The 144,179-nt window shown below is 39.8% G+C and overlaps 1 protein-coding gene across 1 annotated transcript; it reads left to right on the forward strand.

Annotated features, from left to right (window-relative positions):
• Window positions 1-3,709: 3,709 nt before the first annotated feature.
• HFM1 (helicase for meiosis 1) lies at window positions 3,710-63,881 on the forward strand. Its single transcript, XM_070939405.1, has 37 exons — window positions 3,710-3,807; window positions 4,403-4,515; window positions 5,691-5,769; window positions 7,247-7,494; window positions 9,727-9,774; window positions 10,424-10,494; window positions 11,878-12,010; window positions 13,003-13,154; window positions 13,623-13,700; window positions 13,781-13,933; window positions 18,573-18,943; window positions 20,639-20,682; window positions 20,773-20,874; window positions 25,635-25,780; window positions 26,844-26,938; window positions 30,640-30,773; window positions 36,264-36,311; window positions 37,180-37,260; window positions 38,782-38,873; window positions 41,721-41,827; window positions 43,238-43,285; window positions 43,916-44,013; window positions 44,561-44,692; window positions 45,950-46,035; window positions 47,360-47,443; window positions 48,530-48,687; window positions 48,778-48,881; window positions 52,547-52,681; window positions 53,576-53,671; window positions 54,431-54,549; window positions 56,065-56,147; window positions 57,092-57,195; window positions 57,676-57,903; window positions 58,633-58,738; window positions 59,235-59,346; window positions 60,020-60,171; window positions 63,818-63,881. Exons 1-37 carry the CDS (start codon window positions 3,710-3,712, stop codon window positions 63,879-63,881), a joined length of 4,302 nt encoding a protein of 1,433 aa, XP_070795506.1.
• Window positions 63,882-144,179: the final 80,298 nt, after the last annotated feature.

A 144,179-nucleotide genomic window follows, 5' to 3' on the forward strand; every position in this document is an offset into this window, starting at 1 on the left:
ATAAAATGTTCAGCCCCCGGAGAGGAAAAGGTTGTCACTTTAGTCTTGGGAGATTCCCTCTGGCGAACATACCGACAGTATTGGTGAGGTCCAGAGGGAGCCGTGTTTAGTTCTCTTAGGGCCCAATTTGGCAAACACTTATACACTTGGCTAACTTGAAGGGAGTCTTTTGCATGAGCAATCTTACTCAAGTGTGTAAGTGTTTGCGGGACACAATGAGTCAAATGGATGGGTATTGAGGTCAGTAAACATTGTCAAATCACCCCCATCACAATATCGCATTCAAGCAAACTGCCTTGCTTATGGTGACTTACTGTAAGACCATTAAAAATGCATCGAACAGGATTATTTTGAATAGTTATGGGGGCTTGGGGGTATTTTTAATTTAAAAGAGATTGGGAGATAAAAACAATCTCTTAGATCTAAGCATTGAAAATAACAACCAAGGACAGTCAAAGGTCATAGGTAGCAATGTTTCATTTGTGATTAATAGGCATTATTCTGAAAACTTAAAATAATGTTTAGACAGAACTTGCAGGGTTTTTAGAAAGATCTGATTCTAAAAGAAGACAATTCTCCGCATAAGGAGGCTGAGCTTTTTTTTACACTGTTTGTACTTTTTTTTTTTTTATTGCCATGGCAATTCAGTCTTGAATTCTTTGGGCATTAGAAAAATATTTGTATTTGTTTTTTTCAGCAACAAATTCCCTCAGAATGTGTTTGTCTTTTATTCACATTTCTTCATAGATGAGATAATTTTATACTGTTCTTAGGATGGATTTGACTTTCTGGTGGTGGAGATTTTTCTGTTCACATTGCTCCAGAATACACAGGTTTATGACTTGTTATGTGATCTCTGTGAGGGAAAAAGACTCAAAACATATGGATGATCAGATGTTAAGCTTGGGGGAAATCAAAAATTAAACTGTCTCAGAGCTGTTAAGAGTCTCCTTTGCTATATATTTTATGTGATGTGTGTATTGTATGGGTGTAGAGGGAGATGCCATCTTGGGAAAAAAACTCTGAGGAAAAAAATTGCTCTGAAAAATGAACTGTTTATACAGTTGCTTTAAAGTCTGGTCAGCTAAAAGCAGATGTTACAAATTAAGATGGAAATTTGCCTGAAGCCAAAAGGATTGGAGAGCATACTTTTTAATCATTAAAAAAGTGGGTCTACTTTTGAAAACTGTGATGGATGAAATCTAGGAAGTTTAACAGTTTAAAATCCAAGTGACTTCAGCAGAAACTCAGTGGTTGAAATAGTACTGGAGTTTTAGACTGCTTAAATCAGGTTGTTTTTAATTTTTTTATTAGGCTTATCATAATATAAAATACAAATGAAAATAAAGAGGGTAGGGGAACGTGAAAGGGAAAGAGAAGCGTAGGGTGAAGGTGGGAAAAAAAGGCATTGACTTCCAACTTTTTTCTGCGCAGTAAAATAAAAAATAAAATTTCAGCCTTTTACTTTATCAATTTAACAAATACTAGCCATTTGTAGATTATAACAGGTTAAAATCATGTGAGAAATTTAGTATCATTTCTGCTACTTTTTCCTCACACCCAGATAAAATTGCCAGACTGTAGAGCTGGAGTTGTGATTGAATCAACAACATGCTCCCTATCTTTAAATCTAACCATCTTCAACCCTATATTTAGGAATCTAGGAAGGAGGGTTGGCTCCCTGAGCCACAATTTTAAAGGTTTTTTCCTCAGATAACTGTTTTTCCCAGTTATTTTCCCTCACACTGAGATATATTAAGCTTGCTTGTTTAGTTTTTCTTCAGATACTTTGAGGTCTCTGATATTTTCTGTTTAGTTTTTAGTGGTCACATTTTGGGGTATCTTCCTAAGTCAGCTCCTTCCTTCTCCCTCCCTGAAATAAAACAGGCCATGTTGACTGTTAATTCTACTCTTGATAATATATCACACTGTGGCTTGCCTTGCCCTTTGGCATCTACCACCATGAACACATGAAACTAGAAAGCAAATATGTATGACACTGGGGCATGTTAGTGTTTCCCAACATGGGCCTAGAAAGTGTGGATTTCAACTCCCTGAATTTTCCAGCCAAGATAGCCCTTGCTGAAAATTCTGGAAGTTGGCCATATTGGGAAATCAGGTATCAGGCTAGAATCCAGTTTCATGGGTTCCAATGTAAATGGTTCTTCTAAAGAGATTTGGTTGTTCCCTGAGTAACTGGAAAGTTCCATAAAAATAGCTCATGGAGTCAGTGTTATGTTTCACTGCCACGTATGAAATATAATGTAATCTAAAATTTAGGGGAAGATCATTGTTCATGCAATGATAACTTTCCATCCAGAGTGGCTGGGAAATTCTGAGAGCTGAAGTCCACATGTCTTAAAATTGCCAAGGTTGAGAAACAGTGATCTAGACTATCACAATTCTCTTTGTGTAGAACTGGTCTGAAGGACATTTTGAAAACTGGAGACAGAAGGCCAGACAGAATGTTATTCCTAAACTGCTCCCAGAATACTAAACCTAGAGCCACTGAGAGCCCCTTCAACAGTGAGATGAGCAGCATATAAATTTAATAAAGAAATAATTATGAGACCTCTGATTTATAGAAATTAAACTGGCTGCAAATAGATTCCTGGTCAGAGATCAGGTTTCTGTATTAATAATTATATTCAGCTCTGAACCAGTTTGAGGCCTAAACATTTGATTTATATTTCTCTAAATACTTCTAGCCAAATATTATATTCCACCAAAATGAGGGAGGGGGCTCACTGCTGACAACAGTGCATTAGGAGTGGGGTTGCATGTCACATAATGGAAAGCTAAAATGGAGCAGTTATAAGCTATTTTTAAAAATATTTTCCACATGCTGCAATTCAGTTTTTAATTGTGTCTTTCTTCATTTATTCAGTGCCACATTAGAAATACTTGAAATGAGATACCTGAAAAAACTACACTTCCCAGAATTCCTCTGCAAAGCTTCCTTTATCATGAATGTGTTCCTTTCCTTTCCTTTGAAAAACAGAAAAGTTGAGAACTACTGATTTGAGATACTATTACTTTGCCAGTAGAGAATCTGAAAACAACTTGAGGTGGCATTAAATTTATCTCTTCTCAAATGGGTGGGAGGGAACTGTAGTCTCCAAAATTATGTAGCTCATCAAATCAACTGTCTGAGACATTAGTGGACAAAATTGTCTACACATTTTGTTGAAGAGAAGTTCTCTCACGATGGGCTCTAACGTGAGTCCAAAAGCTCAGAAAACTATATCTCTAGTCCCAGTGATCGACCCAAATTAGATCCTGCAACATTATCCTGGGACACATATATTTGCCTTCATTTCTGAAATTTGGACTGTTTTATTTGGAATTAAAGTGATCTCTTATCAAGAACAAGGATTGCCTCTTTAAATTTAACCAAAGGCCTCCCAGTTTTTCTAAAAAGGAAATGAATCCTGATTTACTGTGCTTAGTTAAATCATTAGGGTAAATATTTTAAATGATACTTGTTTTAATAGTAGATTATAACATTTATATTTTTGGTGAATATGTCTATATGGTGCAGACAGAGTATTTTAAATTAAAACATAACAGATTAAAATAACCTCAGCAATGAAGCTCTTTATTATCACCCACTATCCTAAACCTCCTCACAAAGTGGCTATGAGAATAAAATGGTGGGTAAAGACACTGAGCATAAACTGACATGAAATACATAAATATTGTTTATTGCATGTTTTTACAGCTAACTGAAAATCAGATTTCAACAATGACAGAACCTGCCTTTTCTTTAGATAACTTATTTTTTGAAGGACCAGGCACAAAGCAAATGTAAGTTGACTCAGTGATGAAAAATACTGATAATTTAAAATATGGTGTCAATATTGGCAGCTGAGTAATACAGTATTGGCTGAATACAGAGCCAATCATGTATCTTTCTGAACAATGAAATACCAATCTCCATTACATTAATTGAACATCGCTGTTTAAAAATTGTTCTTTTAGAAATAATTTAAAGCTGTTGCTTTCATCCTTTAGATTCTATAGGCTATACTGATATAGCTTTGAACATTTATTCCACAATAAATAATTTGTTCTATGTTATATTTAATACTTTTTGGAGTGTCAATTAACTTACAAATTCATTCTGCATCTAAATTGTTTCCACATATAATATAGGTTAGTTGTACAAGCAGAAAACCTGTGGGCTTTGGAATTATGGCTGCCCACAATTGGCCACCACATAGCAAATTCATAATTAACGGAAGTGGGTTAACATTAACAGAAACCTTAAATGTTAAACATAACACTTTTTACTCAAGTGTAATATAAAAAAGCAAATTTAGAAGTCAATATGTTTGGTTGTTTCTTAGCAATTTGGATGGAACATCTTAAAGGATTTTTTTGTGTATGCATATTTTGAAAGGTATCTAGAAAATGAAGAGCCAACAAACTGGGATCTTGCACCTGTTCCATCTGTTTTTGAAATTCCACCCACTCAGGAGCTACAAATGGATTTTGCAAAACTTAACCCAAAAGGTATAATCTGTGACTAGGATTAATATGACAACTCATAAAAGTTAAAATAGAAAATAAAATTTAGTATTTTTGTTTTAGGGAGCTTGCCTTGATAACCACAGGAAATTAAATCAGGGCAAATATAGATAATATACAATGATGCTTCTGTAACTCCATTTAATAATCCTATTTGCTACTTATTCCAGGAGAAAACTTGCTATTGGCATCAATGGTAATACTTTTCCTTAAACAAAACACCCTCTGAGCTGCAGCACAAAGTTGTAACTGCTCTAGGAAGCCCCAGCCCAGAATGCCATATGAAGTCGCAGCTGACCCAGCAGTATGGTGCAAGCTGCAGCTGCCCCAGGAAGCTCTAGTTGCACCAACTTGGCAATGCCATGTGAATCCATAGCTATCCCCAAACGCTGGAATTACCCTACCCTGGCCGAGCAATGCAGTGCAAAGCCCTACTGCCTCAGCCCAGTCCTGTTTGCTCTCAGTGCCCTGCCGTCTGAGGCTCTTCCCAGGCCACCCTCCACTCTCTCTCCCCAGCCACTTTCTTCATCTTCTTGCTCTTGCTACTGACTAAGCACACCCTGCTTGGCCCTTTGTTGGGTAGCTGATGGTCACATGCAAGCCTATTATTATCATTCTTGTGGCAATTTATAAATTTAATTGAATAAAATAAATATTTTTAAATTATACTATATGATATGTGCTTTGGGGTGGAAATCAGCTCAAAAATGGTTCATTTTGAACAGAAGGTTCACATGTGCTTCAATGTACAAATTTCTTCTGAAATGTCAGTCTATAAAAAGAGGAGGAATCCCTTTCTTTTAGATTTTCTTAATTTTACTGTGGTGTTCTGAATTTATATTTTAAATTGAAATCAAGTTTGAATTTATAATTTGCTATATATATTTTGCAAGATTATGCATGACAGATGCATATAAGATATACAAATGTGTTATCCATGTAAAGTTTTTAAAAAATGAGTACAATATAATCATTATTGAACTGACAGATTAATGATAAGCATGATATTGTGTATTTTTAGAAGACTTTTTACAAAGAGAATTATAGTAAGTACAGGCTAAAATTGGGGCAGGAATATAACATTTTGGGGGCAACAGCTTGGAATCGGATCCATTGTTCTCTATGTTTTGATTAGAACATAAGCAGAACTTGTCTTATAGAGTCCTTTGGAAAAGAAATATTAATTAATTTTCCAGAAGAAGATGATAATGAAAGTGTTTACTCAACATTCAGGAAAAGGTATGATTCTATGCCAATTTTAATAGTTATCAGAACTATATTACTATTCTTTTGAATGTAAAATATCTGGGAACAATTTTTTAGTATAGTGGTTGGATTTGCCTTAGGCAAAACACCTTTTATAAGAGTTTAAACCAGTGGTGAAATCCAGCAGGTTCTGACAGGTTCTGGAGAACCGGTAGTGGAAATTTTGAGCAGTTAGGAGAACCGGCAAATACCAACTCTGTCTGGCCCCACAGTGGGGTGGGAATGGAGATTTTGCAGTATTCTTTTCCTGCCATGCCAACCAAGCCATACCTACCAAGCCATGCCCACAGAACCAGTAGTAAAAAAATTTGGATTTCACCACTGGTTTAAACACACAATTTAATTTGTTATTTAGTTAAAAAACAGCTGATTTGCCAAATGTCTATGGAGATTCTTAATCATCCAAGTCATGGTCGTCCCAAAGATGATTTTTCTAAAAGGCAACTGGACTTCCTTGTTTTTTTCCCTTTGAAAACATCCCAAGAAAGTTCCACACCAGTTTACATTCTGATTCTGAGAATACAGATAAATCCCCAAGTGATCTCAACAACTCTCAGATAGCTAAGTACTGACTCCCAGAGTTCTAACAACTAGATGACTGCAAATAATATACGGTAAATCCTTCCATTCCCCACCAGTCAATTAGAACTGAAGAAGCTTCTTGGATGAGAAGTGAAATGTTTCACCTTTGGGACAACTGATTTGCCATCACTCTTCAATTTGCTCACAAAGACATAATCCCATGGCATTTTACAGAATATAGGTTTTGTAACCCAGTCTTCATAGAAGTTAGTCATAAAACTTTTACTACATGAATGGGAACGTAATATCCCATTACTCTGGCATTAGAAAGTAGTCTTTGGTGATTTAGGACACTAGATTGACCTTTTTCAGGAATTCGTTCTGAAAGTCTATGTAACTTTAAGATAGGTAGAGTTCATTTTAACGTGAACTTGATGAATCATGATTCTCAGTTCAAAGAGGAATACATATTTTTTAATGTATAGCAAAAATTGAGTTTTTCCTTCATTAAGTATCCAGATATAAACAATGTAATGAAATGAAAACAAGAAAGGAGTAAGTTAGAATGAAATATTTTGTTACCTTCTGTTTTCTTCTTCAGTTCTTTGAAAACTTTGAAATGCTGCTTCTTGCAATATCCAAGTTATATAATTTTTCAGAAGCTCAGTAGAAATGGATGTTATGGTGGGCTGAAAAAGCAGATATATGAGAGATGATCTGAGTAATACCTCTCAACAAGAGAGCATACAATAGTTACATGTACTGCTAATGGACCAGTCAGCTGAATTATCAAAGTTATATAATTTGTTTATAAGGTTTTAAAATTAATTATTAGAAACAATGCAACAGAGCAAATATATATAATTGTCATATAAAAAGATGTGTGTGTTTATGTATATTATAAAAAAATCCTTTGCATTCCTTACAGCTTATTTAAACCAGCTTCTTATACATATGCAAATAATGCCAGTGCAAAGATAGAAATGGATACATATTGCAATATTATTAACAACAAAGAGATGAAAAAAGACTTATGGAAAAATAATATGCAGATAGCCAAAAATTCAGATTTTAATTGTCTTTCTATAAATAATACTTTTTCTGCTTCTGCAAATACAAAAGAAATTAAAAAAGCACCATCATTTCCATGTATTTCAGAGATCTCTAGTATGGAAGGTAAATTATATTTTTTTCTACACTTTTTCCTGCAAAAGGTACTTAAATTACAGTTCTCATGAATAATGTATGTTCATGAACAGAATCAGATTCAGAAATACAGGTTAATCTATTAAAATTATGTAAAATAAAAGTTAGAGTTAGGGCTACACTACTTATGTAGAAAGTGAGTTGGATAAATTAGGTAAAGTAGATAAACCCAAATTAGGAAAAAAATGAATCACAAAAAAGTATACATAAGTTAGATAACACTGAAGTCATTATAATAGGGTACAAGAAAATGCCAGTCACATAGAGTTGAATATTCCTCTATTTTAAGACCAAATAGACAAATTGATGATGATTATTTGTACCTTCACATATTCTTTTCTCTTTTGCTTCCATTCTTAAAGTTTAATCTAGTTATATAGCCATGAAGAAATATTAAAGTACAAGTGGTCCTTGTTTAATAGCCACTCATACAGTGACCATTCAAACTTACAACAATGTTGAATGAGTGATACAGTAGGCTAGGAGCATCCTGTGGTAATGTGATCACCATTTGTGACTGTATTGGCAAGCAAAGTCAATGGGGAAACCGACAGGAGGTTGCAAATGGCAATCACCTGACATGCTTAGCAATAGCATGGGATTCACTTAACAATAGCAAACTGAAGTGCCAAAACTTGTGATCTCATGTGATTTCAGTTGCCATCATTTACCCAAAGCTACTTGTATGACATTTAAAAAAACCTCTAACTGTGTGGGGATTTGGGGTACAGTGCTACCAATTCAAAGACATACTGTATTTTTCGGAGTATAAGACGCACCGGAGTATAAGACGCAGCTTAGTTTTTGGGGAGGAAAATAGGGGGAAAAAATCTGCCTACCAGGTATTCATCTGGCTAGCATCCTTAATTTGGTCAGCTTTAGCACATTAGTTTGCTGGTTTTTTATCCCCTGCTTCAGGATAAAAAACAGCTTCTAAGGCACAGCTGAGAGGAAGCAGCAATGAGAAAAGCAGGCAAAGCACGGAGGAGATTGCTTCACTCGGCTAGCGCCTAATTAGGGCTGAAAAAAAGCTTCTAAAGAACAGCTGAGAGTTGGAGAAAAGCATGGAGATCGCTTCACTCGCTAGCACCTCTTTAAAGCACAGGGGAGAGTCGAGGGAGCAGGCAAAGCTGGGAAGATCGCTTGCTAGTGCCTCATTAGCGCCTTGTTAGGGCTGAAAAAAGCTTCGAAAAAGCTACATTCGGAGTATAAGATGCACCCAAATTTTCAGCCTCTTTTAGGGGGAAAAATGGTGAGTCTTATATTCTGAAAAATATGGTATGCCTTTTCTGTCTTAGAAGTTTACTTGATAACAAAGTATGGAAGGAATAGTGTGAAAGCACAGGTGATTACTTACAAAATCCTGTAAAACATGAAGGTTTGATTATATCAGAAAAGCTTTGTTTAGAAGCACCCATCATAGAAGCACCCAGCAACAATTATAAAATTAAGTTAGGGTTAGAAATTATTTACATTGGAATAAGAATATATTTTATTTATGCCTTCAAAGAAGCTTTTTACAAGCATTACCTTCTTGTAAACTACATTTTGTGAATATGTTTGTTGTACTGTATAAAGCATGGAATCATAATTTGCAGATTTCAGATCAATACAAAACACTTGTCTCACCAGATAACCCTTTGGAAAATTTTAGCTATCAAGCAAAACTATTTTGTTTTCATTTGATAGTCCTTTCCAGTTCATGTTCAAAAGCTGACTGGACTAAATGTTAAAAGTTTCTCCAACACTGGAAATGGCATACTTGTTTATCATACCAGGAAACAGCTGACAAGTAACTGTCCTTCAACACTTTGTTGCTATTCCCAGCATTGGTTTCCTCTACTTACTTCACTGATGGGGCTAACTTCAACCACCACACACCAACCAACATCAGTGTTACATCATTGCCAATGGGATTACAGCCTGTCCTCAGCATGTCTGTTAACCTAGCAAGCTGTAATATTGGCAATTTTTATTGGCAATTTTTCATGCTGTAAACATAAGATTTGTACAGATTATCAATATTTAGTTTAACCTCTTCCAGTGATTGATTGCACAACCAAGTACAGCTAAGTCAGAATCTAACCTATTATGTTTTTATTTGTGCTGTTTAAATAAATATTGACTAAGATCAAGTGTAATGTGTATGTGAATAAGAAAGAAAGAAGATTAAATCCAACATTTGTTTTGTTTTGTTACTAGTAATATCTAAAAATGACTCCGTGGTTTTGAGGCCTGTGACTGAAATCCGTATCCTTTTATAAGTTATTGCTATAATTATATAACATTTCTTGGATGTAAATAATAGCACTTTTAAAATCCAAAAATTCATCATGTGGCTAAGGGATTCCTATATATGGCTGCATAATATCGGGAAAGCTAATTGAGCAAACTCATCATTATACCAAGGGTCATGATCCACAAGGTTAATAATAAACATCTCTGTTATTCATAGATTGAGGTACAGTACTATTATATGGCTTTAGTGGTCCACTAGCATTGCAGGATCATTGGATTAGTTTACCCATATAAATGAATAATGTTTACATTTGGTAACTTAATCAGTAATTTTATAAATATTTACTTCAGATTTTCGTCAAGACATCTGTTTTCTTTCAGTTTTTTCTTGCATTTTCTCCTTTGTTTTAAGACCTACCCTGTTTTCCCCAAAATAAGATATCCCCTGATAATAAACCCAATCAGGCTTTTGAGCGCATGGCAATAAGGAAAAACACTTATTTCAGAGTTAAAAAAAAATATAAGACAGGGTCTTATTTTCGGGGAAACATGGTATTTTATGAAATGCAATAAATGTGGAAAATTAGAAGGTCTTATTCTTATGTTTAGATAAAATTGTACCCATACTTCACTAAAATGTCTCCTTAATACAAGTTTTAAGCCACACAATTTAGAAATATTTTCAAAGAGTTCCCTTATTTTAATTTTATTCAGTCTAAGGCTTTGGATGATGTAAGTATGACCTAATTATTATAATATTGATATTAAACTATTCTTACATTCTTGGGAAGTAATTATAACAAAAACTAAAACAAAATGAATAAATACCCAGAAGTAGCCTTCCATCCTTAGCATCCAAATGCACTGCAGAATAGTAGGATCTTAAGCACTTTCTTCAAGACCAGGAAGTTAGGGTGAAAATGCAGCATCACCCTATATGCTCCAGAAATTTGCACGTTGTTGTCTTCTATCAAAATATATCTCCACTAGTATTTATAGCAGCATGATAAAATCTCAACAGACTTCCTTTCCTGCAGCCCATGCTACAGCAACAAAGAAATAAATATTTTTAGAGTATAATGAGTAAATTTATAAGATACCTTTTCCAAATCTCTTTAGATGTCATAATTGCCCAAAGCTACAATTGAATGAAGTTTTTAATTTAATAGGATCTACCTTTTGATAAACATTATAAGATCATACCGGACAATATTGTCCTGCAATTTTTACAGGACAATAACATATTTCAAACTCCTATATTGATAGGAATGTATATGATTAACAATTTTTATTGTATATTTGTAAAGACAGATTAAAAATTAAAGACATTTATCTGCCAAAAAGACTCAAATCCAGGAAGCCCCCACTGGCACTTGCACAACATCTCTCCAACAACTTTAACATTGATTCCTAATAGAAAATCAAGTGGGGCGCTGAATGCCCAGACATAGGTAGACATATAAATGACTGCACAAAAAAAGGTGCCAAACTTTGAACTACCATGTCAACAATGGACAATCCTGAGTAGGATTTGTACCTCACACTGCATCTCCCAGCATTCTTTATATAGAAGGGGCACAGTATCCTCCCCTCAGTATGACTGAAGGGTCCCATGTCAAACTAGATGACATTGTGACCAGTTATAAGTGAGGGAATATACCTGTCCAGTATCTGATTTTTTAAATATAAGTGATGCTGCACTACAATGGTTAAATAGCCTAGATATTGATACTTGAACATAGATCTTTTTAACATTTATGTTTTATTGTGTTTTACTAATCTAGGTGAAATGTTAATATATATTGCTAGTCCATGTACGGTATGTCATGTGCTAAATAAATAAATAAATTACATATTTTTTTTCTCCTATGTGCACTATTTCCTCCTAGGACTTGAGAACTGGTTTTATGTTAACAATGGTGTTTTACACCATGCCACATAATCATTTTAAATACCATATATTCTTCACAATTGTTCGGTGGCAAATGCAAAGAAAAAAAATTCTGGTTTAGGCTCCTTTGCTTCTTACTTTTTTTAAAAAGTGGGTTTTTTAAAAGTCAAAATGGATGTTGTTGGCTGCTGTGCTATATTTTACTATTTGTTACTATTTTGTAGATCCTTTACACAGACAGAAATTTTGTAATCTGCGCACCAACTGGTTCTGGAAAAACTGTGATGTTTGAGCTTGCAGTTACCAGATTATTAATCAAAGTGCCAATACCTTGGTTAAATATTAAAATTGTATATAGTAAGTATACTACTTGTTAAAATTATTATTACTGCTCATAAAACTTTTTTGTGTTTGCTTGTTTTGGTTATTGCATGTAGCCTTATGGCAGCAACAAAACTATGTTTATATATTTTAATGATGATTTATTTATTTATTTGTTTTATAGTTGTGCATGATGTGGTTTTGATTTATCCTTTCATAAGTCTTGCTTTGGAAGGCCTCTTAGGCCAGTAGTTAGAAAATTAACTATGCCCTTTCATGACACGATTCAGTGGGTAAAGTTGCAGATATAATCCTCCAAAGCTTAGTCTTCTGGTCTAAACTTTGCTTCTGTCACTTTATACTGGAAATTCTTCCTGCAAAGAGAAAGGTGGCCCTTGTTTTAAGCAGGCAGTGATATGTAATGATTGGGTTGCGCTCTTTCTACAGTGCACAGAGAGGCAGAAATAGTTCTGCTCAGAGATTTCCTTTGCTTTCATTGCCTTTTTCTTTTAAAACATTTATTTTATTGGTTTCATTAGTAAGGAAAATAAATCCAGAAGCTCCAAATTTGGCAAATATTTTTTGTACTTTCTAGTGGCATCAGAAATAGGAACTTGAATCCAGTAGTTGCAAGGTCTCGCCTGGTCCTTCTCAATATGTTACTGTACTGTCATCAGAATAATTGCCCTTTACTGCTGACAGTGAAAATATGGCAAAGTTAACAAAAAAGAAATCCATAAGATATAACGGCAGCACAGCCAATCTACCCAAGAATGGAGAATTTCTCTCTTTAAATGTTGATTTATTAAAAAATTAATATGTCAACTAAACCATACAGTTAAGGTCAGTGAAAGAAGTAGAAGACATATACTATATGAAAAATCATTGGAGTATAGCCCTAAAAGGAGTTGGGACATTCAAAGGAATTTGAAGTTGTGACGGGGGGGGGGGAGTAGAAAAGTATTGGAGATATTGTACTGGAGTTATTTTATGGATGTTTTGTTCTCTCACACTTGTTATTGTTTTAGTGGCTCCAATAAAAGCTCTCTGCAGTCAGCGCTTTGATGATTGGAAAGAAAAATTTGGACCCATTGGACTCATCTGTAAGGAACTAACAGGAGACACAGCAGTGGATGACTTATTTGAGATACAGCATGCTCACATTATTTTGACCACGCCAGTAAGTTTCAAAAATGGGTTAATGTTGGTTTGTTCACTAGAAATATTCAGTACTGTTCAAGTTATATTTTTATGTTTAGAAATAAGTCTGATCAGTCTCCAGTTGATTTATCTATAGTTTCACTATGAATTGATCACATGGCATGCATGAGAGGCTTCTTTGCTGCTGCGTAGAGTAGCATCAGCTATACAATGATTAAATCTGAAAAGTGAAAATGCAGCATTACTTTGTACAATGCATTGGATTACTCTGAAATTCTGTTTGAATTTGATCTGTGGTAATTTTTTTAAAATAAAAATGCTGCTAGCTTGAAATAAAAATATATTGAAATAATTGTTAGCATTTATAATGTTAAAGCTGATTGCTAGGTGTAGTAATAATAGTGATTGACAGTACCAACAGTATTTTAAACCTATAAAACAGATGATTTAGATTGTACTACAATATTTTTTTTCTATTATCCTTTAGGAAAAGTGGGATAGCATGACTAGAAAGTGGAGAGATAACTCTTTAGTTCAGCTAGTGAAACTTATTCTCATTGATGAGGTAAAGTAGTAACTGATGACTTAAAATGTAACAATGGAAAGCAGTAGATGTTTTATATAGAGCTGTATTTAATTCCGTAGGTACATGTTGTAAAAGATGAGAGCCGGGGTGCTACTCTTGAAGTTGTGGTCAGCCGGATGAAAACTATTCAGTCTTCTTTCTCACAGAGTTCTAGCTCAGTATTTCCCATGAGATTTGTGGCAGTTTCTGCAACAATTCCAAATGCAGAAGACGTAAGAAACATGAATTAACTTTTCTTTTTATACATTATACTTTATACTTAAGATTTCAAAAAGATTTTTTTCTCTCTTTTCAACTGCTTGCTATCCAAAATCAAATATCCTAAAAAGAAAGGAAAAGAAAGGACAATTACTTTAAATTAAAAAAGCTATGCTTGATTGGCAAATTTTGTAGTTTTCTCATATTTTTTTAGTAATAATAATAATAATAATAATAATAATAATAATAATAATAATAATAATAATAATGGCCTTTATTGTCATTGTACATCATGTATACAACAAAATTGGTTTAGCCTCTACTGGTGCAATCCATAACAGAAAATACAAGACAAGAATATAGATTCAGATTAAAGTGCTGGCAATCTAATGATTGTGTTCCAAAATGCATTGATGGGTCATAAGTTTGTAATGTATGTACTTAGGTTTCCATTTCACATTGCCATCTCTAAATATTCGATTGCTTATTACCACAAGTCAGTGTCAGCTCTTAGCATAAGATAGCATAAACATAGCTAGACCTGTCCCTTCAACTCTTCCTGTACTAGATTTTTGCATAATAGGTCCAATATGTTACAATTCCAGTGTCATTTTTACCTGAAATGAGAATTCTGGATGATTGTTATATGAACCATTTGTTTGTTTTATGGGCTATTCATAATATGATCAAGAGTTTTCTCCAACACCAAAGTTCAAAAACAGCAAAAACCTTTTCTATCCAGCTTTTTCAAAGTCCAACCTTTGCTTCCATAGCCTGTCCTGGAGGAAACTATTGCTTCCTCTTCACAGCACTTGAATATTTTTTTCAAAGCCTCGAGTGCTATCTTACCAAATAGTTGATTCATTTCATCTTTTGAAGCTCAAAGTGTTGAGCTTTCCTACGTCTATGCTTCAGACAGTCCATATTCCCACAATAACTCTGTTTTTGCAACTTTGTTTTTTTTTCTTGTGTGGCAACATTAGCAACTAGATTTCTAGAAAGCTTTAATCTAGCTGAGCCATAAATACCATTAGTACTCCAAAAATCCCAAGCTTTTCCTCAATAGAATATTAAGTGCCATCCAACCTGAAAGAGCCAGCACTATATCATCAATTACTTTATTTTGTCTATCCACGTGATTTTCTAAGTAAAATGTGTGTTTATCATTGCTTTCTTTCACATAGTATAAAATTATCCATTTGCTATTGTCACTAAAATGATCATCCACCACCAGCATGTTCCTATACTGCTGCTGCTTGTTTAATCTTGGATGACCCTTTTGGGACTTGGCCAGTGGTGGGATTCAGCCAGTTCGCACCACTTCGGGAGAACTGGTTGTTAACTTTCTGAGCCGTTTGGCAAACTGGTTGTTGGAAGAAATCATTAAGGCAGAGAACCGGTTGTTAAATTACTACCACCACTGGACTTGACATTGTTCACTCCTCCCTTGCAGGAACACTCCCCATCATAATGACGCAGCACAGCAAGACTTGAAGGGAGAATTATATATTCACAGCTTCATTTTCTTCCTAAAACCTCAGTCAGCAAGGCTTCTGCATGAATTTCAGTCCAATAATATATAGTTTGGTAATTCACATCCTGATCCTTTCTCCTGCTTTGGGGGAATCCATTTGAGCATTTCTGCTGTCAGCACCTATTTTCCAGGGGACACTTAATCTGGTGTCCATGCCATGAACTACTGCCCTTGCAGCTTGTTCCACTGGTTAAGAGCTCATTCAATCAGTTTTGTCCCTCATGATGTCTAGCCTGAATCTGTTTCACTGAAGTTTTAACCATTAATAAAGAATAAGTTCATCTCTCTTCTATGACAGCTCTTCAGATATGACATGCAGTCACTGTCATATCTCTCCTGATCCTCTAATGCACCAGACTACTATATTTTAAAACAAAAGAATCTAAAAGCAAAATTTAACCCTCATCTTACTTAAGACAGAAGTGATTTCTCTCACTGTGCTCATCCAGCTAGCTTGTCCTACCGTGTTTCCCCAAAAATAAGACAGGGTCTTATTTTCTTTTGACCCCCGATATATGGCCTTGCCTTATTATCGGGGGTCTTATTAATTTTGAGGTGCAGGACCTCAAAATCTTGGCCCCAGCAGGTGGACTGATGCCAGAGCACCGACCAGCTGCTCTGCCGGTGCCGCTCGGGCCGCTGTCTCTAGTAATCGTGGCAGCTGCCCAATGCCCAGAAACTTTTCTTTTCTTCCACATCCCCCCCCCACTCCCATAAAATTGACAGGGCTCGGTTGGGTAGAAGGATGCCCCAGAGGAGGGTCCCGAGTCCAACTCCTGAGTCGAGGCAATGCCCGGTGCGGAGCAGGTCAAAAGGGAAGTGAGCGGGGCTCACCTGGCGTGGGGCACGAAGGCCAACAACATGTGTCTTCTCAGGCTCGGCCGTGGCTGACATCGGCTGGCGCCTCTCTGGCTAGCTTCGCCAGGCTCCATGGCATCCTGGATGAGAAAGACTCTGGAGCACGAAGTGGGAAGGAGGTGGATTTTCTGGCAAGCCTGTATGCAAGCAAGCTCCCCGCGATTGGCTTTGTGTGTGACAGGAGGGCGAGGGGGCAGGAGAAGTGTTGCGGGACAGCCCGGGGTTCTTCTCTTCTCCCACCCCACTTCTCCAGTTACCAACCAAGGAGGCTGGCTGGGCTGGGTTGAGCTTTCATGGTCGCTCTCAAAGCGGCCAAGGGCTGGGGTGGGGGTCTCCGCCCCGAGGGTTGCCCGGCCAGCCTTGCCGAAGTTCTCCCGAGCCCCCCCCCAGCCATGGATGGGATGGGGGTTGGTTGCAGCTCCTGGAGCCTAAGCGGAGAACAAAAGGACGGCGGGAAGAGTTTAAAAGAGAGAATCCAAGTTCTCAAGTTACACACCGCTCGGATGGGAGGAAAGGGGAGCAGGAGAATAAGTGCTGGCTTGGATTGCAAAAGCCATGGACTGGCTTTATTCCCTTCCTCTTGAAGAACCTGCAAGGCAAACAGGATATCTGGGGTTTGGGCGAGCAGCAGAATTCTTGCTTCTCCACCTCACCACCTCTCCCCACTTGCCACTCCCCCTTGCCGGCTGAGATCAGCAAGCCAGATTTGGGGAGCTGAACGCGCTGCCGCTGCCCAGGAAAAGAAAAACGTGAGAAATGGGTGCTCTCACAGCACCTCCTCTCTCTCTTCTTCTCTCGAGTGGCAGCTGTGTGTCCGGCTCACCGAATCTGGCCTGCTGATCTCAGGCGACAGCGGCTCTCATGTTCTCCCTCCCTTCCCCCCCTGTGCATACATTTAAGTATTGAGGGGGGTATTTTGGGGGGGGTATTTTAGCACATGCACTCGAAAGCCCAATTGGGCTTATTATCCAGACATGTCTTAATTTCTGGGAAACACTGTAAATAATCCTGATTCCCATATCTTGCAGCCTTCAATCAGAGTTGTAAAAGCACTTCCTCTTAGCTTCTCTTGGCTCCCTACAGATTTTTGGTTTATGCCTCAATGCCTTATCTTACCTCCAATGCCAAAATACTTTGGCCTGCTTTTACCATGGGGCCTACCCTGATCATGTGGAAACTTTTATTGTTCCTGCAAATAATGCTTTTATGTTCTCAAAAGATTTTCTTGGCTCAGATGTGTTGCCCTTCCACACTTGCAGAAGAAATAGTTATCTTTGCTATTACTACAATCTATCCTGCTCGAGCATCTCTTGGTTGTGTGTTTTTCCTGGAAACTAGCCTATTGAACTAGTTGTTCAACCATGTTGTTATTTTTCCAGTCTTCATTTTACTTACATTTTTTTGCAATAGAAAAAAAATCTATGTTTTCTTTCCATTGGTCTTTTCTGAGTGACCTGCTTCTTTTCACGTCTAGTTACCTCCCTGGTATTTGTCTCAAAATAACTTTTTTTAAACAGAATGGGGAATTTCCTCCTGGTTTTCCTCAGGAAAGTTCTGTCAGCATTATTGCTACCTGCCAGCGGCCAGAATACCAGAAACAACATAGTATTTGTCCTCTATAGCTAAAAAAGAAAAAGTTATCCCAGTTTGCATGTATACATGCTTGCATTTATAGTCATGGATTCTCCTGCCTATTTGCTCAGGCATCTAGGATATGTGTACTGGCTATCTGGATGAATATGGAAGAAGGAACTGTTTGCTATGTCCTACTTGAGTGAATAAAGGATCACTCATTTACTACATTCATAATGCTTATTTCCAATTCCTGTTTTGCATGGAATAGCCAATAAATCAGTGCAAGTGATTTTGAAATTGTATTATTATTTTTTTTTACTGTTATGCCAGGGATGTAGTGATTGAATATTATACAGAACATCTAATGTCTTGGATATAGATAACATTCTCCACTCACTCATCTTCATATAAAGTAGGAAACACTCTATAATAGCAGAAAGATAGACCTGTAGGCAGTATTTAGCTGTATTAGCTGGTAAATCTTGGTAAAAATTCTGGAACAGTACTTTATATTCATGACACAGACAAGCACACTGAATACCCAGTACAGTAAATCTAAAAATATTTGTGCCAGTGGAGCTTTCATGATTAAAGTACAGTTCCTCTTGAGCAAGTCCTTTCAGGACTGCAGCCCAAGGCATTTTTTTTCCAATTTCAATCCTAACATGTTTTCTTTTCCTTTAAAGATTGCAGAATGGCTTTCAGATGGCAAGAGGCCTGCTGTATGCCTGAAAATAGATGAAAGACACCGTCCAGTGAAGCTGCACAAAGTTGTGCTTGGATTTCCCTGCAGTAGCAATCAAACTGAATTCAAATTTGACTTAACACTTAACTATAAAGTAGCTAGTGTTATTCAAACATATTCTGAACAAAAGCCAACACTTGTGGTATGCGTGACAATTTCCCCCTTAACAATTGTCATTGTATATTTCAGAATTATCATAAACAATGGATTTTCTTATTTACAGTTCTGTGCCACAAGGAAAGGAGTTCAGCAAGCTGCTTCTGTACTAGCAAAAGATGCTAAATTTATTATGACTATAGAACAAAAACAAAGGTACCTTGTAATGCAGGCTTTCTCCTGGTTACAACATATGCATAGTCTATATGTAGCAAAACGTGTGCTTCTCATCAATTTATATTGGACTGCTATAGAATCAGTACCCCCAAGGTGTTCACATGTAGTGATTAGATAATGAAGTGAATATTTTTCATAGGACTATTTCAGGGAATGCAAATTAATAGCATCAAACCACTTACTTATGATGTAATTAAATTCATCCTTTTGTAAAGTAATTGCTTTTGGAATATCTAAAATAAATTTATTATTATTATTTATTAATTCAATTTGTATGCCACTCCTCTCCAAAGACTCAGGGTGTCTCACAATGCATTTAAAATCATTATAAAAAGCATTTAAAAATTAAAAACATTAAAACTCATTCACACCATTCATGGCCGGATCTCGCCGGATCGCGAGAGCAAGATCAACAGCCCCAGGCCTGCCGGAAAAGCCAGGTCTTCACCACTTTTCGGAAGGCCAATAGAGTGGGGATGGTCCGGACCTCAGGAGGTAACTGGTTCCAGAGAGCTGGGGCAGCCACAGAGAAGGCCCTCCCCCACGGGCCCGCCAGCCAGCATTGTTTAGCTGACGGGACCCGGAGGCGACCAACTCTGTGGGATCTTACCGGTTATTGGGAGTTATGCGGTAGAAGGCGGTCTCAAAGATACCCTGGCCCTGAGCCATGTAGGGCTTTAAAGGTAATAACCAACACCTTGAATTGTGACTGGAGACCAATAGGGAGCCAGTGCAGCTCGTGGAGAATTGGTGTAATTCTCCCAGCCAGCACGCGCGGCTGCATTCTGGACCAACTGTAGTCTCCGAACACTTTTCAAGGGTAGCCCCATGTAGAGCGCGTTGCAATAATCTAACCATGAAGTGACAAGGGCGTGAGTGACCGTGAGGAGAGCCTCCCGATCCAAGTAGGGAAATCTCTCTGTGCTCTGCAGTTGTCATGTAGCAGATATCAGCAATTAGAGTATTAGTGCTGAATATTTTCATTGTTTTTCCAGTCTCCCTGTAATAGTCTTAAAAATTCCTTAAAAATACACTTCAATGATTTGCAGTCAATTTCTTGAAGCAGTAATTTTACTGCTTTAATTGCATACTCCATATAAATATTTGTATGAGTACAGTAAAGGTATTTAATTTATTTGTTATTTCAATTTTATAGTTGCCCATCTCAAATTGATGATTTTGGGTGACTTACAATTAAAATTAAAATTAAAAAAGTATAAAAATATAAAATAATACAAAACCATATAATATTTATATAACACAATTCACAACCAAGGTATAAAAAAAGCCAACAATACTCAACAAAACCATTGTATAGATTCTATTGCACAGCCAGGTCTCCAAGCCTCGCAAGAAACTATGTATTCATTGAAGAATAAAGAAGAGTGCTGGTGTGAGAACAATTTTTAATGAGAACAGCTTTTTAAAAATGGAAAATTTATTTGTAGCCTTTTCTGAACTAAAAAAACATTTATTTATTGGTGTCATGAAACGAGTGAAAATATTTTAGACTTATCAGGTGATAAATGGGGTTCTCCTATTTTTCATCCCAGTCCAATTCAAAGTTTATCATGATGAAATCAAACAGGGTAATCTTTAACAAAAACTATTACTTTTTTGTATTTATTTAATGACTTATTGCAATTGCCATATTTTCTTGTTCTCTCCTTGAAGATTACAAAGATCTGCAAATTTAATAAAAGAAGCCAAGCTTAGGGGTATGTATGTTATGCTAATTGGAGAAACTATAATTATTTCTGTATAAGGGGGAAAAAAATCAATGTTTCAAGTTTGAATTTCATTTGTAGATCTCCTCATTTGTGGAGTTGCTTATCATCATGCTGGAGTAGAAGTGTCTGATAGAAAAACAATTGAAGCAGCTTTTAATATGGGAGACATACCAGTTCTTTGTGAGTACAAGGCATTTTAGAATAAAAATATTTTTTTATAACTTTATTTATAGTTTTTTCTTTGACATACATAAGTGCTTAGTGAACAGTGTATTGTCTGGGTCAATTTACTTTATACACAATACTGATAAAAATAATGCTATTTAGGTATACATGGTAATAATCTTAAAACTTCCAACATTTATGTATACATAGTAATTATAATATATTATTTAGCAGCATACATAATATTTTCCCAATTTCTAATCTCTACCTCTATTTTCTAACCCTTAATAAAGCAAATCCCATATTAAGAAGTATACTGTATCTATCCATCATCTCTTGCCCGTTTTAGTATTTCAATACTTATTGACTTCTTGACAAATCTCCCATGCTCCTCCCTTGGGATCTTGTATCCTCTTACATCACTCATATTTAGTCTAAGTATATCATCTGCCTCTACATCTACCTCTTGCTGTCGAATCTCTAGAGCACCCATCAATAACTCTTTCATCACTTCTGGGAGATCTTTCTCTTTGTCCTCTTCTATATTTTGACCTCTTAAAGAGTAATCTACCTGTTCCACTTCAAGAATTTTTACTATCTCTTCCGTATCTTTATCTGTTTGTATCATTTGTTGATTTATCTCCTCTATTCTTTTCTCTTCTCTTTCTAATTTCTCCTCTATTTTCTGAATTTTTTGTTAATTTTTATTGTCATTTGCTGAGGGTTTCATAGTCTCACATCTGTATCATGCATCAGTTTCTTCATCTCCCTATGGTTCCTTGTCATAGCTTCCTGAATACATTGAAGCTTCAATAGTATTTCTTTTTGAAATGTATGTTTTTCCCTGTTGTAACATTTTGCTTTAATTTAATGGGCTAAAAGTTACTCAATAATTCATCAAAATCCCAACATCCCAATTGTCCAGAACACCAATAAGCCAATATTAGAAGAATTTGCTCAATCCCGGAACTGTTCCTCAGAATCCACAATTTTTATGGTCCTCAAAATCTGCCAATTTACTCCCTCTGAGTTATCCAAATTTGTAGAAAAGAAATTTTCTTCTTTTGTCTCATAAGATGTTCTATCAAACAATATTTATAATCCAGAATGGCCCACCAAATTTCCCCATGTCTCATTAATCCACAAAGTCAAATGTTCAGTTTCGAGGGCAATTCCTATTGTTTATAATCCACATTACTTTGAAGATCTTCAAAAGGCTCACTAGTTACTCCAAAACAGCCAGAAAGCAAATAGATGTCGAACAAAAAACAAAAAGATGGTCTTCCAGGTGTTGTTTGCCTTTCACTTTGTTTCCCTTCTTATCAGTTCTGGCTTCCTGTCAAGGTCTTTTCCAGCCATGTAGTAGTATAGTATCTTTTTTCACTAGTAGGTGGCATCCCAGCTCTAAGTACCAGCATTAAAATGAAATGAAAGATATAAGTGGCTTGTCAAATGATCAAAAAGTCAATTTTTCTTTATGCAATTTCTTCCAGTAGTCCAACAATATTATCAGCAAATTAAAATCACTTTTAACAGTATTGCGAGTTCCAGTCCAGTCTTTCTATATTTTAAAACGTCATAGTCTTCCATTAAAATTTCATTTCTCTTGTGAGTCTATAATCTTTATATGCTAACTCACCACTTTTTCAGCACTTTGGAGAGTCTTTCAAAAATTCTTTTACTTGGGGTTGAGTTCCTAATATAGAAGTTGAAAATCACTCACCCAGTTCCAATCCTCTGTTCACAAACTGCTCCAGCTCATTAGTATTTCTTGTTCGATTGTCCCAGCTTTGGTCTCTCTCTTCTTCATTGGTCAGGAGGATGCTTTGGATTGAGCTGGGGAGACGCTGCTCTCCCATGATCAACAAGGGGTCCCTCCTTTCTTCATCACCCCTCCAGGGTGACTTTAGCCCCTTAGGGCCTCCTAATGAAGAAGAATTGGCCCCGCTACCCACAACCATCTCGCTGCAATGCCAAACCGGAGGTTTTTCGAATAAAAATAATGTTGATACTTTATTTCTTTAAAAAGTTAACAGTCAACCTGTTATTGAATGATTAATTTGTTAATTGATTGATGGGTAGAATTTCTTTATGACAATCTGTTCCTTTAAACTCTCCCAACAATGCACTCCTTGCTATTGTAACCATCTTGCAGTTGGTCATCTTCTTCTCCTTCCTTCCATTTTCCCCAGCCTTAAAGTTTTCTCCAGACAGCTAGATTTTCACAAAATATATCTAAAGTAGAATAATTTGAGCTTGGAGTTCATTTTTTTAACTGGGATAATCTTAAAAAACCTTAATTTGTAAAAATGGAATTTATCATGATAGTTTATAAATGTGGTATGGGGGCAGCATGTTTATTTATTTTATTTTATTTATTTTATTTTATTAAATTTGTATACCGCCCTACTCCCGAAGGACTCAGGGCGGTGAACAGCCATAAAATAAAACATGTAGATACAAAATTTAAAATAGAGATAAAACTAATTAAATAAATTTGGCTGAGACATTTTAAAACCCCAATAAATTAAAACCAAATTTAAAATTCCATTTAAAAAGAGGAAAAAGTTTAGGTCAGGCCAGCTTGATGGAATAAAAACGTCTTAAGCGCGCGACGGAAGGTACGCAGATCCGGAATCCTCCGTATCTCCGGGGGGAGCTCGTTCCAGATCGTAGGTGCCCCCACAGAGAAGGCTCTCCCCCTGGGGGCCGCCAGTCGACATTGTTTGGCCGACGGCACCCAGAGGAGCCCCTCTCTATGGGAGCGTACTGGTCGGTGGGAGGCTATTGGTGGCAGCAGGCGGTCCCGTAAATAGCCAGGTCCTAAGCCATGGAGCGCTTTGAAGGTGATAACCAAAACCTTGAAGCGCACTCGGAAGACCACCGGGAGCCAGTGCAGCTCGCGCAGGAGAGGCGTTACATGGGAGCGCCACGTTGCTCCCATCACCACCCGCGCGGCCGCACTCTGCGCCAGTTGGAGCCTCCGAGTGCTCCTCAAGGGGAGCCCCATGTAGAGAGCGTTACAATAGTCCAGACGGGAGGTGACGAGGGCATGAGTGACCGTGCATAACGAGTCCCGATCCAGAAAGGGACGCAACTGGCGAATCAGGCGGACCTGATGAAAAATCCTCCCGGTCACGGCCGTCAAGTGCTCTTCTAAAGACAGCCGTGAATCCAGGAGGACACCCAAGTTGCGAACCCTCTCCGTGGGGGCCAATGCTTCGCCCCCAATAGTCAGCGATGGCACCAGCTGACTATATCGGGACGTCGGAAACCACAGCCACTCGGTCTTGGATGGGTTGAGCCTGAGCCTGTTTCTCCCCATCCAGATCCGTACGGCCCTTTATCACTTTTTCACTTAATAATATTGAAATTAAGTCTCATGATGAAGTATTCTGTTTTTTGCACTTTTATTTTATTTTTATGTGCTGTCATTTTTAATTTTTATTATAACTATAAAAGTCCAAAGTTGGAAAGCTCTGGGTGTCTAGATTTCTGAGAGGGCCTGTTGGTAAATTAATAATTAGTTTTTAAAAATTGCTATTCAAAATTATCTAAATGCAAAGGCAACACAGTGTGGAAAAGTAAATGGTTATGACATGAAGAAGAGGGCTTAGAGTCAAATTCCTATTTTGTTGCAGATTTTCTGAATTTTAGTTTGGCTAACTAACTTCTTATAGATATTTCATTACCAAAGTAGTAACATTATCAGTGTCTTGACCCAAACAAATGGTGTTTGTTAAATTTTATATGTGTAAACTCTGCTACCTTGTTCAGAGCCCTGACCATATTAGCTAATTCAATAATGAAAAATTGGAAGAAGAAACCAAGATCAGCAAACAGCAATATCTCAAAATTTTAACCCTGAGCTACACATATCTCCATTTTCTAGCCTTTTAGATGTATATGTCACTAGTCGACTAGATACTTACACAGTTGCTGCATATGATATATGCAAAATGAAATGTCTTATTACAACTTGACATAATATTTGAGTATACTTGTTTAAAATAACAGGGGTTGTGTCAGCAAAATATAATATATAATGTTATAAGATGGAGAATTGAATGAGTAAACTTAAAACTTTTTTCTCACTTCATTGTATCAAAAGGAAGAAAGTCTAGTACCGTGATGGCGAACCTATGGCACGCGGAGCCATATCTGTGGGCACATGAGTGTTGCCCTAGGTCAGCTCCAGCGTGCATGTGCGCACCGGCCAACTGATTTTCGGGCCTTCCAGGCCCACCAGAAGTCGGTAAATGGGCTGTTTCTGGCTTCCGGGGAGGGGGGGCGGCGGGGAAGACCATTTTTGCCGTCCCCTCAGCCTCCAAGAAAGCTCTGGAGCCTGGGGAGAGTGAAAAATGGGCCTCCCGGGCTCACCGGAAGTCGGGAAATGGGCCCTTTCTGGCCTCCAGAGGGCCTCCGGGAAGGTGTGGAAGGCCATTTTCGCCCTCCCCAGGCTTTTAGAAAGCCTCTGGAGCCTGGGGAGGGCGAAAAATGGGCCTAACCGGCTCACTGTGCCATCACGTTCCAAAAGTGGGGGGAACATGAGTGGGGGGTCGCACACGCATGTGTGTGGGGGCAGGGCACAGGAGGCATTGAATTATGGGTGTGGGCACATGCATACGCAACTCCCCCACACTCCTTCCCCGCTTTTGGCACACAACGGCAAAAAGGTTAGCCATCACTGGTCTTGTATGTTACAAAAATATACTTATATCCACAATTTTTAAAAACCCATCTCTTGTAACAAGTTCAATATCTGATTTTTGCAGTTACTACTAGTACACTTGCCATGGGAGTAAATTTACCAGCACACCTGGTAGTTATAAAATCAACAATGCATTATGCTGGAGGAATGTTTCAAGAGTATAGTGAAACTGATATTTTGCAAATGATTGGGAGAGCAGGAAGACCTCAAGTAAGATTAATGTATCTTAAAGCAAGTTTTATATGGAATTAGTAAAAGTTGGCACTAATATGTCCGATTGTGTGTGTGTGTGCCTTGGAGTCATTGCTAACTCTTACTAACTGCCTGGATCAATCCCTGAAGTTTTCTTGGCAAGCTTTCAGAATTGATTTGCAACTGCCTGCTTCCTAGGGCAGAGAGGGTTTGACTGGACCAAGGTCATGCAGCAGATTTTGTAATCCAAGGCAGAATTAGAAGTCACAGTCTCATTCTTTCTAATCTAGTGCCTTAACTACTACACCTGTCTTTCACATTTGATATATTAATTCTGTTGTAAATGAATGTCTGCCCATTTTTATTAGCACACTAGAGCTGTTGTTGAATAATTAATATAACTATTTTTAAGAGAAAACATATAGTTGTTACTAGGGTTTAAAATTGAATGTTAAATGTTTCTGAATTAATCTGTAAAACATCAATAGGAAAAAAAGAACTTTCATAAAAGTATTAAGCAGTTCATATTGCTTGTTGTTAACACTAGCTAGAATATTCTAATTTTATATTTTAACTTTTGCAACTGATAAGCAAGGCTGCAAGAAAAAAATATATGTGAAATGTAAAGCTGGCAATTTTACTATTTTGTGCAACTTTCATATAAATTCTATTCCTAGACAGAACCAAAACTTGATATTTTTAATGTTCGTTCTATGAATTTATGAAGAAATTGTTAGAACAGTGTTTAGCCCATACTCCTTATTGGTCATCTCTTAAATGAGACCTCTGTTTTTATACTTATTTATAATATTTTAATAGAGGGTGAAACATAATCCTTGCTCATTATCTTTGTAATCTTTGTTTAATTTAATTAAAGTAAAAGTATTTCTATAACCTCTTTACATTTCAGAAATTCCCTTCTGAGATTTTCAATAGCAAATAAAAGACATGGGGGAATGTCTTGAATTAGCATAATAATAATATGCTTTCCTAAAGCCTTCAGAATTACAAATCCCAAAGACCTCAGTTTGCTTACTTTCTATTATGCTTGAAGGTGTATTGTATATATATTTTTCCACAGTTTGATACAACAGCAACAGCAGTTATCATGACAAGACTAAGTACAAGAGACAAGTATGTTCATATGCTAAATGGTGCAGATACAATAGAGAGCAGGTAACTTAAATTGTTTTTAGTATGTAGCTAGAAATGCTCTCCATATTTGTTTGATTATTGGAAAGAAATTTTTCTCTAGGATCATGAAGATAGGCCTATGAGGAAATTTTTTTAGAAAATCTTTGTTTTTCAAGCATGAACCAGAATAGTAAGCAATAAGGCAAACAGACCACACAGTATTTTCACTGAATGTTTACTGTAATAATCTGAATATAAGAGGAACAAGTTTATCCTTCATATGCAACCATTTGTAGTACAATAGTAGTAATATGAGAATTAGAATAAGAAAATACATATGGTTATTTCTTTTCTTTTCTTTTTTCCTTAAGCATCTTAAAAGGAGCTTTGGGACTGAGAAAACACTAGATTTATCTGTGGAAAGGACTCCTTCCCTTAGTACTGTTATTCAGATTCAATTTAGAATACAGTTACTTTCAATTCAAAATTTAAACACTTTGAGATTACACAATTTCCCCATTGTATATAATCTGGACTTGTTCATTATTATTATTACATTTTTATTCCATCTTTCATATATATGTGTACATGAACATGTATCTGTATATTTATATGGATATGTATACATACATGTATCAAAGTGGTGAACATAGTTAATACTCCTGCCTTCTATTTTCCCCACAAAAATTCTGTGAAGTGGGTTGGAGTGAGAGCAAAAGTGACTGACCCAAACAAGCTTCCATGCCTAATATATGTTTAGATTGTCATCTTATTGTATTTTGAGTGATTTCTGAAGCTCTGCCCAGAAAAATAATAGCTAGCCACATTTTAGAATGTACTATAAAACTGACATAGTTTAACATGCTCTTTAAACTCCAAATTCCAACAAAAGAAAGCTAAGTATGGAAACAGGTATTTCTGCATATTTCTAAAATTGCATTTTAAGGTTATTTTGCTGCTATGTGTTGGAAAAATCAGCACTAGCTGCTAAAAATTGTGATGTGCAAATTCTTTATTGTTCTATTTCTGAAATATGAAGGAATTTGAATCTGAATCTGAGCCACTACATAATCATGTAAACTCATATAAAACCTGTACAGGAAGACAAGGAAGTCAGACCACTTTGAACATTGAGGGCATCACAAAATGTAACGTCTGTATATCTCTGCTTTAAGCTTAAAGGAAGGTGCACCATATGTACTTTGAGATATATATCACTTCTGCAACTGCTGAACAGCAAGGTCAAGATAGCTAATGCAATTTATATAGTCTTTATATTGATTCCCAATAGACAGACAGTATCGGATGATTGCTATCATGTCACTTAAGCCTTCTCTTCATTAGGCCTAACATACCATTCCCTTAGCCAGTCATTGTACAATTTAGCCTCCAGACCCCTTATCATTTTTGTTGGTCTTCTCTGCATTCTTTCTAGGGCCTCAGCATCTCTTTTTGTATTGTGGCAACTTAGCATATACTTATATACCAATTCACAGTGCTTTATAGCCCTCTCTAAGCAGTTTACAGAGTCAGCATATTGCCAATCTGTGCCCTCATTTTATTGACCTCGGAAGGATGAAAAGCTGAGTCAACCTTGAGCTGCTCCCAGGATCCTGATCCTTCTGTTGATGCAACCTAGGACTGCATCTGCCTTTTTGGCAGCTGCAGCCAAACTGCTGACTCATAAGCAGTGGTCCACCAGGACACATAGGTCCCTTTCATAGACACTATTATTGAGCCAGGAACTGCCTAGACTGTACCTGTGCATTTAATTTTTTCTTCCTAAGTGCAGGACCTTATTTTCTCACCAATGACCCATATCTTGTTGGATAGGACCCAATCCTCAAGTCTGACAAGATCCTTCTGAATCTTGAGACTATCTTCCAAAGTGTTACCAATTCCCTCCAGCTTGGTGTCATCTGCCAATTTGATGTGTGCCCTTCAATCTCCTTATTTAGGTCATTTATGAAGATGCTAAAGAGCACTATGCCCAAGACAGAACCTTGAAATACCCTACTGCATGCTTCCTTTCACATAGATTTAGTTCCATTGAGGACCACACACTGAGTGCCATTCGTCATCCAAATGCAAACACATCTGGTGTGGTCCAATCTATCCCACATCGTTCTATTTTACCAAGAAGTAAGCTGTAGATTCCTTTATCAAATGCCTTACTGAAGTCAAAGTATATTATATCCACAGCATTTCCTTGATCCACTAATTTAGTCACTTTATTAAAGATGGCAATAATGTTTGTTTGGCATGATCTGCTTTTAACAAACCCATGCTGGCTTCTAATAATAACCTTGCTCATTTCTAGGTGCTCACAAATCCACTACTTAATTATCTTTTCCAGGATTTCCCCAGGTATTGATATCAAACTGATTGCTTTGTAGTTTCCTGTATCCACTCTTCCCACTTCCACCCCTTTTGAAGATTGGATCCACATCAGCTCTTTTCCGGTTCTCTGACAGTTCCCCCATTTTCCAATAGCCCTGAAAGATTTCATTCAGTAGTTCCGAAATCACATCTGCCAGCTCCTTGGATGTAAATCATCTGGTCTGTAGATTTGAACTTGTAGAACCCCACAGGCTAAATTAGCCACAGGTCAATTCCCAATGAGTTTAGTATAAGCCTTCCTAGGCTACTGTTTGATAACATCTGGAGAAATGGGAACAGAAACTTCAGACCTAGTAAAGCAGAATTTCCATTCTCCAGCTTCATCAAGAACTCCAACAAAATACCATAATCAGTGTTATCAAAAGTTACCATGAGTTCAAGAGGTGTCAGCAGAATTCCTGTCTCCTGGAGCATGTAATTAGTGGAACCAAGGCAAATCCAAGTTTTATTTCATATTTAATTTCATATTTAGAACTATTGTCTCAAGCTTCGTCCACCTGAATAGAATGTTCAGTGTACTTAAGGTATTATAAGATTTGCTTCTTAATCTGAAAATTTCAGTTAGAGAATTCAAGACCGAGATTAATCTTTAGAAGAAATCAGACTGTAATAGGCCTATGCTGAAGGCTGCCAGGCTTTGTTGTTGTTTTTCCTTTGAATGACATAAAAATATATTTAAGCTCTCCCATAAAGAAATGAAACCAACTACCATATTTTTGGGAGTATAAAACACTCTGGACTATAAGATGCACCTACCTTTTTTGGGGAGGAAAACAAGAAAAAAAAAATCTGCTTCTGCCTCCCAGCATCCACCCGGTATTCATCTGGCTCATTTGTCATGGCCCATTTGCCACAGCCCGTTTGCCGTGGCCCATTTGCTGACACCCATTTGCTGCCACCTGTTCAGCACCGCCACGGTTCGTCCACCGCCACCACGGCCCATTCACCGCCATCATGGCCTGTTCGCTACCACTGCGGCCCATTTGCCATCACAGTGGCCGTTCGCCACCACCACCGCGGCCCATTCTAGAACAGCTGATCAGCACCACACCAACCCCCCTCCCCCCATCGCAACGTTCGCTGTATAAAACGCACTGAAATTTTCACCCACTTTGGGGGGGGGAGTGCGTCTTATACTCCGAAAAATATGGTATTTATATCTTAATATTTAACTATTACTTTATTAAATGTATTGTTCTTTCAAATATCTATATTTAAGGGGTTCAATATAGATCCCAAATCACTAGTTCTCTATTTAAGAATGAAATGTGTTGGTAATAATATATATTTTATGCATTTAATTTGTATCTTATTTTTTCCTTTTCTCTCTCTTTTTATATTAGTTTGCACAAACATCTAATTGAACACTTAAATGCTGAAATAGTGCTTCACACCATCACTGATGTGAACATAGCTTTAGAATGGGTGAGATCGACTTTCCTCTATATCAGAGCTTTGAAGAATCCAGCTTATTATGGTAGGTGGCACTTAAAATTTGTGAATTGAAGTAGACAATTAAAATGTGATGTGGTAATTTGTTTCTTATGATAAAACAGTTTTCTGTTGGCAAATAATTTATTCAAAACATTAATGGTATTTCTTATGAATTTCCTTTTTCAGTAGAAATCTAGGCAATCAGAATATGTAGTCTGTTATTGTTTATGTTCATCTGTCTTTTCCTGCTTGTGAACACAGAACAATATTTTTTGTGGCATCATTAAGCAAATTCTATGATCATTAAGTGAACAGCATCATCATTAGGTGAATCCATTATACCCAATGGGTGTTTTTTTGCTGGAAACCAGAAATGAACACCGGAAACTAGCAAACAATGTAAAAAATCATGGTCATATGATCATAGGATGCTGCAAAATGACCACAAAAGTGAGCCAGTTGCCAAGCACCCAAAATGCAATCAAGTTAACAAAAGCAAGTTTGAAAATCAACTGGAACAAGCTGGTAACTAAGAAAAACTTTCCAGAAAAAAAGTCCCCCAGTCCATTCTAATGGGAGATTCAGTTGGGTGATAGTTTAGCACCTCAAATTTAAACTCCCTTTTCTCACTCTTCTTAATGATATGACCCAGAGCGAAGAGTATACAGCCTGCCTCATACATTCTAATGGATACTTACCGTATTTTTCGGACTATAAGACACATCGAAGTATAAGACGCACCTAACTTTTGGGGAGGAAAACAAGGGGAAAAAATCTGCCTCTGCCTCCCAGCAATTTACCTCCTTGCAGCAAACAGCAAATAGCCTAGTCATCTTCAGCACAGCCTGATTTAGCACAAGCAGCTGGTTGGCGGTTGGGTGGGCCTCCTGAAATACCATCTATCGGCTGTTCCAGGCTGCGGGGATTGTCACCGGCCATCGCCACCATCGCCACCTATGCCACCTATCGCTGCTGCCGCCTATCACCATCTCCACACACACCGTTTTCAGCCTCTGCATGTCCCATTTTTGGCCCATGCCACTGCTGCCTATCCCCCCCACCTAGAACAGGCCAAAAAGGGATGCACGGAGGCCAAAAATGGGGCGCATGGAGGTGGTGATAGGTGGCAGCAGCGATGGGCAGCGATGGCGGCAATGGGCGGTGGTGATCCCTGCAGCCTGGAACAGCTGATAGGCGGTATTTCAGGAGGCCCATCCAACCATCAATCAGCTGCTTGTGCTAAATCAGGATATGTTGAAGCTGACCAGGCTGTTTGCTGTTTGCTGCAAGGAGGTAAATTGCTGGGAGGCAGAGGCCGAAGGGTGGGGGCTGATGGGTGGGTGGGGCTTTGGCAACATTCACTGTATAAGATGCACAGACATTTCCACCCACTTTTTTTGGGGGGGGGGGAGTGCGTCTTATACACCGAAAAATATGGTATACATATATATGTGTATATATAGATACACATAGATGCAACCTGTTATTTTGTTACACAGATGAAAATACACAAACTCTGCAGCAAATGGGAGATCAAACAGATTCCTAACCAACTTAGCTGGCAACTTTGTCATTCAAAAGGTAAAGGAAGGAACTGGAAGAAAAACTATACTGGACCTAATTCTTACTAATAGAGAAGAAACGAAAGAGGGAGTTGAAGTTGCCGGAACTTTGGGCGAGAGTGACCACGTCATACTGGAATTCAATATAAAGTAAACACAAGCAATAGAATATAATCCAATCAGTATCTTAAACTTTAAAAGAGCTGATTTTAACAAACTCAGAGAAAGCCTAAGCAAAATTTCATGGAAAAAAATCCTAAAGGGGAAAACAACTCAAGAAGCGTGGGAAACATTGAAAAATATGATCATAAAAGCCCAGCCCAGCCCAGCCCAACACAATACCACAGAAAAACAAGAAATCCAAAAAGAAACCAGCATGGTTGCACAAAGAACTCTCTGATAAACTGAAAGACAAAAGGGATAAGTAGAAAAAATGGAAAGAGGGACACACAACTAAGGAAGACTATCAGCAGATAGCCAGAATCTGCAAAGATGAAGTCAGGAAAGCAAAGGCTCACAATGAACAAAACTTGCAACAAAAGTCAAAGATAATAAAAAAAAGTTTATTTCAACATATAAATAACAAGAAAAAAGTCAAGGAAACAGTTGGTCCACTAAAGAGAGAAGATGGCAAGGAAGTAACAGGCAGTAGAAAGAAAGCAGAGCTGCTTAACTCATTCTTTGCATCAGTCTTCACAAAAAAGAAACTATAGCCCAATTTACCAAAAACATAACTGTAAAAGACAGACTAGAAATAAAAATTAAAATAAGCAAGAAAATGGTAATAGAAAACCCGTCTGACCTTGATGAATATAAATCATCTGGACCTGATGGATTACATCCCAGAGTTCTGAAGGAGCTGGCAGATGTTATCTCAGAACCATTGTATCATATCTTTAAAATATCTTGGAGCACTGGGGAATTAACAGAGGATTGGAAAAGAGCTGATGTGGTTCCCATCTTCAAAAAAGGGGGAAAAAACCAGACCCAGGAAACTACAGAACAATCAGTTTAACATCGATATCTGGGAAGATACTTGAAAAAATAATCAAAAAACAGATCTGTGAATATCTAGAAACAAAGTTATAACTAGTAGCCAGCATGGGTTTGTTAAAAAGAGATCATGCCAAACCAATCTTATTTCATTCTTTGACAAAGTGATATACCAGGGAAATGCTGTAGATATAGTATATTTAGACTTCAGTATTTGGCAAGTAAACCACAACCCACTTCTTGATAAGCTAGAAAAATGTGGGATAGACAGAATCACCACCAGATGGATTTGTAACTGGCTGACAAACAGTACTCAATGAGTATTTCTTAATGGTATTAAATCTACACGGAGGGAAGTAAGTAGTGGGGTACCACAAGGTTCCATCTTAGGCCCAGTACTCTTCAATATTTTCATAAATGGCTTAGATGAGGAAATAGAAGGGGAACTCATCAAATCTGCAGATGACACTAAGCTGGCAGGAATAGCCAACACCTCAGAAGACAAGCTCAGGATCCAAAAAGATCTTGACAGACTTGAACAATGGGGCCTATCCAACAAAATTAATGTGGAGAAAAGCAAAGTTTTACACCTAGGCAGGAAAAACCAAAGGTACAAGTATATATTAGGTGAAATCTGGCTCAAAAACAGTAACTGAGAGGGACCTTGAAATCCTAGTGGATAATCACTTAAACATGAGCCAGCAGTGCGCGGCAGAAGCCAAAAAAGGCAATACAATCCTTGGTTGTATAAACAGACGCATAGAATCAAAATTATTTGAAATGTTAGTATCCCTTTATAAAGCCTTAGTAAGGCCACACCTGGAATACTACATCCAGTTTTGGACACCTCATTACATAAAAGATGTTGAGACTTTGGAAAAAGTTAGCAAAGAAGAGCAACTAAGATGATTAAAGGCCTATATGAAGAATGATTGCAGGATTTGGGTTTGGCTAGTCTAGAGAAAAGGACTAGGGAGCACATGATAGCAGTATTCCAGTATTTGAGAGGCTGCCACAAAGAGGAGGGGGGTCAATTTATTTTCCAAAGAATCACAGGATTCTTTGACAAGAAACAATGGGTGGAAACAAGAAACAATGGAGAGAAGCAACCCAGAATTAAGAAGAAACTTCCTAACAGTGGGGACAATTAAGCAGTGGAACAGCTGCCTTCAGAAGTTGTGGGTGCTTCATCACTGGAAGTCTCTTTTTAAGAAGAGACCGGACAGTCACTTGTCTGAAATGGTATATGGTCTCCGGCTTGAGCAGGGCGCTGGGCTAGAAGACCTCCAAGTTCCCTTCCAGCTCTATTGAGATTGAGGTTACTTAGTAAAAGTGTTAGGAAAAATTACTGAAGCCCAGTCAAGCTATGTAGTTTCCTTATCTTCAAAACAGATTTGGCAAGAACGTTTTTTGTATCCTTACGTGAATACTTTGTTTACCAACCATCTCATAGTCTGTAAGGTGCTTAATACCAGAGAACTTGGAAACAGAAAATCAGTCTGTCTTTGGGATATTGCACCTGAAGCTCCTATTTCTCCTTGTTCCATAGATGGCCTTGAGGATACTGGTACTTGGACGTTTAACAGGCTTATTGCAGATTCATACTACAATTTCTTTTGTAGAAATCTGATAATTCTTTCTCTGCAACATTTCAAAATATAAAAATGTCAGTTGCATATTGGAATGTGATACAGATAATATTTTGTTCCCTGCAGTAAGTACAGGTTGCCTGTTTTTGAAGAAAATGAATTCACTTTCTTGAATAGTGTATATTTTTTTTTAAAGTTTTCAGCTAAATAGGCTTGTTTTTATAGAGGATCAAATGAGAACATTAAAATTCATAAACTATTTTATATCAAGTGAATGCAGATCTATGTCCCCCAAAGGCAGAGTTACTGTTTCTTCACTGATCCTTCTTGCTGTCATCACCACAGCATAAGGCATTCTGCAGTGTTCAGCACAGTAGGATCTCTCTGTATGTGGAACAGCTGCTTTTTAGAACTGTGAAAGAAAAGGGGGAGGGAAAAAGTGGTAAATGAAATACTTACTTTCTTGAAATGCCCTTAAATGATAACAGTTAGGACATTTAGCACCTTTCACTACATCTGTTTTCACACGGATTTTGTATATATGTGTGTATGTGTGAGAGAAAGAGCAAGAGAGAAAGTGAGAGAAAGATGAAAGCAGATATAAAATCTTTGTAGTAGTGGAAAAATATTCACAAAAATAAAATATTTTTTTTAAAAGGTCTATATTTGTTAGCAGAAATATAATGGAACAAATGTTAATGTTTGAATGCTGTCTTGCTTTTTCTGTAATAAATTCATATTTTAAGAAATAGAAAATAGGGAAAATGTCAGATGCTGAAAGCATTTTGAACTATGAAAATTGAATATTATTTTCTAAGCCATTTTTAGTGTTAGGACAGATTCTTTTGTTGTTTCATGAATAATGGTCAAATATTTATATGTGCAATTAGGATGCTTATATTATGGAGGAAAGGAAAAATTCAGAGCTCTGAGGGGAGTGTTCAATTCTTAAGATGAAGCACTATGACAGATTGCTATGTATGAGAACAGCAAACAGCAGTTATTTTACAAGCCAATTTAAAAGGAAATTAGAAGTTTCTGGTATCTCTAGGTCATTAGTTGATCACTTATGGGCTATAGCATGAATTTGTGGATTGATTCATTCTAAATATAGTGTATGGTGTATAGGTCTTCTTATCCACTGTTCATTCTATATTGGAAGGACAACAATATGTGTAGCAAGGTACAAGCTGGGACAATTTTAAAGTTAAAATTAATAAATAATTTATAAATCTCTTTAGGCATCCTTTTGTGTCCCATAATAAATTGTGTGCTTAATATACAAATCTGTTGATTGTAAAACTTTGCATAGATTTCTATAACAAAAGAACTGTACATTATTCTTTTACAAATTAAGCATTAATAATCAATTGTATTCTTTTAACCAAGGGTTTTCAGCTGGGCTGGACAGAAATGGAATTGAAGCAAAATTACAAGGTCAGATTTCTTGAAAACACAAAGAACAGTGCATTCAAATAGGCTTTAAGGATACTTAAATTTGTTTGCTCATTTTGCTTCACATTCTAGTACTAGTTCTGCTAATTCTTTTGTTTTTCCTCTTACCTCCTGTGGATTCCTTAGACATTATTGGACCACAATAAAGTGCCTTTTTTCTCTTGAGCCCAGAGACAGATATCCCTGCTCTTACCACCAACTCCAGAATTTTTTTCCCTTCACCTAGAATCTTTGTCTTTCTGAATAAAGCAAGCCTATTTCTCTGCCCCTAAAGAGGTTCCAACTCATATCTACTTTCAGCTCTGCTCCTATTGTTGCTCCTTCCACTTCAGCATTGCTTACATTCCTTCTTTTCTTGGGATCTAGCTCATTAGGACTTGTGGTCATTTTCATTCTTTATCTTGCTTACATCTTCTCTTTCTTGCATCTTCTTTTTTGGCCTTTTCCCAGAAGAGCTTTCTTTCATCTCTTTCAGCCATACTGTTTCCCTTTGTCCCAAAACAAAGCTTTTTCCCAAACAAAGATGGATCTGAGAAGAACCTTCTCTGCAACTCCCTACTTTTATGTGAGGCTAAAATGTTAAACTCACCAAGAATCCTCTTTATTTTATTGGGGCAAGTGTAAACTTGTTTTTCTTGTTTGGTCACATGTTCATAGCTATTGCATAGACATTTAAGTTGATTTTATATCTGGGAAATAGGGTGAGTGAATGTGGGGAATGGAAGTGCTTGCCTTGCCTGAGTTGAATCAGGGTTTGCCTGTTCACAGAAGATTGATAAATTTTCTGCTTTTTCTAACTGCAAAATTATTTTTTCCTGCATATTAAAAATTGTCACTTCAACTTGGACAGAACTATGTTTGAAGAATTTGAATGATTTGTCATCACTTGATCTGATCAAGATGGATGATAATCTCTACTTCAAGACCACAGGTAATATTACATAATCTGTATCATCTGAATGTTCAGAATTTATTTTTTTAATATTTTAATATTTAAAATGTGTATTTGGGGCATGCATTGTTCTCATAAAAACTGTGCCCCAGGGCAATGTGCAATTGCAAGACTTCACACAACTCTCAAGTCTCTGTTTTGTGTCCAGTTCTTTCTTTCCATAATGACTGAAATTTGACAGTGTAGTTTTTGTCATTTTGAGTAAACATTGAAAATTGTAATATCAGGCATAAAATAGACATAACATTATTTTTTAAAAAATCCACTAGAAAATATAAATCAGAAAAAATATAAGTGTAGCCACATTTATAGTGTCATGCTTTTGCCTATCATAGTACTACTCACTGCAACTCTCAGGTCTCAAAAAAGTGTTAACTGGGACCAACTCCAGTTATAAAACTTTGTTCCTCTTTGTCTTAGAGTGTTCCATAAATTAAGGGCAGCTTCTTGATAAAATGTTTGGATTACAAGCTAGGAAAATTGGATAACGGGGGCAGAAACTTGGGACTTTAAGTCACTGTCACATAGCAATAGCAATAGCACTTAGATTTATATACCATTTCACACTGCTTTACAGCCCTTTCTAAGTGGTTTACAGAGTCAGTATATTTCCCCCAACAATCTGGGTCCTCATTTTACCAACCTTGGAAGGATGAAAGGCTGAGTCAACCTTGAGCCGTTGAGACTCGAACTGCCGAACTACTGTATGCATGAACTAGTAGTATCATCTAGACTCATCTTCCTATGGAAAACTACCACTGATATTCACATTTCTTCTGAGGATCATGGAAATCAACCAGAAAATTAACCAATAGACAAGCATAAGCAAACAGTTTTCCCCCCCAGATTTGTAGAAAGGCATGATTATAAGGCAAATCCAAATACTTGCCTTTTCTCTTTCTTGCTCTTAGAGGGGGCAGTATTTCTCAGAGTTTTGCGCCATAGAAGAATTTTCTGAGTTTTTTCATATGTACTTAGGAGTGTGGAAAAGTCATGAATATTTTTGAATGTTGTATAGTTTTAAATATATACTAAACATATATTGAAATATATACTAAACATGTGGCAATTAGAAGGCTAGTTAATAGATTAGACCATATTTTATGTTTAAATCTGGTTTATTATATGTTCCCAGTCTATAAAAATGAGTAACTAAAAATAATTTGAAGTCCTTTGAGTTAAAATCAATGTCACAGAGTAACAGAGTTGGAAGATCCATTTAAACCATTGAGCCAAATCTTGTGTTTAATGCGAGAATCCAAACTGAAGCATCCTAAAACTGATGGCTGTCTAGCCAATCCAGTGAAGAGGAACCTCCCACCTCTTTAGATAATTGGTTCCAAAGGACAACTGGACTTACTATTAAAAAAGGGAGTTTCCTATCATATGCGTTCTTCAAACTTAAAGCTATTATTACTTAAAACTAACTAGGAAAAAATGTCTTTTATATTTCACTTATTAAAAATACTTAATTGTTTTATATATTTATTTTTTCTACAGAAACTGGACGACAGATGGCTTGGTATTATATTGCATTTGACACTGTAAAAAAGTGTTTCATGATTAACGGAACAGCAACTTTATCTGAACTGGTAATTTTATTATTCATATGAAGAATTAATACTCTTACAAATTAGCTGAAAACTCATTTATGGTTTCAGATTTTTGAAAGTTGCTTTTTATTGAAACTTTACATAATTCATACCATTTGACTTAGATCTGTGATCAGAGTTGTGAGCTGGAGGAGAAATGACTTGTAGTTCATTAATTATTGTGCAAGCTACTAGAAGAATTTATATCGTACAGTTATATACCATTATCAGGAATGGCATTAAACTCTAATGCAAAGTTATTGGGAAATAATCTGTTCAACTTGAAAATAACTTTTGTGGAACCACCAATTCTCTGTGGCTCACAAAAGAATGGTCTTTTTAAAGAAGACTGCATTACATTACACTGCATTACCAAATCATTATTTCTCATTGATAAGAATTCAGAAGTTTGTTATTGCTTGCGTCCTAGGGCTGAAAGAGAGTGATCGGCCCAAAGTCACCCAGGTGGCTTTGTGCTCAAGTTGGGACTAGACCTCATGGTCTCTTGAATTCTATCCTGATTCCTTAACTAATAACCAACCTGGCTTTCATATTAAAGTATTGTAATGTTTTTTCTAAAATTCTTGCTGCAGATGTCAAATCTTATTACGTTTTAGACTTTAACAGTAAATAAATAACTAATACTGAGTAGATACAACTTTTCAACTTTTTTGCCTTTATTATTTATATTATTTGTATACACTTATTATGGTTCAGCTTAAGTACTTAGTACAGACTAGATAAAGTGTATATTATGGATCTAAAGTCAATGTATTGTTGCCTATGTTTGTTTTTTTAATGTTTTAATATGCTATTAGCTGCTTACAGTCACTGTGGTAAATTGGGGGGTCATACATACTGAGTCAATCTGGACAAAATGCACCCAATCTGTCCCCAATTTCTAAATGAAAAATTAATTTCCTAAAAAATTGGGGGAAGTTATCTGTTTTGCTTAAGCAATTTGCTTGTTAAATATTTATCCTGTGGAACAATTAAATCTCACTTTGCTTTGAAATATCACACATAATTTTCCTTGTATTTGGGCAATATTTGGATTAAAAACCCAATGAAAGAAATATGAAAAAGCCTTTAAACTGTTTTTATGTTAGGGATTTTGTGCTGAAGCATATTGTTTGAGAACCAAGCAATATATGAAACAATAACTGTAAGTGGGATATTTAGACTATTTTATTTTTTTAATGATATATAACATAGAAAGGCACTTTCTGGCAAAACAGACAAACATTTTTATTGCTTTCCTTCTTTGTCTATGGTGGTTTTTTTTTTTTTTTCATTAGACCATTGAGATGCTATTTTGCAACAGTTCACTGAACCGTGAATTTTGGTATTTGTGTGATAGCAATGGGATTATATATCAATGAAATTTAGTTCCCATTTAATTTTGAATGTATTTGATGTTACATAATAAATAAATGTTTATGATGATGCCGTGCCAACTGTCGCTGTATGATATTATCCTGATTTTCAGAAGTGTCAGTCATACTTTGCCAGTCTGTTTATAGGAAAAATTTAAAGTATTCAATGAATTAAGTAATGAGATAAATTAATATGTAAAGCCAGGTTTTATCCTTATACTACAACTGTGATAAATATGAACCATTTATTTATACCCCTTATATGTCCTCCCATCTCACTGCAATGACTATAAGTCAGGGGTGTCAAACTCAATTTCATTGAGGGCTGCATCAGGGTTGTGTTTGATCTCAGGGGGCCAGGGTGTGTGGCCAGGGTGGGCATGGCCAGCTCGGCATTACTCATGTCGAGGGTGCCTGTGGTGGTCCAAGCGTTCTGCCAGTGAAAATGGGCTCCCAAGCTCCGTTTTAGTCAGCAATGGCCTCCTGCAACCCTCTGCCAGCAAAAACGGAACTCAGGAGGGCCGCCCACAACTCTCGCAAGCTCCATTTTTGGCTGCAGTGGCCTCCTGCAACCCTCTGCCAGCAAAAACACAGCTCTGTTTTCCCTGGTAAAGGCACAGCAGGCCGGTCCTTCACTGTTTCCAGGGCCGCCCCATGGGCCAAATTTAAGCACCTTGCAGGCTGGATCTGGCCCGTGGGCCTTGAGTTTGACACCCCTGCTGTAGGTGGTATACAAAGTTAAAAACAACAATTTAAACAACTTAAATCATAAATGCTGGAGGTCATAAACAGCTACTCAACTTATAATAAAACAACAATAGCTGTCAGAGCTTGTTTAATCTCTTGGCTCAAATGCATGGGATGCTTTTAAAAGCAGATTCTTTGCTTTTTAGGGTGTTACATACTTGTGTAGGGACTTTGTTAAATGTACCCAATATGTGGTATCTTGATACTTACAATTTAGATAAAATTAACAAATAATTAAAAAAACAGCAGCAATGTAAGCAATATATTTTATTCTCAAGTTTTGGTTTGTAAATTTCTCACTACTCAACACTAACCCATATTACAAGAATGTATTATGTTTCCTTCTCCTGCTGCATATTAAAGTGTCCAACTGTATTCCAGGAAAAACAATAGACTATTCTTCCAGGCTTAGTAATAAAAACAACATTGTCCAATGCATGTCTGTTCAAAAATAAATTCTACTGAGATCAATGCATTCTGTTTTCACAAAAATATGGATAAGCTAAACAATATATAAAAATAATAACCACAAATTTAATAAATGCTAAATAATACCTCCATCAAGTCTTGCGAACTATTAAAACTAAATTGCCAGAGATAATTCTGAACCTATTTCTCTGCAATTACAACCAAGTAATTAGACAATTTTTAAAATAAGTGCTTAAAATATATTGAAATAAATAGAACAAAAATAGAACAAAATTAATGAAAGAAACTATTGCAGGTTGTATTGATATCTGGTTGCAGTGAATTTTCAGACATCAAGTTAAGAACAAATGAGAAAAAAGTACTTAATTCCTTGAACAAAGATAAGAAGTGGATGAACATAAGGTACAAGATTAAAATTATTTTTGACTAAGGAGTTATTTTGATTACAGCAACATTTTTGTCTTCTGCATAATGTACAGTATGTGCTTAAAACCTATATATTAAATTATTATAAATTCTGTCTTACTTACAATTAATTCTGTTTCACATTGGAGATGTCAGTGCCTAGGCAAAGACTTTCCTCGTCATGTCCTTTACCTGCTATTCCGGCAAGAGCCCCAAATTCAGAAGGACTTCCAGATTGCAAATCTACTATTGTTGGGGGAATACAATCCCATCAAGAATCTATGATAGTATTTTTTTGGAATTAGTAGGCTTTAACCCAAAATTGCTTGGATTGAGTCTGAATCTGTTTTTCCCCTACTAAGTCTCCAAACACCGGGTCATAACTTCTATCAGATCTCATATTTGGTAGATGATACAAATTTGTATCATTCACATGTTGATATTGTCTCACTGTGAACTGAAAGCAGATTTGCATGGATATTAAATAACATTAAGGAAAGGACTGAACTCTGGGATTCTTTATACTGGAGGGACCAACCTGTTGCTGCCAACACAAAATGGTACCTACCTATGCAGACAGCTGGTCATTGTCAAAATTGAACAGCCCTCTCTCAACAGAGGGATTTGACATCATTTATCTCCAGTCTACGACACAGTCCTTTCACAATTCTAAAAAGGCTCCATTTACACTACTCAGGTGACCCTGAGGACACATATAAACCTCCAGGTGGCCTCAAAGACTCTTTAAAAGAATGCAAATGACCAGCTATCTGCAAGGAGTATAAATCCTTCCATTCCCCACCATCCAGCCAGAGCTGAAGAAGCTTCCAGGATGAGAAGCAAAATGTCTTCAAAGAAAAAGTAGAAAGTCCATGTGCCTCTTGAAAATCACCTTTGGGGTGATTTTGACCTGGATGACTGAGAATCTCCATAGACAAATAAGGTAGATAAGCAAGCCTGCTCTGCTGATTGTATCACAAAAGAGTAAGCTCAGATGTCCAATTGTACTCACCCCAGGAAATGTCCAAACATCTCTTTACCTGTTTTTGAGAGCTCTCAAAAATGAGGAGTTAACTGGGATCAGAGGGTGGGGAGCCATAGAGCTTTCAGTGTTAAAATGTGCACATTTGAAGCTGTAAAGTATGGAGAAAACCCCATCTCAAATCCACATAGCCAAAACTGAACAGCACAATTCAAGAGCATCTGGAGGGTCACAGGTCTCATAAACCTGCTCTGAAACTATAATTCTACAGTAATATAATTATAAATAAATCTTACTGAACTCTTATTTATGTGTATGATACCGCCATATCTTCTTGATAATGAGAAATACATCTCATTTTATGTTCTAAATTAATGCCATAAATTTAGTACAAGTAAATAAAAAACCATATATTTTATGTACAGATATCCCATGGAAGGAAAAATAAAAACAAGAGAAATGAAAGTAAACTGGTAATTATTATATATAATATGTTATTATTATTATTTTAAAATAGTAACAAGGGTTATTGTTGAATTATTGTATGGTATTTCCTTATACTCCACCCTCTCTAGATTTTATCTAGAGCTGTGATGGTGCAGTGATTATTATTATTATTATTATTATTATTTATTTATTAAATTTTTATACTGCCCTTCTCCCGAAGGACTCAGGATGGTGAACAGCCAAGATTAAAATACATACGATATGAAAATTAAAATAATTTAAAACATAATTAAATCAATTTGGCTTCCCCCATTTAAAACCCCTTACCCATAAAATTAACCAGTTAAAAATTCTAAGAATGTAGTACTGCAGGCTAATTTGGCTGACTGACGGCTGCCAGGAGTTTGGCAGTTCAAGTCTCATGGGCTGAAGGTTGACTCAGCCTTCCATCCCTCCGAGGTCGGTAAAATGAGAACCCAGATTGTTTGGGGCACTATGTTGACTCTGTAAACTGCTTAGAGAGGGCTGTAAAGCATTGTGAAGCAATATATAAGTCTAAGTCCTATTGCTTTTTTAAAAAATCAGTGGATTTACTGTTTATGATATTTACACATTTGTGTTTTCAATATTTTGAAAATTTATAACTTCTTTTTCAGTCTTATTCAGGCACAATTAGGATGCATTCCCATACAAGATTTCACCTTGACGCAAGATATAGGAAACATTTTTAGAAATGGCATAAGACTTACAAAATGTATGGTAAAATTTAAAATTATTCTTTTCATTATATATTTGCTTACAGCTAATCCTTGTTTAGTGACAACAAATGGAACTGGCAACTCAGTTATTAAATAAGTGAAGTAAGCTAAGTGAAACAGTGCAATTTTACAATTTTCAGTTTTTCTTTGTGTTACAGGCCTACATAGACTGGACACAAAGGTTTTTTTGTAATTACCATCTTAACTGGAGATAGTCACTAAATGAGGCAGTCACTAATTTAAATTTCTTGGGCCATTTATTTTCTAATAAGTTTGAGTGATTTATAAGAGTAAAAAAGAGAAGCAATGTATTTTAAAGAATAATAATAAGCATACATCCTGCGATGATAGTTGTAATACCATCAAACAGCCACATCTGCCTATTCCAGGTCCTTGAAAAGAATTCAACACAAAAATGCCAAATCCATCTGAACATCTGGCTGACTGTGCAATGAACCATATAATGTAATAATGATAATATACATGAGCATGTATTTTTTTCTACCTCTTCCTCTTTTTACACTTGTTTCTTTTCTTGTGTAGGGTTATCTGAATTTCTGGCTACCCATCAAAACAACTTTATTGTATTACTAAATGCTTTGATTTTAGCGAAGTGTTTCAGATGTAGACTTTGGGAAAATTCACTTTATGTATCCAAACAGCTAGAAAAAATTGGTAAGTACCATAAAAATTATTCTATGTTTCAACTTGGGATATAATACAAATCATTTCAATCTCATAGCATAAAAAATAGTAGGATAGAATTGTTTTCTTTTTCCTCAGATTTCTTGTCCTCAGATTGGACAATGCTCGAGATATTAAGGAAAATTTAAATGCAGGAGATGTGTGCTTCATGTTACATTAAATATCACTTGTGAAAATGTTCAGAATCCATGCATGTTTTTTCGATCTTGCTTAATTAATATGCTGCTTAGCTTTATAAAAGGAAGCAGCAACAGTGATGAGAATTTTGTATAGCAGTATGTTATACATTAGGGACATGGTGGCTCAGTGGCTAAGACACTGAGCTTGTTGATTGAAAGGTCGGGAGTTCAGTGGTTCGAATTCCTAGTGCCACATAACGGGGTGAGCTCCCGTTACTTGTCCCAGCTTCTGCCAACCTAGCAGTTCAAAAGCACATAAAAAATGCAAGTAGAAAAATAGGAACCACCTTTGGTGGGAAGGTAACAGCGTTCCATGCGCCTTTGGCATTTAGTCATGCCGGCCACATGACCACAGAGATGTCTTCGGACAGCGCTGGCTCTTCAGCTTTGAAACGGAGATGAGCACCGCCCCCCTAGAGTTGGGAACGACTAGCACATATGTGCGAGGGGAACCTTTACCTTATGTTATACATTAGAAGTACAAATTGCAAAATAATATTGAGGATGATGCCTATGGTACATTTTCTCTTGTTTTTTTTAAAATATCAGATTTTTAAAAAAATTACAGGTAATACTTGCTTAACAACCAAAATTGGGATTGTAATATTGGTTGTTGAGCAAAGCAGCCATTAAACAAGACATCCACATGACTGCTTTGCTCAATGATTGCAATCCTAGCACTTTCAGTTGTGGTCATTAAGCTACCTCTCAAGTTATAAAGTGGATGGAGAACCACCACACCATGCTCCAGCTGGATATTGTTGGTGTTTTGGACTTTGACAACAATCTCTGCTGTTGTTGTCTTTTTTTCCTATTACCCTGCACTTCAGTCTAAAACACCTCCAGGGATAAAGCACCCAAACTGCAGTCTGGTCAAACCTCACCATCCTTAAACCAACAGCTGCAGCACCCTGACAGATGACAAATATATTTCAGAGTAGATGCTTAATTTAAATGATATTTTAAATTTGCTTACTAGTAAAAAAGATAAGTTATGAAGAAATGCAATTTGACAAATTAATCTTTAGCATATTTCCATTTTCAATAGGTATGAGTTTATCAAATGCAATGATGAATGCAGGATTGACGTCCTTTAAAAAAATAGAAGATACAAATGCAAGAGAGCTTGAATTGGTATTTATTTTATAATTTTTATGTTGTGTGTTACATATACTGTTCTATATTTACTCACATATCTGATTTGTATTCTGATGTTTTCTAAATAAATCATATAAATATCTTGAAGGAATGCACAGCTGTTTTTCCAGTGAAATGCGTATTTCCATCTGCAGAAGTGGTAATAAGGGAGCTCTCTTTCCTCTGTAGACTTCCCTATACTTTCAAAAACTACTCCAGATTTTTTTGATAAGCCTGTATAGGGAGGAGAGGTAGAAAAATGCCTTAACACAAGAGACTTTCTACTACACTAGATTCATTCTGCCTGAGAGTATATATAATATTCTAGAAAAAATGTATTGAATCTTAATATAAGCAGTATTTATAACATTCTATTGTCAGGAATTCATAGTTTTTTCAAGTCTAGATACTAGTGTAGTAAGGTATCTGAGGTGAGGAAAACAGAAAACAGAAAAGGAATTAATACTGCCAGAATTGCAGAATCATCTGTAGCTGATAGAAGAGTTGAACAAATATGTAATTACTTGTTATAGCTGTAGTACACAAACATAGTGTTTTTACCATTCTTATTTCATTTGATAAATTCAAACAGTGGATAACTGCAATTGGTGGTGGGAGAGGACTGGAAATGGAAGCTGAATGTACGAAAAAATAAAATAAATAGAAGGTTGAATATGGGAAGTTTATTTAGATTATCCTGAAGACATATCCAGATAGCCAGTTTTGTGTCCTTTCTCCAACTTGTAAGATGGGATATAAAAGGTCAGAATGTATTTGCTCTATTTACATAGCTAGTCCTTACTCTGCCTCATTAATGAAGCTGGAGAATTGTGCTTAGAGTTTCCTGCTGGGCAAGTTAGATTGCAGGGACTATTAGATTTTATTCCCTGACCAGATTGCTGCCTCTAACTATGTCATCAATATGGATGGTGCCAAAATATCATATATCATGCAAGACTTGTATTAAGAGAAGATTAAAAATAGCATTTCCACATCTGTTTGTAAGAATCTGAAGTTAATTGTTTCAGTAATAGGCTGGGGATGAGGGGAAATCTGCATCAAGATACATTTTTAATGAACATTTGACAAGGCATTTTCAAGTCAGTGGTAGAAGTTTGTGTGGATGTGCCCTAAGCAAGACAAACAAACTGATATAAATTATCCCAAAATGCACTGTTGCCATGTTGATTGATTTAAAGAACAATACTAACAATGTAATGCTAGGAAGACTATGTTTTGTAAATGGCTTTTATGCTTCGTTTAGCAAATATTGGTCTATGTTCTAAATTAATATAAATGCTATCTGAATTTAAATTTCCAGATTTTGAACAGACATCCTCCTTTTGGAAATCAGATTAAAGAATCAGTAGCACACCTTCCAAAATATGAACTTAATATAGAGCAGGTATATTTTTGTTCTGTGTTCCTGCTACAAAACAACTGAATTGAAAAGAACTATCCTTCCTAATGTTTTGCAAATATACATTAAATACATTTGTCATTTAGGTGCTGTACTAAGTAATTGCCCAAAAATGTATTCAAACTATGGAGCCAATTGTTCATTATGATGTACTGGAATCAAATGTATTAGCTAGTACAGTATGGAGAGTGATAGACTAGAAAGCCTATAGTGAAGATTTCTAATCATAGATTGGAAAAATTGAGAAATTGAGTTCTGTGGCAAAAACAGCAGATGCTTTATTACAATATAGCAAGATAACACCATTTGGTCATACTGTCTACCTCATCACTAATGAGTGACATTTGCTCTTAAACTGTCTAACTCTGCATGGGATTATTTAATAATCCATACCATAGAATTAGCAAGAATGATAGCAATTACTTAATAGGCATCTCCTCACCACCCATGTTTTCTCCTGAGTTTGAATATGCCTTGCTTTTCTAAATGCTGGTTAATACCATTGTATATATAATAAGGCAAGTGCCAGGGAAATTATACGTGAGTGACAACATCATCATACAAATGTTCCAACTAGGGGTGGCAAGACAGCAGTCTTCCAGTATTTGAGAGAACCTCACAAAGAAGAGGGGGACAACCTATTTTCCAAAGCATTTGAAGGCAAGGCAAGAAGTAATGATTGGAAACTTACCAAACAGATATCCAACCTAGAACTAGGGAGAAATTCTTGCCTTCAGAAGTTGTGGGTGCTCCATCACTGGAGATTTTTAAGAAATGATTGGACAGCCATTTGTCCAGAATGGTATCGGGTCTCCTGCTTGAGCAGGGGGTTGGACCAGAAGTCCCTTCCAACTTTGTTATTCTATATTCTGTAACATATGTATCAGACTTTGGAGTCCAATTATGTAATGGTAGCATTGGGCAGAATGGCATCATTACACATGTGTCATAAAATTGAAATAGCTTAGCATGGTATCTGACTCCAGCCAATATCAATCTATTTATATTTATCTACCATATCATATGCGAAAGCTAATTTTATTTTTGAATTGTATGTCATTTATTTTCAAGCTGGCAAAGTACAACGAAGCAGTAGCTGAAATCATAGTGACAATCATATTAACCAATTTTGAACAGATGCAGATAAAAAGAACTGCTCCAGATTCTCATTATGCAACCCTAGTAATAGGAGATAATGATAATAATGTGGTTTTTAGACAAAGGATTATGTGAGTAAATTTAAATTATTTAGAAACTTTTAACAATTGTGCATTTTTGTATATTTAATTTTAAGCTATTGATTTATTATATACTTGCAGGGATTCTGCTTTGCTGAAAAATGGAAACTGGACTAAAAAAATTGAAGTGAGAAGAGCTGTTAATTCTGATGAGCTTAATATAAATCTAATCAGTTCTGAATATGGTAAATTAATTTATGGATTTGGATTTTAAAAATAAGTCTACTAAGTTTTAAACTGAGAACCTCTTGGTTTTCATGTTTCTTAAATTACTATATGCTGATTTTACAGTGAAACTGCATTTCTGCTTTACGTTATATTGTGTCATGGAAAAAAGTCATCCAGTGAATTTGAACAAAAAGCAATGGAGATCTGAAACAAAAGTTATTTATTGAAATATCTTAAACAATGATCACCAAACTATCTGAGAAGCCCAACAACAGATTGACAAAGGTTGTCATAGGAGATAATAACACATTTATATAACTGTGTTTTAAGAATGGAGCTTGGAATGAGGTTGAAGTTTATAAACTAGTTTAATCTAGTGGTTAAGTCTTTAGGCTAGAAACTGTGGAAATGTGATACCTTAGCCATAAAAGCCAAGTGGGTGACTTTGGACCAGTCACTCAGGCCAAATCACCTCACATGGTGGTTTTTGTAGGGAAAGTACAAGAAAGGATATTCATCACCTTGAGTTATTATATATATATATTATAATGTAATTAGTATTTTATAATATTAATAACTAGGATTATTTTTACAATGGCAAGTAAATATGTGTGTATAATATGTACGTTTTACTTAGTATATAGCTCCTAGATCATGTGGACCTGGATGTGGATCAAGTGCTATTATTACCTAATAGAATGCATACCTATATTTTCTTCCACTCTCTGCTGCCTTGTTGGAAGATAGAATCAATAGAAAAGAAAACATCGGAAAGAGAAAAAGTGAAATATATGTTTCAATATTTAAATTAGTTTTTAATCCAATACTACACTGTTACATACTATTTACCATTCAAAATGCATCAATTGTAACATTCTATTGGCAAGAAAGTGGGATATGCATTAAAATTAGTTTTTCTTCTGTTCACAAATACATATGTGTGTATGTGTATATGTGTGTGTGTGTGTGTGTGTGTGTGTGTGTGTGTATAGAACAGAAATGGCATTATTGAGAAATGAACTCCATAACAAAAGGTTCTTATTAGATCAAACAAACAAGGATTTATTAACTCTGCATTTGAAAATAAGTAGTAAGGTTCACCCTATTCTGTGGGACAAAATAAAACTTCTGGGCATTTGAAGGGCTGAAACAGACCTTTTACAAAAGTAATAGACATCAAAAGAAATTTGAAAACTTAAAAAATCAAGGGAGACCCCCTAGAGTAGCACAGTACCATCTGAAAAAGGTAGTTTACAATGTTTCTAATAGAGAGCTGACTACAGCAGAAACAAGCAATTTAACAAAAGGCTTTAATTTTGCAGTAATGCCCAAGAGAATTCCTATAGAAACAATAATATGTGAAGTGGAAGCCAGCTTAACAAAACTTAATGTTGAGGATGCTGATAAAATTAGGCATGAGGTTACTAACATTATCTGCACTAGTAAACCCCCAAAAAGTAATCTGCCCAGAGAAAAATATTGAGCATTGCATGAACTAAGAAAGGATGACAGCATAATCATACTGCCCGCAGACAAAGGAAATGCCACGGTGATAATAAATACGGTAGATTACGACAAAAAGTTGCTCGAGCTCCTCCAAGATGTTACATATAAACCCTTAAATACTGACCCAACCACATATTTAGAAAAAACTACCAAAACCAAGATAAAGGCCAGTCCCATAGATAAAGAAGTTCAACAAACAATCATCCCTAGAGAGAAGTCATTGAAAACTCGAAAACTATATGGCCTCCCAAAAATACATAAAGAGGGCATACCTCTCAGACCCATAGTTAGCTCTATAGACTCTCCGCTACAAAACTTGGCTAAGTATTTAGCCAAACAACTACAACCGTTTGCAGAATCGATTGCTTCTTATGTGCAGAACTCATATCATCTCATAGAAGTTCTGAGAAACCAACGCATAGAGCAGGGTGACCTACTTGTAAACTTTGATGTGGTCTCATTATCCACTCAAGTACCCGTTATAGAAGCTCTAGCAACAATCAAAAATAAATACCACCCACCAAACCACATCATAAAATTGGCAGAGCATTGACTATCTAACACCTATTTCATGTACAAAGGGCAAAGATATAAACAAATGCAAGGGGCACAAATGGGATCACCACTCTCCCCAGTTATTGCCAATCTGTTCATGGAGGGATTAGAAATTAAGGCTTTGGAACAAACTACTTATAAACCAAAATTATGGCTCAGATATGTAGATGATACGTTTGTGATCTGGCCCCATAGAAAAGACAAGCTAGACAATTTTCTAGCACATTTGAATAACATGCATCTGAAGATACAGTTCACTATGGAAATGGAGATTGAAAATCAACTCCCATTCTTAGATGTATTAATATATAAGAGAACTGATGGCACCCTAGAACATAGTGTCTACCAAAAGAAAACACACACAAATAGATACCTAAACGCACACTTACACCATCATCCCTCACAAAACTTTAATCACTAGAACTAATTATCTAGCAGGCACATGTACAAACAGAACTTCAGATTCTCACAGAGGTATTAATAACAAATGGGTTCCATGAAAATAAAATTAAAAGTATAATTCGACAAGGGACATTAGGACAGAGAGAAACCCAAGAAGAAGAACAGAAGATGGGAAAAGCCATCCTGCACTATATAAAAGGAACCACCGATAAAATTAGCAAGATACTACAGAAACAAAAAATAAAAACAGTGTTCCGCACAGATAGAAAAATATCAATGATGTTGAGAAACCCCAAGGATAAAATTGAGCTGTAAAATCAAGGAATATACGAAATACCATGTACCTCCTGTCAGTCATCTTATATTGGACAGACAAATAGACGAATAAGTGTGCGTTTAGAAGAACATAAAAAAGCAGTGAAAAAGGAAGAACAAACTTCTTCTTTGGTACAACACATGAAGGCCACGGGACATAATACAGATTTCAACAAGGCTAGAACAGTGGTAAAAGAGGAACATCTTAATAAGAGAATAATTAGGGAGGCTATTGAAATTGAAAAGAGGCCGCAGAATATGAATAGACGAGATGACGCCTCTAGGGTATCAAGTATTTGGAAACCTGCACTGAGGGAAACTCGAATTTTAACATCAGAGGATAGGCAGAGATCCCAACAGGCAATCAGTGGTGTTGTAATGCATGCAAGAACCCTTTCCTTTTTGCAGTTGATAGCTAGCAATAGGGAGAGAGAGAGAACCAAGCCAGAAGATATGCTAAAATCTCAACAGGCAACCAATGGTGCTGTGATGCCTACTAGAATTCTTACCTCTTTGCAGTTGACAGTTGATAATAGGGAACCAGAGAAAACTGGACCGTTAACACGTATTCAGGCTGCAGCTAGTATAATAATGAAGCATGACCCAGAGCTTCTAAACTGATAATAAAGGCCCGAAGATGACAAGATAGAGAGCTTGTCGAAACGTTACCTAACATTTAAAGTGTTGGTTAAAGGATTTCAGCCAGAGTTTTTGAAAAGACCTTACAAAGGGTTTTTGTTTGGGAATTTAGAGGATTCTGAGCTGGGATCTTAGCCAGGATTTTATAATGACGCGGGAAAACACCCGAGATTTTAACTTTTTACATACATACATACATACATACATACATACATACATACATACATGTATATATATATAATTATATAATTTTCTTCCCTAATAGTTGGATTGGATATTCAGCAGAGATATAAACCATTTTACTTGGGACCAAAGAAGGTTGGAATCATGATCACTCATGGAAAATCTGATAGCTCTCAGATATCTTCAATAGGGTCATCAAAATTAAGAACAAATAAAGGTAAACAAAAATTCCATACTAAATATTTATTGCTAGCAGCAGAATAGATTTTAGGTATGGTACATAAGTGTTTGATGTCAGAACTTGGTTTGATGGTGAATAATGTATGACTATAAAGGATACAGGCCTACTTCAGAAGTTTTTGATTGCAGAATATTAAAATAATTATGAGAATTATGAGAAGAGTTGACAAACAAGAAAAATCAATGTGCTTTTGGGTTTAATATTCAAAATGCAAATCCTACTTATTTAGTAGGCATTTGAAATTTGCCCAAGGTATTCTCTTTGTGATGATAAGTAGCACTAGAATTCTGATGGGTTTTTGTTGTTTTAAAGTTTGTTTCTAATACTTTAAATAGCATGTAACTTTGTTATGATTTTAGGCCAATTCATTAAAAATAATATATAAAATGGATCCCTAATGTATATGTATATGTATTTTGTTTTTTGAATCTGAATATTTTACTTGGTTTTTATTTAAATTGTAGGATCCTCAGATAAATTTTCCAGGGATAGCCTTAGTGAACACAGTGGGATTTAATTTGGTACAAACTTTTTAGAAACAGAATGTATACTTTATGTCTTATCCTTTTGTTCTGACATTGAAGTGTCAGTATATATACACTTGTAAATTATGGATAAATTCACTTAAATTATAGTAAACGTTTAGTAGGCTTATCACCTTCTAAGCATCTACTGTTTTCTACATGATCATTCTCAAATATTTTCTACACATTCCTTCTTCACTCACATATTACCTTATAGAATTTGTGGAAAAAACAGTAAAATAATGTGCAAAGTCTGCAATTTTTCACTGATTACCATGTATTTGATTCTGATACAAAGTTTACAGTTTTTTTTCTTCTATGCCATCAAATTAACATAAAACAAAAGAAGTCACTTGTAGCCAAGAATCACTAAGCATAAAGAATGGAAATAGAAAATGCAATCACCACTGCAAAAATAAAGAAACATGTGGACATGATTGTTGTGAGTTTTTTTTTCTTATTGTAACTTATGAATGATACAGTTTGCATGTAAAGCATTATGAGAAGGATTCACTCAGCCTCTTGAGTGTTGAAATGTGCACATGCTCATAAATGTAAACACTTTTAAAAGTGGGTATATTAGAGGAAGTTTTACATTTGGAACATGACAGATTCTTAATGGAGTACAACAGTGGTCCCCAACCTTTTTGGCAACAGGGACTAGTTTCATGGAAGACAATTTTTCTCTGGATGAGGGGTGATGGATGGTTTCATATGCAACCTAGATCTAGCACATGTGCAGATGAAATTTTGCTTGCTCACCTGCTGCTCACCTTCAGCTGCACAGCTTGATTCCAAACAGGCCGCAGCCTGGTACCAGTCCATGGCCCAGGGGTTGGGGACCCCTAGCGTACAATACATACCCAAAAACCACAAACAATTAAAAAAGATGTGCATATGGATGAGTAATATTAAAAAACAGACCAAAAATCAATAAAAATGAACAGATTATCATTGTAATTTACTCATAACTATGTTATATTCCTCACAGCTTCTGGGTTTTTTTGTCATTAAAAATGGATTTAGGAATTATTTAGAAATAATTCGTACATGCAATGTTGCCAATAAAATGGAAGCGGTTGGCTGTTGTCACACACGAATTTATTTGAAACTTCTATGAATTATTTTTCTTTTGTTTGTAGTTTTCTGTAACAAAAATAAAATATAAATATAAAATGAAAATATATATTACATTTTTAAGGTAAAATTGGAGTTTCAGAGAAATCTAACATGAAGAATGAGTCAGCTTTTTCTTCATATCTTACTGACTTAAGAAACAGGAATGCTGAATCTGTCATTCCCCCAGTCAAACGACTAAAGGTATATGAATTTGAAAGAATTTGTGTGCCCTTTTAATATAAAATAACTATTTGAAATTAAGACCATTTTTGTTACTGAAATATATTATCTAAGGTTGAATATTTCCTGTGAAATAAGAAAAGAGGCGGAATATTATATTAACATTAAAAATGCCTACAAAAAACATTAAGGTGACAGTACAAATTATTCCAGAAAAATTATTGGGAAATAAATGCTTTATAATCTTCTAGACCATTTATTTGGAATAAGTATAGAAGCTGATACCCGTATTCCACAGGAGGTAGCTTTGAAATGGAGGAAAAAAAAAAAGGTGCATTTTGGCAATATATGATTTCTTTAAACATTAGTAGCTAATTTGAATATGATTGCTCCATTGAATAATAAACTAAGATTGGATATTGTACATTATGCTACTTTTTGCAGACAAAAGTTTGACAATGCTTCTTGCCTGCCATCTTAGCAAGGTTTGGGGGATAACGTTTATACTCTGTTCTTAAGATTTTACAGTGCAATCATTTTTATTTCTATGGAATCACCATCTAGTCTTCCCCTTTGCTAAAGTTAAACAAATTTACAAATTTCAAACTATTCTTCCCTTTTGTAGGAGTTTTTTCCTACCATAAATTGATTACAAGTATAATAGTGAGTGAAATATAATAAATTATATTTCTATAATACATTGTAATAATAAACTATAAATAGATTTATAGCCACCCTTTGTTTGCTGAGATCTTTGCATAATTCAAAGCTGCCATTCACTAAAATCACTATCATCATTCCAAATCAATCCATTCCCATATAAAGTTCTTTTCATTGAAGGTTATGCCCTGTTATCTATTATGTTAGTTTAGTACATGTTAGTAGCAAGTCCCAAAGGTGCTTTTTCAAGAGGAAACTGGACTTCCTGGTTTTTCCTTCGAAGACGTTTCACTTCTCATCCAAGAGCTTCTTCAGCTCTATATATTGGACTTGTGGAGTAGGATTCAAAGGGCCCACCTGCAACAAGTAATTCAGTATGTTGTACTCTCAGAAATGAACTTAACCATCTAATTAGAGCTGAAGAAGCTTCTTGAATGAGAAGTGAAACATCTTCAAAGAAAAATCAAAAAGTCCAGTTGCCTTTTGAAAAAGCACCTTTGGGACAACCATGACCTGGATGACTGAGAATCTCCATAGACATCTTGGCAGCAAGATAGTTTTCAGCTTCTGGATCGAAGTCTGAGAGAGAATAACAGGTCCAAAACATCACCCAGCTGGCTTCCGAGGGAGGATTAGAACTCCTTGTTCCTAATCTTAACCATAGAAAACTCTCAATCATAGATAAGTAGATCTCTCTCTTGCTCTACACACATATACAAAGATATTTTCTACGATATAAAAACGTATCAAGTAAAGAAAATAATGTTCATATATAGTTTTTTTTATTAGTGATGGTTTCTCATTTTCTAGTTGTATACAAGAAACTAATATATGTGTACCTGTATATTATAATAAAAATCTTTTTCTACATTTTAGATGCAGATGTCAAATAAATCTCAAAAAGTCAATCTTAAACAATTTAGTTATATTCCAAAAGCTTTTCTTCCAGGATTGCCAAGGTATTGTAGTAACAGTAAGAGTCATCTATCATCATTGTCTTTCTTTATTTCAGCTCAAGATTGGTAAGACATAAATTAGAACAACTCTGGTACAATCCAAAAATATAATAACGTTAACAGTTTAATATATGACATACCTTTAATAAGAAATCTAGATTAGTAGCTTGATCACTATAGTGCAACATTTGAATGTTAAAACAATGATTTCAGGATGTCTGTGATTTATGAAAACTTCTAGATAAATAACATTGATCTGGGGGCAAGGCAATGTTTCCAAAAAGTGAATTAATTGACAACATAGTTCTGCACAGAATTTACATCTTAGAGAAACATATTCTAGTGTTTCAGTTTCACCTGAAACACAAGGGATTCCTTTATAACTGCCATCTATAACTGCAGAAGGAAGGGCATTAAAACATGCTTGTAAAATGAATATAGAATAACTTGAATAAATAGTATGCCGGTTATGGTTCTGTTGATTTACTGAGGAGACAATATAATCTGGGGGTGTTGCTAAATTACTGTATACTGAAGTTCAATATCTGGAAGAAATTAAGGGGCATGCCAAAATGAAGCGCTGTGTTAGTTATGACTATACTGTATATCATCTAAATTTAAACTCCTAAACTAGGAGAGGCAAAAGCCCCACGGGGAAGATAGATAGAATTTAAGCCAATAACATACACATAGGACAGGAGGTGTTTCTCAGAGGAAGGGCTAAAAACACAAGGCATAAAGGTCCTTTCAGTTGCCCAGCTAAAGCAAGCAGGCGCCTATAACTGGGCAGTAGCAATTACAGGAAGATACTGGAAATACATAATTACTTTAGAAATAATGGCATCAAGTTGTACTGTGTAGGAAAAGGAAATTATTTGTTTTCTTTAATAATAATCTCAAATTTATTTCACTATAATATTGATTCTAATTATTTCATTTTTCTAAAGATTAGAACATGTACAACATCCAAGATCCCCTTTACTAGTAGACAACTACAGTTCTAATGTCTGTCAAACATTTCAACCGGAAACTGAAGTTCGCAAAATGAATGGTACATTTCTAATGATTCTTAACATTTATTTTACTCGGCCACAATTTAGTCACAGTTCAGTTCTTTTAACTCCTGTAGTTTCAATTATATAAATTAATTGCATTACGGATTTGGAACATCATGCTTCTTCACTTCATTATATGGTAACATAAAGAAATAACTGGGTTATCTTTATTATCCAAGAATATTCTTATTTCATAGATTTTTGACACAAAATAATACATTTACTGTCCAAGCCAGTGTCATAAGTATCTGAACATAAATGTTTCAGATCAGTATATAATAATTAGAAAAGCTTGTAAAAATAAATGCAATCAAATGCACATTTTATAAATAAATGTCTGCTCCATATTAGAAACATGATACCTGCTTCCAAAAATGGTGTTGTGGATTTACTTGTCTTTGTTTAAATTGGATAAATTTATTATTTTAATCATGTAAGAAATTACATTGGAATATTATTGTTTTCTCAAATTTTAGGTTTCTTTGCTATCAAGCAATCTGATGAAAAGAATAACCTGACAATGAGCTCACATGAAAGTCTTGGAGAATCTTCAATGAGCAACTTGACTGATGCAGATAAAAGCATCTCTTTGTTTTCTGAAACTTTGAATGTAAATTTTGAATTAGGAAATGAAATTTGGAATGATTATAATGATGGGAGTTTTGTACACAGCAATGCTAATATGCAGAAGTTAAAAAATCCAGGTAAAAATTAAATGTAGTAGCTAATTTTAGTTTAAACTATGTACTAATATTTTGTATATAAAATCTGCATTATTAGTTTCAGCCAAAAAAGAAAACCTCTCCAGTCACAAATACAGTGCAAAAAAATGTTTTTAACAAGGGGCTAAAATATTATTTTTGTTATATAAAAAGAGGTAAATAGAATAATAGAATACAGTTTCTAAAACATAACATAGCATACCCATAATGGTATGCCCGGATAATTCCGTAATAATTTGGAACACTTTGGAACACTAGATACACTTAATTGTCATATCTGATCTTTCTGTGTATTGATTTTATGAATATAGACAAGATGTTATGAGAAAGATTTACTTTGCAGTATATCACTGAGTAAGAAGTTAGATTTAAACCACAAATAAGCATTTTGTATGATTGATTAGCTTTTGTTTTGATAAAGATTCTGTTTTGCTTAACTGGTAACTAAATTGAAATATTAGTGTGAATATTTGGCAAAAATGCAGATGTAGCTTTCCACTACCTTTTTACAGGATTACTTTTTACTTCCCAATTTAGGCTACAACTGTTTGATTTCTTTTATCAAACAAAGGCCAACCCCATTTATCTTTTTTTTCAAAACCAGCCAAGATTTTATTATAGTACGGTACTAAAATGATAGATATATCAGATCAATTTCAGTTATCTTTAGATACTATTTGCAAGATGTTTGGCATTATTTTTATGTTTTAGAATCTTCTCCCCTGAAATCCAGAAACACATGCATCCAGAATTTGAGAAAAAATACATCATTTTGCCAAAACACTCAGAAAAAACCTCCTGGGGTACTTTTTAAAAGGTATCTATAATGTAATAAAATAACTACTTATGTATCTTCAGTTATGCTTGCATATACGAAGATTTTCAAATGTAAATCCCCCAGAGATACACTATCCCACTTGTCTTCTGGCTGTTTCTAACAGACTGCTTTTGCATAGGAAGATATGTTTATTATTTTTTAAAAAGGCCATTCTGGTTCACAAGTATAAGTTATATATGCACAAAATCTTTTCTGTATGCAAATATTTTCTCTTTAATGCAAACTGAATCATGGTATCAGATCAATCTTGTAAATAAAACTTCTGCAGAAACATCCTAAATATATTAAGAGTAGAATGCAGAGATCTATGTATTTCCTACTGTTATTACGCACCTTCTTATATGTTTAGAATGAAAATGCTCCAAAATGTTACATAATTTATTGTGGTAGCACCTTGCTGTCTTTTAAAATCTTATAATCTTTTATTTTGCAGTATTTAATTTTGTTTTGGATTCTATTTCATTTTTTTTTTTAGTTATTCTACAGATAAAACAAAACCTGATATCTGTTTACAAAATTCTTACTCTCCTTCACTGACTCCTCCATCCAGTAGCAAACTACATATAGAATATGGAAATAAAAATATTGTAAGTGATATTTTTTTCCCACTGCTTAGTTCTGTAGTTGATTAACTATGTTATGGATAGCAAGATGCCAGTCCATGGGACCAATGTGGCAGTGGTGGGTTTCACATTTTTTTTACTACCGGTTCTGTGGGAGGGGCTTGATGGACATGGCAGGGGAAGGATACTATAAAATCTCAATTCCGTCCCCAACCCAGGGGAAGGTTACTGCAAAATCCCCGTTTCCTCCCGATCAGCTGGGATTTGGGAGGCAGAGAATAGATGGGGGTGGGGCCAGTCAGAATCTTTACTACCAGTTCTCTGCTACAAATTTCCGCTACTGGTTCTCCAGAACTGGTCAGAACCTGCTGAAACCCACCTCTGCAATGTGGCCTGCAATGCCTTACATTCAGGGCCTACCTACTCACATTTTTGCTAAAGAAGTATCCATTTTAAGTTTAACTAGAACATTTTATAGGGAGAAAAACAATATTATTTAATTTAGTGTCACTTTTGATACTTGGACCCTTGAGAAATGTTCTTAGTGCAATATGGCATAGAATCATCCTAGTATAATATTAGGCCTTCAGTTTATATTTCCAAGATTCAATTGTGTAAATTTATGTAATATAGAAGTAAACTGTTGATCATATGATGCTAAATGTATCTACTTATTTTGGGGGGGGGGTTGTTACAGTTTAGACTTCAAGAAGAATATAATCCAGCAGAAAATCTGAAAATGGCACAATTAGCTACAACCTCAGAAACAACCTTGAGATCTTACCAAGTTGCTGGAAAGGGAGACTTTTTTATTACTAACAGAACTATGACAAAGGGAGCTGATCTTAGGTATTAAGAAACATTTTAATAGAATATCCAAACTGAAATTTTCATAATGGTTTCTGAATGTGTATTTCAAAAGGCATAAACTCACCAACTCTTTTTATTTTCCTACTACATATTTCAGATTTCTCCCAAGCATGGCTGCAAATCTGAACTTTCTATAACTGCATATAGACACAACTCAACTAGTTTCTTTATTTCAGAGAACAGTAAAACTATAAACACAGAAGATTGCCGATTGCAGTACACAGTGTTAAGTCTCTGTGTGTTCCAAAGTATAGATTCTAAATGTTTTCTTCCTGACTGCGTTAATGGATATTTGACTGTCCTCTTTACAGCCCTGAGAATGCTCATTGTTGACATAAGACAAGACATGCAAATAATTAAGACTGTACAAAAGTCATTGTTTCAGGAATGAAATATTCTAGAAAATCCTGGAACACTTTTTTCTTCCTCCAGATCAATATCAGGACCATTGTCATTCTGAAATGATACAGTGGTTTCCAGGAGTAAATTCTCTGTTCCATTTGCAGATCCTACTAATATTTATACTTTAGCACAATATTTTGGTTTAATAGTTCTTCCATATTATGTTAAAAATAGTAGAATAGAATAGAGCTGGAAGGGACTTTGGAGGTCTTCTAGCCCAGCCCTCTGGTCAAGCAGGCGAACCTATACCATTTCAGATAAGTGACTGTCTAATCTCTTCTTAAAAACTCTAGTGATGGAGTGCCCACAATTTCTGGAGGCAAGCTGTTCCAGTGGTTAATTGTCCTTACTGTTAGGAAGTTTCTCCTTAATTCCAGGTTGCTTCTCTCTTTGATTAGTTTCCAACCATTATTTCTTCTCCTCCCCTTCTCTTCCTTCCTGTTTCTCCTCCTACTTCCTTTGTTCTTCCTCTCCTTCTCTTTCTTTCTTTCTTTCTTTCTTTCTTTATTTATTTATTTATTTATTTATTTTTATACCGCCCTTCTCCCGAAGGACTCAGGGCGGTGTCAGTCAAAATAACATACATATAAAATGTGAAATAAAGCAATTTAAAATAATTAAACCAATTTGGATAAAAAACTCGTCAGTTAAGAATCTTCAGCATAAAATTTAGAACAATTAGAAGAAATTTATGCTAGCCCGGCTTAGTGAAACAGAATTCCCCTTCTCTTCCCCCACTCCTCTCTTCTTCCCCCCCTTCTAGCCTTCTCTTTCCTCCTCTTTCCTCTCCCTTTTCTTCCTCTCCTTTTCCCTTTCTTCTTTCTCCTCTTCTCTCTTCTCCCTTCCTCTCTCTCTACTCCTTCCCCTCGCTCCTGTTGTTTCCCTTTTCAGTTCAATCTAAAGTCGTATTCGAGCAGCCCCGATTTCCTAATTATCTTTATTCTCATTTCAATTTCTTATTCAATTATTATTTATTTTTATTTCATCATTTGCGTACATTTTTATAATATCTCCCTTTTTTCCCTTTTATCCCACCCCCCCTTTCTCCTTTTACTTGACATCATCTGGGTATCTATGTTTCTAATTCTTTTCTCCCATCTATTTTCTATCTATTTTACCTCTACGTCCTTATTCATTTTCTTTTCTAACCAATCATAAAATTTATCCCATGTCTTGAAATACATCAACTTCTCTTTATCTTTATCTTTTATTCTCAGTGTTGACCCCCTCTTCTTTGTGGAGTCCCTCAAATACTGGAATACTGCTATCATGTCACCCCTAATTTTTCTTCTTCTTTAGACTAGCCAGATACAAAATCTGCAACCATTCTTCATATGGTTTAGTGTCCAGGCCAGGGGTCCTCAAACTACAGCCCGCGGGCCAGATATGGCCCACCAAAGCCATTAATCCAGCCCACGTAGGACCATGAGGCTGCCCTGGTCACATCACCCCACCCACCCACTGACCCCCACCCTTCAGCCAAGCACAGGACTTACCTTTGCCTGCCCATGGGCTGGAACTGGAAAGTAAGGCCAACATTTTTGGCTGGCAGAGTGCTTCTGGAGGCCAGGGAGGCCAAAAATGGGGCACACAGAGGCCCTGGGAGGCCAAAAATGGGCCCGTTTTTGGCCAGCAGAGTACTACAGGAGGCGGGGGAGTGGCAGAGTGCTTCTGGAGGCCGGGGGGGGGGGCAAAAACAGGGCATGTGGATGGGGGACTGGATTGGAGGAGAAGGGCCGCCCGCTCACCCACCCGCCGGCTGAACTAGTCTTCACGTTTCAAGCAAAAGAGATGTGTTACTTTTGGGGAAACTGTGGGATTGCCCCACCTCCCTGCCAGCCAGCTGGTCTTCAGCACGTCACTCATCGGCCTCTGGACATCAGATTCCCACCACCCAGCACCAGTTCAGGGGTTCCTTCTCCCCCCCAGGGGACAGAGAGAGAGAGAGAGAAAAAGAGAGAGAGATAGACAAAGAGAGGGAGAGGAAGGGAGGTAGGGAGAGAAAGAGAGAGAGAGACTTGTTGATTGTAAGCTCCTTGGGACTGAGAAGAATTACTGCAAAACTGAGTTTCCTGAAGTGGACCACTAGACTCCTAAACAACTTAAAAAATGATCTAGTAAAAAGTAAAGTCAACCAACAGAGCAACATGCAAACAAAAGTAAATAAAACACACCCAGGAGCAAAATAAATTAAAGTTTAATTTGTGTGTATTGTTTAAGGGACTGCTAAATTGGCCACACCCACCCAGTCACATGACCATCTAGCCATGCCCATCCAGCTGGTCCGGCCACCCCCAATAGTCTGAGGGACCATGAATTGGCCCCCTGTTTAAAAAGTTTGAGGACCCCTGGTCCAGGCCTTTGATCACCTTAGTTGCTCTTCTCTGAACTTTTTCCAAAGTCTCAACATATTTTTTGTAGTATGGTGACCAAAAATTGGTTGGAGTATTCCAGGCGTGGTCTTACTAGGGTTTTGTAAAGCGGCACTAATACTTCACATGATCTTGATTCCATGTCTCTGTTTATACAACCCAGGATTGTATTAGCTTTTTTGGCTGCTGCTGCACATTGCTGACTCAAACTCAAATGATCATCCACTAAGATCCAAGGTCCCTCTCACAGTTACTGCTTTTGAGCCAGGTCTTGCCTAATCTGTACTTATACCTTTGATTTTTTTTTCTGCCTAAATGTAAAGCTTTGCTTTTCTCCACATTAAAATTCATTTTGTTGGTTAGGGCCCAACTTGAAAGTTTGTCAAGATCTTTTTGGATCCTGAGTTGTCATCTGGGGTGTTGGCCATTCCTACCAGTTTAGCATCATCTGCAAATTTAATGAGTTCCCCTTCTATTCCTTCATCTAAGCAATTTATAAAGATATTGAAGAGTACTGGGCCTAAGATGGAGCCTTGTGGTACTCCACTGCTTACTTCTCTCTATGTGCATGTAGTACCATTAAGGACTACTCATTGAGTATGGTTTGTCAGCCAGCTACAAATCCATCTGGTGGTGATATTATCTAGTTTACCAAGAAGTAGATTGTGGTCTACTTTGTCAAATGCCTTACTGAAATCTAGGTATACTATGTCCACAGCATTTCGTTAGTCTACTAATTTAGTGATTACTTCTTAATTTTTATAATTTTATATTAATTTTTAGTAATTTTATAGGGTTTAATATAGTAAAAATAATATCTTCTTTTGTGCTTTTTTTTTTTTTTGTCCTAGGCATCAGCATGATGATAATGGTGATATTAAGCCTTTTCTTGGCATATTTGATGGCCTTTTCTAATGCTCATAAACACAATATTTTATCAGTGGGGAAGAATAAATCTTAATTTTGAGGATGAGAGACCTTCAAATGCTAATTGAGCATTTTCTACTTTTTCAGTTTATAATAGTTCATTGATAGTCAATTTTGCTATATGGATAATACTGTAATTACCAAAATGCTATATAATTACTTACATGCATACTTAATTTGTAATACTATTTAAATGTCAAAATGTTTCATTAGATAAGATTGTACTCAAAATATACTATTTTTGAATTTTAAATTTTACAGTTTTATTCTGGAAAATAATATTATCTTTGCCAAATATATCTCTTAAATAAATATCTTTGTGAACTTTTTTTTTTTAATTTGTTTTCTTTCCTTTGGTCAGTTGACAACTGGTGGCTACTTAGATAAATCCCTGCAGTTTTCTTGGCAAGATTCCAGGAGCGACTTGCTCTTAACATTCTTGTTAGGGCTGAGAGAGAGTGGGACTAGCCCAAGGCTATCCAGTTGGCTTTATACCTAAGGCAGGAGTAGAACTCATGGCCTCAAGACCTCTAACTCAGCATCTTTAACAATCAATAAAAACCACAATAGCTTTATTCTTAAATTATTACTGAAAAAAAAATACTTTCTCCCCAGATTTTTATATCTGTCAATTACTTGTATTGACTTTGCATTTTAAAATTAAGTGTGTGTTTGTGAGTGTATTGCCATCTTTGTTTATAGTTTTAAATACTAGTATTTCAAATTGTTTTTTATTCAGCAACATTAAGAATGGGTTGGATCCAAATATTTTCATGAATTAGTTTTTTTCTATCATAGAAAAAGTTTTTTATGAATAAAAGGAATCCCGCCATAAGCAGAACCCTTCTGTTATGACCAGAATAAAATCTTTGGATTCAATCAGTCTAATATATTTACATCTTAATTGTAGAAATAGATTCAGAATGATATAAAATGTATATTTTAATTGGACATTAGGTTATTAGCACATAGAATAGAATGGTATTTACAAAAAAAATGAGCATACTGTAAATATATGTACGGTATGTATGTTTCTCAGATGTTCCTTCTCCATGCAATTCTGCTGACCTCTAAAAAGCCCTTCCTCAATATTAGAGGTTCTACTTTAATTTTTAAAAATGTACTAAAGAACAAACCACAGCACATACAATAATCTTCAGACATTTATGTTTATATATGTGTCAATCATAACAGCAGAAATGTATAGCTCTAAGAAGTACTGTTTAAATGTTTGTAAATATTCCATTGTCATTAACTGAATCTTACTATGTCTCCAGTTTGTATGCAGAAACTTAAGAGCAATTGATAGATTCTTTGAAAATGAAATTAAATTTCCAAGTTCTAAGAAACTAATTCAGTAATCAAAATAACCAAAGAAACAAGTCTTTTTAATTTTGCTGTGGCAACTAGTATATATTAAACTCAAATCTCTGTTCTTTCTTCTTTCTTCAGTCAGACCTATTACTTGTTCTTCTCTTCAGTCATCTGTGGCCATCATTTCAAAATTAGATGTTAAAATGATTTGCAGCCTACTAGAGCTTTCCACCATCATAGTGGAAACAATTGATCAATATAAACAGATTTAGTTCTACTATTTACTTAGCTACCTGGGAGAAAATCCAATGGCATAAGTGGAGCTTAATTCTTAGTAGATATATAAGGATTATCAGTCTGACTCTTAGATGAAATGAATGGAATATTATCCTCCCACCTTACATTTTGGGTAGATTTTATATCAGATAGCACCATGGAAAAAATAACTCTCCAAGTTACTTTCTTTTTCTTCTTAAATTAAATCTTGCCCAAGGGTGGGATTAGTAGTTATTAATGTTTTTATTTCAGTCTTAAAAGTGATTAATGTTCAAAAGATAAATTTGAAGTTTCTTCTTACAACTTTTTTCTTTATGTAATATCGCCTTCATTTTTCATATGCTGCTCATCAATAATCTGTCTCTCATACCTTAGGGAACAGCTTCAGTTCTTTTTGCAATATACTTTATACTGTTCTTTTTATTTTAAGAGGCTTTAATTTCCATGGTCTACTACAGGATAAGAGTAAAATCCATCAGCAAGTTTTTGAAGTTATGAATGATAGAATATATTTCTGGTAGACTGTGTCCAATAAAGCTTTTAATAAACAATTTCTACTACATCCTCTGGTAACTACATTTATTGTTAAGAATTTCTTATAATAAATACGAAATCCACAGGGCTATTAAATCTGTGTTCTGCCAAACAAAAAATTGTGTTGGTTTCCTCCACTAATTAATTTTAGTTGGTTTCATGTTTCTTTTAGAGTCCAACCTCTCTCCATAAATCAATTTATGGGGAATCTTTTAGATACACTATTTCAATACTTTCTCAATTGTTTTTTTTTCCTGGTTTTATTTATTAATTAAATTTTTACATTGCCCAACTCCAACAATGGGTGTACTTCTGCAATCTCCACTTTCCTACCTCCCCCCATCTCTGCCCTTTTGGTCCACTACACTCTGCCAGTTTTAATAGGATTAAATTGGAGACAGTTCTTCTCCATTTATACTTGCACAGCATCCAGGCATATTCAACAACAACACTGAGTATAATCATAAAATGTAAATGATTACCATTATATTTATCTTTGAAAATAATCATTATCATCCTCAAATCCAGTTGTCCCAAATTTACTTTTTCTGTTTAAAGTTAATGTCAAACCCTGTATGTTAAATAGGAACAGAAACCTGGCAGCTTCACTTGGCAGGCCCAAGGTTGAAAGATACTGTATAATTGGGTATCATCAGTGTACTGATGATACTGAACCGTAAGATAGTGGATGGCCTTGCCCAACATGTAGATGTTAAAGAGGAGGGGAAAGACAATAAAATCCTGTGGCACCCCACAAAAAAGCCTATTGAGCAACCTCTCTTCCCTAGAGTGAAACCACTCTGGAGAAAGAAAGAAAAACATTGTAAAATGGTGCCTCCTATCTCCAGCCCTTGGAGCAGGCAAAGGATTCCATGATCAACCATGTTGAAAGCCACTGAGCAATCAAGGTGCACAAGGACCTCCATCCTGGTTTTGCCATAGGTTATCTACAATACTCAATCCTGGTCTGAAACCTGACTGAAATGGGTTTAGATAATCCACTTGCTCCAGTGTTCTCATTAACTGCACACCAACCATCTTCTGAACAACCTTCTCCAGAAAGGTTGAAGTTGGAGACTGGACATTATTTATTGAAAATAGGTCCAAGAATAGACTCTTGAGAAAGGGTACATCATCTCCATTTTTCAAGGCAAGAAGTGTTTTGTAAAGAGATTTGACACCACAACATGGACCAAACCACAGCTGACTTTCCTGGCAGCTTTCATGACCCAGAAGATGTTCAATCCAGTAAACAGGTAGCTGGCTGTGCCGACATTACAGGGAATCCAATATACTTCCTCAGGAATCACCCGCTCAATCTTATCGGATCACAACCCGATTGTGCCTCATGCACCTCAGCCTGACTTGCCTGTTCAGAGTCCAAGTTGGAATAGATTTGAATGATTTCATCCACTAGATAGGCTAAATAGTCTTCATGGTGGCTCAGTAGATGTTCCAGGGAGTCCTCCTTATCCAATAGGGAACAGAACTAGATGGCTATCAATGGACACAATAATAGCAGAAACACACTGAAGTTCCTTAGTCCTTATCACTACAAGGTAATCCCTAATGTGGGCTCTTATCTATCTGGTCAGACTTGCTTCAAATTTCCTCCAATGGTACTCAGTGTTTCTTCTGGTGTTTCATTTCCAGGAGCTTCTCAACAAACCAAGAAGCACCCTTAATCGGCACCTAGGGAATGGCCATATAGACTAAATATGTCCCAAAGCCTCAGATAAACTACCCACCAAATCCTCAGGGAAAACGTCAAGATCTCTCTGTAACCATACCAGCATTTCTTAGCACAATGGAGAAAATAAGATCCAATAAGAGCCTTGATAGTACAGGGGTTTAGTGCACCCTGTTATTAACACAGCTGCCTGCAATTTCTGCTGGTTCGAATCTCTCCAAGGCTCAAGGTTGACTCAGCCTTCCATCCTTTCTAAGGTAGGTGAAATGAGGACCCAGTTTGTGGGGGCAATAAGCTGACTTTGTATAAAATATACAAAAGAATGAAGGCTATTGCTTAACGCATTGTAAGCCGCCCTGAGTCTCCGGAGAAGGGCGGCATATAAATCAAATTAAAAAAAAAAAAAAATCAGGCAGCATCCTGATTTTATGAAAATTTTATGAAAAATTTCCATATTAGCTCTCTAATTTCCAGGAACGCTCTTTGGCCCAACCTAGCTTGTTCCTATAATTATATTTGAGTTGGTTTTATGAATCCTATTGTGGTGGTTCATTCTCGCCTGCATCAAAGGTTCATCAGAAATAAACAACATTAGGAATAATGTACTGTGGAAAACTGCAGGATACGATTGCCTTAGGCCTTCCCCAAGTTAGAAGGTAAAAAAGAAATGTCCACCTTGCATATGCTTTTAGTTGCTCTGTTTACACCTTTTGCCAGGTAAGTCTGTTTTGGCCAGGAAAGCAGAAGAAACAGATCTTTCAGATTATACCTACATGTAATTTTGCAGTAGTGGAGGTTTCTATGACTCTTTAAGGAGTGGGATAAGGAAGGATGCAACGGTCATGCTTTGTGACTTTTAAAGTCTTCAGCTGATTGATCGCCTTGATAAAGTTTCAGCTTGTTCGTCAACCTCCAAACATTTATTATAGGAAAATAATTTAATAAATCCTTCTTTAACTAATCATAATACAGCTACCGAAAACAATAATCATAATAAAAATAATCATTTTCCCTAGACAGTCCCATTGAACCTTGAAGTTTGATACTGACTACTTTGAGGTCCCCTGTTTTAAAGCCAGGAAAGAAATTTTGGAACTTTGAGTGCATACAGGTAGTCCTTGAATTACGACCACAATTGAGCCCAACATTTCCATTGCTAAGCAAGACAGTTGCTAAATGAGTTTTCCTCCATTTTACGACCTCTCTTGCCACAGTTGTTAAATGAATCACTGCAGTTGTTAAGTTAGTAAAACGGTTGTAAAGTGAATCTGGCTTCCCCATTGGTATTACTTGTCAGAAGGTCACAAAAGATGATTACATGACCCCGGGACACTGCAGCCATCATAAATATGAACCAGTTGCCAAGCCTCCAAATTTTGATCATATGACCATGGGGATGTTATAACGGTCGTAAGTGTGAAAAACAATAATAAGTAACTTTTTTCAGTGCCAATTTAAACAGTCAGTAAACAAATGGTTATAAGTCAAGGACTCCTGTACCTTTATAGTCTCTCTAAAAGATGATTACTGAAACAAAGTTTTGCTAGAGTTACATGGAACTCATACGGGACAATGATCTAGCTACTACAGAAATTACTCCAAGTGAAGATGCTTACTTAAATCATTAGTATCACCTATTTCTTGAACTAAAATGTAACACTATATGGTGTTCTTTATTCAGAAAGGAAAGAAATGAGATATCTAACTCTCAAATGATATAGTAGAATGCTAAAGCTGTTATTCAACAGAGGAGTCTATATAATTTGCATCACAACTATATTTTTCTTATAACAATGTAAACAAAGGAAAATTCAATATAACAAGAGTCACATTTACAGTCATACTGGTCTGAGTTTGGTAATAAACTACTCTACATGTTGATACCTGCTTTTAATTTTATTTCAGCACCATTATATGTTTTCTTGTCTTACAAGGTATATTGATTTGAATTATAAAGTGAGTTTGACAGAATCTGCACCTGAACATGAAAGAGAAACAATTTTTTTTTATTTTCCTCCTCTGAAAAAATCAGGAACTCAAAGGAACTGCCAGAAAAGTACTTTTGCTTTTACTGCTTAGACACGCTTCCAATAACACATCAGACCATACAATATCACACATCAGATAAGCTCAGTAATATAGAGGCACATTGTTTTAAGAGCAACACGCAGTTTTACATTTTGTAGTTTATTTTGAAATGAAATAGTTCAAAATAAAAATATCAAATAGCCAACAAAGTGTTTTCCGTTATATTTGATTTGGCCCCAAGTAAATGTTGAATAATAAAAATTAATTATATTTGTTACCTGATATTCATTACTATTTTACAATTAGTTCTAACAACCTGCCTGTTACATCATATTTTCTTAATTCTTTTAGCATCACACAAGTTTTTATGCCAAACTCTGTTCAGTGTTGTTGTTGTTGTTGTTGTTGTTAATTTTCTGACCCCACAGTTTAAAATTCCCCTAATCCAATTTGCACTGGTTGAGGAATTCTGGGAGTTGAAGTTCACATCTCTTAAAGTTGCCAAGGTTGAGAAACACTGATCTAGATGGTTCCAGAAACCAAACTTCTCCTCTCGTTGTACTCACTTAAAGTCAATTTCTTGCTTTCCTTTTTCATCTCTATCCATAGACTTCAATAATGGATGAAAACACCATCTGAACTTCCAGAATGTTATACTTCCTTCCTAGATCTTTAAAGTTTACATGATATATTTATAGCTTCCTTATCTCTGTGTGAATTAACAGGAAACAATGGTTTTCCATGGATTTTACCTTATGAACGTTGTTTCTACTTTTTGTAAGCCACCCAAAGTGACTTGGAGTCAGACAGCTTCCAAAATGTATTAAATAAATAAACATTGACAGTTGTTCTGTCACAATTTTGCTTTTGGCAGACAATACATTTCACAAACCTGCTGGCACCTATTTCTTTCAAAGCCTTGGAATAGTGAGGTATCAACTACTCCAATATTTCTGAGAAAAGTGAGAAAAGGACCAATTTGGATCTAATTTTAGCTTTTTGTCAAAGTGAAGATAAGACAGTACTTCTGTCTTATTGCAGAACATAGATGCTCCCTTCATTCTCTAATGTCTTAATTACTTTCCCTGAAGGTTCAGATCCACTTCTTCTGCAAGACCCTGAATGCTTTCTGAATTGCAGGGAAACAAAGACCTCTTCTATGTCTCTTATTTCTAGTTGCTATTCTCAACCAATAGGGTTGCTCCTTTATTCACTTATCTTCTTTGTAGAGAGTGTGTTCTTTGTCTGCTTCTGCTATAAACTCTTATCTGATGTGACAATTTTATTGTCACCTGAAATGGGGCCATTCACTTCAAGGACTGCTGCAAGACTGTACTTGCTGCAAATACGTCCCCAAATACTGTCAGGCAGTGATATAAACATACCATGAGATCTGCAGACTTCTTTCTCTCTGTTCATTTTCATTTGTCTCTAGTCTAGAGGCATTGCTGGTGGTAGCCTTATATTTTCTTTATTCCCTTTATTCCCAGGCTTTCAGATTAAGTTTTTGATTTAAAAGGGAAAATTGCCCTGGCAAACTCCCATTGCCCTGGCAAACTCCCATTAACCCTTCCTGTTCACTTTCCCTGTAGAATTTGGGTTTTTTTCTACACCTTCTGCTGGCTCATTGGGAAGCAATCACTCTGAATGGACCATCAGCAACTCTTCAGGACAAGAATCTTCTTTGTTTGGATTTGTTCTAAAATAAGTGTAACACAACTATCATGGTTAGTTACACTTATTTTAGAACAAATCCAAACAAAGAAGTTGTGATTTATGGGGTAAATTGTGCAATCCCAGCATACTGTCCCTTGGTGAAGACATCTTCTGTAGTTAAAGTTAATAATCGAATAACTAGGCATCTTTGATTTGGCATTTGATTAATGGTTAAGATGCTAGCCTAGAAACCAGGAGACGATGAGTTCTAGTCTGGCCTCAGGCATGAAAGCTGGATGGGTGACTTCAAGCAAATCACTCTCAGTTCCTACAGGGCTGTTTTTGTGGGGAAAATAAGAGGAGGAAGGAGGATTGGGTATGTTCACTGCTTGGAATCACTTATAAAAGTAATAAAGACAGGATTTAAAAACATCTAATAAATTAAATAAATTTGGAAATCAGAGATCTCCTCTCCCCAGAGCAGAGCCACCTGTTCTGAATGCCTGTAGAAGTGAGGGTTCCAAATTCCAACACAGACAAGGAATCGATATCATAGCATTTTCGTAGCTTTAGGTGGTCAAGACAGACAGCACAAACAATGAAAAGAAAAGAAAAAAAAAAGGGGGGGGGAAGGGCCAAAAGAGAAAAGAATATGGATTGCAAATTAAGAGAAATGATGTTAGTTCAATTTTCATATTAGCATTTGACATACATAGGAATGCACAAGTTGATATTCTGATAATTCAGATAAAAATAAGCAAAAACTTAACAACAAGAAGTATGGAACAGATCTAGAAAAATATTGTCCTGCTTTCATAATATTGGCCCACCTTGAACCAGAGGTGGGCTTCACATAATTTAACAAACAGTTCGCCCCAGCACTGAAAATGTGAACGTGCTGCTGTCGCACACGCTTACATGCATGCGTGCGGCTTAAAAAACGCAGCTAAATAGTGCAGCATAGCACCGGGACAGGTGGGTGGGCCCACAGGTGGGCCCGCCCACCCGCGGGTCACAACTATCGGTTCGGGCGAAGGCAGGGGTTCAAGGCAGGGGTGGGATTCAGTCAGTTCGTACCAGTTCGGGTGAATCGGTATGAACCGGCTGAATCCTCCCCCTGCCTTGAACACAGATAAACACTGCCTACTCAGTTAGGGGCAAGGAGGGCGGAAGAGAAAGAACCCTTCTTCAGATATAGTGGCAACTATTACCAAATACATTCAGGGCCTGCAAAAGAAAAAGGCTGCAATTTTTGAAGGTATTATTTGCATAAAGTATGCTACGAAGAAGACAAAGCCAACTACCAGAGCAGACAGTAGCTTTTTTGGAATAAAGGCAGAAATGAAAGAACATCAAAAGAAGAGCCTTGATAGTACAGTGGTTTATTTGCACCCTGTTATTAACACAGCTGCCTGCAATTTCTGCTGGTTCGAATCTCTCCAAGGCTCAAGGTTGACTCAGCCTTCCATCCTTTCTAAGGTAGGTGAAATGAGGACCCAGTTTGTGGGGGCAATAAGCTGACTTTGTATAAAATATACAAAAGTATGAAGGCTATTGCTTAACGCATTGTAAGCCGCCCTGAGTCTCCGGAGAAGGGCGGCATATAAATCAAAAAAAAAAAAAAAAGGACTGATGCTCAGCTTAGAGTGAGATGGGGTGGTACCTAAATTAATATTTATTTATTTATTTATTTATGGTTATATTTGGAGACTGTCAATCTCCCTCATACAGTGACTCTGGGTGCTGTATAAAAAGATTAATAAGTAAGTAAATAAATAAGTAAATAAAATATATCTGGACAATAACAACAACAAAAACCCATCTGCAAAACTGGGCAGATGTCATTTTCTGGAGAAAGATTTCCTTAATGTATCTATTTACCATTCCTAGTTCCTAGTAGTCCCTACTTGACTAACTCAAAGAATTTAGTACAAGTAATATATACACTGTAATTCTTCAAGCAAGTACGCCATGCATAGAAAAATTCAAAAACTCTTAAAGGTTACTATCCAGGCTACTTAGAAGATAGTGGTCTTTTATGCTTTCCTAGGAGGATGGTTCATTTTATAAAATGTCAAACATTACAACATTTAGAATTGTGTTTTGTTTTGTGTTATTTTTTAAAGCCTCCTTATTCTGGATGGCAAACTAATATATACACGAGGAGAAAGCTTTTGTTTGTGTAAATGAAATTGTGATTTACTTGTAACTGTGAAATTTTCTATTAAAAGATGCCTAGCTTCAAAATATGAAAAGAAACTTGCAACTGCAAATTGATATGATCAATTTGCTACTCCCCCACCTGTTTAAAGCCAAAATCTATTTATGAGATATTATTAAGTGCAAATAATTCCCAGAGCTTCAGGAGAGAAGATACAGCTGCAGAATGTGGTCTCATTTGCATATAAATGACATGATTTCAGCTCAGAGAGGAATATTGAAAAATATACGTTTCTACAGTGCAAGTTTGGAGAACTCCACATATTAAGGTCAGATTGTGTCATTCCCACTCTCCCCTCCCAAGTTTATTCTTGGCAGTGGCAGCAACTGATTGCATTTCCAAAAGTGTGTAAGTAGTGTCAATTTTACCCACTCTGTATATTTTTAAATCTGTACTAATTAAACTACCTTTTTGTAAGCTTGCATGGGCACACATATTAAAAACAAAACTAAAATGAAACACCATTCTCAATCTGGTGATTGCTAATGAATTAATTCATTGCCCCCAGCCAGCATGGGGGCAATGAAAATTCTAGTCCCATAAAACTGAAGAGTGCCGTGTTAGGAAAGGATTATTTAAAAAAAAATAATAATTTGAAAAATGCTAAAAAGAATTCTAGGAATGTTAAATGTTGATATGCTTCCTTCTAGTTCTAAAAAGAAATGATGGTTTAGGACTGAGCAAAGCTTCAGATTCAATTCCCAAAAGAAAGAGAGAATGTACAGAAGAATGAATGTACCACATACTTGTGACTCCTTAATTGTACAGTGACATTTAGCAGCATTTTATATCAGCTATGACGGGGATGTCAAACACGTTGTCATCACATGACGTATCACAACTTTTTCCCCTTCACTAAACCAGGGGTGCCCATCATGTGACACATCCGGCCCATGGGCCACAAGTTTGACACCCGTGAGTTATGAAGAGGGTTCTGTTCCAGCTATATGGTTTTGGAGCTGCTTTAATGGATCATTGACAGGTGTCATCTTTGTCTTTCCCAGGCAATCAAAAGCAGCTTTTCAGAATTAAAAATAAAGTTTTAAACAAAACTACACAAACTGTGATACTACAGGAAATATGCATTTAGAAAGCCCCCCCCCAATTAAGAATACAGTTTTTTAGAAGTGTGTGAAGATAATCCAAGGAATGCAAGAACCATGAAGTATGTGACAATCCTAGAAAAGGAGAAGAGGTGAGAAAGAAACTCAAGAAAACTGCACTTTGATTTTCTTTAGAATGAAATGGATGCTCCGGCAGAATTTCAATGTTCAAAATTCTGTTATTACACATATCTATAACAATCCAGTAATCCAGTAATCTGTGAATTGCTTGTTCCTTAATTTGAGGAACAAATTAAAAGATGACAAATTTTATGTGTGTATATCTAAAGTGAGATAAACATTTTCCCCAAAGTGTTTATAGGTGTGCAATGTAATTTCACCACTTTATTCACTGGAAGAAATGTACAAAAGATAAAGGAGCCAACAGAAGTACTTTATTTTTCCAGGTGGAATTCTAGCAATGTAAGAAGACAAGACATACCTCAATTACAGCCTTGGAAAGTCTGCCTTGCTTTCAGTCATTTTAATCTTCCACTCACCTTTGGATGGTGTGCATTTGTGGAAACCTCAGTGGCTTTTATGGTCCAGAAAAGCAACACAAAATGTTGGGAGAAGAAAGAAACCAGATTGACTCTCTTATTGTGAGTTCCTCAGTAGAGCACACAAGAGAAACTGGTGACAGAGCTATTATATCAGATATAAAATCTCACTTTTAAAACTAATGGAAAATATTTCTTTCCATGATATGCCTATTCTTTTCCTTAAAGTTCTTATCCTAGTAGGTAAGCATTCTATGGCTACTTTGTTGTTAGTTGCAAAGTCACATCCAACCCATCGTGACCCCATGGACAACATTCCTCCAGGCCTTCCTGTCCTCTGCCATCCTCTGGAGTCCATTTAAGCTCACACCTACTGCTTCAGTGACTCCATCCAGCCGCCTCATTCCCTGTCATCCCATTTTTTTTTCCCTCAATCTTTCCCAGCATTAGGCTCTCCTCCAGTGAGTCCTTCCTTCTCATTAGGTGGCCAAAGTATTTGAGCTTCATCTTCAGGATCTGGCCTTCTAAAGAGCAGTCAGAGTTGATCTCCTCTAGGACTGAGCAGTTTGATCGCCTTGCAGTCCAAGGGACTCGCAGGAGTCTTCTCCAGCACCATAGGCCTCAATTCTTTGGCGCTCAGCCTTTCTTATTGTCCAACTTTCACAGCCATACATTGCAACTGGGAAAACCATAGCCATGACTATACGCACTTTTGTTGGCAGAGTGATGTCTCTGCTTTTTTGTATGCTGTCTAGATTTGCCATAGTTTTCCTCCCCAGGAGCAAGCGTCTTTTAATTTCTTGGCTGCAGACCCCATGTGCGGTGATCTTGGAGCCCAGGAAAATAAAATCTGTCACTACCTTCATTTCTTCCCCATCTATTTGCCAGGAATTGAGAGGGCTGGATGCCATGATCTTAGTTTCCTTAATGTTGAGTTTCAAGCCAACTTTTGCACTCTTCTTCTTCACCCGCATCAAGAGGCTCTTTAGTTCCTCTTCACTTTCTGGCATTAGAATGGTATCATCCGCATATCTGAGGTTGTTGATATTTCTCCCGTTAATCTTAATTCCAATTTTTGATTCATCTAGCCTCGCCTTTCTCATGATGTGCTCTTCATATAACTTAAATAGACAGGATGACAGTATACAGCCTTGCCGGACTCTTTTCCCAATTTTGAACCAATCAGTGGTTCCGTGTCCAGTTCTCACTGTTGCTTCTTGACCTGCATATAGGTTTCTCAAGAGACAAATAAGATGGTCTGGTACTCCCATCTCTTTAAGAACTTGCCACAATTTGTTGTGATCTACACAACACGCCATGACAAGGAAGTAATCCATGAAGGAGTCTATGACTACTAACTTTGGGGATTTAGAGGATTAACATTTTGAGACAATTTTAATACCCTCCAAATATATTTCCTGCTGCTTAACAGTGAGTTATGGAACAACTTCATGGTTGTTCAATATTGAAAGAGAGAGAGACAGAGAGAAAGAGAGGGAGAGTCAGAAAAAGAGTCAGTAAGAGAGAAACTTCATTTTAATCTTCTTTAACATTTTATCCTATTGTGTATGACCTTGGGTCTTGCCACAGCCTCAGTTCTGTTGGCATTTTTACACAATGAGCTATTATTATCCATACTTGGCTCTTTCTGAATTTTTCCTTGAGTGACTTCAGCTATGGATAAGGAGAAGAGAGGGGAGGGGACATTGGATCAAGACAGAGGGGTGGAATTTACTTCTGATTTTATAAGAAATGTCAAGCCAAAGCAAAGGTTAGATTAACCTCGTGAAAATAGGGGACAAAAGTTGCAGTCAAGACTGAAGAAAAAGAGTCTGATAAGATGCCTCAAAGAGAAAAGGGAGAGTGGGTGAGCAAAACAGATCTCCTAGCCTAAACAATAGGTTGATGGCCCTAAAAGGGTATTCTTTTGGTTAACAAACAAAGAACAGATAAGTAATTGATAAGCATATGTCTATTGCTCAGATTAACAAAATGAATGGCCCGGGATGAATCTATTCCATATGGAATCTCTTTAAAGATATCCAGCCTCTCCCAAGGCCAGCAGTTATGCAAATGGAAAGAATTTAGGGGGGAGGTTTGGAAAAATCATATTTAGGTCTGTTGGAAGAAATGTCCATCTGGGTTTGGTTCCAAGTGGGGAGAAAGACACTGGAAACGTGGAAATTGCTTGGAAAGATGGTTTAATGGTGGACAGGACCACATGGGTTTTTTGGGTCCTAGGCAAAATGAGCACATGGGTGAGAGAGGGAGAGAGATTTATACCCTCTGCTGGGCTTTGAACTTGCTTCCTTTTCCTGTAGCAAGAAATGTATCCTGATTGGTTGTCGGACTCCCATGCTTGGTTGAATCTTGCTGGGTGATGTAATCTTCTCAGGTGTCATGTGGTGAGATGAGTAAAGGGCTAATCCTATTATGTCCTGAAGGTGAAGGTCCTTTGTGTTGTAGATAAGCTGGCCCAGCCTTTTGTCTTGTAAATAACCAAAGTATCTGCTGGGGGCAGGGAGCTGGGGCTGAATTTCTGTCTTAAGATTTCTATTTCTCTTTTAGGGGAAATATTCTGCCTTTTTAATATTTCCTAGAATATTTCATTTTCCTAGGAGAGGGGTGGGTGCTAACTTCCTACAATCCCCCTTTTTTGCCAAAATATGTAGGTGGAACGCATATGTTATTGGCAAAAGTTTAAAAATTGATCAGATCAGGGAGCTTGATGACCACCCCAACGATGCCCTTGAAGTGATGTCCCGGTGCCTGGAGGCGGTGCGGGTCTGGATGGGGCGGAACAGGCTCCGACTCAATCCCTCCAAGACTGAGTGGCTGTGGCTGCCGGCGTCCCGATATAGTCAGCTGGTGCCATCGCTGACTATTGGGGGCGAGACATTGGCCCCCACGGAGAGGGTGCGTAACTTGGGTGTCCTCCTGGACGCACGGCTGTCCTTAGAAGAGCATTTGACGGCCGTGGCCAGGGGGGCTTTCTATCAGGTTCGCCTGATACGCCAGTTGCGCCCCTTTCTGGATCGGGACTCCCTATGCACGGTCACTCATGCCCTCGTTACTTCCCGCCTTGACTACTGTAATGCTCTCTACATGGGGCTCCCCTTGAGGAGCACTCGGAGGCTCCAACTGGTGCAGAATGCGGCCGCGCGGGTACTTATGGGGGCGGCATGGCGCTCCCACGTGACACCTCTCCTGCGCGAGCTGCATTGGCTTCCAGTGGTCTTCCGAGTGCGCTTCAAGGTGTTGGTTCTCATCTTCAAAGCGCTCCATGGCTTAGGACCCAGTTATTTACGAGACCACCTTCTGCCTCCGATAACCTCCCACCGGCCAACACGCTCCCACAGAGAGGGTCTCCTCAGGGTGCCGTCTGTCAGGCAATGTCGGCTGGCGACCCCCCGGGGAAGAGCCTTCTCTGTGGGGGCACCCGCCCTCTGGAATGAGCTGCCCCCAGGGATACGACTAATCCCGGATCTCCGGACCTTCCGCCGGGCCCTGAAGACGTTTTTATTTCAGCAAGCCGGGCTGGGTTGAAAAATTTTTAATTGGTGAATTTTATGGGTAACGGGGTTTTAAATTGGAGAAGCCTAAGATAATTTAATTCTGTTTTAATGTATTTTAATATTTGTATTGTGTGTTTTTAATTTTGGCTGTTCACCGCCCCGAGTCCTTCGGGAGAGGGGGCGGTATAAAAATTTAATAAATAAAATAAATAAATAAATAAATAAATAAATGGGGTGGGTGCTAACTTCCTATAGATCCTTTTAATATCATTTTCATTCCCATTTGTTGAACGTGAGGGATCATGGAAAGGACAACTGAGGGCACACTACTTTATTTCGATTTGTGGTCCCTGCAGTTTTCTTGGCAAGGTGTTTCAGAAATGTTTGACCACATTTTTCTTAGGGCTGTGAGAGAATGGCTGGCCTGAGGTCAGCCAGCTGGCTTCCTGCCTAAATTGAGACTACAACTCACAGTCTCCAGATTTTTACCCAATACCTTAACTACTACACCAAACTGGTTCTCCCCAATTGGACATACCTGCCAAATTCTCCTTATGCATAGGGTATCAATCAGTGTTGGGTTGCCCCTGGTTAGGACCAGTTTGCAAGAACCAGTAGTAAAACCGGAGGGAGGCTCCGCCCACTGACCCAGACGAGAGAGAGGGGGGGGAGAGAGAGAGATTTATACCCTGTGTTCTGCTTTGAATTTGAGCTTGTATTATGATTGGTTGTCAGACTACCAAGGGGCAGGGGTCTTAGCTAACTTTGTAGGCTGCCTGTGTCCCAGGCTTGGTTGAGCCTTGCTGGGTGATGTAATCTTCCCAGGTGCCATGTGGTGAGATGGATATAGGGCTAATCCTATCATGTCCTGAGGGCCATGTCTTAATCCCATCACCCTGGATCTGAAGTGCGGGCAGGGAGCTGCAGGAAGGTGCTTTGTCTTTATAAACATGTTTATCCCTTTCTCATCCAGGGAAACACAATATTCTGCCTTTTTAATATTTCCCAGAATATTTCATTCTTCTAGGAGGGGGAGTGGGTGCTAACTTCCTACAGCAGCTTCTGTGATTGCCCTCTAAAAGCATTGCTATTCTTGTGCAGTCAGCTCTGTTGAGGAAAGAGGACACTGAAAATGCATGACTGGGAACCACAAGCATGTAATTTTAATATGTTGCTTTTTTACTTCACCCCGTCAAAAAGTACAATCAATTCTCATTCTTCCCAGTCCTTTGCCTGAAATGATGCATTCTCAGATCCAGAGTGCTGAGGAAGGGTAAAGAAAGACTAGGCTGATTTACAACCTGCTCCTCTTGCTGAGATAAGTTTGTCCCAGGGGCTTGGCTAAATTCTCTCTTTTTAAAAAGCTGAACTGAAATGCCAACATGCATTGGGGATAATGGTGATATAAGTGTTTTTGGGTCCTTCAAGGAAATTACGTTAGCAGTTTAAGTTGTTGCAATACTGTTTGTGACAAGCTTGTTATTCCATAGAAATGAATCCCAGCCTCTGTAATTTATATCAACCAATCAGGATATTCTTAAAAGTTCAGGCAATTAATAATATCTCACATCTTGGTAGCTTAAGGAAAACAGTTTTCAAAATTACTGTAGTGTGGGAACAATAAATTCCCGCACTGGAAAGGCTGCATGCCATATAATTTATTTTAGATTTTCATCTAGGGTATATTATGACACTCTGCTTGAAAGTCAAATTGTCCATGTAAAATGTTTTCCAGGTGATAAGTTTACCCTGGGGTTTTCAATAAGATAATAGATTCAAAGTTATATCCAACTCGGATATCTATAAAAGCTGGTTATCAGGGGTTTTTTAAAGCATCTTATGAGCAGGAGCCAAAAAAAGAGAAAAAAACAGTAGCATTTGGACACTATAGCATTTTCTCCTTAATAAGGGAGCAATTAGCTACTTCTGGATTTGGCAATAAATATTCTGATGACACCCAGGGCTGGAGTTCTGAGTTATTCAAAGTGGGTTTGTCTAATCTTATTCAGGAGGACAGGACAAGTAGTAATGGGTGGAAGATCATTAAAGAGAGATCCAACTTAGAACTAAAGAGAAATTTCCTGGCTGTGAGAACAATTAATCAGTGGAATGGTTTACCTCCAGAGGTTCTGGGTGCACCGTTGCTGGAGGTTTTCAAGAAGTGATTGAACAGCCATTTGTCCGGAATGGAGTCTCCTGCTTGAGCATGCGTTGGACTAGAAGACCTTCAAGATACCTATTATTCGATGTTCTATGTCCATGATGGCGGATCTATGGCCATATTGGTGGGCATGTAAGCATTGCCCTAGCTCAGTTCTAGCACACATTTGCATGCTGGCCAGCTGATTTTTGGGCCTTCTGGGCCCACCAGAAGTCGGCAAATGGGCTGTTTTCAGCCTCCAGAGGGCCTCCAGTGGGGGAAGGCTGTTTTTGCCCTCCCCAGGCTCCTAGAAAGCTTCTGGAGCCTGGGCAGGGCAAAAAATAGACCTACCGTGCCCACCGGCCATCACATGCCAAAAGCGGGGGGAGCATGGGGGGGGTCGCACGCGCATGCATGGGGGGCAGGGCACATAGAATTAAGGGTGTGGGCACATGCACGCGCAACTACCCCGCACTCCCCCAGCTTTTGGCATGCGATGGCAAAAAGGCTAGCCATCACTGTTCTATGTAGACTATATTAGGCTTCTAGAACTTGAAATGTTTTTGCCAACTAGATTTTTAAGCAGATTGTTTACAGTATTTTTTTTTTACTACTGTACTACTACTAATTCCAGATCATTGCAATTTAACTATTGGATTCTATCAGTCACATCAGGATACAGAACAAACAAAATCATCTTTTTTTAATGTTGGTGTAAGGAGGGAAAGAAAGAGGCAAAAAGCTTCTGATCAGCAATGTCACTTTCATTGTATTGTTTTCCGAAACTGCAGTCAAAAGGATTAAAATCTGTATTCTGAAATATGATCTTGAATTGTTTATTGCCCCCGTTCAGTTGAGCTGCAAGCAATGCTATTTTTTTTTTCATGTGTGTTGCTTTGAAGTTTGTTTTTTAAAGCAAAGTCATTCATAACTCTTAGGAAAGTACAAATTAAGTAGATGGGAATATTAATCTGCTTCATAAAACATATTCAGCTAGCTCAGAAAAGTTGGACCGGTTCGGGAACTGATGTGGCTCTCCATCTTTCACATGGGCTTTTCAAAGAACCCTGTAGAGATTAGAACATTTCCCTTCCCATGTGCTCAGATGGAGAACTCATTCTTTCCTTTCCCAAGAATCCAGAAGAGCAAATCATTATTAGGCAGGCAGCAAGGTGGTGGTGGGGGGTTTCTACTGGTTCAGACTGGTTCAGGCAAACCGGTAGCTCCGACAATCAGCTGGGAGTGAACCGGTTTGCTGCGATGATCATGTGGGCCCACCCGCCTGCCCCTGTGCTTTACTGACCTATATCTTCTCAGCTGTTTTGCGCGGCAGAGTGGATTGCTGTGCCTCAGCTGTGTTACTCCCCAGCAGTAACGGGAAGGTAAGTTTTCGTAAAACTGGGCATGTGCACATGAAGCGCGCGATCACCGAACAAATTGTTAAACTGGCAGGATCCTACCACTGGCAGACAGACATTATTAGGAAGAAAGAGGGCAATGACCTTCTTAGTCATGATCTCTACATTATTATTTCCTTTGCCACCAAATGTTTTTACATATGATTATTTAAAGCAGAGGTCTTCAAACTTGGCAGCTTTAAGACTTGTGGACTTCAACTCCCAGGATATGGGAGCTATGCTGACTGGAGAATTCTGGGAGTTGAAGTGCACAAGTCTTAAAGCTGCAAAGTTTGAAGACCTCTGATTTAAAGCAAAAAAGGGGTTCCTTGCATTCTCTCTCTCTCTCGCTCTTTCCCTCCTTCTCTCTCAATAAAGTTTGATTTTATTTCTGTTGTGAGGCTGATCTGTCTCCCCAAGTGTTAGATGTGCACCAACACTTATCTTATTGGGGAAAAGAGGCTTGTAAAATATCTGCATTTCCAAAAAGTCAGTACAAATATGTCAATTCGGGTGAACATATGCATGTATATATTTATATATGTATGTATAACTCTGCATGATTTGGGACACAGGCAGGGTGAAACCAAAGATTCCTTCTAATGTGTGTCATGATGTCAACAGATGTGAAAATCACATCTGGTGACACTGCGGTCAAATTCTCAGAATCCTGTGCATGCAAATTTGAGTCTAGTTACTCAAAAGCCACATCTGAAACGAGCCCAGTGTGACTGGTGCATCCTTCAAACAATATTTTGAGCAAAACCAAAGAAAGTGAAACATCCTTCTCTCTTTTCCTCTTATCTTTTTCACAACACGTGTTTTTTATTCCTTTGAAGAAAGACCTGGAAGCATCTCTCATCCCTGCATTTATATTCTCCTGTGTTGCAGAATTGAAATGAGAGGCGTCTTTGCTAGGAAATGGCATTAGCAACATCATTTCATGTCCTGGCTAACATCTGTAAACATCTGCACTCGCCTACCAATTTCAACAAGAGGTTTCAAAACATATTTGTTTAAAAGGTCAAGAAGGAATACAAGCCTCCTGATGCACCACACACTAAGTGGTTTAATATGGCGTTCATACAGGTCTCATATTGGACATTTTCTCTTCCTAATTATGCTAACAGCCTCCAGCCTGAGGCATGCTTAAGAAATCTCCATCTGTTTGGGGGGTGGGGAGAAGCAAGAAACCTCTCTCTTTTGAAACCCAGCATTATTTTTTTCCCTGATACCAGCCCTTAAAGGAACATTACCTGTTTTTAAAAGTAACTTCAGTAGTGGGTTGTTCCTGGTTCGGTCCGGTTCTTGCGAACCGATAGTAATGACGACGGGAGGCTCTGCCCACCCGCCCTGACGTCATCACTGGCGATCTGCACATGCACAGAAGCTCCCATTGCGAACCGGTAGTAAAGGTAAGTAGAACCCACCCCTGAGTAGCTTCCTGTGAAGTCTCCTAACTCTCTAAAATAGCTTAGCAAACCTATGGCATGTGTGCCACAGATGGTACGTGGAGCCATATCTGTGTGCACGCAAGCATTGCCTTACCTCAGCTCCAGCGCGCATGTGCGCGCTGGCCAGCTGATTTTTGGGACTTCCGGGCCCACCGGAAGTTGGGAAACAGGCTGTTTCCGTCCTCTGGGGTGGGTGGGTAGGCTGTTTTCGCCCTCCCCAGGCTCCTAGAAAGCCTCTGGAGCCTGGAGAGAGCGAAAAATGGGCCTAGTGGGCCCACTGTGCCATCGCGTGCCAAAAGCAAAGGGAGCATGGGGAGAGCACGCGCACATGCGCGGGAGGGCAGGGCACAGGGGTGCATTGAATTATGGGTGTGGGCACGCATGCACGCAACACCCCCGTGCTCCCCCCACTTTTGGCACATGATGGCAAAAAGGTTAGCCATCACTGGCTTAGCATATTAAGAAAATTCCCTCTGCTGGATACCTCTAAACATGCTTGGCAAGGGGTAAGTCCCATCGATCACAGGGGGCTTCCTTCAGAGAAATAGAATTGTATGTGTGTGCATGTGTTTTAAAATGAAAAGCTGAAGGATTAGTCTAGCGGCCTTCCAGAGAAGCAATAAATACCACCTCCGGTTCCATTGTTTTCCTTGTACTTTCCTGTTATGGACCTCAGCTGTTCTTTCTCCTTTGCTGCATCTTGGCTCACACATGGGAACGAGCAGACAAGGTGCCTAAGACAAGAACCCCTGGCACTAGATTAAAATCTTGGCAAGGCAACTGTTCCTGTACACAGCAGGCAGGCAGATGAAAAGAGCTTTGGTCTTGTCTTTGCAGAACCGGTTGAGAAGGCAGGGCTGCAAGAATCAAGGATCAGAAGGTCCCGTGTGCCTCTTTCAATGCTGAGACCAAAAGCGAGGAGCAGAGCTACCCAATGTTTTTATGTGCTGAGCTCTACAGAGAGAGAACCTACTTGTGAATCATTGAACAAGAAATGTAATCCGACTCACTGTGTTGAAATGTGACCAGGTGAGACTCAAATACCGGTCTCTTGCCCAGAAGCTTCTGATGGTTGATATACACCTATATGCAAATACATCCACGCATGTAGCCACCATGTGATTACTTTCAAGGTAAGTAAAATTATGTATGGTGCATGAATAAAAGAAGAAACACTAAATTAAAGGCCTGAAATGGGAAAAAGAAAAGAAAGCAGAGATATAGTTCACCCCAGCATCACTTACTGTGCTTTGCTATACCTTGTAAATCATCATTGCTTATCCAACGACAAATAAGGGTTAGAATAGAATAGAATAGAATAGAATAGAATAGAATAGAATAGAATAGAATAACAGAGTTGGAAGGGACCTTAGAGGTCTTCTAGTCCAACCCCCTGCCCAGGCAGGAAACCCTACACCACTTCAGACAAATGGTTATCCAATCTCTTCTTAAAAACTTCCAGTGTTGGAGCATTCACAACTTCTGGGGGCAAGCTGTTCCAATGATTAATTGTTCTAACTGTCAGGAAATTTCTCCTTAGTTCTAAATTGCTTCTCTCCTTGATTAGTTTCCACCTATTGCTTTTTGTCCTGCCCTCAGGTGCTTTGGAGAATAGCTTGACTCCCTCTTCTTTGTGGCAACCCCTGAGATATTGGAACACTGCTATCATGTCTCCCCTAGAGACATCAAACTTCATCAAACTAAACATACCCAGTTCCTGCAACCGTTCTTCATATGCCTCCAGTTCCCTAATCATCTTTGTTGCTCTTTTTTGTTAGAAAGCCTTGGGATCACTGGTGATATTCTGCCAGTTCTAACCGGTTCGGGTGAACCGGTAGCGGCAGTGAGAGGCTCTGCCCACCCACCTGGACATAATCACGTCCTGTTTTTGATGTTCTGTGCATGCACGGGTGCTCACTTTTGCGAACCGGTAGCGAAGGTAAGTGAATACCACCACTGGTATGCTTGCCCCATTAGCCAGGATAACCCCACTTCAGACCTGTTGTGGTATCTTGGCTCTCTATAGGTGTTGCAGAGTTTTGGGTAGGAAAGTTAAAATTCAATGTAATGATTTTAAGACTGAATTAGAAGTTGATGGGAAGGAAATAAATGTATGAAAATAAAGGTGACTTTGAATATTTATTTCACACATCCATTATTTGCTTCCCACTTCTCCGGCAGCTCCCACAAACAGATGGGGCCCTTGTCCCAGAAAAGGTTGTGCATCCATGAAATATTGGAAGTATTCCAGCAAAGGACAGTCCATCAACCACCCATCAAATGGCCAATCCTTTTTGTTTATTTTGTTTATTTCAGTGACCAAAAGAACTTAGCAGAGTGCTGAATGGAGGAACTTATGACTGGTCTTCAAAGCGCTGGCCACTGTAGCATCCCACGGTGGTGCAGTCACATGAGGTCATGCTTTACGACGTCACTTTGCAATGGAAATTCCAGTCCTAACAGCCATTGTTAAGTGAGGACTATGTGTGCTATGATGGAAATATTAAGGCACTGGATTGAAATATTTTATTTTTACTGCATTACATTTTACTTATTGATCTTGTAACAATTTCCATTTAAGGTTTAGTGTTGCAAATGAGCTGCCCACTATTTTTTTCAACACAAAGTGTAGACGGTTCTCATACATGTCTACTTAGTACAGTGATGGTGAACCTATGGCACACGTGCCCAAAGTGGCACATGGAGCTATGTTGCCTGGCATGTGTGGCGTCGCCCGTTCCTCTTCCGGGTTTCTGACACGCATGCGTGCAACAATCAGCTGGCCTTTTTGCATGCGGCAGTGCCGGAAACTGGAAGAGCTGGTCTTCCATTTTCCTGCATGAGCATGTGTGCCAGCCAGCTGATCATCATGTGTGCATGCGCACCAGAAACCCAGAAGAGTAGCTGGCCGGTGTGCCAGAAACTGGAAGTTCATTTTCGGGTGCGCATATGTGGCCTGGGCAGCTCCTCTTCTGGGTTGCAACCCAGACAAGTGGGTGTGCGTGTATAGTGTGCGTGAGAGAAGGAGATAGGATAGGAGAGACTTCTGTGGGGCAAACAGAGGAATCCACGAAGGAACGGACACAGTAGAAGGAGAGCCCAGCAGGCAATGAAAGAGAGAAAGAGAGAGAGAGAGAGAGAGAGAGAGACAGAGACAGAGACAGAGACAGAGACAGAGACAGAGATAGAGACAGACAGACAGACAGACAGACAGGGAGACAGAGACAGAGACAGAGAGACAGAGACAGAGACAGAGACAGAGATAGACAGAGAGACAGAGACAGAGAGACAGAGACAGAGAGACAGAGAGAGACAGAGAGACAGAGAGACAGAGAGACAGAGAGACAGAGACAGAGAGACAGAGACAGAGATAGATAGACAGACAGACAGAGACAGAGAGACAGAGACAGAGAGACAGAGACAGAGAGACAGTGAGAGACAGAGAGACAGAGAGACAGAGAGACAGAGAGACAGAGAGACAGAGACAGAGAGACAGAGACAGAGATAGATAGACAGACAGACAGAGACAGAGAGACAGAGACAGAGAGACAGAGATAGACAGACAGATAGACAGACAGACAGACAGACAGAGACAGAGATAGACAGAGAGACAGAGACAGAGACAGAGACAGAGACAGAGAAAGAGAAAGAGAAAGAGAAAGAGAAAGAGAAAGAGAAAGAGAAAGAGAAAGAGAAAGAGAAAGAGAAAGAGAAAGAGAAAGAGAAAGAAAGGAAGAAGGGGCAACCAGCCATATGAATATCATGTCATCACGTGACCCGCCAGCTGAGAAAAGACTGACCATCACCCCACCATGTGAGCTGCCTGCAGAAAGGAGACTGACCACCATGATACTACATGACTCAGGCAGTGGTGGGTTCCTCCCAGTTCGGTCCGGTTCGGCCAAGCCGGTAGCGGTGACGATATGACGTCACCGAACCAGTTCTCCTCCCCCCCGCCCTCCCACCCCCGCACCCACACACGTTATTCTTACCTTTTATTTGGTCCCACCCCCAATCTATTGCTGCCTCCTGAGTCCCATCTGATGATTAGAGGGAAAAAAACTTTAAACTCTTGCCGCGGGGCTTCAAAGGGCCGTCCTACAGCTGATCAGTGTTAAAAGCAAACAAATGAGTCTGATCGTAAGTGCGAGGACTGGTCGTAAGTGCGAGGACCTTCCAGAAATGACTCTGAACAGCTAGCCACACCCACCTAGTCACATGACCTCCAAGCCACACCCACAAAATAAGCCACGCCCACAGAACCGGTAGTAAAAAAAAATTTAGAACCCACCCCTGGACTCAGGCCAGTAGCGGTGCCTGAGCGAGGGACCAGTGTGCCATACCAAAAGGGCCAGGAGAACCTGGACTCCAGCAGCCCTTTTGGGGCTAGTGTTACACACATAAGAAAAACTAGGTTAGAAGAAGTAGAATTTAAATTTTTGGGAAAAATATCAGTGTTCTCAGATATGTTGATTATACCCTTTTTGATGTAGAAGTGAAGATTCTTTATCGCTTCTGAAGGTAAAAGAAGACAATGCATAAGGCAATTTCTAAGGCAATTTCTGGGGGGAGAGAGTCAAACAGGCAGTGCCAATCCCATGAAACAGATGTGGAAGGGCGTCCCAAAGGTGACTGAATGATGGGGAATGGAAGGATTTCTATAAATCCTTCCATTCCCCACCATTCAGTCAGAACGGAAGAAGCTTCTTGGATGAGAAGTGAAATGTCTTCAAGGAAAAAACCAAGAAAGTCCAGTTGCCTTTTGGAGAAGCATCTTCAGGACAACCATGACCTAGATGATTGAGAATCTCCATAGACACATGTGGAAGAAGTTGAAAGAATAATTGATTTCATTTTTTTAGGCTGAAAATTTATCTGGGAAGGCGACTATGGCCATGAAATACAAAAAAAAAACAAAAAAACTCTGCAACGTTTGTTTCTTGGGCAAAAGATTATTGAAATGCAGGAGAATATACTGGTAAGCAAAGTATTATTAAAGTCCTGTTTTTTTCAAGTTATAATATATTCTCCTGAAAGCTGGACCAATAATAAATGATTAATAAGCAGAACCTGAATTATATTTCAGACTGAACAATGTTTAATTTGCCTGTGCAACGTAATGGCAGCCAGTGAATCTCAAATCTGCTTCTATATAAATGTCACATTCTCTTGAGCTAAGTAGCTGTATCCTGAGTTTAATTTCTTGGTAACATGATAGCATGACCCTGTATATGGCACATGTTACATTCACGTGTTCATCTTAAAAGCTTCCATATTAAACTTTCAGAGGCAGAATGAATTAATCCAGATGGAGCTGTAAATACTTAAGACAATCCAAAGGAAAATTTCCATAGTTTTTTCATTTCTTTTTTTCAATAAAAAATAAAGCCTTCTGCACTATGATAGCCGAGAGAAGAAAACTTGCATACTGGCATACATAGAGGTTGATTAGCTTGGGAAAATAATGAGAATACTAAATGATTACTAATAATACTTAATCAAGATGCTGGTAAGCCTTTCCTATATTAATTTTCTCTTTTGAGGATAGTTTGAACCCCGCTTTATTAAAGAAAAGAAAAAGTAACTCAGGAGTAACTATTTAATCTTCAAATGGAAAATGTAATTTTGAAAACCATTATCTTAGGAATGCAGTAATCAAAGCAAGTAATCATAGGAGTTAAGCCTGCTTTGAATGTTATTTAGAATAGGTTCTGGATGAAAGCAACAATTGGCAGGCCTATCCCAGCATCTGTTAGACTGTTGTTTTGGTCTATGCAGTTGCACATTTAAGCAGTAAATGTGTACTCAGATATAGATATATATAGTGTGACAATGCAATTTTTTCTAAAATGATCAAAGGCCATGTTAGCCTTGCGAGGTGGTTCCCACACACCATGACATCTCAAAAGTTATTGGTATGAATCATGAACATTTTCATTTTCCATTTGCTGCTATGGAGATGGTTAAAAAAGGAGCCTGGATAGCTCAACAGACTAAAAGCCTGTTATTAACATTCAGCTGTCTGCAATTTTTGCATGTTCGAATCTCCCCAGGCTCAAGGTTGACTCAGCCTTCCATCCTTTCTAAGGTAGGTAAACTGAGGACCCAGTTGTGGGGGCAATAAGCTGACTTTGTATAAATATATAAAAGTATGAAGGCTATTGCTTAACGCATTGTAAGCCGCCCTGAGTCTCCGGAGAAGGGCGGCATATAAATCTAATTTAAAAAAAAATTAATTTATCTAATTAAAAAAAAAAATTAGACCACAATTACTCTGCCAACAGCAGCAAACCCTATGGGGCCTACATTGCTGAAAATGCACAGTGGAGCTCAAGTCAAGAGCTGGCCAATATATACCTGGAGCAGTGGTGGGTTCCTCCCAGTTCCACCCGGTTTTGCTGAGCCAGTAGTGGTGACGATATGACGTCACCGAACCGGTTCTCCCCCCGGAGAATATATACCTGGAGCAGTGGTGGGTTCCTCCCGGTTCCACCCGGTTCTGCTGAGCCAGTAGCGGTGACGATATGACATCACCGAACCGGTTCTCCACCCCCGCGTTATTCTTACTTTTTATTTGGCCCCCAATCTATTGCTGCCTCCTGAGTCCCAGCTGATGGCTAGAGGGAAAAAAACTGTTTAAACTCTTGCCGCGGGGCTTCAAAAGGCTGCCCTACAGCTGATCAGTGTTAAAAGAAAACAAATGAGTAGACCGGTGCCTGCAAAAATACATGAGTAGATCAGTGACTGCAAAAATACATGAGTAGATCAGTGCCTGCAAAAATAAATGGGTAGATCGGTAATCCTAAATAATTGTCACATGACCATCAAGCCACCCCCACAAAATAAGCCACACCCACAGAACCAGTAGTAAAAAATTTTAGAACCCACCCGTGACCTGGAGCACTCAAACTATTTGAAACCAAGCCAAGAGGACAACTTCTTTACAATGCCCAGCTGGGCCCCTTCTCCAACCATGCACAATTACAGGTAGTCCTCAATTTACAATCATTCATTTAGCAACCATTCGAAGTTACAATGATGTTAAAAAATGTGACTTATTGCATTGATGACTATCACAGTATTCCTACCATTGCCTAATCAAAATTCAGACACTTGGCAAACCGGCATGTTTTTTTTTTTTTAAAGTTTTTATTAATAATAAAAAGAAAACAACAAAACCAACATAGATACATTGAAGCAACGTACAAAACAAACACACATCAATTCAGTCCAATGACTGACTCTTAGAAGATATTACAACGGTGGGTTATTTTTCATATTTCTATTTGTATCAATATTTACAGTCACCTATTTACTTAGTTGTATATGTACATATATAATTGACTCCTTATTTACTTCTATGAATTTCTATTGAGTACTCGAAAATCATCTTTATATTCCTATTTTTGCCTCCAGCCAGCTGTACCATCTTTGCCATACTAAATAGTAATCAGTATCATCTTTCTCTTGTATTTCTTTTGTGAGCTTATCCAATTCTGCACATTCTGTGATTTTAGCTATTATTTTGTCTTCTGTGGGTAACTGTTCAGATTTCCAATGTTGGGCAAAGAGTATACGTGCTGCTGTGAGGATATGGATGATCAAATATTTTATTTCTTTGGTATATTGTGTTGTGATTATTCCCAATAAAAAGGTTTCCGGCCTCATTTCCAGTTTTTGTTTCGTGATTTCTTCAATCATTGTTTTAATTTGTTGCCAGTATTGTTTTGCCCTTCGGCATAGCCACCAGAGATGATAATATGTCCCTTTCTGTGATTTACATTTCCAACACATCGGAGATGTATTTGGGAACATCTTGGCTAGGCGCGCCGGGGGGAGGTGCCATCGGTAGAACATTTTGTAAAGGTTTTCCTTGCAGGGTATAGACAATGTCATCTTGTAATTTATCTTCCACAGATTCTCCCACTTATCCAATTCAATAGTATATCCTATATTTTTGGCCCATATTATCATATTCTCTTTGACAACCTCCTCTTCTAATTTGTATTTTAATAGGTACTTATAAATTTTGGTAATCATTTTCTCATCTGTACTTTGTAATATTTTATCCAATTCATTTGGTTCATTTTGGAATCCGAATTGTGCCCGATCAGTTTTATATCTTGATTCTATTTGCATGTATGGCCACCAATCAATGTCTATACCCTGATTTTGTAATTCTTGTCTTGTTTGTAATTCTCCTTCACTGTTCAGTAATTCTTTGTAAGTCCTCATTTTCTCTATATCCATGGCGTTGGGATATATTAGTGCTTCCATTGTCGGCATGTATTTTGGATGTCCCAGGGTCATGTGTTCGTCATCGGCAACCTTCCCAGATGGCCTCTGACAAGCAAAGTCAGTGGGGGAAGCTGGATTCGATTAAGAACCACGTGATTTGCTTAAAAACTGCAGTGATTTGCTTAACGATGACAGCAAAAGAAAGATCATAAAATTGGGTGCAATTCAGGGGTGGGTTGTAATTTTTTTTACTACCGGTTCTGTGGGTGTGGCTTATTTTGTGGGCGTGGCTTGATGGTCATGTGACAATTATTTAGGATTTAGCAGAGGTACTGGTCTACCAGGCTTTTAACTGCTTGTACCGATCTACCCATTTATTTTTGCAGACACTGATCTACTCATGTATTTTTGCAGGCACTGGTCTACTCATGTCATGCCCTCCCCTCAGCTGTCCTTGAAGGCCAATACAAAGACCTGTATTGAGGACCCAGATTGTTGGGGACAATATGCTGACACTGCAAACCACTTAGAGAGGGCTGTAAACCTCTATGAAGCGGTATATAAGTCTAAATGCTATTGCTACAGAAAATAATTGTCTTCCTATCCGGAGAGTATGCTCCTGTGACTCTAGACACACAAAAACAACACAGCATGTACTCCTCCGGTCCCTGTATTACAGAGACATTCATATTAGCATCATTTCACCATTTATGCGTGAGCCCAGAGTACACAGACAATTCTACACCTCCCTGTTGCTTGCAGATACTGATCTTGCTACAGCATACAATTTTTTTTTACATGCAGCAGTTTTCAAAATCCATCAGATGATGACCTGTGCCTCAAACTAGTTTTAATGAGCATCTCTAGCTTATTATTTAAGAGCACCATGCACTGTAATAGATTTGGTTAGCCGTATACCAACTTTTATGCTCTCCTTATCCATTTAATGCTTTTATCCCTCCATTTATATTTTTTTGGTATTTTTTTTGTTTTTATATATACCTTTTAGCACTTTCCAAATGTATTTTTATGCTTTTTAGCCTTGTGTAATTTTGTTTGGATTTTTTTTAGCTTTTTAAAAATTGTTTGTATCCCATCCTCCTTATGATGGACTGTGACCATAATAAAGATTTGATTTGTTTTGACCATTATTACAACTGTTTTTTCTTTTTATTTTGAAATCATATACTGAGAGGAGTACAATGATTTTCTCCAGCAGCAGAATGAAATCTCAAGATTATACAGAGGAAAAGTATGAAAGTAGAATATGGCCGTTTCTGTTCTAATACTGAATTTTAATCTTTTTTATGTCCATCTATAGAAATGGGTAACTCTGGATCTCCCATAAAACAAGGTGCATATTACTGTGGATGGCTTTCACCTATTAGTAGTTGAAACTCCTATATTTCCATTGTATTCTAGATCAGTGTTTCTCACGCCAGCCACCTTTAAGATATGTGGACGTCAACTTCCAGAATTCCCCAGCTAGCTTGGCTGGCTGGGGAATTCTGGGAGTTGAAATCCACATATCTTAAAGGTGCCCAGGTTGAGAAACATTATTCGGTGTAGTTTTGGAATATATAACTTTGGCAAAATGTGCAGCCCTCCAGCAAACCAGAGCTCCTGAAGAGGCTGGCACTGATTTGCAATTTGGATGCAAAATTATGTCAAGAATATTTCTCTTCTATCTGACTTCTATCTGAAAGGGATAAAGGAACTAGAGAAAACCAAGCTGGATTTAGAACTGGCCATAGTTGCACGTTCCCTTAATCCAGTTATGGTGTATGTGTGTGTGTTACTGGGAGGGATGATCAAGGAATGCCAAGAGTCCAAATGTATTTAAGTCCAGAAGGGTCATCCAAGGTGTGAAGGCACTCCCAGCTGCCAATTAAAACAAGCAGGCATATAATTTGTGCTAAAGAACAGTAGAAAGGAAGCATTGTGAGTTTTTGCTAGAGAAATGTGAAGATAAGCCTATTTTTGGTTGACTGCATTGCTATATGATAGGGCAGAAATCTACATGTTTGCATGTTGAAGATTCCAGATGTAATTCCTTGCATATCCAGCTAAGACACTTAGAGAAGGCTTTATTGTGTTGGAGATTTTTTTGGGGGGTGGAAGTAGGAATGGTAAAGCAAATATTGTAGGCATCATGGCCTAACTACATCCAGTTTGTTTTTGTCAAGTATGAGATCTGGATGTATTTTAAAATTCAAATTCAAATTAAGGTCAATAGGAGTGGTACCTGTGAACAATGTCACAAAGAAACTGCCTTATAATAATAAGAAAGTGCCATCTGCTGGCAAGAAAATGTAATGTGGAAATGTAAAATGGAATGCATTTTATATTTATGCATGAAGCCTTTTGAACTCTTATAATTGTATTGCACAAGGTATACAGTATGTTATAGTGAAAGCAAGAAGTTATAACTTGCTTTGCATGGTGGAAAACCTAAATATTGCTGAACTATAAGAGTCTGCTACATCCTTAACCATTAGTTATGCAAACGGAAAGGTCTGAATTGTAATTTAGCAACATTTGGAAGGCCAGAAGTTTTCCCAGGGTTGTTATAAAGTATATCCCATGAACTGGTAGTTTCCCTTATACTCTCATATGGTATCATTTAAACAAATTGTGAGTAATCCAACCAAGTTAAAATGTTTGTTTGGACTTTATTCCTCCCGTTTGGCTTTGATTTCCTTGCAAAAGCAAAGCAAAGCAAAGATTGCTGTGGCCATGTGTTCATACCGATGTTAATTTCCCAATCTTGCTAGAATTCCAGGGAAGCAAGATTTCTCATATAACCTAAATGCAAGCAATAATGATGAAATGTTTGCCTCCTCCTTCTCTCCCTCCCTTCTCCACTGGTGAAGACAACAAGTGGAAAGGGATTAAGTATGAAAAGAGGCAAGAGAAGTTGGGCCATACAAAGATCTACCACAGGAAAGAGCCATCCATGGAAAAGAAAGTTCTTTACCATTGGTAGGAGGAATAAAGAAGCAGGGGAATCCACAAAGTGAAGTCTGGAGAGAACAGTAGATCATCACCATGAGATTTGAAACCCAGAGGAGGATTTATTAAGCTAGTTTCATTTCTAGCTGGTTAAGCAACTGGAGTCATGCATTTTAAAGCTATAGTGTGGAAAAGCCCTGGGAATTTTTCTATAAACTTGCAGAGCAAGTTTAAGAGGGCAGTTCTTTCTTCTCGAGACCAATTCTCTTTTACTAATGAAGAGAAAGCTACCATAGCCTCTGCTTCTTGTGATGCCTTTTTAAAGGTCATTGGGTTGCAGTCTAAAATAAAATGGAAAACACTGAGTATTTCCTGATAACATTGGCCAAAATGTCCCAAGGTGCTTTTTCTGGAGACAACTGGATTTTTTGTTTTTTTCCCCTTTGAGGACGTTTCGCTTCTCATCCAAGAAGCTTCTTCAGCTCTGACAGGATAGTGGGGAATGGAAGGATTTATTCCTTGCAGACAGCTGGTCATTTGCATCCTTTTAGAGGGTCGAAGCACTTGGAGGTTTATCTGTGTCCTCAGGGTCACCTGAGTAGTATTCCTGGTTCCTGTAGTCTGCAATTTTTTTCCTCTGGAAATCCATTCCTACTTCCACACCTTTCAAAGGGTGTTCATCCCAAATTGTATAGCTAAAAGTCTGTAGAGCTTCTCAGTGATCCAGGTCATGGTTGTCCCAAATTGGCCAAAATGATTGGATGAGAGTGATGTCCCAGTGTCTGGAGGCCGTGTGGGCCTGGATGGGGAGGAACAGGCTTCGACTCAACCCTTCCAAGACCGAGTGGCTGTGGATGCCAGCGTCCCAATATAGCCAGCTGGTGCCATCGCTGGCTATTGGGGGCGAGTCATTGACCCCCACAGAGGGGGCTCACAACTTGGGTGTCCTCCTGGACACACGGCTGTCTTTAGAAGAGCATATGATGGCCGTGGCCAGGGGGGCTTTTTATCAGGTTCGCCTGATACGCCAGTTGCGCCCCTTTCTGGATCGGGACTCCTTATGCACAGTCACCCATGCCCTCGTCATGTCTCGCCTGGACTACTGCAACACTCTCTACATGGGGCTCCCCTTGAGGAGCACCCGGAGGCTCCAGCTGGTCCAGAATGCAGCCGCACAGGTGATTATGGGAGTGACATGGCGCTCCCATGTAACACCTCTCCTGCGCAAGCTGCACTGGCTCCCGGTGGTTTTCCGGGTGCGCTTTAAGGTGTTGGTTCTCATCTTTAAAGCGCTTCATGGCTTAGGGCCAGGATACCTACGAGACTGCCTGCTGCTACAGATAACCTCCCACCGGCCAATACGCTCTCACAGAGAGGGCCTCCTCAGAGTGCCGTTGGTCAAGCAATGTCGGCTGGTGGCCCCCAGGGGGAGAACCTTCTCTGTGGGGGCACACGCCCTGTGGAATGAGCTACCTCCTGGAATATGACTGATCCCGGACCTCCGGACCTTCCGTAAGGCCCTGAAGACTTATTTATTCCAGCAAGCCGGCCTAGCCTAAATGGTTCTTAATGGGATTTTTAAATTTTATAGACTTGGGGTTTTAAATTGGGTGGCCGATTGATTTAATCTTTTTTAATTATCTTAACTTTTGTATTGTATGTATTTTAATTTTGGCTGTATTTTAATTTTGGCTGAGTCCCTTTGGGAGAAGGGTGGTATACAAATTAAATAAATAAATAAATAAATAAATGAGATGAGAGGTGAGGTGAGGTGAATAAGAGAGAGAGAGGGAAAGAAAGGAAGAAATAGATCATAGACCATTAAAATATAATAAATGTAAATATGACAAGTAAAATTCAGCAAGAGATTTTATTAGAGAGAATTACAACTGTGTGTTATTTAAAATTACCTTACAGTGTCTTTGTTTTTGAAACTTAAATATAGCATCTAGTTTACACATAGACACTAATGTATGTATGTGCACCAGTGTCCATAAGAACATCTTTTGCCATCAGCTTGTTACTGTATCCAATACAGCTTTTAAATATCATCATCATCACCACCACCATATTCTTCATCAGATTGTATTAATTAAAATGGTTGGAAAGTAGCAAGCAATCTTACTCATTTACCTTCTGATAAATAGCTATTCTGTGAGCAATCGTCACCCGACTGCTATTGTTAAATGATTAGGCAAGCTTGCCCTTGGCTTCCATTTTATAAATGTCTGTTACATATTCGCAAATATTCATGTATGCTTCCCAGCTCTAAAATGACTAAAGTCAGTTTCACGATGAGTTTGACTGTTAGTATCTCATAACGTGACTCTTACAGAGTCACATTCACATGGTTCTCTTGGCAGTAATGCTAAATTAATGTATTCACTATTTCTTCCAAGAATCTAAGTAAGATCATTTCACAATTTATGACTTATGGCATCATCTGCAGGCATCCAACTAACATTCCATCACGATAACCATACTGAGGACAGATTTATATATTTTAATGATGGCTGGATGATGCTATAAGATGCAATGTTACAATTGAGGAAGTTAAATACCTACACTTCTGGATCTTCCTTATGGTGCCTCATCCATGTCCTAACCCAGTTTTCTTAGTTGCTTAGTTTTCTAGATAAGGCAAGCTTCGCTAAGTGCTTCCTACTCCATAGCAGATTTTTTTCAACCTGGTGTTGTCCAAATGAGTTGGAATTACAATTTCCAGATTTTTCAGTATCTGCATGGGATAGCAATTCTTGGAGTTGCTAACACATTTGTGGGCGCCAAGCTGACGGAAATGCAGTGTAGAACTCAGTTACCACAAGAATTACTGATGAGAATTGTTCCATTTCAAACTTACCAAGATTGGGGGGGGGGGGGAGCAGGGGTGAAATCTACTTACCTTCCCTATCGGTTCAGAAGTGCGTGCGCCATCGTCACGTCCGATTTTTTACCTTTTGTGCATGCACAAAAGGCTTTGCACATGCGGAGAGGGTTAAAAACCAGAAAATAACGTGGTCCAAGCGGGTGGGCAAAGCCTCGCGCTGCCGCCACTACCAGTTCGTGCGAACTGGCCCGAACCGGCAGGATTTTGCCACTGCCGTGGGGGGGGGGGGGAGGTAATTTTTCTCAGTTATGGGTTTTGACATATTGGGAATCCATATGTTATTGTAGTTAATAGAAATTTTAGGTTTTACATGCCCAACTTGTAAGGAAGATGACTAAGGTTTTCCTTTAAGTGTCTTATTTAAATAAAATAGCTCCCCCTTTATTTTTCAAACCAATTCTAGTAATTCTCAGAGCACTCAGAACAAAGTGGCAAGTAAAAAATAGGTCAGCTCTTGATTTGAAATTGTAGATGAACATGTATTTGCAGTGTTCCTAAGATTTGTTTCCTTAGAGTAAAGTTGGCAGGTATGAGAGGAAGTTAAAGATTTATTTTTGGTGCTACTTACCAGATGTCATACTTGTTCTTCTGAGACAGTTGCTTTCATCCTCAACAGTATCAGTTCTAGTAGCAATGAAAACATGATTTCCATTCCATTTTAAGCAGTATAACACACCCTGTTCGCATGCCATTAAAAGTGGGGAGTTGAATTGTTTGAGAGGCTGCAAGCAGAGAATTAGCTGTCATTTGAAGACTAAACATATTTATACCAGCTTTCTTGACTTTGGAAGAATCATGAAGGCATCCTTTATTCCCAAGATAAATGCTGTCCATATGTATTGTTTCATAGATTATATTTTCAGTATGACTGACAGGCTAAATTCTCTGGGTAGATTAATTAAGTAATCTGAACAGAAGAAAGAAAAGAGTAAAAGGTATACTGTAAAAGCTACTATCCCATTAAAGTACATTAATGTACTCTAGCCATTAAAATCTTGCAATATAAGAGAAGAATGAAGTCTTTGGTTGGCACTAAAAAAATATCTCTGTGGGGACTAGACTCCCCCACTCCCTCCCGGGGAAGACTATTCCACCAGCAGGGCCCCAGAAGTTAGAAGCCTCCGTCCTTAACATTATGTGGTATGGAGTATCTGGAAAAGGGACATCAAGAATAAACGGAATACCTGGGCAGGTGAATATGAGATATTTCTTATGCTATCCTAGCTCTGAAACATTCAAGGCTTCACATTTCCATACTGATGCATGAGGGGGAGGAAAAAAGCACAAAACTGGAAGCCAGTGTAGCTGACAAAGGACTGGCACCCCAGGGATCAGAGCAGCCGGTCTCTGTTAATAAGCTTTGCTTTGTACAAAGTTTTTGAGTCACCTTCAAAGCTGGTAGAATGTATTGCAGGAATCCAACCAGAAAGTTACCAGAATATATATAACCGATGCTATATTAACCCTGCCGGGGAAACTTTGCAGTTAGAATATTAGCCTAAGGATATGAAGCCCAAGATATTTAATTGCCTGAGGCAAAGAATAAAAGGCTGCCATTTTGTTCTCCCATTCCATAGCAACAGAACAGTATTCATCTGAAGGCTGTTTCAAGAACGTGGTAGCATAAAACGTAGCCTCCCAGCATCTGCCAGTTAAGGACTACCTCAGTCTTTCTAGTGTCAGGGCTGGCCTTCAGAAGAAAGAGGTGAAGAGAGAGAGCTCCTCTTCACTGCACACAAACGCTAGGTGGTGATCTGTCCAAAATCCTTTAGCAAATTCTGCATTAATGACAGCTGACTTCTGACATTTCTTCCAACTTTTAGGACTTGGAGGAAGGGCCATATGGAAAGTCTAGAGCTATAGGTATGTAACCTCAGTCGTGACATAGGATCAATATAGCATCATCCATACGTCATTAAACTAATATGATGGAATAATGTGTAGATGAATGTAGATGACGCTAGAGGTCACAAGTGATGAAATGATCTTAGACTCTTGCAATCACCAAGATTGGAGGAACGTAGAAAGCAGGAAAGTGTGTGGGAGAATCCTATTGATAGCCACCAATGAATAAAGTACTGAAGGAATACTAGCTGTTTGGGAACTTCAGGCAGGTGGTGTTCCTTCCCATAGACATCCCATTTGTCTCTGAAGAATGAGAAAGCTGGATCAAATATGCCTTTCGTTGGATCCAGAATAGAATAGAATAGAATAGAATAGAATAGAATAGAATAGAATAGAATAGAATAGAATAGAATTTTTTATTGACCATGTGTGATTGGACACACAAGGAATTTGTGTTGGTGCATATGCTCTCAGTGTATATATAAAAAAAGATACGTTCATCAAGAATCATAAGGTACAACACTTATAGGTCTTCTTTTGCTCTTATTTAGGTACCAGAAGCATTGGAAAAAATGCTTTTCAAGTTATAGGTTGGAGGTTCTCTCAGTTTAAACAATTTTGAGGCCCTTTCGCTGAAATAAGATTCTCAGGGATTTTCAAATGCTATTGAGATTTGTTCCAACAACATATTTGTTTATTTCATTGACTATAAAATTCTTATTATCTGCCTGATATATTCTCAAGTGTTGGTTTACTCTGAAGAAGGATATCAGAGAGGAAGGACTCAGCAGAATAGAGAACAGCGTCCAGGGTTTAGCTAGTTCAGAACTCCGCAATAGCATATTTCTTCAGTGTCAACCAGAGCGTAATCCAAGAACTTCTGAAATAATAATATAAAATAAAGTATATTTACTTTGCCACTGAGGATCATTATGGAGTTAGGTCAGATGGGAAAAGATGGGGATTATGTTTAAGTCTGAATTCTATTCCATCACACACACATTGACATCCCCTAGTGTTTTTTCTTCTTCTGGATTTAAGACTGCCTTACTTGAAACAAGCTTGAACAGTAGGAGAAAGATCTGACAATTTGTCAATCAAAACAAAACAGATGGTCCTTACAGCTTGAAGAAAATAAGGATCTCAAGAGTGATGTTGTAGCTAAAGGATTACAATATCTTTAGATCATAGAAAACCTGCTGATTTCAAACTGAAGTCCATGAGGCCTCTGAATGATAGTGATCACAAGATCACAATAGATTCATCTGAATAGTAATGAGATCCCCTCAGCCTTGTCAAAGTGAACGAATGCATTCAAAAAATGCTTACATTGACATATGCTGTACAAGCTTCTAACTTACTTTTTTTCATATTTTAAAATTAAAGATACATAAATAAATGGGAACCTGGAAACCAAACTGCCAGTCTCCTGTACCATCTATTTCTAAGAATTGCATTTTGTGAGATCGCCCACAACATGCTTTTAAAATGCCAGATGCATTCACCAACCTAAACTGCTGCCGTAGGTAGTGCTTACTCTCTGTCTTGAAGAATTCTTCACTTTAAGGACGAAGAACCACCTACAGCAGCTTTTTAGGTTGATGAATACATTTACAATTTTGCAAGCATATTATGGATGATCTCACAAAATGCAGTTCTTAGAAATATTAGTCTCCGGGTTTTATTAATGTAAAATAGAAGTGGGGAATGAACAGATTTGGTACAAAGTAAGTGCTATAAAACAGATCAGGGAAATAACAGATAAGGGGCATGCACTTATAAGCAGTGAACGCCATCTGCCACAGGGAGACTCACTATGCAATTAATACTTAGAACCAGCATGATTTTCTCAAAGAAACAGACTCTCTTGACCTTTTGCATAGTATTAGTATTTTGCCCTGAGACTTATAGATTTAATGTCTTTTTTGGACTAGAGAAAAAAACAAAACCCACCATTGTATCACAAAAAAAAAAAAAAAGAATTTTTTCCAAGGTCTGGGCTAATAGTGTTTTAAATGAAAGTGATGATTTATTTATTTTTTTATTTATTAAGAAAATTTATATGGCTGCCAAACTCACATTGATTCCAGGCAGCTTACATAAATCCCCAATACAAAACATAATAAATCCTTATGATATTATTGTGTAGTGTGCGGATGGCTGATCACTGTACTGTTTGTATAAGTTTTTATGGTTTTTATTATAATTTATTTCATGACTAGGAATCACACAAAGTTTATGAAAGGGTAGTGTGTAATGCTAATTTGTTTATTTCCATTGTTTTCTAGCCCACCCAATTCCCAAAGGACTTCAAGCAATAGGCAGGATAATAATAATACAGTATTCTCAGAGGATGAGCAGTGTTTGAAACAATTAATGGGAAAAAACCTAAATTCTAGGTATTTGTCAAAATGAAACTTCATGAATGACTAATACCTAATCAATTTGGCACCGTATGTAAAGCAGCTTCTGAATCTTATTCTGCTGGCTGATTCGTCCAGGAAGATGTGAGACGATTAGTCTATGAGGATCATCTCCCTCCCTTTCTGAAAATTAATGTTCCTGCTTGAAAGCAGTTCATTAAAGCATAGAAAATTTGAATTTAAGTGTGAAGGACAGTACAGAAATATTCTCCACACATCCTGTGCTTGAGCCTTTCAGATTAGAAAATTAAAATAGTGGAAGATGTCAGTTGTGTGGTAACATGGATTCCGTGTTTTATCTTATTTTGAAAGTCAGACCTGTCAGGAATTTAGACTGATGCAGACAAGGGAGGATTCAATTTATAGGTATCAGGAACGTGTGAGGGGATACAGTAAAAATAAGAGACTATTACTATGTTAATCTCTGGTGGAGATAATTAGCATGTTGTGGGATGTGGTAGGCAAGAACAGACGGCATAGATACAACAGCATTTATTGACTCAACTGGAACTCTGCAACAATAGGCAAATTCCTGTAATTTATACTCTGGGCCCACAGGGCCTCAACCTATCATAATACTTGAAAAAGCCCACCCAAATATGAATGTTCTAAATTTCCCTCCAAAACAGTTGAAGTTAACAGTTAGAATCATCTAAAGGTTAGTTTCACTTTAGCATGGCTTAACACAACTATATGTATTCAATATATAACACCCCTCCCCCCTATGATAGTTCTTACCCTCAGTCTGTTCAATATTCATAGTCTTTAAAATAGGCTGGGGGCCCATGGATCCAGATCGACCACCATAATGTTACTGTTTAAGTGGAGCATTGTCCATCTCCAATTAGACAGAGTATTGATGGCCTTTTTGGTTGCCCGTGAGTGGCGGCAGCTCTATGGCCCTTGGTACAGAGGTGAAATGCTCCCGGTTCAGACCGGATTGCCTGATCCGGTAGCGATGGTTCGGAGAACCGGTAGCAAAAATCCCTGCCCCCCCCATGCCCAGCTGAGCTGTGCAATCATCAGAGGCTTTTTTTTTTTTTACTTTTAAAAGCATTTTTTCAGCCAAAGAGGTTGTAGAAAAAATGCTTTTAAAAATAAAAAAAAGCCTCGGATGATTGGGCAGCTCAGTTGGGATCCTCAGAGGCTTTAAAAAAAAAGCTTCTGCCAATCAGGCAAGTCAGCTGGGATCGTCAGAGGCTTTTTTTTTTACAACCTCTTCAGCTGGAGAGGTTGTAGAAAAAATGGTTTTAAAAGTTAAAAAAAAAAGTTGGCCACGCCCGCTCAGTCATATTACCCCCCCACCAAGCCACGCCCACAGAAGCAGTAGTAACAAATTTTACATTTCACCACTGCCTTGGTACCTCTGTTTCTCCGGAGGTGGCCTCAGGTGGCAAACTCAGAGGAAAACAGTTCTCTACTGCAGGGGTGTCAAACTCAAGGCCCTTGGGCCATATCCAGTCCACGGGAGGCTAAAATCTGGCCCATGAGGCCATCCTAGAAACAGCAAAGGACTAGCCCGCAGTGCCTCTGCCACCAAAAATGGAGCTCGGGATGGCCACACGCAGCTTCCCCAGACTCCGTTTTTGGCTGTGACGGCCTCCTGCAGCCCTCTGCCAGGAAAAACAGAGGACAAGGCCCTCCTGAACTCTGTTTTCCTTGGCAGAGGGCTGAAGGAGGCCATTGTGGCCTAAGCAAAGTCACATGCAGCCCTCCTGAACTCCATTTTTGCTGGCAGAGGGCTGCAGGAGGTTGAGCTGGCTACACCCACCCTGGCCATGTCCACCCTGGTTGTGTACCCCCTGCCTTCTGAAGTCAAACACAGCCCTGATGCGGCCCTCAATGAAATTGAGTTTGACACCCCTGCTCTAGTGGGTATGATAAAGCCTTGGCATCCTAAACCAGCACTGGCCCGGCCTGCCGACACTGTGATCAATGTGGCATCTAATGGTACGATCATCCACCAGAATGACAATGGGCCTGTTACCTTAATTACCCTGGCTGCCACCCAAGGTGCCCCACTTCCATAATTCCTGGCCCAGATCAATTCATCTGGCTGTAAGTTCCTGGGAGGGGTTGGCTGAGCCATCTCCACCACTACTCTGTCTGGGTAAAGTTGGTCAAGCTTCGTTGTGAACCGGCAGCCCCACCTCACCTCTTCTGGGCTGCGACCTGTTGCTGTATTGGGCGTTGTGTGTTGACACAGGAGGAAGTTCGCCAGGTGGTGATTCCAATCCCCATTCATCATCTGCTTGAGCGCCTCCTTTGTGGTCCTGACATTCGTTTGACTTGACCGTTGGCTGTGGGGTGGAATGGAGTGGATGTTGCATGGCAAATCATGTTGGCATTGAGGAATGACTGAAACTCTGCTGCCATGAACTGTGCCCCATTGTTGGATACGATTACATCTGGCAGACCATGTGTGGCGAACAGCCGGCGCAACTCTCGGATGACCCTGGTCGTGGTCATCAATGAAACCAGTACCATTTCCAACCACTTGGAATAACTGTCCACTACTATCAGGAACACCTGCCCCTGGAAGGGACTTGCAAAGTCAATGTGCACGTGAGACCATGGGGCGTGTATAGTCTCCCAGCGGTGCACTTGTGCTTGTGGCATCTCCAGTTCGGTTTCTTGGCAGACCTGGCAACTCCTTATTTGCTTCTCTATGTCTTTGTTCAGGCCTGGCCACCACAAGTAGCTCCTGGCTAGAGCCTTTATCCAAACAATTCCTGGGTGCCCCTCCTGTAGGGAATCCAGCACCTTGGAGTGAAGACTGGATAGAATGATTACCCTGCTGCCCCACAGCACACACCCCTTGTGGCCCAACAGTTTGTTTTTTCGAGAAGTGCAGTGTTAGAACTCAGAGCCTGGCCAGGCCTTTGGCCATCCCCCTTACACCCAGTTGAGAATGTGGCTAAACATTCTGTCCATAGTGGTTTCAGCTGCAACATCCCCTGCATATAGGGGTGTGTCAGGCAGGTCCTGGATCGCCAGAATACGACAAGCTGGGGCCGGATCCAGCTCAGTCTGTGGTAGAGGCAGTCGGCTGAGAGCATCGGCAAGGCCCATTTCCTTGTCCAGCTTCTGGACTAGCTGGTACGAGTATGCGGCCATGATATGCAGCGTGTGTGTCTTACTGGCAGGCAGGGTGGAGAGCGTGGTCCCACCAGGGCACTTTACCCAGTCTGACACCCAGTGATTTTGGTCTCTTGGTTAGCAGCAGCTCTCTCTCCTCTGCAGCATCCCACCTTTGTCGCCACTATTATATTGTGGGATGCGGTATGCAAGAACAGACATCATAGATACAACAGCATTTATTGACTCAACTGGAACTCTGCAACAACAGGCAAATTCCTGTAATTTATACTCTGGGCCCATAGGGCCTCAACCAATCATAATACTTAAAAAAGCCCACCCAAATATGAATGTTCTAAGTTTCCCTCCAAAACAGTTGAAGTTAACAGTTAGGGTCATCTAAAGCAGGAGCTTATAGGAAAATTAGCAGAGATAATGCTGGAGATTTATTTTTTTATTTTTTTTTTATTTTTATTTTTGAATTTGTATACCGCCCTTCTCCCTGAGGACTCAGGGCGGTGAACAGCCAGATAAAAACATCAAATACAAATATTAAAACACATTTAAAAATATATATAAATTTGGCCCCATTAATTAAAACGATAAGCAAAACAGAACAATTAAAAAACCCTTAAAAAGAAATTAAGCCAGCCCGGCTTGTTGAAAAAAGAAAGTTTTAAGGGCACGGCGGAAGGCACTGAGGTCATGGATTCTCCTTATCTCAGGGGGCAACTGATTCCAGAGGGTAGGTGCCCCCACAGAGAAGGCCCTCCCCCTGGGGGTCACCAGCCTGCATTGTTTGGCTGATGGCACCCCGAGGAGGCCCTCTCTGTGGGAGCGCACGGGTCGGTGGGAGGTCGTCAGTGGCAGTAGGCGGTCTCGAAGATAGCTAGTCCCTATGCCATGGAGCGCTTTAAAGGTGATAACCAACACCTTGAAGCGCACCCGGAAGACCACCGGGAGCCAGTGCAGTTCACGCAGGAGCGGTGTTACATGGGAGCGCCACGCTGCTCCCGTCACTACCCGCGCTGCTGCGTTCTGGACCAGTTGGAGCCTCCGGGTGCTCCTCAAGGGGAGCCCCATGTAGAGAGCATTGCAGTAATCAAGGCGAGAGGTTATGAGGGCATGAGTGACTGTGCACAAGGAATCCCGATCAAGAAAGGGCCGCAACTGGCGGATCAGGCGAACCTGATAAAAGGTCCCCCTGGTTACAGCCGTCAGATGTTCCTCCAAGGACAGTTGCGTATCCAGGAGGACTCCCAGATTGCGAGCCCTCTCTGTGGGGGCCAAAGACTCGCCCCCAATAGTCAGTGATGGAGTCAACTGACCATATCGGGATGCCGGGAACCACAGCCACTCAGTCTTGGAAGGGTTGAGCTTGAGCCTGTTCCTCCCCATCCAGATCCGTACAGCCTCCAGGCACTGGGACATCACTTCAAGGGCATCGTTGGGGTGGCCTGGGGTGGAGATGTACAGCTGAGTATTTAATCCAGAACTTGAGGAACAGAGATATTAATAAGGATATGTTGGACATCAGAATAACCAGATTCAAACACTATTGTATCTAGGTTAAGGCTTCCCAACTTTAGCATGTTGGCTGGGGAATTCTGGGAGTTGTAGTGCCAGAGCTGGAAAACCTTGATTTAGGTGCTTCAAAGCATAGGGTATTCACCAGTATATGACTCAAACACTCCTGCAGCCTTGACTTTGAACTACTTTAAGAACTGTCCATTGTTACAGACTTGTGGAATGACAGAATCCAGAGCTATGTCCTGGCCCTTCACCATTAGTTTCATTAAATTAATCTTCCAGCTCCTGCTTTTGCTCTGAAGCAGACATATCTCACCTGAAATGTTCACAATTGTAGTTTTCTTCACATACATAGGTACTCTTTCTCGCAATTTGTTGTGGAATATGCAGAACTCCCAACAGTTGTTCATCCAGGCATGGTCCAAACCCATACATGCTTAATGTCAGGAAGTGAGCAAAAGCTAGAAAGAATGGAATAAAACTGGTGAATCCTGAAGTACATCTTCAGCCCTGGAAACTCACTAACTCTAAGCCAGTCATAATGTCTCAGGCCAACAAAGTTATTTTATGGGAGAAATGCTAAGGCAGGAAACCTAGGAGGAATGGTGGGATATAAATCTAACAAATACGTAAATAAAATTTGAAATGGTTGCTGCTCATTTAATTAAATTAAATTAATATAAACACAGAAGTGTGTTTATATTAATAGAGCATTAGAATATCCTACAATATTCCCTATGTTAATGTATCTGTGGGCAACTTTAAAATTAAAGTCTTAAAAATGACCAATCCATTCTATATTTTTGTATCTAGTATCTCTTATTTCAAGAAAATATGAATACATTTTGATGTATAGAGAGGTGCAGCAGCATTTTAGATGATCTATGGAAATTAATATCACATTTCTTTGAATGCTTCAAAGCTCCCATAAGAAACTTCCTATACTTTTAGAAAGTCATGGGGACTAGAGCCTTTAGCATTCATAATAACAAGCAGCAACACTTGCAAGATGTTGATGCTGTTATGAGGAAGGCTCTACTTTATGCTATAATTTCACCAGAAGTCTTATTTTCTACCTTTTTCCACTGAATCAACATGGTCCAAATGTGGAAGTGGTAAAGTGGTTTGTCATTTCAAAGAAATTGAATCACTAAATGGGAACATGGAACATTTAAACTGACCACTTCTACATTTAGTTTGAACTAAAAAAGCAATAGTGGATGAAACATAATTCCAAATGGAATAAATACAATGACTGAAATTTGTACACGCTTATAGTTATCATATTTAAATGTTATCATCTACTTTGAGCATGAAATATTTTTAAAAATATTATCTACATAAAAATGTAGGAACAGAATTTGTAAGGAAACCATGCACATAAGAAACAGGTTGAATTATACACCATTTACAACAGGGGTGTCAAACTCAATTTCATTGAGGGCTGCATCAGGGTTGTTTGACCTCAGAGGGTTGGGTGGGCGTGGCCAGCTCATCACTCGTGTCGGGGACACCTGTGGTGGCCAAATGCTAAGGTAGGACTTCCCTCAGACCTTCCCTCACTCTCATTATAATCTTCCTTCTTTCCTCCCCTTTTTTTCCTTTCCTCTTCATTCTTTCTTCTTCCTTCCCCGCTTTTCTTATTTTTCCTTCTTTGCTTTCTTCCCATCTTCCCATCTTTTTCTTTCCCTTTCTCCTTTCCTGTCCCTTCTTGCATACTCAAATGCAAAAGGGGAAAGATTTCTCGTTTTGAGTTTGTTTTGCTAGCCCTCTGCCAATAAAAATGGAGCTCGGGGGAGCACGCACAGCCCCCGGGCCCATTTTTGGTCACAACGGCCTCCTGTGTGCATCCCCACCACCCCCCGAGCTCTGTTTTTGCTGGCAGAGGCATCGCAGGCCAGTCCTTTGCTGTTTCCAGGGCGGCCCCATGGGCCAGTTCTAAGCACTCCGTGGGCCAGATCTGGCCTACGGACCTTGAGTTTGACACCCCTGATTTACAACATGATATATTCATTTCTATTTATTCAGTTGATTATGCATCCTTTTTTTGGGAGTCTACTTTGTTTGAAGAAAGAAAATTAGAACTAATTCTAAGTTTTGTTGAGAATTTTAGTTTTACATATCAATTATTGTACAGAATGTAATGTGAGATTACAAAATGTTTTAATGAAATGTGTTCACATTTACCATACAAGACTTAATTTATGCTAGTTGTTGCATGATATGATGTACACGAAATAGCATATATCTGTCGCTTAAATTTTTACTGAATATCTTATTTATTTATATGAAGAACCAGAAACTTAAATAGACATCAGTAGAAGTCTAATATGTTTGATTGGTAGATAATACATTTTTGTGTGTGTTAGCTCTTTGGACATTATGGGATGTGGTACCGCATTATCTGAAAATTAAATAAGATGTGGATACTTTTACAATAACCAAATGCCATCTTGCATATCTGTAAACTACTGTAGAATGAAACAGTATTAGATATCAGTGGCTGAAAAAGGTAATGTCCTACTTCCTCATCTGAGAATACAATTACAAGCAATACATCTTTGATTCTGTGAATGGGTATGTTATTACAATGAAAGGTATCCTGGCTATTGGCATGCTGGAGTGGGAATGTTTTCTGTTGACATCATAGCAAATGAGTATTCAAAAGACATAGGACTAATTATTGGGACTATATGACTGCAAGAGTTTCTGACTTGTGTCTGAATCCAACCAATGATGTTAAATATTACCTTTAATCTCTAAATGCCTTAGAATCTAACACCTAAACATTGCCTTCTCCAATACAAGCTGTCCTTAACTTATAACCAGTCTCTTAGTGTTACGACCTACCAAGAAAAAGGAAGTTATGACCCAGTTCCAAAGTTCTGACAGTTGGCTACCCCCACCCCCCGGGTGCTCAGCAAATGGCCACATTTGCCGTCATTTTTAGTGTCTTGTAGTCACACGACTGCATTTTATGACAGTTTTGCTGAAAAACCAGAAGTTTCTCTCAGTTTTCAGCAAAACTGCGGCACAGCAAATAATGAAACTAGAAGAGTGTGAGTTCTAGCCCTGCCTGAGGGCACAAAGCCATCTGAGTGACTTTGGGCCAGTCACTCACTCTCAGCCCTAGAAAGGAGACAAATAGCAAGCCACTTTGGAAAAAAAACTTTGTCTATGGAGAATCTCAGTCATCCAGGTCATGGATGTCCCATAGATGCTTTTTCAAGAGGCAACTGGTTTTTCTTTGAAGACATTTCGTTTCTCATCCAAAAAGCTTCTTCAGCTCTTTCCAAAAAAATCGTAGGGACTTGTTCAGGCAGTTTCCAGGAGCCAACATTGATTCAAAGGCACCAAAAATAAACAATAAAACTAATCCACGGGCATAGGGGTCAGATATTCTCAGGCATCACATTGCTTGCACACGGAACCTAATACGTTGAATTTTTTTTTATATAAGAGCAAACACTCAAAAAAGACATTTACGTCCACATTGAAATTAAAGAAAACAAAACATCTGGAACCACATCGTTTAATTTGTGGTGTGGATGGGCGGTGGGGGGGGGGGGCTGATTTTCTATTCCTTTATTTGTGTACAAAAAAATCCACCCACCATTCTAGAACACAATTAATATACTGCCTTCCTAAACCTTTTTAAAGGAAAACCTCTTGGAAGATGGGGGCAGAGGCCAACGACCCCAAACTTGAGTATCCAAGAATAGAATAGAAGAACCAAGACATGGATCCAACTGCCTGGCTCTAGCTCAGCAATGGAAGGAATAAGGCGAGCGCCTCTTTCCGCGGCTGAGGTGAACTGGGAAGCCTCCCTCCCAACTGCCCAGGGAAGGAACATTTTTCTGGGAGCTGAGAGGCTCCGCACATGCGTCCTCCCGGGCAAAGTAGGGCGGAGGATGTGCTTGATGAGGGGGGAATCCAAGGCGAGGTGGCGTGATGTCGTCATGACGCTTCACGCAACTCCCCCATTCCGTCTGACGCACGCCCTGTTCGAGCCCGTGAGTTTTCCGTTATGGTTATTATTATTATTGTTATTTTCAACGGGGGCGGGGGAGGTGTGGGGGGGGAACAGGGAGAGGTGGGGGGCGGGGGGCGAGGCGGAGAGAGGGAACCTCCCGCGGGTAGCCAGGACCGAGAAGAGGTTGGAATGGAATGCGCGCGCGAAAGGGAGGAGGCAGAGCGGGGAGAAGGGAGGGGGGGGGTCTTGACTCCATCCTGTCGCATCAGAGAACATGGCGGCTGCCGCTGGTGCGGCAAAGGGGCTCGACCAGGCCGGGCTTGGGCCGTTGGAGGTAAGTAGCCGAGAGCCGGGGGAAACGGCGGCTTGGCAGAGGTGGCTTGGGAACTAGGCCGGTCTTTTGAAGACTTCGGGGCGTGGAAAGGCGAGGGAGTCTCCGGCCCCGTTTGCTTTCTTCCACAAATCTGTTGCGGGTCGGACTGGGCCGGGCACAAAGAGCTGCTGCGCTGAGGAGGGTTTTGTTCGGCGGTCACATGAAACGGCGTAGCCAGTGAACGCGGAGTTGGGAGACGCCGCTGGCCCCCCGAAAAGGAACCTCGGCTGGAGTCGGGAGGGAAGCCCGGAGCAAGAATGACTTGGGCGACCCGAAGAAGGCCGCGGAGGGAATGAGGTCACCCTGGCAGCGCCTGGTTTTGGGGGGGGGGGGGGGAAGAGAGAGATATCGTTCCTGTAAAGCAGAATACTGTAATGTGGAAGAAGTCCCGGGCTATCGTTGTCCTCCAGCTCCTCCTCCCCTGGGAGATAGCCTGATCTCTCTGATATTATTTCAAAATTATTCTTAGCATTAAACCTGAGCTCGCGTACCTGTGTTGAAGGCTGTGAAATGATACATTTCACAGCCAGGTTGTTTTTTTTTTTTTAAAACAAACCTCTCCATATTGGTGTCAGACCTTTCGACCCCCTCTGTACGTTTCTCAGTACACAGTGGCCATTCTCGCTGCCTATGGTGCCCACTAGCCAATTTTAAGAAGTTCAGGTGATCCTGAAATTATCCGACTTATTGGATGTAAGGTATGGATGGAATGTACTTTGTCTCCTCCTGTTCCCTCTCCTATAGTTTCTAAACTTTCTATTGCACCCAGTATTCTCCACTAAAGACCCAGGCAAGGTGTGTGTGACTTTGGCTTGCTTTCCAGTTTCCAAAGCAAGGTACTGTAGTACATTTATTTTAATCCGTGGAAAAAGTAAATAATACATATAATCTGATGTAGGAGTAAGTAATATGGGGAGAACTGTACTTTTCAAATTGTCAAGGCAATTTACTGGGTACTAATATACACACAGAGACACACACACACTTGTTGCCTTTCTAAGTGTTGGTATTTTACTTTATATTTCTTTTTTTTCCCCTTTACTGTATCATTGATGAGGTAACTTATAGTATAGGGATTCACACAAACATATTTAAATTTGGATGGGTACACTAATGTTTGGAATTCTTTACTGCGTATTTCTCCTTGATAGATGAATGATTCAAGATGTGAAAATATTGGGCAGAAGAATTCTGGTGCTATAGCATAGGTAAGATTTCAACAGACCATAGTTTTATACATTGCCTGATGTGAAAACTCAATATTCTCAACAGAGCAAATACTCCTAAATAAAACAATTTGATTTTTAGGACTTTGTAACAATTTTTAGACCAATAGACAGTATTAATGGCTCTAAAGAGTTTTGGATTTAGGAGTTAAGTTTATTCTGGATGTTTTCATGGATCTGAGAGCCTTTTGGGATAGCTATCTTCAAATATTTATAAGAATAACTAGAAAGGAGCAACCAAATTTAGGGCAAAGAGATGTAATCGTGGCTCACTTGTGGATTATACTATTTTGCAAATAGATGATTTTAGAATATTATCATGATTTTTTTGTAAAAACATTTTAAAAGAAGAGAGAAGAAAATACATAGAATATAGATATTATATGGAAAAATCTGCAGGGTAGTATAAGATAAACTATTCCATTGGGAAAAAACACATTAATTCTTATATATCACCTCTGATTGAAATCAAGATAAAGATAGTTTCACAATAGTTTAACCTTTTAGCACTTTCAAAACTGTTATATTTAACTGTTATTAAAGTTAAACTTTAGATTAGCTGAGAAATCTATACAATATAAATAAAAGTCACAGTTAAAACATCAAGAACTCTTATTTTTAAGAGGATTGAAACCTTGGATGTGGTGGCAAGCAATGTACAGACTTGTTCTCCGTTAACAGTTTCCAGGTTAAATTGAAATTAATAAACTTTTCATGTACAACTATGGAGATTCTCAGTCATCCAGGTCATGGTTTTCCCAACGGTGCTTTTTCAAGAGGCAACTGGACTTTCTGGTTTTTCTTTGAAGACGTTTCACTTCTCATCCAAGAAGTTCTCAGCTGAAGAAGCTTCTTGGATGAGAAGCGAAATGTCTTCAAAGAAAAACCAGAAAGTCCAGTTGCCTCTTGAAAAAGCACCTTTGGGAGTGTCATGTGTATAGGTATTTTGGACATTGATGTGTATTTCTAGAGATTAAACTCATTCTTCTAATTAGAGTATTGCATATCATTTCCAGGAATATGCATATGTTATCCTGGTGGTAGTTACAGTATGCCAGCTCAGTGTGTCTAATGATTTCCTTAGGATGGCTATGAAATGGTTGCCATTCCTGTTTAATTTTACCACGTTCTTGTGCCTGGAATCTTAAATTCCTATAACATACAAAATATTTTCTAATATTGTAGTGCAGAATATACATTATTATATATTTAACAGATTCATTTGAGCTTAACTGGTAAAAGTTATTTGAGCAGGTTTTATGTCTTGATGTCAACTGAAATAAACGGGAGGTGTTCATGAACAGCATAGGTAGAGTATGTGACACTTCAGATAAAACATAGGTGGACTGAAGGGTCATTACTATAAACAGTTAAACCAATCTGTATAGCTGGAGTTGTCTCCAGTTACATTTGTGTTCATGTAGCTCTCCAAAATATAATAGGAATCTGAAATTTGACCTATCTCACTCAGTTACATAGTTTACTGGATATTCCAAGGCAGTCATTCTCTCAGTTGACTCTCCCTTAGAGTTATGTGACGATAAAACGAGATCCAGCATTTATTTTGCCCTGAGTTCCTTCATGAAACAGCTATACAAATATGATGTCCAACATTCATGAACAGATTTCCCATCACTTGCATTTTCCTTGGATATACTCTTTGTCTTGTCTTAGAGAGTCCCTCAGCTTCTTGAAAAATTTCCTGGGAGAAATATAGAGGAACAATATGCCACTGTTGGCTTCAAATGATGAAGGGAGTTACTATTAACAGCAGTGTTGATTTTGCTCCTGAAATGTAACTGTTTGAAATGTAGTGCAAACATTATTAATTAGCAGATATTGTTAAGTATATATCCTCCTGTATATAAGAGTGCAGTAATCCACATTATAATTTGAAGAATGAAATAGGTTTGCAGTAGAAGGAAGAATTATTTAAGATTTAGCATATTTAACATATTTTATGTTTTAATATACTTATATCCCTAATATTCTATATTCTTTGAAATACAGACACATGAGTCTCTGTTTTATTATCCTGTGTGAATCACTTCAGCAATGTTGAAGTAAATAAAAGGTACTGTGGAGGATGAGTGGGTATGTATTCAGCAATTGCTGGCAATTCCTTAAACCAACGACATCTTTTCCTTGTGTAATTGTAGAGGACAGACATGATCCTGGGAAAAGATGTGGCTGCTTTGAAGAGTTTCTGACAGATTCTATGTGAATGGTTCTGTGTTTTAAAGTTTTTTTTAAAGCTTAACCCAAATGAAAAAAATATTTTTTCTTCACATTTAAGAAATGTGAATCGAAACCTGAACATAAATTTTGCGTTCATACAAAGTTCTTTAAAACAACAACTAAGTCCTAGGTTAATTATTTAGTGCAGACCTACATATTATTAGATCTAATCTTGATCATCAGATATCCTGTTTTGAGAATATCTTGAACTTTGCAAATATCATTTTCTCTATCTGCTGATAAATGTTACCTGTCTAAGTGGGAGCAAGTTGGATGTGAAAAGGTGCATGTTTGAGTTAAGGTTCAAACACCAAAGGCATAAATGTAGAATATAAACAATGCATTTTCATATAATCTCCAGAGAGACCTCTTCACCTAGTAGAGGGTAGAGAGGAAGACATATGAACCAGATAACCAATAACGTTTCCTAACTCAGAAAAAAAGAAGTGTCTGAATAGTTGTCATATTCTGTGTTTCTGTGCCTTTATCACGTTCTATTTTACTTCCTGGAAAAAATGAAAATGAACACCTGTACAAGTCTTCAGGATGTAGCTTTGTTTAAAAAGAAGGATAGAAAGTCAGTTTGGTGTTGTAGTTAAGTCATCAGGTTATAAACTGGGAGACTGTTGAGTTCTAGTCTGTCTTGGGCACCAAGCCAGTTGGGTCAATCACCTTTCAGCTCTAGGAAGGAGGCAGTGGCAAACCATTTCTGATACTTACCAAGAAAACTGCAGGGACCTGTCCAGGTGGTTGCCAGGAGTCAAGCTTGGCTCAAACACACATGAAAAAAAAAGATATATTCTGAAATTTGGGTTCAGAACTTTGCTGTTCTTTAAAGTGTGAGAGGCTATTTGTACAGTAATTCAGACTTCTGGCCCTGTACCAATAGTTCTTCAAAACTAGAAGGAAGAATGAGAGTTCAGTTGATTGTTACAGGCAAGTTGTTGTCTGCAAGGTTGTGGTAAGCTGATAGTCAGAATATGTCAGATTCATGTCATCATAGCAGGATTTACCAAAAAATAAAATCAGCTTTTGAAGTTGTATACAAATTTCATTTAGTTCAGTAGTTGCCTATACTACCCAAAAAAGCACTCTCAGAGCTAATAACCCATTTTTCACATTGTTCTATGACTTGTTGTGTAAAGAAAAAATAACAATGGTATATGCCATAGTATATGCTATGGAATTTGCTTAATTACAGCTAAATGGTGCTAAAGACTTTCAAATATATTAGTGAATAAACCACACCATTAGTTTAAGTTTTAAATGTTTTGTTTTACAGTGTTTAGCTGTTTAATGAAAAAGTATGCATATTTTTGGGATCCAAGTCCAATTGCAAACTGTTTTAAATATATTGGATTTCTTAGTAATAAGTGCCAAATTTAATATTCTTCCTATAGAAGAAATAAAAGCTAAGGAAGTGGAATCCAAGCTTGGTATCAATATGCCAACGGTTTTCCTATCTGGGAACTGTAAGACAGTTTTTCATCCTTTTTCCATCACCAACTAAAAGATGACATACATTTATGTACACATTTCTTTTCTGCTTTATGTGTACATATCTTCTTATATAGTTGTGCATGTTTCTATTTCTGTTGTACTTTCTATATGTATTGTAGTTGTCTGCTGTAAACTGCTGGTGTAATCAACTGTAGCAATGACTTGTAACAGCTTTCTGAAACTGTAACTGTTTTTTTTTTAACTGTGAATCTGCACTTTAAACCACAAAATGACATACAAATATCTTCTTTTAGCTTTTGAATATGATAGCGTTTTAAAAACAGGCTAAAATGAGAGTTGCATTCTGCTTAAAGAGGCATGTCAGATAAAGGTATCTGCTATTGTAATTTGTAACTATATTCCTGAATTATTATTGCTTATTTTTAAATGTGAGTGGTATAATGGTTAAGGGAAGATGTTAGGTTGCCTGGTTCAGTTTTAGTAGATGAAGATATCCCCCAGGTGCTTTTTCAAAAGGGAACTGGACTTACTTTGTTTTTCTTTGGAGACATTTTGCTTCTCATCTAAGAAGGTTCTTCAATTCTGACTGAAAGGTGGAGAATAGAAAGATTTTATTTCTTGATTTATATTCTTTGACCCCTCTTTCAAACCAAACAAAGCAAAGTCCACATTTTGGCAGAGTGGACCACTGGTTTGAAAGAAGGGTGAAAGAGGCCATCTACATTAAAATTGAACAGCCCTCAACAGAGGGGAGGGATATAATACCACCTATCTCCTATCTAATATAATTCTTTCAGCAGTCCCAGGAAGGTTCCACACCCATTTGCACTATCCAGGTGACCCTGAGAGCACAGATAAAGTGGCCTTAACAACTCTCTGAAAGAGTGCTAACAAGCAAATGACTGCAAGGAATATAAATCCTTCCATTCTCCAGCATTCAGTTAGAACTGAAGAAGCTTCTTAGACGAGAAGTGAAATGTCTTAAAGGAAAAACAAAGAAAGTCCAGTTGCCTTTTGAAAAAGCACCTTTGAGATAACCATGACCTGGATGACTGGGAATCTCTCTAGATAGATAGAGATTCATTTTTGTTTCTTTTGCCCTCAAAAGACATTTATTCAAGAGATATCAACTTGGAGATGACAACAAGAGCCGAGGTGGCGCAGTGGTTAGAGTGCAGTACTGCAGCTACTTCAGCTGACTGCTGGTTCAGCAGATCAGCGGATCAAATCTCAACGGCTCAAGGTTGACTCAGCCTTCCATCCTTCCGAGGTGGGTAAAATGAGGATCCAGATTGTTGGGGGCAATATGCTATTTAGTATACTGTCTTTGGTGTAAGCCGCCCAGAGTCCTCGGAGAGTGGGCGGCATAGAAATATAACTAATAAAATAAAATAAATAAACAAACAGCAGCTATTTAATTCATGTTAAATGTGTATCTGAAGTATTTCCTTTTTCCATTGGCGGGAGTTGGCAGTGGACATGTCATTAAAATTGATGTGTTGAACTCTGTGATGCTTATTATGCATATGTTTCTTTTTATTTTTCCATCAAAAAAGAAAAATTACATATCCACATCTTTATAGTTTTCTAAGAGTGATGCAGCCTTCTATGAAATAGGTGCTGCAATACTTTGACTTTTAATGGGCTGCATACCTCAGATTTAGCCCAACATTGGTACAGGCATCAGCGGTATATGTTTGCTATATAAAAATCTAGTTTTTGATACCTGCTTTGGCTTCATGGTTTATAACTATGAAACAGAAACATTAGTTTTGTAGAAATGGAAACTGATGCTTCAATAATTTCACCTGGCTAGTATTGTTTATGCTATCTCAGACATGAAGCATAGTGAATTCCATACTGACTTCATGTGCATGAAGTTGGAATTGATATGATTGGAATTTTCTACATATATTAAAACTAGGGTTTTATTTTGACCTATCTTAAATGTGAAACTTTATGAAATTCCAAATGTAAAAACTTGTCTAGAATGGAGAATGGAAAATGGAAAATTTGGATCACTCTGAAAAGGTTTTGTACTCAAAATGAGAAATTTTTACAAAGTTTCACATTAAATCACTTTGAAGTGATTTAAAACAAAGTTTTTGCACACTCCTAATTAAAAATGACATGCAAGCATCATCTGATATAGATTGACAGGAAAACTTTTTTGTTAATGTAAACTGCATATAGCTGATCTAACACAATAATTTAATTTGTCTCTGGAGGAAGAACAATAGGTAAGAATTAGAATTAGGAAGTTGTGGCCCACATATGTTACCCAGTTCTTGTTTTATGACTCCAGGACACCTTTAAATCATGATTGAAATCTGTGTTTTTAAAACTTTTTGATGGTAAAAAAGGTGCAAAATAGTTGCATAAACTCTGTGAAACTTAATGCATCAACTTTATCCCTTCCAATCCTTTGAAAAAAAAAAATCAAAATGGAAGAGTTGTCCTGTGTTTTTTGGTAATGTTTGACCCACAACCCCCCTCCAGACTTCATTGACCAGAAATCTTCTGCCCTATACTGATTTCTCATGGCTCAGATTGGTAGTAATTGGTATAATATACAGTAGACTAATTGAAAATGAGTGTTCAGAATATTTGCGGTTATGCTGGAATTGAAGTATTGCCAGCTCTGCAGAGTAAATGGTACTATGATGATATTGTAAAATATAAAATTGGAGAGACTGGATGAGACTTTAGCTTAACAAACATCAAAAACTTCAGTTTTACATTAAAGCCAATACCCTTATCAAGATATTGCAGTAAAGAAGTCTAAAGAAGGATGAAAGTCTGGATTAGACACAAGAAAGAGGCTAGCAGAAATACTTGTGAAAATCAGAATAGGCCCAAGCATAGTGAGATGGAAAGATGGCAGGAAAAGTGCAACAAGGTATTGCAAATAGTAACTACGAAATTAATCTAGTAAGATGTGGATGAAATGAAGATTCTGTAAGAAAACTTGGCAATGCTAGTTATTCCCGATAGGACATTTTCTGGTGAAACAGGAAAGTCTACATGTGCAAGGATTTCATAAGTTTTTCATTTGAAATCTATTGGGTAGGGTACAAAGAGAAAACTAGGAAAACACAGTAGTTTCCAATTGTTTTCAGTGCAGTAGAATACAAAGAAAAAGAGTTACAGTTTACAACCTCAACTTTTTGCCTTACATTTCTAAACATTTCAAGCCATTTCCCTAAACACATAACCATTCTAATCATCAAAACCTAAAATCAAAGTTTCATTGTTTTCAATTTTGAGCAAAAACTGAAATTCTTCTTTCTCTTAGCTTTTAAATTTTTGTTTCTTTTTGTATTTTTATTTTACAATGAATTGTAATAAAATGTTTTTTTTTTTAAAAAAAATGAAATGTATTTGGAGTGAGATTATTGTATTTTACCGATATTTGAAAATGTAGATTAATTAAGGTGAAGCAAAATTAAATATGTCAAGATTTATACTGGACTATAAAAAAGGCTGAATTAGTTTTAAAATAGGAATGCATTTGGGTTTTATTTTGTTTTTTTGCAATTATACAGTATGAGATACATACATACTGTATTACTACGTAATTGTTACATACTGTATAATTGCAAAATTGATTCAGTCTTTTTGTAGTCCAGTATAAATATACAATATATCACAGAAGTGAGTACACCCCCTCACATTTTGTAAATATTTAAGTATATCTTTTCATGTGACAACACTGAAGAAATGACACTTGGCTACAATGTAAAGTAGTGAGTATACAGCTTGTATAACAGCGTAAATGTGCTGTCCCCTCAAAATAATGCAACACAAAGCCATTAATGTCTAAACTGGTGGCAACAAAAGTAAGTACACCGCTAAGTGATAATGTCCAAATGGGGCCCAAAGTGTCCATATTTTGTGTAGCCACCATTATTTTCCAGCACTGCTTTAACCCTCTTGGGCATAGAGTTCACCAGAGCTTCACAGGTTTCCTCTGGAGTCCTCTTTCACTCCTCCATGACCACGTCACAGAGCTGGTAAATGTTAGAGACCTTGCGCAACTCCTCCTTCTGTTTCAGGATGCCCAACAGATGCTCAATAGGGTTTAGGTTTAGAGACATGCTTGGCCACTCCATCACCTTTACCCTCAGCTTCTTTAGCAAGGCAGTAGTCATTTTGGAGGTGTATTTGGGGTCGTTACGTTGGAATGCTGCCCTGCGGCCCAGTCTCTGAAGGGTTAGGGCAGGGGTCGGCAAATTTAAACACTCAAAGAGCCACTTGGACCCGTTTCCCCCAGAAAAAAATCACACCAGAGCCACAAAACCTGGGTGGGCATGGCCAACTCGATGTCACTCACCCAGTCACATGACCCCCCCAGCCATGCCTACCCAGCCACAAAACCATTCTGTCTGCCCCCGCCCTCTGCCCCGCCAGCTGGTCTGGATGTTCTGCCGGAGAAGTGGCAGCACGAGAACTGTTGTTGCTGGGGGCAAAGGGGGGGTGCTGGCAAGAATAGGCAGTCCAGGGCTTCCCTGTCTCCCCACCCGAGCGGGCTTTTGGCATGGCCCAGACCTCCAGAGTCCAGGGGAAGGGATTGAAGCCCCAGTCTGCTGCTCCTTCCGTTGTACAGAAAGACCAATATACTACTCAAATTATTTGTTCCCTCCCTTCCCTCAATCCCGTTTCATGGCTTCCCAATTTCCTTATCCTTTGCTTTCTCGCAGCCAAGCAGCCAAGAGAGAATGGGCTTGCCCGGCTGTCACAGCCCCCCATGCCTGCGATGCCAGATCTCGCCTCCCGCCTGACTGAGAGACTCTGCTTTCCTTGGCAAAGCGCTTCATTATTGCAGGGCAGGGGACAAGGGCGGCGCCAGGGGATCCGTGCAGCTTCTATCCCACCCCTCCTCAGCCTCGGTCACGCCACGAGGCTCCAACTCAAGAAAGAGAAGACGGAGGAAGAGGGGGGCAGGGGAAGTGTAAACGGCAGCTACCTTGAGCAAGCCACAGCGCTATTACGCAGGGCTCCAAGTGGTTGGAGAAACAGCAGAAGCAGCATCCAGGGCTGCGCTTTCAGCAGGTAAGCAACGCTGCCTTTTCCGCGAGGAACTTTGGAGAGAGAGGGCAGGGGAAGGTTGTGGCCATTCTCGCCAGCTAAGAGACAGGCTGCTCCCACAGCCTGCCCCACCCTTTCTCCAAAGTTCCTCACGGCAGAGGCAGCTTTGCTTACCTGCTGAAAGTGCAGCCCTGGCTGCTCTTTCTGCCGCTTCTCCAATCACTCGGAGCCCTGCATAATAGTGCTGCGGCTTGCTCAAGGTAGCTGTCGTTTACACTTCCCCCGCCCAGGCTGCAAACTCCAGCCTGAAGCGGCAGGAAGCAAAGGCTGCCTTACATGCAAATGTGGAGCGAAGGTAGGTACAGGGCAGTTTCTCTCCTGCACTCTCCTCCTCCCACTCTCGTAATGCCCTGGTCAGCTGTGGCTGAGCCGGGAGCATGCGCACACGTGGAGAGATCCTCCTTAAGCAAGCCACTGCCCACCCTGTGCACACCTTTCCTGAGCGTGCGCACACTCCCAGCTCAGCCACAGCCGGCCAGGGCATCATGAGTGTGGAAGAGCCACACTCAAGGGGCCAAAGAGCTGCATGTGGCTCGCAAGCCGTGGTTTGCCCACCACTGGGTTAGGGTTAGGGTTAAAAGTAGGCAGGTATCACGGAGACCTGGTTGGGCCATGAGGGGGGAGTTCCCCTCGTGGAGATGTGCCCATCAGGCTTCCGTGCATTTCATCAGCCGAGAGCTCAGGGCAGGGGCGGGGGGGGGTGGCGGTCATTTTAAAAGAAGGTCTTGATCCGAGGGAGACCACTGTACCTCAGATAGCCGGATGTGAGTCCCTTTTTGTGAAGTGGGGTCGTGGGGTGCAGATGGGTCTGTTGATCACGTACCTGGCTCCCTGCCACGTGGCAACGACCCTGCCCGAACTTCTCAATGTTATAGCCGAGGTGGCGGCTGATACCCCCAGACTTGTGGTCATGGGGGATTTCAACCTGCCATCCATCGGTGAGACATCTGAGGTAGCTCGGGAGTTCATGGCTTCCATGACGGCCATGGACCTGACCCAAGTAATTCACGGCCCTACTCATATGGGGGGACACACTCTGGACTTAGTTTTTATCTCTGGTCAGTGGTTGAGTGGCCTTGATATAGGGGATGTAGATATTGAACCCTTGTCATGGTCTGACCACTCGCTCCTTCGACTTGACTTTCTGACCGCCGTACCCCGTCGCAGGGAGGCGGAACCGACCAGGTGGTTCCGCCCCAGGCGCCTGATGGACCCTGATAGGTTCCAGATGGAGCTTGGGCCATTTCCTGAGACTCTAGCTCATGACTCGGCTGATGACCTGGTGGCCGCCTGGGATAGGGCGGCTGCCGGGGCTTTGGACCGGGTCGTGCCTTTGCGGCCTCTGACCCGGCACCGAACTCACTTAGCTCCTTGGTTTTCCGAGGAGCTGAGGGTGATGAAGCGCCGGAAAAGACGCCTAGAGAGCGGTTGGAGGGCCAGTCGTTCCGAGTCTGACTTGACACTGGTAAGGTCTCATATTAAGACCTACCTAGTGGCGATAAAAGCGGCGAAATCTAGCTATTTTGCCGCTCTTATCGCGTCATCAGATAACTGCCCAGCCGCCCTGTTTAGGGTGACCCGCTCCCTCCTCCATCTGGGAGCGCGGGAGGACCCCTTGCAGGGCCGAGCTGAGGATTTTGTACAGTATCTGGATGATAAAATAACTCAGATTCGGGAAGACTTGGCCGCCGACTGGGTTAGTTCAGACGAGACGACTGAGGCAGGCCTTGAGAGTGTTACCTGGGAGGAGTTCGATCCTGTGGCTCCCGAGGACGTGGACAGGATCTTGGGGCGGCTGAACGCAACCACATGTTTATTGGACCCGTGTCCCTCCTGGTTGGTGCTGGCTTCCCGGGAGGTTACACGAGGCTGGCTCCAGGGGATTATTAACGCTTCTTTGAGCGAGGGTGTCCTGCCGGCCGCCTTGAAAGAGGCGGTGGTGAGGCCTCTCCTCAAGAAGCCATCCCTGGATCCGGCTGTTTTGGCTAACTATCGTCCAGTCTCCAACCTTCGCTTTATTGCGAAGGTTGTTGAGAGTGTGGTGGCGCGACAGCTTCCCCAGTACCTGGATGAAGCTGTCTATCTGGATCCGCTCCAGTCTGGCTTCAGACCTGGGTACAGCACGGAAACGGCATTGGTCGCGTTGGTGGATGATCTCTGGAGGGCCCGGGATAGGGGTTCTTCCTCTATCCTGGTCCTATTAGACCTCTCAGCGGCTTTTGATACCATCGACCATGGTATCATGTTGCGCCGGCTGGAGGGACTGGGAGTGGGGGGCACCGTTTTGCGGTGGTTCTCCTCCTATCTCTCCGACCGGTCGCAATCCGTATTGACGGGGGCAGCGGTCGACCCCAAGGCGCCTTGTTTGTGGGGTGCCGCAAGGGTCGGTCCTCTCGCCCCTCCTGTTCAACATTTATGTGAAGCCGCTGGGTGAGATCATCCGTGGTTTTGGGGTGGAGTTCCATCAGTACGCTGATGATACTCAGCTGTACATTTCCACCCCAGACCATCCCAATGATGCCTTGGAAGTGATGTCCCAGTGCCTGGAGGCCGTGCGGGTCTGGATGGGGAGAAACAGGCTTCGACTCAACCCTTCCAAGACCGAGTGGCTGTGGCTGCCGGCGTCCCGGTATAGCCAGCTGACGCCATCGCTGGTTATTGGGGGCGAATCATTGGCCCCCACGGAGAGGGCCCGCAACTTGGGTGTCCTCCTGGATGCGCGGCTGTCTTTAGAAGGGCATATGACAGCCGTGGCCAGGGGGGCTTTTTGTCAGGTTCGCCTGATACGCCAGTTGCGCCCCTTTCTGGACCGGGACTCCCTACGCACGGTCACTCAAGCACTCGTCACTTCTCGTCTGGACTATTGTAACGCTCTCTACATGGGGCTCCCCTTGGGGTACACCCGGAGGCTCCAACTGGTGCAGAATGCGGCTGCGCGGGGGATTATGGGAGCGACGGGGCGCTCCCATGTGACTCCTCTCCTGCGCAAGCTGCATTGGCTTCCGGTGGACTTCCGGGTGCACTTCAAGGTGTTGGTGATCACCTTTAAAGCGCTCCATGGCTTAGGGCCAGGGTACTTACGGGACCGCCTTCTGCCACCAATAGCCTCCCACCGGCCGGTTCGCTCCCACAGAGAGGGCCTCCTCAGGGTGCCGTCGGCCAGACAATGCCGGCTGACGACCCCCAGGAGGAGAGCCTTCTCTGTGGTGGCACCTACCCTATGGAACAATCTACCCCCAGAGATACGAGTGATCTCCGACCTTCGGATTTTTCGTCGGGCCCTAAAAACTCATTTTTTCCAGTTAGCCGGTCTGTCTTGATTTTAGGGTTAGTTTTAAAATTTTAATATTGATTTTAATTGACAAGTTTTAAATTATGGGCCAAATTTATAAATTATTTTAACTTTATTTTTAACTGTGATGTTTTGTATAGATGTTTTTATCTTGGCTGTTCACCGCCCTGAGTCCGAAAGGAGAAGGGCGGTATAGAAATTTGAATAAAGTAAAGTAAAGTAAAGTAAAAGTGGATGAAAATGTCAGTGCATTGTATAGACTGAATACAGCCCTGGTTTTGACCTCCCAAAGCCCCCCCTGCATATCCCTTTTTTGCAAAGTGGTGACCGCTCAGCCCTGGCTTGCCTTCCCTGGCAGCCAGTTGTGGGAGGAAGGTAAGGATGCGTCGCGTGGTGAAGGGAGAGTGGGCGGTGAGCGGGCGGCAGCTCGGGCAAAGCTGGAGCAGGGGAATGGTGCATTCCCTGACCCGGTTGAGGTGGGCAGCGAGCAGGTGGTGTTTCCGGGGCCTCAGGGAATGGCGTGTCCATGGGCCCTGGCCCCTGACCCAAGGCGAAGGGCGAGCGGGCGGCATGCATTGCTTACCTTTGGTGAGCTGCCGGAAGGGGTGAGCGAGCGGCCGGAAGGGACGAGTGGTGAGTGGGTGGGCATGGACGGGGCCAACCAGAGTTGACTGCTTCGGTGAACCAATTTAAATCGTCCCTACTGGTTTCCCCAATCTGGTTGAATTTCACCCCTGACGCGGAGGCCAGAAACACTCCCCCTTGTTTTCCTCTTTGAAATCTAGGTGTGTCTTATAGTCCGCAAAATACAGTAAATTGTTTCTGCATGTTCAAAAATATGTTTGTTTGTTTTTTAAAGTCAGTCTTCCCATATCAGTTGGGGACACATCCCAGTAACCCACTTCAGCTATGGAGAAGTCTTGATCTTGAATTGCTGTGAGATGAGGCCATGGCAATTTTAAGCAATTGGATTAAATGGAGAGGGGGGTATATAATTATATATACTGTGTTTCCCCAAAAATAAGACCCTGTCTTATATTTTTTTGAACCCTGAAATAAGCGCTTGGCCTTTATTGCCATGCGCTCAAAAGGGCAATTGGTCTTATTATCAGGGGATGTCTTATTTTGGGGGAAATAGGGTATCTAGTTTTGTAAAATTACACCAAAAGATACCATACTTTACAGAAGTGCATGCATGGGCTATTCTGTTTTCCAGTTCCTGCTGTTTGATTATTTTTGGGGCAGGAGAAACTCAGTAGAATGAGCAATATGCAGGAAGCACCTTTTATTCGGCTCTCAAAGAGAATGCAAAGCTACAACTAGGATTAAATTGGGAGAAGATAGTCCCAGCCACTGTGTGGCTGGCACAACCAGTTTGTTTGTTCATATGCTTGCTTAGGTTTAAACACTACTTCAATCCAAAAACTCCAAGCAGGTAACAGTTTACTTTGATTGGATTTATATACTGCTGCTATCCAGATTCTAAGCAGTCAATAATCCCTCACATTACAATAATTAGATTTAAAATTGCAACTTCAATTCATTCCACAATTGCTGTTTAGATCTTGCCCTCAGCAAAAGTCAATTTATTACCTTTCATTTGGCACATTCCTGATAGCAGCATGCATTTTGGGGAGCCACTTTGTTACCTGGATATGTTTTAAAAAACCACACTAATAATTTCCAACCTTAAATCTGATAATCTTTCTTAGTAATGAATTCTGTTTTCTGGTGTCTCCTGGTGATGTGATCTGATGTCACCTTAAGAAATAGGACCATAACAATGCCTCTTTGTAAATCTCCCAGGTATTTTAGAAGGAACTCTATAACAACATAACAACATGATATACATATGACATAATACCACGATACACATATAACACTGTGTTCCTGTTTTGTCCGTAGAAGTTTCCCTGAACAGACACCTTTCAGATGTGTTAGATATAATTGCAAGGCTCTTCACTCAGTATGATCATCATGGTCATGATTGTTGTATATACTGTGAATTGTAATATGATACACACATAGATTCCTATTTGGGGAAGATGATTTATAATTTCAGTCTGTTGCGTAGCTTCAGTGCTATATTGTTGTACATATTATTTCTGAATTATGAGATGTTAACAGAAAATTTTCATTCTGGTAGAACGATATTTGAGCTGCTTCAATTTTGACTGATTATACTTTATAGTAATAGATGTAACTGTGAGAAAAAAATGTTGAAAATCTAATTATAAATCAACTTGTAAATACCTCCAGAGGATATGAGACTGGCAGTCCCTTGGAATATATGAAACTGATTTATTAAAATGAATAGAATAGTTAATTGAAATGATCCCCACAAAATACAATTAGACATGAAAAATATCTATATACTGCCCAGCTTTCCTACTTATTAGACTTGTGTGCGTGCACACATGTGCGCACCAGGAGTGGGTTCTTAAAAGTTTTTACTATGGTTATGTGGGTATGGCTTATTTTGTAGGCATGGCTTGATGGCCATGTGACTGGGCATGGCTTGATGGTCATGTGACTGGGTAGGCATGGCCAACTCAATGTCACTCTCGTCAAGGAGTGCCTCCCCTGGCACCTCCCCTACCAGCCATTCCTCATCACACCCAGCCTCAACGTATCTATAGTTCTGTAAAAATGTTGTTCACCTTTTTTCAACTTTTATTATCTACATATTATAGATGCACTTTCATGGACCACTGAAAGGAGGAAATGGCTCACATGCTTTGCTCAAGAATGTGATAGGCAACAGGCTTTTAAGGGGCTGCCAGAAAGAAGGGGGGGGGCAATGCATTTTCTAAAGCACCAGAAGGCAAAACAAGAAGCAATGGATGGAAATTGAACAAAGAGAGAAGCAACCTAAAATTAAGGAGAAACTTCCTGACAGTGTGAACCAATATAGGTGCAGAAATATTTCAGTCATAATTTCACATATAAAATAGCCATTCGTGTAATACAACCTGCATAGTGTTCAAAACAGTCATTAGTATTACGGCTGATGTTTGACAGCAAGCCTAAAAGTCAAAGATTACAAGAGTGCTTCTTTCTTTGTATGTATACAAAACATCACATACCAGGAATAGCATATTAAGATGGAGTTATGCAGTGGTGGGTTTCAAAATTTTTTACTACTGGTTCTGTAGGTGTGGCTTGGTGGGCGTGGTGTGGCATGGTGGGCGTGATGGGGGAAGGATACTGCAAAAATCCCCATTCCCTCCCCACTCCAGGAAAAGGTTACTTCAAAATCCCCATTTCCTCCCCACCCCACTAACCTGCTCTGGGAAGGAATCAAATTCCCCCCTCTTCATTTCCCCAAATAAAATATTACTCATAAGAAAAGGCTCCCAGAAAAGCAAGGAAAAATCAAGCTGCTAACAAGGAACCTGTCTGATATTCATTCCATATTCCTGCCAGCTGCATAAAGGAAACTTTGTAAGAAGAAAACAGGTACCAGTGCTTAGAGATAATAGAAAGGGGAAGCCGGAAGTTCGGCTCCATTTACAAGCAAGCAGAAAACTCATTCAAGACAGGATATTTCACAATGGAAATCGGCCAAACCGTTTTAGAAACACAAAGCCCATGTTGCACAAATCCCAAAACTTCAAAAACATAGACCATATAAGAATCCCTCCTCTTATCTAGTTTGTTGTTCAGATGACCCAGAAACGAACCGCTGAATGTCACTTCGCTTCTGCAAGCAAAAACCTCCTTCCAGCAGCTGCTTCTTGGCTTCTCAATTTAAAGAAGCCAATTTAAGCCAATTGTCAATTTAAAGCGATGGCATCTTTTTTTTTTATCCTTCTTCTTTGCCAAGTGGTCTCCTGGCTGAAAAGCGAGCCCTGATTTTTTTCCTTCTAGCCGATCAGCTGGGAGTTGGGAGGCAGCGAATAGATTGGGGGCGGTTAGGCAGAGGTGGTATTTACCGGTTCTCCAAACTACTCTAAATTTCCACTACCAGTTCGCAAGAACCGGGGAGAACCAGTAGCAACCCACCACTGGTGCACACCCACACACACATACACAGAGAATGTGTGCATATGAACTATTTACATATTTCTGTATATATACATCTGTGTATGTACTGGCCATAAGCTGTATCCAGATAAAGGCCAGAAAAAAATATTAATTAAATTAATAATTATTGATTAAAATTACTTATAGCAAAAAATGACCCATCTGCAAAATTTATAACCCAATCTGTTGACAAAAAGCCTGTTGAAATGTGGCTGAGCTTACTCTATAAGGCCATTCCCTAGGCTTTTACTGTTATCAGGGAGATACCTTTTTAATCCAATTCTATTCTTTGAATAGAATAGGAATACAAATACAGATACAAATACAAATCTCCATTGGCCAAGTTTGATTGGACACTGGGAATTCTCCATAGTGGTGGAGATAGCATCCAAGAATGGGTTGATCTTGTCTGCTTAGCTGATTGGACTGAGTCTGTCAGAACTATTAGGACACGCCTCTGTTGCTAGGGCTCCCCAGTTTTTGACTCAGTCCCTCAGCTAGGACAGACATGTCAAGGCTTTCTCCAAACCTTTGATAGGAACAGTCCTGGATCCTTTCTTCATCGCTTTCTTCAGGTTTCGTGAGTTTTAGCCCAGTTGACTCCCGCACATCTGGTTGAGTTGCTGGGATCATCTCAGCGGTGAGGGTTTCCCAAATTGACAGCCAGGGACGCCAGACAGAGGAGCTGTCGCACTCCCGCCTTTGCGGCTGACAGAGGAACTTTGCACTCCCAATTTGATTGACAGACCGGCTGGAGAGTGGAGCTTTTGCGCTCCCAGCCCAAACTTTGACAGTGGAGCTTTTGTGCTCCTGAATTGACTGCTACTGGGGACAGATTGTGGAACTTTTGCACTCCCATCATTGCTGAAGTCGGGCAGTCATTATAGGAACTTCACGCTCCAAGAAGAGCGGTGCTGTGGCGCCCAATCTTTTAAACGACAGGCATCTTGTCAAACGGCGTCAGGAACGGTTGTGGAGTTTTGCGATCCCTTGGCCCATTCTAACAATGCACCGAGCGGAGCTTTGTGCTCCCAGCCGGGCAAAGCCACAGATTCCTGATTTAAAGGAGTCACAGCGCTCCAAGTTAAGGAACTGAGCTGTTTGGAGCTTAGCGCTTCCATTTCACCACACATTGCCTCATTTCCTTGGCCAAGGGCTCTCCTTACTCCCAGCCCTTATCCAGAAGGGAGAAAAGGGCGCAAAAAAGGGAGCATTCAAAATTCCGGATAAGCCGGCAGTTGGCAGCAAAGCAGGGACAAGAGCTGTAAAAACAGCAGCCACCCAGGAGACTGCCTTGAATGGAGCCAGATCTGCCAGCAGGTCTAAAGCTCCAGACAAGGCTGCAAGCTCTAAGGCAGCCCAAAAGGATGAGCAGCGCAGGTATAAAGCCCTGGAGAAGCTGTGTGCCAGGGCTGACAGGGAGAACAACCTGCTGTCAGACCTCAGTGGTAATCGAAGTCAGCCAATAGGCTGCAATCTCTGGGCCTGTCACCAGGGGGAACTGGAGATCAATTCTCTCCACAATGCTCCTTATTGCCTGCTGCTAATACAGAGCTCTGGGGCTCAGTGTCTGGCGTGCAAGAGTAAGCCCGTCAGAGCGGTTCTGGAGGCTACCTTCACACCAATGGCAGCTGTTCTAAGACCAGATGCAGGGACAGACTCAGTCATCCCAGAAAACATGCAGGCAATTATCGCAGAAGCAATCGGGCAGGGCATGTCTGCAGGGATGCAGCACTCTAGACAGGCATCATCAAGGGCTTCTGTTTTTTTCTGTGAACCCCAGCCAAGGTAGAGCATCCCAATTCCCTGGGGACTTTCTGACCATCCAGGGGCCATATTCTCCTGCGCCCTTCCACGAGAGCCAGTCTCTGCTCTCTGAGGAGGTAGAGACAAGGTGTTAAGGATATTGTTGTTGTGTTACCAACCAGCAGAGTGTAGAGCACAGAGAAACGTTGCTGAGAGCAATGAATAAGAGATATGCAAACTGGTTTATCAAAAGTTTACTTTATAGTGAAAAAACAATCTCATAGTCTTTAAATCAATCCAAGTCTTTGCCAGTTAAATCAATCCAGTGATACATAAATCTTCTTACCACACAAAAAGTAGTTGGTTAGAATAACAAACTCACTCTGGTTCACAAACCACGATGGTAGCAGATCCATCCAACGATGATAGCACAATGGATAGCACTCCTCACACAATGGTAGCTTATCATCAACTGAATACTTTACAGTACCTTCCTTAAATACGTTCACAACTAATTACAGCATGACTCAGCATTACAATGAATCAGCAGGAAAACTTTAAAGTCACACAATACATACTCATATTAAAGTCACAGAACACGTATATTGCCTGGATAACTTGTTAGGCTCAAACCATATCCTAACACAAGAGATTTGGACCTCTCAGACGATGAGGGCCTAATTCCAGAGCAATCTACATTTACTGGGCTGTTTCCTCATGGGTTATTCAACTCGCTTCTCTTCAAAGCAAAAAATTCTGTCCGGATGGGGACTCCTTTGGCGCAGCCAGAGACTGAGAACACACCCACTTGGATCCGCCTTTCTCTGAGCCTACCACACAGGCGGAGTTTATTCCATCACCAGGCCTATTTATTGATGTGGTCAAGTGATAGTGGACCTCTCCTGGGGCGGGCCCAAATCCATCATCAGCAAACAGGAGATTCTCGTTGCTAGTGGGTCCGCTGGTCACTAACGGGTTAATGCTCTCCGATGCTGACGGATCGGGTCTACTAGTTGAGAAGCTCCTCCTCCATCTCTGCTTCCCAGCTTTTAGACTCGATCCGATTTGGATACAGACACGGATTGAGCTGCCCAACGAAGGTTTTTCCTTTTTAGAAAAACTTATTGGCTTTTTTTCTGACTTTCTAGCTCCCCTTACCTTAAATTTCAGAAAAGGAGTTTTCCAGCGGGCTGGGCTTCGGCCAGCTTTCGCTGAAGACCGCTTTGCGGTAGGTTGCAGGCCTCCCTCTGGGTTGAGCCTCCCTGAGCGGCGCGAATGGTTCACGCCCGATCCCGCTGCCTACAGCCGTTTTTGGACCTGAGCCTCCCAGCCTGGCTGGTTGTAGGCTCCTGTAACAAATTTAATCTCCCTCGGCTGTCAGCGCTTCGGCAGGGCGCTGTTTGTTCCGAGCCTCCCAGTGCTGCTGGTCTCCGTGTTCTGTAGGCTTGCCTCGATCACTGTGCCGCCCTCTTTGCAGCCGCATGTCAGCGGCTTGCCTTTCGCCAACTGGGGAGCGTTTTGGAGCCGCGTGGAGAAGCGGCTTCCATTCCGGACATGCAAGGGAGCGTTTCAAGCCGCGTGGAGAAGCGGCTCGTGTTCCGGCAAGCAGGGGCGCTCGATCAGCAGCCACATGGAGCCCCTGAACGGCGCAGTGCAGGCAGCCAGGTGGGGGCATTTCCGGAGCTTTGCTCCTACGCCCGAATTTCACAGAAGTACCAGGCGCCTTCTTGTAAGTTTCCCTTCCCTTGTAGGGGTTCCTGGGGGCCATTAGTCTTCCTCCCTCCTCGAGGCTGGGCGCCATTTTGGTTAACGGTCGTCTTCTTGGCCTAATTTTTTCCTGTCCGCCATTTTGTTTTACAGCCTCTGTCCTTGGGTCTCTTTCAAGATGGCTTCCTCCAGAAAGGCTAAATCTAAGAGACATGGCGACACAGACCTGGAACAACTGGGGACCTCTTCCTCAATACCCTCTAAGAGATCTAAAAAATCTTCCTCCAAGGCCTCAGACAGCAGATCCGAGGAGGAATTGAGGTTACACCAGGCCATAGAACGGTCTATTCAGAAAGCCATTAAAGAGGCCTCCATTAAGGAAACTCCTCCAGGCCCCACTGTAACTCAGACTTCCACCCCAATGGCTTCAGACCCTGCACCTATGCAACAGGCCTCGGGCCTTTCACCGGATGGGCGGCCTTCATCTCTTCCCGTCCAGAGCCGGGTCAATGAGGTCCTTTTTGGACCACAGGAAGGGGCTTCTCCTCTGGCTGGGCCTCAGAGAACAGCTTCCCTCATGTCCATCCTGGAGGGCATCAGACCAGGAGATTACCTCTCGTCAATAGACCTGACAGAGGCATACCTCCATGTCCCCAACCACCCCGGGTACCGGAAGTTCCTTCGCTTCTGTCATGCGGGTCGTCATTATCAATATCGAGCCCTCCCATTCGGCCTATCGTCGGCTCCCCGAGTTTTTACGAAATTGATGGCCGCACTGGTGGGCTACCTCCGGACTCTCCCCATAAGGATACAATTCTACCTGGACGACCTCCTCGTCCAGTCGACTTCGGAGGTTCTGCTCCCTTATCAGAAAAGACAGGGTCCTCCGACTGCAGGGTCTCCCTTCCCCGCAAGGTCCTCCTCTCCTTCCGGTGGTGGACTTCTGCAGCGGTCCTCAAAAGTCAGGAATTCAGGGAACATCAATGTATAATTCTGACGACGGATGCCAGCTTCAGGGCTGGGGGGCTCACCTTGCTTCCTTCATGGCCCAGGGCCGTTGGACCCGGTCAGATCTGGCTCACAACATCAATTGGCTAGAACTCCGGGCCATTCACCTGGCCCTTCAAGTCTTCAAGGACAAGGTACAGGACAGACACATTCTCATACGGACAGACAATGTAGCCGCCAAGGCTCACATAAACCGCCTAGGGGGGACCCGATCTTGCCACCTCATGGAGGAGGCCGAGAGACTGGGAGCCTGGGCGGAGAGGAACCTGAGGTCTCTACGGGCCTCCCAGGCAGACTGGCTCAGCCGGGCACCTCTGGACCAGGGCGAGTGGAGCCTGGATCAGAGCTTGTTCCGGAGGATCCCGGCCCAGTTTGGTACACCTTCCATGGACCTGTTCGCCACTCGAGCCAACCGGCAGATGGAGAGATTCTTCTCCCGCTTTCCGGATCCTGAGGCGGAGGCGGTAGACGTGCTCTACAGCAACTGGCCGACCGGCCTGCTCTTCGCCTTCCCCCCCTTCCGTTGATTCCCAAAGTCATCAGGAAGATGCTGTTCTCCTGATCGGAGCTCCTGCTGATTGCCCCGTTCTGGCCGCGCCGTTCCTGGTTCGCGGACCTTCAATCCCTGTCAGTCAGTCGTCCGTGGCGTCTTCCTCCCTCCAGTGTGATCCTACGCCAGGGGTCTCTTCTCCATCCGGATCTGGCGGAGGCGGCCTTTGGCGGAGGCGGCCTTTGGATGCCGGGTATTGCAACAGGTTCATAGGACCTACGATCCCTCGGCCCGGTCTAATCCCTCCCTATAAGGTAACGGCTGCAGTTGACCGCCTGGCGGTTGAGCGGCAACTGCTGATGAGGGTCAGGATCCCAGCTCGGGTGGTCTCCACCATTCAAGTGGCTCGCCGCCCTCCAACCGCTCAAATATACAACTCTACCTGGAGGTCATTTGCCACTTGGTGTGCTCGGAGATCCTTTGACCCCACGACGGCTTCGACTCGTCAGGTCCTGATATTCCTACAAGATGGCTTCGAATCAGGTTTGGCACCTAACACCTTACGCAGACAGGTCTCGGCTCTGTCCTCTATTTTGTGCTGTGGGTCTCGGGGGTCCCTCTCGGGTCGTCCCCTTATCCGCCTGTTTTTACGGGGGGCGTCTAACTTGCGCCCGGGCCCGGTCCATAGATATCGGTCCTGGGATTTGCCCCGCATGCTTGACGCTTTGACTAGGGCCCCGTTTGAACCCCTCAGGGAGGTCGGCCTACATTTTTTATCTTACAAGGTGGCCTTCTTACTGGCAATTACCTCGGCCAGGAGAATTTCGGAATTGGCAGCCCTCTCCATCAGGGCTGACCTCTGTGTTTTCCATTCCGACCGGGTAGTCCTCAGGTTGGATCCCACGTTCCTTCCCAAACTTAACTCCCCGTACCACCAGACTCAGGAACTGGTCCTTCCCAATTTTTGTCCCAATCCTTCCCATCCCTTAGAGCGGGCATGGCACAAGCTGGACGTGAGGAGATCCCTTCAGATCTACCTCCATCGTACCTCTGAATTCCGGTGAACGGAGTTCCTCTTGGTCTCCTTCCAACCGGGTACGATGGGGCAAAAGGTGTCCCCTGTCACGGTGGGGCGCTGGATTAGGGCTACAATCGCCACAGTTTACGAATCCCAGGCTTTGCCTGTACCACCTCGAATTTTGGCACACTCCACCCGTAGTGCGGCCACTTCCGCAGCCTGGGCTACCCAGGCCTCTTTGGAGGAGATCTGCTTGAGCCTCGCCCAGCCCCTTCATACGTCACTACTGAATCGATCAGTTCTCTTCGGCGGAGGCGGCCTTTGGATGCCGGGTATTGCAACAGGTTCATAGGACCTACGATCCCTTGGCCCGGTCTAATCCCTCCCTATAAGGTAACGGCTTTGGTATGTCCCGTTAGTGACCGGCAGACCCACTAGCAACGAGAATGGGCTTTGCCTTACCTGAAAGTCATTTCTGGTTGCGGTGGGTCCGCCGGTCACACCCGCCCTGTTTATGCCTGGGCCGAGTTGCCTTGGTCCTGGGGTCCTTTTTTTCTTCTCTTCCAGCTCACTGTGTGGGTCTACTGCAAATCGTCTCTCATCTAAAAACTGGGAAGCAGAGATGGAGGAGGAGCTTCTCAACTAGTAGACCCGATCCGTCAGCATCGGAGAGCATTAACCCGTTAGTGACTGACGGACCCACCGCAACCAGAAATGGCTTTCAGGTAAGGCAAAGCCCATTCTATAATGTAGCCCCTGAGCTTGTGCGGGTGCTCCACACACCAACTGTAAATGCTCCAGTGGCTGCCTTACAGTCGTCTTCCACCATACCGGGGGAGCCTGAGGAGAACCTGAGGCCAGAGGACAGGAGGGCGGAACAGTCGCTACAGAGGGCACATCAAGCAGCGGCATGGGCCATCCAGGCTTCGACTACAGCCTCCTTTTTCAACAAGGCCTCCTTGCTCTGGCTCCGCCAGCTGCCAAAAAGAATCCTGGCTGCTGATGTCAGAACACACCAAGACATCAACAAGCTCATGGCAGCGGCCAGTTTTCCATGGATGCCATGCTGAACTTGGCCTGGTTTGCCTCAACGACCATGGCCTCCTCTGTAGCGGCTCGCCACCTGCTCTGGCTGCAACATTGGCAGGCAGATGCCCGCCACAAATGGCGACTGGCCTCAGTCCCCTTCACAGGGGAGAGGTTGTTTGGGGAGTCTCTGGACCAGATATTAGTAGAGTCCAGAGATAAGAGAAAAATCCTGCCTACTATGCAGAGACGGGGTAATTTTCACCCTCCCCATATCCTCACTGGCCCTCCTTCCAGGCTGGGGACTCAGCTGCCGGATTCTCCCATCCCCAGGGGAACTTAATCCCAAAGCAGCAGCGTCAACTTCAAGATAGGCCAGCCAGGGGACGATAATTTCAGTCGAGATGGCCCTTTCATGGCGGAGGAGCTCAGTCCTTTTGCCGCCCCAAGTAACTGCACATCCAATTTCCCATCGGGGGTCACTTGACCCTTTTTGCCGACTAATGGGAGGAGATTACATTGGACACTTGGGTTAGGGAGACGGTGAGGTCGGGCCTCTCCCTAGAATTACTTTCCAAACCACCGAGGTTTTTTATTCGCTACCCAGTGTCAAAAGATCCTTCAAGGAAGGCCCTCATGGAATGTGCCATACAACACCTCCTGGATATTCAAGCAATCCAGCAGGTCCCAGAGGGCCAGCAAGGGCAGGGATTTTACTTGATCATTTTTGTGATCCCCAAGCCCTCGGGGCTGCTGGTGGTGGAGAGCTATTCTGAACCTCAAGAATTTGAACAGCCATCTTGTACACCGGCGGTTCAAGATGCAGTCACTTCAATCAATCTTGGGGGTCGTTCGGGAGGGTGACTTCCTCACATCCATTGACTTAACCGAGGCCTATCTACACATGCCCATTTTGCCACTACACTGGCAATATCTCTGGTTACATTACGCGGGCCGCCATTACCAATATAGGGCCCTACCATTCGGACTATCGTCAGGACCAAGGGTGTTTACCAAATTATTGGCAGCCTTGGTGGCTCATCTTCGGTCCTTGCCTGTGCGTGTCCAGTGCTACCTGGATGATATCCTGATCCAGTCTTCCTCTGGCCTCCAGGACCAGGGGTCATTGTCCAGGTACACGAGTTCTCCATTAAGAGTCATTTGCAGCCTACCTGCCGGCTCTCCATCTGGGAGCTATTATAGATACAAGCGAGTATAAGCTGTATCTGTTGCAGGAGTGGCAGGACAGCCTCAGGGATTGAGCAGGCCAAGAGAGAGAGAACACTTCCCTTGGCCTGCTCTCCCAACTGCTAGGAAAAATGGTGTCCACCATCTCCATCATTCTGTGGGCATGTCTGCACACTAGAAATCTTCAATTGTTTCTTTTACCTTTCCAGAGATCAGGCAGGAGCAGTTCACCGGCCATGGTCAGCGTCCCGAAGGAGGTAATCCGGTCCCTCAACTGGTGGATGTCCCCAGCCATCAGCAAGGGCTGCCAGTTCAAGGAGCTGGAGCGCCTCATTGTCATGACAGGCACCAGCCTCTTTGACTGGGGGGGGGCATCTCCAGTCGCAGATGGCTTAGGGGCAGTGGACCCAGAAGGACCGGACCCTAAACATCAACTGCCTGGAGCTCAGGGCAGTTTACCTTGCCCTCCAACACTTCCAGCAGTCGGTCTCCGGCAAACACATCTTAGTGCTGATGGACAACATGGCCATGAAAGCACACGTCAATCGTCAGGGGGGACCTGCTCCAGATCCCTCATGCTGGAGGCCAGGTGGCTGGACCTCTGGGTGGAGAAGCACCTGTTATCCGTCACAGTGGAGCACATATCCAGGGTGTCAAACATGCAGGCAGACTGGCTCAGCAGAGCATCCATTGACCGCGCCGAGTGGTACCTGTACCCATCCCTCTTTCGGGAACTGACAGACCATTTTGGCCTCCTGGAGGCGGATATATTTGCCACCCCAGACAACTCTCAGCTACCAAGATTTTACATTAGCTTTCTGGCACCGGGGCGGAGGGAGTCGATGCTCTCCGCAGCCCGTGGCCTCCAGGGTTATTGTATGCCTTCCCTCCTCTTCCCCTTATTCTGTTCTGCCCCAGCTACAGATCCCAAAGAACACAGCACACACAAACTCTGAACCAAACTTAGTTTACTCAAATAACGCAGTTTTAGCAAATGCCGGCTGTTAAAGTGTTCTTAACAGCCTGCCAGAATTCCACAGATAAGATATTCCGAGTCTTACTGGAGTTGGCAGAAAGCCCAGAAACAAGGTTTGCAGAAACATCCCAACGCAATGATTAGCGAACAAAAGTTGTTTCCTGCAGCTTGTTACCAGCTGTGTACTTTCTTAAACAGGCTAAGGGAGTGGCCAATTAGCCCCAAGCCTTACTCTCGAGGAGACCTCCTCCTGAGGAACCACTCCTGCCTTTTGGCAGCTCTGCGTGCCCGTGCATTGAGAAGAGGCTCCTCCTCCTCCTCCTCCTCTGCATTTAAAGGAGCCTCTGGAGGTTCTGAAGGCCCTGGCTGAATCCCTGCCTCTGGCACCACATCTTCTTCAGCCTCCTCGCTGTCCGACTCAAGCGCCGGCTGCACAGGCTGCTGGCGCAACACCACACCACCTCATCGTCGGGATCAGCAACAATCCACGCAGGCCGCTGGTGGGCCACAACATATTCCAAGGGTGATACGGAAGATCCTAGAGGAGAAGGCAGAGGGCTCCATACAAGCCATTACGATCTGCCAGCCTGCACTGCCTGATCTGTAAGTGTTCCTTGTGGCCATTACATCACGTTCCTCATGGCCGTTACATCAGCCAGGAGGGTGTCTGAGCTGGCGGCTCTGTCCATGAGACAGGACCTCTTTGTTTTTCACAAGATAGTGTGACTTTGCGGCTGAATCCTTCCTGCATATCCAAGGTGAACACCTGGTTCCACAGGGCACAGGAACTGATATTGCCTAACTTCTGCCCTCGCCTAGTCCACCTCTTGGAGAAAAGGTGGCACACCTTGGACATAAGGAGGGCCCTCCACATCTATGTCAAATGGACTGCTGACCTAAGGAAAACAGAGGCCCTGTTTGTTTCGTTCCAACCAGCAACTTTGGGCAACAGGGTCACCCCTTCCACGGTGGGATGATGGCTTAGATCAGGGGTGGGCAATTGTGGCTCTTTTACAACCTGTGAACTCCAACTCCCAGAATTCCTGAGACAGTTTGGCTGTCTCAGGAATTCTGGGAGTTGAAGTCCACAGGTTGTAAAAGAGCACAGTTGCCCACCCCTGGCTTAGATCAACCATTGCCAAGGCCTATGACCTGCAGGCCCTTCATAGACCTTCCTGGATAACTGTACACTCCACCCGGAGCACGTCTACAACTGGCATGGCCAACGCAGGCCTCTATAGAGGAGGTTTGTCGTGCTGCAACTTGGTCCTCTCCTTCCCCTTTCATCAAGCACTATAAATTGAACATCTTCACCTCGGCAGAGGTGGCATTTGGCCGGTGAGTGCTTCAGCATTTCCATATGGAGGAGGGGACTGCTGCCCACCCGTAGGACAGCCAGCTTTGGTATGTCCCATTCCTGGATGCTATCTCCACCACTATGGAGAAGGGGCATTAGTCTTACCTGATACGCTCCTTCTCATTGGGTGGAGATAGCATCCAGCCCCACCCTGTTGACCATCTGGTCCTCGGTCTGGGATGGAAAGGATCTTCGAGAACGACACGTTGAGTCGGTCACTTTGTCTTCACCAAAAGCTGGGGAGCCTAGCAAAACAGGTGTGTCCTAACAACTCTGACAGACTCAGTCCAATCATCTAAGCAGATGAGATCAACCCATTCCTGGATGCTATCTCCACCCAACGAGAAGGAGTGTATCAGGTAAGACCAACGCCCTTTTGTCTCCGGTGCATAAGTTCTTATTGTACATATAAACAACAAGGTAATATAATCAGTGTACATACATATAAGCATGCAAACAAATTGATACAAACAAGTTAACATACAAACAAAGTAATATAAGGGGCACCAATAGGAAAAGGTAGTATAAAAGATGAGAAAGATAATAATACAGTCATACTACGTGGGTAAATATGCTTAGACATAAGGCTATACTATGCTAATTAGGTGTTCAGCAGAGTGATGGCATGAGGGGGAAATTGTCTTTGTGTCTAGTTGTTTTGGCAACTAGATGATGCAATGCTCTATAGTGGTGTCCTGAGGAGAGGAATTGAAACAGTTTATGTCCAGGATGCGAGGAATCTTTAGATACTTTCTCAGCCCTTTTCTGACCTATGCAGTATATAGGTCCTCAGTGGAAAGCAGGTTGGTTGCAATTGATTTTTCTGCAGTCCTAACTATCCATTGAAGTCTGAACCTGTCCTGTTTTGTTGCTGAACCAAACCAGACAGTTATAGAAGTACAAATGACAGACTCAGTAATTTCTCAATAGATTATATCAGCAGCTCCTGGGGCAGTCTGAACTTTCTGAGCTGACGCAGGAAGGGCATTCTTTGTTGTGCCTTTTTAATGATGGTTCTAATGTTAGGTGTCCATTTCAAATTCTGGGAGATTATAGAACGCAGAAACTTGAAAGTCTCTATTGTTAATACTGTGTTGTCTAATATTGTAAGAGGTGGTGGAATAGAAGGATGAGTCCTAAAATCCAGTTTTACATTGTTCAGCTCCAGATTGTTCTGGAAGCACCAGAGGGCCAGTTCCACCTCCCGTCTGTATGCAAACTTATCACTGTCTTGAATGAGACCAGTGACAGTTTTATCATTTAAAAACTTCAGTATTTTAACCAAGCAATCATTGGCGATGTAGAAATTGGTATATAGAGAAAAGAGTACAGGTAGTCCTCGACTTAATTAATTAATTTATTAATTAATTTATTAAATTTATATCCTGCCCTTCTCCCCGAAGGGACTCAGGGCGGTGAACAGCCGAGAATTAAAATAACATACAATATAAAAGTTAAAATAATTAAGAATAAATTAAATTAAACAGCTGCCCCAATTTAAAACCCCTAGCAATACAATTAAAAAAACTAACCCTAAAACCTATTCAGGCCAGGTCGGCTTGTTGAAATAAAAACGTCTTCAGGGCCTTAAGGAAAGTGCAGAGATCCGGAATCAGCCGTATTCCGGGAGGTAGCTCGTTCCAGAGGGCGGGTGCTCCCACAGAGAAGGCTCTCCCCCTGGGGGCCGCCAGCCGATATTGCTTGATCAATGGCACCCTGAGGAGGCCCTCTCTGTGAGAGCGTATTGGCCGGTGGGAGGTTATCGGTAGCAGCAGGCAGTCTCATAAATACCCTGGCCCTAAGCCATGGAGTGCTTTAAAGGTGAGAACCAACACCTTGAAGCGGAACCGGAAGACCACCGGGAGCCAGTGCAGCTCGCGCAGGAGAGGTGTTATATGGGAGCGCCATGTCGCTCCCGTGATCACCCGCGCGGCCGCATTCTGGACCAGTTGGAGCCTCCGGGTGCTCCTCAAGGGGAGCTCCATGTAGAGAGGGTTAGCGTAGTCCAGGCAAGAAGTGACGAGAGCATGAGTGACTGTGCATAAGGTATCCCGACTCAGAAAGGGGTGCAACTGGCGTATCAGGCGAACCTGATTAAAAAGCCCCTCTGGCCACGGCCGTCATATGCTCTTCTAAAGACAGCTGTGTGTCCAGGAAGACGCCCAAGTTACGAGCCCCCTCTGTGGGGGTCAATGACTCGCCCCCAATAGCCAGCGATGGCGCCAGCTGGCTATATCGGGGTGCCGGCATCCACAGCCACTTGGTCTTGGAAGGGTTGAGTCGAAGCCTGTTCCTCCCCATCCAGACCCGCACGGCCTCCAGACACTGGGACATCACTTCAAGGGCATCGTTGGGGTGGTATGGGGTGGAGATGTACAGCTGAGTGTCATCAGTGTACAGATGGCATCGCACCCCAAATCCACGGATGATCTCACCCAGCGGCTTCACATAAATGTTGAACAGGAGTGGCGAGAGGACCGACCCTTGTGGTACCCCACAAGGGTAATTTTAATAACAGTTCGCTTAGTGTTCAAAATTACAACGGCACTGAAAAAAGTGACTTATGACCGTTTTTCATAGTTACAATCTTTGCAGCATTCCCATAATCATGTGATCAAAATTCAGATGCTAGGCAACTAATTCATATTTATGATGGTTGCTGTGTCCCAAGATCATGTGATCACTTTTTGTGATCTTCTGACAAGCAAAGTTAATGGGGAAGCCAGATTCACTTAACAACCGGGTTAATTTATCAACTGGATTAATTTATCAACTTCAGTGATTCACTTAACAGCTGTGGCAAGAAAGATCGTAGAATGGGGCAAAACTGACTTACCAAATGCCTCATTTAACAATAAAAATTTTAGGCTCAATTGTGGTCGTAAGTCAAGGACTACCTGTAATGAAGAGAGCACACAGCCTGGGGGGGGGCACCTTTGCTAATTGAACGGGTATTAGATGGGATTTTACCTAGCTTTTGTAAATCAGAACAGTGGCTAAGTCAGTGCTGGCTTTATTCTCCTTATTCTTCCTGTGTACAGCATGGTCGCCTAAGGTAAATAAAGTAACAGTAGCATTTCTCTTTAAAATTTAAAGAAGGAACACATCAGAAAACTTGAAAGGAAATTGAATCATTAATAGATTCAATAAAAATGTAGGTACAGATATTAGCATGACATACTATATATTTGTTACCAGAAGAAATTAGTAATTGTCTCCTTATGAAGTTTGGCTCTCAATAATGAATATGGTATAATGGCTTTGAAAAAATATTATAGATAATGTTAATTTACTATTATAGGCTTGTCTGAGTTTTGAATCCAGATTTGAAGCTTAAAAACGGACAAAACAAGCATTGGTGAGTAAAGAAAAGTTCACTAAATATCTAATATTTTAATATTTTAATTTGAGTGTTAAGGAGTTATTGATTTTATGGAACTCTAATTTCTCTCCTTCCCTGTCTGGGTCTATTTTCCAGTAAGGAAACTTGTTACAGAAAAGGCCCATGGGGCATGTAATTTGAGGAGGAGGTAAAATTAAGGAAGATAGATAGGATCTGCAACACAATGCAAGTCTGTTTCTTATACATGCATTGATGTCACATTGCTCTTTTTCAGAAATGTATCTGGCTTTGAAGTGCTATTTATTGCATGTTTATGACTGGCTTTGATTTCATTTAAATAAAAAATGTGTTCTACTTTCTACAGTGTGGCTTTATTTCTTCAAACATAACTTTACCTCCTACTATGCTTAAGGGTAAATGAAAAACATTTCCCTATCCTGCACTTTCCCTGTGTGTTGTTATCACTTCAGCTATGGTTTATTTAAGCCACATGGCAAAGAAAATTGATTTCTCTATGTGAGAATGAATTTGAGTATCTTAATGCTGGGGCATAGCTAATTTATTTATTAATCAAATTTATATAGTTACCCATCTCATGAAAATGACTCTGGGCAGCGTACAATAATCAATAATTAAATTTAGTTTAAAAAATAAAAATCAACATTAAAAATAGAGATTAATTAAAAGTAAAATATATACAAATCCCAAGTAGAGAGAGAATGAATACATCCACCTCAATAATAGAGCCATCTAAACAAGTCACTGGCATAACCAGATTTTGAGAGAATGTTTTGTAAAGGTAGGCATTGTTGCTAAAAATGGCCTTATTTCTGTGTGAGATTAGATTGCTGAATGATTCAAATGCTGAAAAAGTGTGCTGTGATTAAAGGAGTAGCTCCAGTTATCATACAATACAATTTTGAGGGGTGGTAATTCTTTTTTCGGTGCCTTCAGTGTTGACTCCTAGCAATTGCCTCAACAAGTCCCTGTGATTTTCTTGGCAAGATTTTGGAAGTGGTTTGCCATTGCCTCCTTCCTAAGGTTTAGAGAGAATGACCCACCTGGCTTTGTGCTTAAGGTGGGACACAATATAGTTTGTAACTTGGTACCTTAACCACTGCACAAACCGGCTCTTATAAGACTGTTATTTTACTATTATTGCTTACAGAGTGGTAGTAGTATTTTAAGACTATTTGAATCCAGAGATGAAAAGATGCTTCAAAGGGGATGTGAACATGATTGTTTTATCTGTCGAGACTCTTTAATGAAGCTTCAGTTTTACCCGGATGCACAGCAGTTGAAAAATGCTTGTTTGTGTTAAGAAACCATCAAGATGCTGCAAACAAATTGTGCCATGTCATCACCACAAGGTCTTTGTGGTAGCTTTTTAATTCAAATGTATATTTTTCTGGCATCTTTATTGTCAAACGTGAAGCAAGCATATTCCATTCAATACAACCTACAACATTTTTGTTTACTTCAAATCCATTTTCAATGTAAATTCTTAGATCATTTATTTTAGCATTATAAATAGTGGTAAGTAAAATAATAGCCACAGTAATTTAAATTAAACATGTTAAAAATTAATATTGAATTCAATATGATTTTTGTAATTTCTGAATCTTATCCACCTACTTTTAAGTATTTGCATTCCTAATAACATTTGCTAATACTAAATTTAGTTTATTTCATGACTGATAGTGAAACGCTTTCAGTCTGCAGAAGTGATTTTTTTATTTAAGTGGTAGATTGTATTGTCTGTTGAACACAGACTATGACTACCACTTGGTGGCACTACCTGGTTTTAAGTAAAGCAAGCAATATTTTGGTTCTGGAAACTGAACAGTAATTTATACAAGAAGAATCGCTGGAGCTGATGCAAAATAAAAATATGTGTAATTATCTGAATTAAAAGGTGAAGTTTAACTTTTCCTTACATTCTTTCTTGGATGTGCATCCATTGGTTTTA

The sequence above is a fragment of the Pituophis catenifer genome, unplaced genomic scaffold (assembly GCF_029215685.1).
Source record: "Pituophis catenifer annectens isolate HBS135680 unplaced genomic scaffold, rPitCat1.0.hap2 SCAF_3, whole genome shotgun sequence".
Taxonomy (NCBI): Eukaryota; Metazoa; Chordata; class Lepidosauria; order Squamata; family Colubridae; genus Pituophis; species Pituophis catenifer.

Excerpts from the sequence above, each read along its gene's own strand:
- HFM1 (XM_070939405.1), top strand. The coding sequence starts at position 3,710 with ATGTTTTTACAGCTAACTGAAAATCAGATTTCAACAATGACAGAACCT. Across the intron at positions 5,770-7,246 it reads TACTCAACATTCAGGAAAAG|CTTATTTAAACCAGCTTCTT; the intron begins GTATGATTCTAT and ends CATTCCTTACAG. Across the intron at positions 56,148-57,091 it reads TTTCTTCCAGGATTGCCAAG|ATTAGAACATGTACAACATC; the intron begins GTATTGTAGTAA and ends ATTTTTCTAAAG.